At 43.8% G+C, this 144179-nt stretch overlaps 1 protein-coding gene and 1 long non-coding RNA gene across 3 annotated transcripts; one reads left to right on the top strand and one right to left on the bottom strand.

The window, feature by feature from the left end:
* Window positions 1–35462: 35462 nt before the first annotated feature.
* On the top strand, window positions 35463–39193 carry LOC128831946 (uncharacterized). Its single transcript, XR_008443868.1, has 2 exons — window positions 35463–35752; window positions 37054–39193. It is a non-coding gene; the product is annotated as an uncharacterized LOC128831946 (long non-coding RNA).
* Window positions 39194–40896: 1703 nt separating this feature from the next.
* RAD21 (RAD21 cohesin complex component) lies at window positions 40897–78862 on the bottom strand. Of its 2 annotated transcripts, none has more exons than XM_054017962.1 (14): window positions 78727–78862; window positions 67141–67311; window positions 56213–56342; window positions 54854–54953; window positions 54063–54169; window positions 52731–52934; window positions 51914–52039; window positions 51605–51727; window positions 50472–50695; window positions 49578–49737; window positions 48957–49108; window positions 47607–47756; window positions 45904–45987; window positions 40897–42730 (listed from the first exon to the last, which is right to left on the bottom strand). In XM_054017962.1, exons 2-14 carry the CDS (start codon window positions 67282–67284, stop codon window positions 42539–42541), a joined length of 1896 nt encoding a protein of 631 aa, XP_053873937.1. In that variant the 5' UTR covers window positions 67285–67311; window positions 78727–78862; the 3' UTR covers window positions 40897–42538. The 2 variants fall into 2 exon arrangements, with proteins under 2 accessions (XP_053873937.1, XP_053873938.1); XM_054017963.1 differs by lacking the exon at window positions 78727–78862 and adding an exon at window positions 78166–78630.
* Window positions 78863–144179: the final 65317 nt, after the last annotated feature.

Here is a 144179-nt window from a genome sequence, read left to right as displayed (position 1 = left end):
GAGGAAAAAAAAAAAAAAAAAAAACTTTTGAAGTGATAATCAAGCTAGCCGAGTACAGACAGTGTGATAAGAAGTGTGAGAGTACTTACAAGGGGAGATAGTCAACGTTTGTAATGGCTCAGCCATTCCCAGTCCTTATTCAAACCGGAGTTGATTGTGTCTAGTTTGCATATCAATTCTAGCTCTGCAGTCTCTCTTTGGAGTCTGTTTTTGAAGTTTTTCTGTTGTAATATAGCCACCCGCAGGTCTGTCACTGAATGACCAGACAGGTTAAAGTGGACTCCTCTGCATGGACTCCTCCAGACGGTCGAAACAACAGACTGGATTTCTACATAGATTGCTTCCGTCGACGTGCAAAGGCTGAAATTGTGGAAAAGCAACATCACTTGCCACATAACCTCAGCCATGCTGAACACAACGCCATCTACAGCCTCAGAAACAACCCTGACATCATAATCAAAAAGGCTGACAAAGGAGGTGCTGTCGTCATCATGAATAAATTGGAATATGACCAGGAGGCTGCTAGACAGCTCTCTAACACCACATTCTACAGGCCATTATCCTCTGATCCCACTGAGGATTACCTAAAGAAACTACACCGTCTGCTAAAAAAACTCCCTGACAAAGCACAGGAACAAATCCGTACAGACACATGCCTAGAACCCCGACCAGGGGTATTCTATTTGCTACCCAAGATCCATAAACCTGTATATCCTGGACGCCCCATCATCTCAGGCATTGGCACCCTAACATCAGGCTTGTCTGGTTATGTAGACTCTGTCCTAAGACCCTACACTACCAGCACTCCCAGCTATCTTCGAGACACCACTGACTTCCTGAGGAAACTACAATCCATCGGTGATCTTCCAGAAAACACCATCCTGGCCACTATGGACGTAGAAGCCCTCTACACCAATATTCCACACAAAGATGGACTACAAGCTATCAGGAACAGTATCCCTGATAATGTCACAGCTAACCTGGTGGCTGAACTTTGTGATTTTGTCCTCACCCACAACTATTTCACATTTGGGGACAATATATACCTTCAAGTCAGCGGCACTGCTATGGGTACCCGCATGGCCCCACAATATGCCAACATTTTTATGGCTGACTTAGAACAACGCTTCCTTAGCTCTCGTCCCCTAACGCCCCTACTCTACTTGCGCTACATTGATGACATCTTCATCATCTGGACCCATGGAAAAGAAGCCCTTGAGGAATTTCACCATGATTTTAATAATTTCCATCCCACCATCAACCTCAGCCTAGATCAATCCACACAAGCGGTCCATTTCCTGGACACTACTGTGCTAATAAGCGATGGTCACATCAATACCACCCTATACCGGAAACCTACTGACTGCTACACTTACCTACATGCCTCCAGCTTCCATCCAGGACACACCACACGATCCATTGTCTACAGCCAAGCTCTAAGATATAACCGCATTTGCTCCAATCCCTCGGATAGAGACAAGCACCTACAAGATCTCTATCAAGCATTCTTAAAACTACAATACCCACCTGCTGAAGTGAAAAAACAGATTGACAGAGCCAGGTGAGTACCCAGAAGTCACCTCCTACAAGACAGGCCCAACAAAGAAAATAACAGAACACCACTAGCTGTCACCTTCAGCCCCCAACTAAAACCTCTCCAGCGCATCATCAGAGATCTACAACCTATCCTGAAAGATGATCCTTTACTCTCACAGATCTTGGGAGACAGACCTGTCCTCGCTTACAGACAACCCCCCAACCTAAAGCAAATACTCACCAGCAACCACACATCACTGAACAAAACCACTAACCCAGGAACCTATCCTTGTAACAAACCCCGATGCCAACTCTGTCCACATATCCATTCAAGTGACGACATCATAGGACCTAATCACATCAGCCATACCATCAGGGGCTCGTTCACCTGCACATCTACCAATGTGATATATGCCATCATGTGCCAGCAATGCCCCTCTGCCATGTACATTGGCCAAACCGGACAGTCTCTACGCAAAAGAATTAATGGACACAAATCTGACATCAGGAATCAAAATACTCAAAAACCAGTGGGAGAACACTTTAACCTGTCTGGTCATTCAGTGACAGACCTGCGGGTGGCTATATTACAACAGAAAAACTTCAAAAACAGACTCCAAAGAGAGACTGCAGAGCTAGAATTGATATGCAAACTAGACACAATCAACTCCGGTTTGAATAAGGACTGGGAATGGCTGAGCCATTACAAACGTTGACTATCTCCCCTTGTAAGTACTCTCACACTTCTTATCACACTGTCTGTACTCGGCTAGCTTGATTATCACTTCAAAAGTTTTTTTTTTTTTTTTTCCTCTTAATTAATTGGCCTCTCAGAGTTGGTAAGACAACTCCCACCTGTTTATGCTCTCTGTATGTGTGTATATATATCTCCTCATTATATGTTCCATTCTATATGCATCCGAAGAAGTGGGCTGTAGTCCACGAAAGCTTATGCTCTAATAAATTTGTTAGTCTCTAAGGTGCCACAAGTACTCCTGTTCTTCTTTTTGTGGATACAGACTAACACGGCTGTTACTCTGAAACTTGTAGTTGGATAGACACTGAAGAAAACCCTGCTTAATGTGATATGCAATGGGATCTTTCATGTCCGTGGTAGGCAAAACCTTGATTTTTATGGTCTCATCTGAAGGAGCTCGCTCTCCCCCTCACCCAGTAAATTGGATGGAATTTAATTTCCTTTATCTCCGGCAGAAGAATAAAAGCTTGAGGCAGCCTAGACAGCAGTCAGAATGTGGTTCCAGGGAGTCTATATATTTTAAACCCAATGCCTAGATCAATAAACCATTCCCCTGGTTTAAAATAAAGGCTCGTAAATATGTGTTCTCCCCCCAACTCGGGGGAAAATATGATTTTCTTTTTAATGTGACCAGGGGAAGCTTGTACATCTCAACAAGTGATAATTGGAAAACAACCACCTGTGAGAAATCTCTTCCCTTCTAAGATGAGACAGCCAAAAATGGAAATAAACAGATCGCAGCCTACGGGCCTCAAGGGTCTTTCCACTTGAGTGAAGGAGAGTAGAAATGAAATGGCAAAATCAGAGCTGACAATTGCCGAGCTATATGCTAGAGGTGACCTGCAAATGGATTTTAACACATTCCCAACAACCACAGCAATTGTGCTGCATGCCCCAGATAACTAGTAAGAAAGGCAGTCAGCACAAGTGGATTATATGCTACTTTCCCTATCTGTAGCTCTTAATAGGCTGTGGATATCTTGATACTCTCTGTATGCTCGTTGACTTTTGGAGCCCTATGTCCTGTGTATGTGGTATCTGGCTATATGTCTAAGTGGCACTTTCCATGCTAGGCACTACTGTCTTGAGTCTAGCATGAACTCTTGCTAGAAACAACTAAGTAGATGTGATTCCAGTGCTACATGAACACAATATGTGTGCCCTTGTTGCCAAGAAGGCTAACGGCATATTGGGTTGCATTGCTAGCAGAACGAGGGAAGTGATTATTCCCCTCTATTCGGCGGCACTGGTGAGACCACATCTGGAGTATTGCATCCAGTTTTGGGCCTCCCACTACAGAAGGGATGTGGACAAATTGGAGAAAGCCCAGCGGAGAGCAACAAAAACGATTAGGGGGCTGGGGCACATGACTTATGAGGAGAAGTTTAGGGAACTGGGCTTATTTAGTCTGAAGAAAAGAGCAGTGAGGGGGAATTTGATAGCAGCCTTCAACTACCTGAAGGAGGGTTCCAAAGAGGGTGGAGCTCGGCTGTTCTCAGTGGTGGCAGATGACAGAACAAGGAGCAATGGTCTCAAGTTGCAGTGGGGGAGGTCTAGGTTGGATATTAGGAAAAACTATTCTACTAGGAGGGTGGTGAAGCACTGGAATGGGTTACCAAGGGAGATGGTGGAATCTCCATCCTTAGAGCTTTTTAAGGCCCAGCTTGACAAAGCCCTGGCTGGGATGATTTAGTTGGTGTTGGTCCTGCTTTGAGCAGGGGGTTGGACCCTGAGCCTCTACTGCATGAGCTAAAAACCACATGACCCTTAGCTAAGACTGTAGAGCAGACTCATTAATCTCTAAGTGGTCTCGGTGTCACTAGATGGGATAAAACACCACACCCAGGCGGTGTGTGGGTTACAGCTGCAGTATAGGTTAGTGAGGTCAGAGTCCAAGGCTTAATAGATTTGGGGTGTAGTCAGACAATGGCTGAAGAATACCTGGCAAAGGTTGAGAGAAAGCCTTTATGTACCATATTTCTTCAATGCCTCCACAGAGATGTGCACCTGTACCACGCAAGGTGAGTCTAGTTAGCAATATGGAACCAGACAGACAGATACAGCCCAGGTGGGAGTGGCCCCAAACCTAGTCTATCCAATGATAATTGGGCAGGACTGGAAGTTCTTCTGGGAATTGATAGAAGCAGGGCAAGGGAAGTCCCCAGAGGAAGAAGAGGGGGAGGATGAGGACACAACATTAGGAAACCTCCAGGGGATAGTCAGACTGGGAGAGGGGTGTCTGTGTGAGGATGATGACCTAGGAGAAGGAATGCCTGCATCCCCGGTTAATGGTCCCAACCCTAAAGACAATGACCTGGGAGAAGGAACTTTACACATCCCCAGTTAATGGTCATACTGTTGACCGATGCCTCCGGGGGCTCACACTAAGGTCCTGCGTACCACGCCTCCTAATGTAGACCTGCTCTCAAGCCAAGCTGACTTAATTAAGGAACAACTAAATGATTTGATGTAGAGCTGAGTCTACGAACAGCTTGCCCAGATGAGTGATGCAGCAAAAGCTGTGGTAACTAAAACAATGGTCATGCTTTGAATTACAAGAGGAAAAAGATATACCAAGTGGTGAAGGACTCTCAGACTGGGGACGTTAGAATGCAATTCCTCATCTTCAAGTGGTTATGAAAGGAGGTGTTGAAGCTGGCCTATGCAATACCCTGCAGAGGACACCTTGGGCAGGAAAAAACACTTGAGAGGGTGACCCTGAGGTTTTATTGGCCTGGCTCCACAAGGAAATGTGGCACTATTATGCTTTAGGCCCTGAATGTCAGAGGACATCCCTGAGGAAGCTCCATAAGGCCCTTCTAGTGTCCCTTCCTGTGGTGAGGACCCCATTTTAAAGGGTAGGAACAGATTTAATAGGATCACTGGAAAAGATCACGACAGGACATCAATATATCTTTGTGATCCTGGACTATGTCACATGCTATCCCAAGGCAATACCCCTCCAGACCACAAAGGCAGCAGTTGTGGCCACGGAGCTTATGAAAATACTCACCTGGGTAGGGATCGCTTCAGAAACAATCACCAACCAAGGAACCAATTTTATGTCACAGTTAATGTAGGAGATGCACAGCTTACTAAAGGTGAAAGCCTTAAGAACATCCATGTACCATATACCAACAGGTTGGTGAAAAGTTTTAGTCAAACTTTGAAAGGGGTTAAGAAGTTTGTGGCCTACAATCCTCTTTATTGGGACCAGCTCCTACCTTCCTTCTTGTTCACTGTCCAGGAAGATCCCCAAGGGTCTATGGGACTTTCCCTGTTTGGTTACTAGATGGGAGACAGGGATATTAGACCTGGTCTGTGAAATGTAGGAGGGACAGTACTTGAGAGCCACCAGCTCAGTACAGTTTGTGTTACAACTCAGAGAAAAGCTAATGACTTGGGCAAGTTCACAAAGAACAACTTGTTGAAGGTACAACATGACCAAGAGAGGAACTATGACAAAGGGGACCGTATCCAAGAATTCTAACTGAGGGGACTGAATGTTAGTTTTGCTACCTACCTCTGAATCCAAGCCATTAGCCCAATGGCAAGAGCGCTTTGAAATAGTGAGATGGGTTGGAATCATACATTATCAGGTTCACCAGTCCGGGAAAAGAAAGGGTACCCAGATATCTCGTATCAACCTGCTGAAAGCATGGAAAGAACAGGAGGCACTTCTTGTCACTATTTTCCCTCCTAAGCACAAGGCTGGCCCACAGGCTACGACAGTTCCCTATCTGAAAACTATATCAGTCAGAGAGGGATGATGACCCAAACGGGAGCAGCAAACACACAAGTTCATCCGCATCTTCTGCTCCGTGTTTTCAGCAAACCCAGGCCAGACTTACCTGATGATCCACCAGACAGAAACCAAACCCAGACAAAAAGTGTGGGAAAGCATGTGACCATTACCCAGGAGAACGTGGAAGATGGAGCAGCAAAAACTGTGGAACATATTGATTCTGGAGGTTATCACAGAATCACACAGTGAGTAGCTAAGTCCAGTCATACCTGTGCCCAAGTCAGATGGCTTAACATGATTCTGCACTGACTTTTGAATAGTGAATGCAGTATCCAAGTTTGATGGCTCTCTCATTCCTCTGGTCAATGAATTTCTGAAGAAGGCTGGGGGGCTACCTGGTATGTCCACCTTTAACCTGACCCCTGAATCTCGGGAAAAGTTGTCCTTTTACACCACCGATAGGCTTATTCCAGTTTAGAACCATGCCCTTTGGTCTGCATAGAGCCGCTGCTACGTTTCAGAGATTGACAGACAAGATATTACATCCACATGGACAATATGTGGCCACCTATATCAACGATATTGTCATCTATAGCAAGACCTGGGATGTCCACATGAAACTTCTCACAACAATCCTACAGGCACTCCAGGAAGCAGGCTGACAGCCAATCCTGCTAAATGTTGGTTAGCCAACCCTGAAGTGACTAATGGGATATACCATGGGTGGAGGACAGTTACAGTCATTGGTGGGGAAGGTGAAGGCCTTTTCAGAATGCCCAATCCCCTGTACAAAGAAACAGGCGCTTCACTTCCTGGGGATAGCAGGATATTATAGGTGGTTCATCCTTGACTTTGCCATGATTGCTGCCCCCTTAGCAGACCTGGGGAAAGATGCCTACCAAGAAAGAGCCGATGGACTGAAGGTTGTGACACAACCTGTGACAAAGCCTTCCAGACAAAAAAAAAGACTGGTCAAGAACCCCGTTCTGTTCCACCCCAACTTCTCGGAGCCTTTCATTTTGCAAATTGATGCATTGGACGTTGAAGTTGGAGCTGTTCTGTCACAAGAGATGGTGGGAGAAGAACCCCCTGTTCTCTATCTTAGCAGAAAGCTGTTTCCCTCAGAAGCTGCCTATTCAGTGATAGAGAAGAATGCCATAGCTGAAAAATGGGCTGCGGACGCCTTACATTGCTACCTATGGGGCCACCCATTCTGACTGGTGATTGAACACGCGCTCTACAATGGCTGTAATCCATGAAGGACCACCAATTCTTGAGTCATGCAGTGGTATTTATCTCTGCAACTGTACTGCGTCAAAGTGCTATATTAGACTATCAAGGATCATAAGAATGCAGACTTCTTTTCATGAGATGTAGAGGGGACTGTCAGCACTAGTCCACCTGGTGACTCTGGAATGGAGTGGGAGAGTGTGTGGTGGAGTTTACAGAGCCCACACTACACCAGGGCATGGCACAGCACAGTACTGAGCTAAGGAGGCTCTGGCCCTCAGCAGTTGCCGGGCATGCTCCAGGTGGAGGGATCGTTTAAAAGGGCACTGGTAAGTCAAGGATGGAGCTACAGGATGCACCAGGAAGTGAGGCTGACACCTGTGTTACCAGATTTGCCCATTACTTTGGGGTATGCTCATTTATTAGGGTTACTCTTCTGGGGGCAGAGGGTTGTAATTCTATCAACGTACTGCTTGTGTCACATGTGCGTTCATATGGAGCTCTATTTCTCCCTTCTGCAAGTCCCCTCCCAATGGAGCTATCCTGCAGGACCTAGATTCCCCAGGGCTGGGTTCCTCCAGCCCCAGAATCTCTCTCTTTCTCTCACACACACACAAACTAACAGAGCAAGTCTGAGTGGACCGGGCCAATCAGCACTCTCAAACTGACCCCCTTACATGCCCCTGGATCAATAGACTGGGCCAAGCAGCACTGCCAAGCTGCCACCCTCATATGTCCCAGGTTCAGCATATCCCTATTCCCATTTTCACATTACAATTGTACTGGTAGTAACCCACTTGATGAGCAAACCCCACAGTGTTTTTGGGCGCTACAGGGATCTTTAGCTTAGGTAAAAGAAGCGTTGCTGCAGAGTAAATAGGGGAAGCCAAAAAACACAAAAGAGTAAAGTTCAGAGAGAGAGGGAGGGAAGCAGCCAGCTTAACCATAAAAGTTATTTATTGAATAATAGTGATAACCACAGAAGGAGAGCCTAAACAAACATAACAGTTACATTAATAAGGTTACAAAAGTCATATATAGAAAATTATACCTGATCAAACAAGTCAGGGTTAGAAAGTTATACCTGAGGTAGAAAAGAAAACAGATACATAGAGAGAGCTGGAATCTCACCACTCCATGAAGCTTGAACTGGTCGGGGTTCCCAAGTGATGGTGGTAGCTCAGGGTCCTGAGTTCTGGAGACAGGCAGAGCCCCCAGCACAATCAATCAGGAGAAGAGGAAATCCCAGTGGAACTGATGCAGAGTTTGGATCCATGCATAAGAACACTGACTTGAGCGTGGGTAGGATTTTTTGTAGGGAAAACAATGGTTCAAGGGAGAACACTAGATTTGTTTATGAGTAAACTGATGACTCAAGGGTTTCTTTTAGGCTAGATAATAGGAGCTGTGACAAAGTTCCTCCTCTATCTTGGTGGGTCCTGTGCTTATTGGCAGATTTTCTTGCCTCAGAGATTCACCACGTGGGTTAGGGAATAGCCCAGGGACCTTCCCCCTCTGGAAGAACCCACAGTCCAGGTCAATTGGGAGGTTTGGGGGGGGAACCCAGGCCCGCCCTCTATTCCGGGTTCCAGCCCAGGGCCCTGTGGACTGCAGCTGTCTATAGTGCCTCCTGTAACTGCCACATGACAGCTACAATTCTGTGGGCTACTTCCCCATGGCCTCCTCCAAACACCTTCTTTACTCTCACCACAGGACCTTCCTCCTGGTGTCTGTTAACGCTTGTGCTTCTCAGTCCTCCCGCAGCCCAGCCTCTCACACCTCTTGCTCCCAGCTCCTCACACTCACACCACAAACTTAAGTGAGCTCCTTTTTAAAACCCTGGTGCCCTGATTATCCTGCCTTAATTGATTCTAGCAGCTTCTTCTTAATTGGCTCCAGGTGTCCTAATTAGCCTGCCTGCCTTAACTGGTTCTAGCAGGTTCCTGATTACTCTAGTGCAGCCCCTGCTCTGGTCACTCAGGGAACAGAAAACTACTCATCCAGTGACCAGTATATTTGGCCTCTATCAGACCCATGTACCCCACTGGTCTGGGTGTGTCACAGAGCCAATCACTCCTACCTATGGGTGGTGTTCCTTCCGGGGAGCTCACAATGCAATTAGGCTGCTTCAGTATTTTGGATATCAATCAAGGATTCATTACTAGAATTGGTCTGATAACTACTGAACTGTGTGTGTGCAGGCATAGGTTCATTAACATCTGGAGCAGAGATCCCCCATGATGCAGTGCTTCCCTGCTTTTCTGGTCCCAGAGTTCAGTGCGGTTCTTGCCTTGGAATCTCTGTTCTCCATTCTGTATGCTAATGGAGATGCCTCCCTGTCCCATCTTTGATGCAGATGAGGCTAGGGGAGTTGCCTTAATCCTATCACTCTTGTCAGGAGGGGTCTAGGGCCTGGTCCCCACTAAGCCCCCACTTCGGACTAAGGTACGCAAATTCAGCTACGTTAATAACATAGCTGAATTCGAAGTACCTTAGTCCGAACTTACCACGGGTCCAGACGCGGCAGGGAGGCTCCCCTTTCGATGCCGCGTACTCCTCTCGCCGAGCTGGAGTACTGGCGTCGACAGCAAGCACTTCCGGGATCGATCCCAGAACATCGATTGCCTGCCACCGGACCCTCCGGTAAGTGTAGACGTACCCTAGGTGTGTCTCCCACCACTCTTCACTGCTCTCTGCAAGTCTTTTCTGTGATCGGTTTTGGTTCAAGCAGAGGCCGGCAGGGGGCGTCCTTCATGAGTCAGACGGGCTGGATACTGCACTGTGGTTTCCCAAGAACACAGAGCTGACTGGTATCACCTGTAGCTGTGAGAAGAGTGGCTTCAGCACTGTTCAGGCTACTCTGGAAGCAGTGGTCCAGATTCTCCCCTCCCCACACTTTGGGAGTTGGAAACTCACAAGAGGCTATGAAGAATGGGACATTGTTCTGTCCAACTGGCAGACTCAGTGGAAACTCTTAAGCCTGTGACTACTCCCCAAATGGAGAAGCCCCAGTCCGGTACAAAGTGACTTGGGGGTGGGGTATAACTTGGCATAGACTTATGAGTGGTCCACACACTGTAAGGCCCCTCCACACGCTGCCTGGGCCTGGGGCCCCTCCCTTGCTCCCCTGCACCTCTTGTGACAGAATCCTAAAGGGAGTAGGAGGGATTGAGGCCTGCCCCATACAACCTGGCTGGGGCTCTCTCTAGATCAACCAGACCAGAAAGAAGTGTGGAGCCAGTGCCTGACCACTAGACCAGCTGGCTATCAGACTGACCCGCTACACCATAACAAGGGTTCACTCAGCTCATAACAGTAGTAAAAGCACCAGCCGTCAGTGGAGAGCTCCCACCACTGCTAGCTGCACTGCTACTTTAGGGTGGGAGATTTTCAGAAAAAGCTCAAGGTAAACTGCAGTTTGTGTAAGAATGAGTGTTGTTTTAAAGGCATGCTCAGGGGGTCCACACAGGGGTTAACATCCCCAAAGTCTCACCTTTAGACAAGGCCAAAGTAGGGTTACCAGCCCTCCGGGGATTGTCCCGGAGTCACCAGGAATTAAAGATTAATCTGTAATTATGTCATGTGACAAAACCTCCAGGAATATGTCCAACCAAAATTCCCAACCCTAGGCCAAAGTGGCTGGGCCCATTTCCTCCAGGTGTTTTTTGAAGACACCAGTTCTAGGAATGAAAAGAGTTCTTTGGCTGTAAATCAAAGCAGGCAGAGACAGAATCACAGACAAGCTTCTTTTGCCTTCCTCTGTTCCTTGATCAGCCAAATCAAACACCTTGGTAGCAGATTGCCTTGAAGATTATATCTGAAAATGGAAACAATTAGGAGAGAATAGCTGAAATAGACAAGAAAAAAACTAACAAGCCCAAAAGAACAGATACGTGATTGCTAGAGAACTGAAATATTAACCCAACCAATACTTCAGTATCTAATTCCCTTTCCTCGTGCAAGGACTGAGTTGGTATCTGAGATCTACAGCCAATTCACCCATGAATCTTTTAAACACTGTCGGATACAATCATTCTATTCCAGTGGTCGGCAACCTTTCAGAAGTCTTCATTTATTCACTCTAATTTAAGGTTTCATGTGCCAGTCATACATTTTAATGTTTTTAGAAGGTCTCTTTCTATAAGTCTATAATATATAACTAAATTATTGATGTATGTAAAGTAAATAAGGTTTTTAAAATGTTTAAGAAGCTTCATTTAAAATTAAATTAAAATGCAGAGCCCCATGGACCATTGGCCAGGACCCAGCAGTGTGAGTGCCACTGAAAATCAGTTTGCGTGCTGCCTTCGGCATGCGTGCCATAGGTTGCCTACCCCTGTTCTATTCTAACTCATTCAACTAACAAAGCTTAGCAAGAGACCCCCTCCCACCCATCCTTACATTACATTCTTTAACCACACCAGCTGTTTGTAGGGGTTTGGTAGCCCAGTATTTTAAAGGCAGCAGGTACTTAGTACTGTTGTTTCTGGTATTGAAAATGGTGTTAAAATTATAACCCATCACTTAAAGATATAAGGGTTTCCTGCTCCTAAGGGGTCTAAGGGGTTCTGTAGGGAAGTGTGTGATCTGGGCCTTAAGCAGTCAGTCTGCATGCAAAAGAGCCAATCTGGAGCGGTGCGTCTCTGCTTTAGGGGGCAGTCTGCTTTGCCTTTCTTTGGTTTGGATTGTTGTGTGTTAGAATTCTGAATTCTAAGTAGTAAAGCAGTATCACATTACAACCTTTCCGGAAGAGTATTTATGTTGCAAGTTCAGTGTAATGTTGGAATTTCAGTTAAATTCTGCTTTCATCACAGCTAAAAGGAAGGATAAGAAACGAAGTGGTTCATCAGAGGACTGCAAAGAGGGAGCTGTATTATGCCACTGAAGCTGGTTCTGTGTTGCTTATCTGAGTTGAGAATCAGTGCTGGAAGCAGGACAGTGTCAGAGATCTCCTGTGGTGGGCATCCGAACAGTCAGTGAAAAAGGCTTTGCCATCCAGGATAAGAAAACATTCCTCCAAGAACTTTCCTGAAAAGAACATTCCTTGCAGGACCATTTCCTGACAGGACAATCTTTCCTAGGATTTTTATATTCCCTGCACAAGTAGGGCGACCAGATGTCCCAATTTTATAGGGACAGTCCCAATTTTTGGGTCTTTTTCTTATATAGGCTCCTATTATCCCCCATCCCCTGTCCCGATTTTTCACGCTTGCTGTCTGGTCACCCTATGCACAAGATACATACTCTTATACATTGTTTTGCTTAGCTCAGTAGTTTGGTTCTGCTCTTGGCTGGCTATGGCCATCTCCTGGGCAACTGGCCTAGATGCTGCCCTCTCCTGGGCTGGGAGGCCTGTGCCCTACTTTCTTCTTTCTCCCAGCTGCTTGGTTCCTTCCAAAAGCCTTGAAAGCTCCCATTGGGCTTTGTTCCATCTTGCCCATAGCCCCTTTCTGCTAATTCACATCCCTTCCAATCTGCTGCTCCAGCAGTTTCTGCCAGCCTTCTTTACTCCACTGACTCCACTCAGAGGTTTAACTGTTTCATGACAGCTTGGATGCTTCTAGTAAAGTAGCTGCCACGACTTTAAAAAAAGTACAGATGATCTTGGACAGTGGGAGACTAGATAATAAGGACACGTACCCTGGCTCAGAATCAGGCAGGAGGTAACCTTACCTATGGAATGGTTGCCTTTATTTTGCCCTGATGACCCTGTTGGAATTGCACATCTAAACATTGCATTGGAATTGAATGTCTAAATGCTAACTTCTTCCATTGTATTTAACTGGAGTATAAAAGCCACTGAGACTAGGCTATGTTTTAAGCATATGCAGACTTCATATTAAGTACAGAGCCTCACAGAGCAGTGTCAGTAAAAACAGAGGGATGACCTTAGGATTGGCCTGTTTCATTGAGTAGCTTTACACTAGCAAAAGGATGGCCTGGAACACTCAACAGGTCTTTTCTGCCTCTGATTCTCTCGGCACATGTCTTCAGCTAGCGTGTGGGAATAGAAAGACATCTGACTTCTGTCAATCTTCTATCAGCAACTAAACTTCTGTATAGCAGTGAAAGCAGACTGTATGCTGTATGCAGCAGCTCATTAGTGCGGACCTTTGGGCGACCCTACAATTAAGCAAAACAGGTTGACATTTGATAAAAAAAAAATTGCTAATGCTGGGGAAAAGTAAGAGCAGAGAGACAAGATAGTGCAATGGCAGGGAAACTCATGAAAAATACATTGAGAGCTGTAATTCCCTGAAAACAGTACTTCAGAGAGAGGTGTCTGTTCTCAGTGATATCATTCCAAGCATGAAGTTACCATGTGTCAGCTGGATGTATCTGCAGCGGGGATTTTAATAGACAGGCAGAGCACCAGCACGTAGCTGAGGATATTTCTTTGAACTGTCTCCAGCTCACATACCTTAAAATATTTCAAGGACTTTTAAGATCCTTTCCTGTATCACTAAAATCCACAGTTCTGTCATTCATTCTGGTATTCTCGAAAATTAAAACATCAACACAAAAGCATCAGAAAGATAGGGCATTTCTCCCCTCCCCACAAAGGAAAAATAAATAAATGTGACCTAGCAAATTTCCTTCAGCAGCTAGAAACTACATTCCTTTAAATCTTTGTTTTCTTGGCATTTTGCCCATTATATGATGGTCTTCACCAGGGATTCCTGTCTAGCCAACTTATTGTGCATCTGAAGTTTAGAAGTATGAGCAACAAGGGTGATGTCGTGGTTGGAGTCTGCTATAGACCACCAGACCAGGGGGATGAGGTGGATGAGGCTTTCTTCTGGCAACTAACAGAAGTTCCTAGATCACAGGCCCTGGTTCTCATGGGGGACTTCAATAGACCCCAATATCTGCTGGGAGAGCAATACAGCAGTGCACAGATAATCCAGGAAGATTTTGGAAAGTGTAGGGGACAATTTCCTGGTGCAAGTGTTGGAGGAACCAACTAGGGGCAAAGCTCTTCTTGATCTGCTGCTCACAAATAGGGAAGAATTAGTAGGGGAAGCAAAAGTGAATGGAAACCTGGGAGGAAGTGACCATGAGATGGTCAAGTTCAGGATCCTGACACAAGGACAAAAGGAGACCAGCATAATATGGACCCTGGACTTCAGAAAAGCAGACTTTGACTCCCTCAGGGAACTGATGGGCAGGATCCCCTGGGAGAATAACATGAAGGGGAAAGGAGTCCAGGAGAGCTGGCTGTATTTTAAAGAATCCTTATTAAGGTTGCAGGAACAAATATGGCAGGTGACCAGCTTGGCTTAACAGTGAAATCCTTGCTGATCTTAAACTCAAAAAAGACGCTTACAAGAAGTGGAAGATTGGACAAATGTCCAAGGAGGAGTATAAAAATATTGCTCCGGCATGCAGGAGTGAAATCAGGAAGGTAAATCACACTTGGAGTTGCAGCTAGCAAGGGATGTTAAGGGTTTCTTCAGGTATGTTAGCAACAAGAAGAAGGTCAAGGAAAGTGTGGGCCCCTTACTGAATGAGGGAGGCAAGCTAGTGACAGAGGATGTGGAAAAAGCTAATGTACTCATGAACAAGGTCAGCTCCCAGACTACTGCACTGGGCAGCACAGTATGGGGAGGAGGTGACCAGCCCTCTGTGGAGAAAAACGTGGTTCGGGACTATTTAGAAAAGCTGGACGAGCACAAATCCATGGGGCTGGATGCGCTGCATCCGAGGGTGCTAAAGGAGTTGGTGGGTGTGATTGCAGAGCCATTGGCCATTATCTTTGAAAACTCATGGCGATCTGGGGAGATCCTGGATGACTGGAAAAAGGCTAATGTAGTGTCCATCTTTAAAAAAGGGAAGAAAGAGGATCCGGGGAACTACAGGCCAGTCAGTCCCACCTCAGTCTCTGGAAAAATCATGGAGCAGGTCCCCAAGGAATCAATTGTGAAGCACTTAGAGGAGAGGAAAATGATCAGGAACAGTCAGCATAGATTCACCAAGGGGAAGTCATGCCTGACTAGCCTAATTGCCTTCTATGATGAGATAACTGGCTCTGTGGATGAGGGGAAAGCAGTGGACGTGTTATTCCTTGACTTTAGCAAAGCTTTTGATACAGTCTCCCACAGTTTTCTTGCCAGCAAGTTAAAGTATGGATTGGATGAATGGACTATAAGGTGGATAGAAAGCTGGCTAGATCGTCGGGCTCAATGGGTAGTGATCAATGGCTCCATGTCTAGTTAGCAGCCGGTATCAAGCGGAGTGCCCAAAGGGTCGGTCCTGGGGCCGGTTTTGTTCAATATCTTCATTAATGCTCTGGAGGATGGTGTGGATTGCACCCTCAGCAAGTTTGCAGATGACAGTAAACCGGGAGGAGTGGTAGATACGCTGGACGGTAGGGATAGGATACAGAGGGACCTATTACAGAAGGACAAATTAGAGGATTGGGCCAAAAGAAATCTGATGAGGTTCAACAAGGACAAGTGCAGAGTCCTGCACATAGGATGGAAGAATCCCATGCACTGCTACAGTGTGGGGACCAAGTGGCTAGGCAGCAGTTCTGCAGAAAAGGACCTAGGGGTTACAGTGGATGAGAAACTGGATATGAGTCAACAGTGTGCCCTTGTTGCCAAGAAGGTTAATAGCATTTTGGGCTGTGTAAGTAGGGGCATTGCCAGCAGATCGAGGGATGTGATCATTCCCCTCTATTCGGCATTGGTGAGGCCTCATCTGGAGTACTGTGTCCAGTTTTGGGCCGCACACTACAAGAAGGATGTGGAAAAATTGGAAAGAGTCCAGTGGAGGGCAACAATAATGATTAGGGGTCTGGAGCACATGACTTATGAGGAGAAGCTGAGGGAACTGGAATTGTTTAGTCTGCAGAAGAGAAGAATGAGGGGGGATTTGATAGCTGCTTTTAACTACCTGAAAGGGGGTTCCAAAGAGGATGGATCTAGACTGTTCTCAGTGGTACTAGGTGACAGAACAAGTAGCAATGGTCTCAAGCTGCAGTGGGGGAGGTTTTGGTTGGATATTAGGAAAAACTTTTTCACTAGGAGGGTGGTGAATGGATTGCCTAGGGAGGTGCTAGAATCTCCTTCCTTAGAGGTTTTTAAGGTCAGGCTTGACAAAGCCCTGGCTGGGGATTGGTCCTGCTTTGAGCAGGGGGTTGGACTAGATGACCTCCTGAGGTCCCTTCCAACCCTTATATTCTATGAAGCTACAACCTGAAACAGAAGATGAAATGTAACTGATTGGAAAGGGAAAATGTGGCAGTTATGATTCATAGAATATCAGGTTGGAAGGGACCTTGGGAGGTCATCTAGTCCAACCCACTTCTCAAAGCAGGACAAATCCCCAAACAGTTTTTTCTTTTTACCCCACTTCCCTAAATGGTCCCCTCAAAGATTGAACTCACAAGCCTGGGTTTAGCAGGCCAATGCTCAAACCACTGAGCTATCCCTCCCCCCATTCATAAAACATTATTTTAAACACTAGCTTCTCTAGTTAAACACAATGGCAGTCTAGAAGCCACTGAGTTGAAGGTCTGTTTTAAGCATGTGCAGACTACATAAATGGTGATTTACCAAATGTAGCGGTGTGGCCACTTATTGCCGCTCGAGCACCTTTTGTGGACAGAGGTCACTCTACAGCACCCGACCTCTGTGGCCATCCTTTCACTTAAAGAACCCTTTAAAAAGTTACCGTTCACAGAGTACTTAAAAAAAAATCACCAGAAAGGATCGTATTTATTGAACCCTCTGGTGCATACTGGCTCTCCAGGCCCCAAGCTCAGTGTGCTTCTCCCAGTTGTCCAACATAAAGGCTTTAAAAACAAAACAAAACAAAGACTAATGCATTCTTCTCCCCCATTTTAGCTGGGCACAGCACCCTCCTCCCTGAGGGTCTACTGTCAGTCTCTCCCCGGCTTCTTGGGCAAGGCCCATTCCAGGCCTCGCTACCTGGACAGCTCTCGCCTGCTTCTTGAAGTCTCAATTACTTTCTCACCCCCCAGCCACTTGAGAACATAAGAATGGCCATATTGAGTCAGGCCAAAGGTCCATCTAGCCCAGTATCCTGTCTTCCGACAGTGGCCAATGCCAGGTGCCCCAGAGGGAATGAACATAACAGGTAATCATCAAGTGATCCATCCCCTGTCACCCCCACTCCCAGCTTCTGGCAAACAGAGGCTAGGGACACTATCCCTGCCTAACAGCCATTGATGGACCTATCCTCCATGAATTTATCTAGTTCTTTTTTTAACCCTGTTATCGTCTTGACCGTCACAAAATCCTGTTAAAGAGTTCCACAGGTTGACTGTGCGTTGTGTGAAGAAATACTTCCTTTTGTTTGTTTTAAACCTTCTGCCCATTCATTTGATTTGGTGACCCCTATTTCTGGTGTTATGAGAAGGAGTAAATAACACTTCCTTATTTACTTTCTCCACACCAGTCATGATTTTTATAGACCTTTATCATATCCCCCTTAGTCATCTCTTTTCTGAAAGCTGAAAAGTCCCAGTCTTATTAATCTCTCCTCAAATGGAAGCTGTTACATAGACCTAATAATTTTTGTTGCCCTTTTCTGAACCTTTTCCAATTCCAATATATCTTTTTTGAGATGGGGCGACCACATCTGCACACAGTATTCAAGTTGTTGCATACCATGGATTTATATAGAGGCAATATGATATTTTCTGTCTTAGTATCTATCCCTTTCTTAATGATTCCCAACATTCTGTTAGCTTTTTTGACTGCCGCCGCACATTGAGTGGATGTTTTCAGAGAATTATCCACAAGGACTCCAAGATCTCTTTCTTGAGTAGTAACAGCCAATTTAGACCCCACCATTTTCTATGTATAGTTGGGATGATGTTTTCCAATGTGCGTTACTTTGCATTTATCAACATTGAATTTAATCTGCCATTTTGTTGCCCAGTCACACAGCTGCCTTTAATCTAGGAGCACTTGCTTACCCTCAGGTGAGTTCACCACGTAAGCTGGGGTGGCCTAGCCCCAGGCTCTCCAGCACAAGGTCAAGCTACCATTACTCCAAATCCAAAACCAATTATTTGTGCGTAGGTCAAACTTGGTAAATACCTTTCAGTTAGGTGTTTGTAAATAATTACGGTACTTTGTGTTCTTAATGGATTGATCTTGAATGGCATTAATTACAATGATTTTAAGTGCCATCATTCTCCCCTTGCCTACGTGTTGCTCTTGATTTTCACTACACGTTTCATTTTTCTGGCTTAAAATCTGCTGCTAAGTTATCACCTGTTCTCTGCTGGAACACGGAGCCAGAGGAGCAGCCGTTATTCTTGTTAATGTGTTTGTATAACTGACAAGCAGATGAAGCTGGGTTTATTTTTATTTCCTAGGTTCATCATTTTGATATCCCCATTAGAAACGAAACACGTTTTGTTTCTCCCAGGGGGCCCAATCTTAGAGTCCAGGGGGAGATTAGTCTGAGTAAGGAGTGTATCATTTCATCCACCTCTGTGGGTGGAAGGGACAATATTCCAACACATCTCTGGGTCCAGAATGAGTGCTTCCCCCACTTCATTGTTCCTCTCTGCCTCATAAAATACCCTCTGTGGTTGTTCCACAGGGCTTTGGTTTTGCACTGAGGGTGGGGGATGCTGTGGTGAGGGAGGGCAGGGGAATGGCCACATTCTGCCGCTTCCCATTCCCCTTCCCCAGTCCCATAGGACCTTTATCATTAAATAACAATACTTGGCATTTCATGAGTAAGTTAATGTTGGCTCCTGTTGGACTCAACTTACCTGCTGTCCCTCTCAAAGCTTCAAAACCTCCCTTGATGGCTAGTAAAGTGGGATGCAAAGGCAGCAAGGCTCCTGCAGGGAATGGGAGGAGCCAGAGAAGAGCTAGATGAAGTGGGTGGTAGGGAGGGGGACACCAGGCCCCTGTGAAGATGGCCCTGCACCAATGGATCCTCCAAAATCTGCATGGATCTTGATGGATCTACAGGCTTGGTGGACCAAGCCCCTTGGTCATTCTGCTGGAAGACAAACCACATGCTTCCCACAGAATGATCTGGCTGAAATTCTGCAAAGAGACTCTCCCAGAGTTTCACATCCCCTATATGGTAGTAGTGTGTATAAAGGGTGACAGGGCCCTTTGACAGAAGTTCAGGATTGGGTCCAGCTAGATTTGTTCATTTAGGGTGCATTGGACAGGAATAGAAGCTCATTGACATGAGATGCACAAAACAACGCCTACATATTTACAATAAAAATTAGTTCTGTAGTACCTCAATGAGCTGGTAAATTATCCATTCCAGATACCTGCTGAGTAACATACACACTCTGGACCAAATTTTGCCCCTATTCATTCTCTGTGCAGCTCTACTGAAGTTAATGGCAGCCTTTGTGGTGGATTTTAATCATAGAGGGGGTGGTGGGTTATTGAGATAGTTCAGGCTCAGCCCACTGAAGGCTTTAAAGATAAGGACTCAGACCTTAGATTTAATCTGATATTTAATGAGGATCCAGTGTCTCCCATCGTTGACTGGAATCTGAGAAGAGCTGGAAGGCTGAAGAAGCTATGAGACATTATATGGTTCATTCAGTTATTCATGTATGAAATCCCTGGGGGAAGCTTGTGGATTTGTCTCAGTCACTTAAAAAGTTCTTGCTTTATTAAACTACAAGTAAAGAAGCTTTTTAATCAATCAGTTCCGTTATAGTAAATTCCTTTTTTTTTGCTTGTTTTCCTTTTTAAATCAGCAGGTCCGGATAACTTGTATCCAAGAGTTTTAAAGGAGCTGGATGAGCAGCTCACTGGACCATTATTGTTGAACTAACTGTTCAATAAGTCTTGGAACACTGCAAACATTCTAGAAGATTTGAAAAAAGTTAATGTGCCAATATTTATAAAGGGGTAAATGGGATGACCTGGGAAATTATAGGCCTGTTGGTCTGACATCAATCCTGCGCCCGGGGGTGGGCAAGATAATGGAGTGGCTGATATAGGACTCAATTAATAAAGAATTAAAGAAGGGTAATAAAATCAATGCCAGTCAACATGGGTTTACAGAAATAGATCCTGCAAACTAACGTGTGTGTGTGTCTGTGTGTGTGTGTGTGTGTGTGTAATTACAAGTTTTTTGATAAAATAATAGTGTTTATATAATATACTTAGAGTTCTGTAAAGGATTTGACTTGGTATCACATGACATTTTAATTAAAAGTCTAGAATGATACAAAATATGGCACACATTAAATGGATTAAAAACTGGCTTTCTGATAGGTCTTAAAATCTGATTGTAAATAGGGAATCATCACTGAGTGACTGTGTTTCTAGTGGAGTCTCACAGGGCCCTACACTATTTAACATTTTTATCAATTACCTGGAAGAAAACATAAAATCCACAATGATAAATTTTGCAGATGACACAAAAATTGGGGGAGTAGTAAATAGTGAAGAGGACACAGTGATTTGGATTGCTTGATAAGTGGGTACAAGCAAACAATATGTGTTTTAATATGGCTAACAAAGATTGTAGGCTATACTTATACAGTAAGAGACTCTATCCTGGGAGGCAGTGACTCTGAAAAAGCTTTGGGAGTCATGGTGAATAATCAGCTGAACATGAGCTCCTAGTGCAACATTCAGAGTAACAGCCGTGTTAGTCTGTATCCGCAAAAAGAAGAACAGGAGTACTTGTGGCACCTTAGAGACTAACAAATTTATTAGAGCATAAGCTTTCGTGGACTACAGCCCACTTCTTCGGATGCATATAGAATGGAACATAACATTGTTGCCAAAAGGGCTAATGTAATCCTTGGATACATAACCAGGGGTGTGATGGGGTGTACCAACCCTGCACTGGGCCAACAAGGATGGACCAATTACTGTGGTCCAAGGAGGCCATGCCCCCTTTCCCCTGCTGTGCATGTTCCAGATGGAAGAGCCAGATAAAAGGAGGCAGCCCTGCTCAGTCGGGGCTGGCTGTGGAGGAGGAAGGATGTGTACTGCAGGCTTCTCCAGCGGTGCCGGTGATGCTCCAAGTCATAGAGCCCGTGGACCCGGACTATTCTGCGGACGACTTGCCAACAGCAGAGACTGACAGGGACACCAGGCCACTGTCAGCCGAGGAGATGCCTGGGACACAGTTTGTGGTAGGAAGTGACCCAGGGGATGTAGTAGAAGCTGATGCCTAAACCCTTAGTGGGGAAGTCCTTCATAGGGCCCTGGTTCGGAACCCAGTGGAGTGGGAGGGGCCAGGTTCCTCTACCACACCCCACGAGCCATTAGGCGTGGCTGCTGTTTGCCCTCAGTCCCAGCCCGGAGGTTCAGGGACCATAGACTATTTGTTCTGCCCCATCCAGGGGCTACAGACTGATTGCTGTTCTTCTCTGCCCAAGGGGCCGATTCCCCAGTTGCCACTGTCTGCCCCAGTCAGGAAGCTTAGGGGCTTTAGACTGTTTGTTTGTTCTGCCCCACCCAGGGGCGACAGACTGATTGTTGTTCTGCCTTGCCCAGAGGGCCAGAACCCCAATTGCTACTGTCTGCCCCAGCCAGGAGGCTTAGGGGCTATAGACTGTTTGTTAATTGCTACTGTCTGCACCAGTCAGGCAGCTTAGGGCCCATAGACTGTTTGCCTAGTCCCACTCGGGGGCTACAAGCAGATCATTGTCCTGCCCTTCCCAGAGGGCCAGAACTCCAATTGTTGTTGTCGATCCCAGCCCGGAGGCTCAGAGGCTATGGACTGTTTGTTTACGTGGCCCTGCCAGGGGTCTGGAGCCCACCTTGCTGCAATTACCTGATCTAACAGGGAATCCCGACGACTGGGAGACGCAGGGTTCCAACCCCACACTGGGCCAATGCGGGCGGCCCGGCTTGACAAACAGGGCCTCCGTCACAAGGGAAATCTCAAGTTGTCACAGCTGGGTTGTGTGCAGCCAGACCTCGTAGTCAGAGCCAGAGTCCTCAGTCACAAGACACGAGTCAGGTTACTAGGAGGTCAGAAGCAGGAGACAAACTGGAGTTCGGAATCATGAGCCAGAAGTCACATTGGTTCAGGAAGCACATAGTCTAGAACGGGGTGGAGCACACTTGTTCAGACAGCTTCCTGTTCCTGCTGCTGGCTTAAGTAGGACCATAGGGCCAACTAGCTGCTCTGGGACTCCATCAGTAGGACTCCAGGGGTGGAGCCTCAAACTGGGGCTGAGCTTCATGGGTTCCAGGTAAGCGAGTGTCAGCAGACTGCCAGATAGATATTGGAGCATGGCTGCTCCTATAAACAGTGCAGCCACACATTCAAGACCTGTGGGTCATGACACAAAGAGGAGTGAAGAAGGTTATTTTATCTCTGTATTTGGCACTGGTATGACTACTGTTGTGATACTCTGTCCAGCTGTGGTGTCCGCAATTCAAGGAGGATGTTGATAAATTGAAGAGGTCTCAGAGAAAAGCCACAAGAATGATTAAAGGACTGGAAATTATTCCTTATAGTAATATACTCAAAGAGTTCAATCTATTCAGCTTAACAAAGAGAAGGTTAAGACATGACTTGATTACAGTCTATAAGTGCCTACCTTGGGAATAAATATTTAATAATGATAATGGGCTCCTCAATCTAGCAGAGAAAGGAATATTGTGATCCAATGGGTGGAATTTGAAGCTAGACAAAGTCAGAATGGAAATAAGGTGTACATTATTAACAGTGGGGGCAATTAACCATTCTCCATCACTGGCAGTTTTTAAATCAAGATTGAATGTTGTCCTAAAAGATCTGCTCTTGGAATTATTTTGGGGAAGTTCTGCGGCCTGTGTTATACAGGGCATCAGACGAGATGATCACAATGGTGCCTTCTGGCCTTTTCTGTTTGTACAATATCAACCACATTGGTGTCCTGGGGGCCCCATGACAAGGGATCCTAGGCCCTATCCCAATACACATAAATTATCATTATCAGTCTCTCATCATCCTTTCTATAGCAAAACTTTCGGTCTTCATCCTTCCTCAATGGGGTTACTTTCCTAAGGCACTTGCCGACCAAAAGCTCAAGGAAAATTGTCATGTGCTATTTTGCCTCCTAAAATGGCACCGATGTGATTGTTAAGTGTCATTTTGTACAGGGAGCTGAGGAGGGAAGCTTGTGTGATTGGATGGCTGGAAAAAAATGACACTATGGCTGAAGGATTTACCCATGCATATAATAAATAGTGACTCTGGAGTGAAAATAAAAATTGAGTCAAAAATAAAATGTAAACCTAACATCATTCTATTCTGTCTCTTATAATGTGTCATCACTGTAGTATCCGAGCACTGTGTAGGAATGCTAAGTGCAGCTTCTATTTGGTTTTGTTGATAGAATGGACCAAATTCCAGCCAGAGGCTGGGCCGGCTGCTCACATGCAGGAAAAGCTGCCGCTCAAAGGAAAACGTGGTGAAATTGTTCTGTCCCAATGCTGGCTGCTCTTCACTTGGTCCCCAGTGACCACAGACATGGGGGAGGGAGGGCATATTCCACCATAAGGCATAGGGGACAGAGAACATTAGTCTGCATATTTGAATATGTGAGCCCTATAAGCAGGCAATGGAAACTCTGGTCTCTGTCCCAATCCCTGCAGATAACTCCTTCTCTGAGAAGGATGGTGTCACAGTTATGGGACAGGCTGTACTTCTCACCGCTTCTATTTGTTCTTTCTGAGTGCACCCCCCTCTGGTCTCTCCTTGTGCCTTTATCTTGCCTAGGATAGAATCCCATGATTCTCCCATTCTTAGACCTCATCCTGTGTATCCATCATGCTTACCCAAGAGATCCAACTTGGTCTGGTACATGTTCTTCCGTTTGGGAGCTTTTGGCCAGTGGATTACAGTGACCCTAAGCAGCCTTCTTAAAACAAAAGTACTGTTGATGTAAGGGTCTAAATGCACTGAATGAATTCTTCCATGACAGCTAGCTGGGGGCACTTGTTATCAACTTTGGCTTGTGTTGGGTTAATTATTACTTTAGTACTGAATGCAGGGGTACTGAAATGCTGTTACCAATGTTGGCATTATTGTATGAATTCAGGGAAGCAGGACTGTGCTTAACCTGTCCCAAAGGAGGGGGTCACCCTCAGCTGAAAGAACCTCGTTAAGCCAGGGGCTCGAATGTCCTGTGAAAATAAGAGGGGTAGGGACAGGTGTCCCAGCCAGGAGGTATGGGCCCTCCCCCAGGATCCTCCCTGGACTGGTTTAACCTGTTCTTCCGCTTCTGTTCAAAGAAAGAGCTAAATAGACTTCATTAGGAGAAGGTGGTAGGACTGTGTTTCTGCCCTCCCTGCTAAGAGCTAAAAATCACTGAGAGCTGAAGTCACTTGAGATGGGGCTGTGTTAGTGCCCAGCCTGCAAAGAGCTGAAAATTACTAAGAGACTGATGTGCAGTCATAGCAGAGAGGCAGGTGGCAGCAGGTGACTGACAGTTGGCTGGTGAACCAGTGGCTGGTGAGGCGGAGAGGCGCGGCGATCGGGCAGCAGGCCGGCTGGCGGAGAGGCACGGTGAGAAGGTGACCGGCGGGAGTGGCCGGCAGGAGCGGCGAGCAGGCGGCCAACAGGGGTGGCCAACGACCAGCAGGACAGCTGGCAGAGAGGGGCGCTGAGCGAGTGCCCAAGCAGTGGAGTGAGTAAGATGCCTCTTTACCCTCTCCCCACCACCCAGGGTGGGAGGTGAACTCTGCAGATACACCTCTGAACTCTGGGTCTGCACTGACCAAGGACAGTAACTGTGAGTGGGGTGCAGAGAAGGGTCGGGCACATGAAAGGGACTTTTGCTGGACTTAAGAACCTGAGGGGAAAAGGACACGGCCCAACTTACTTGGGTTTGGGTCTTTTGCTCATGGTTTATTTTTATGAACCCTATTTGCGGTGTTTTCCCAAATTAATGCTGAGTTATTTCCCTCCTTTTATTAAAAGTTTCTTTTCTATACTCAGACTCTGTGCTTGCAAGTGGGGAAGTATTGCCTCTCAGAGGCACCCATGGGTGGTGTGTAATTTTCCCAGGTTACTGGGTGGGGGCTAGAGCCGGTTCTGTGTTGTATCAATGGAAAGGAACCCCTAGATATTGAACCTAGTCATGATTGCTGCTGGGTCCACCTGGCAAAAGGGTTACATTTATTTAACCATAGGAACATTGCACAATATAAGCAAAAAAGGATTTTAAAACAACAAAAAGTCTACACATATGTCTGTCTTACCTAGGGTCTCACCATCCTCCTGATGAGGACCCCACAGGTCTATCTTCCCCAAAACGCACACACTGCAGGATCTGGGGTCTTAGCTCAAAACCCTGTGTCCCCCCTGTGATGGAGGGAGTGTGTCTCTTTAAACCTTCCTGCGATTCACAGGGTCTGAGTCATTCCTGAGGAAACCTGTCTGACAGGCCCAGCAGAGACCTGGGCCCAGGTATCAAAGTGAATGGCACTTGCATTGTCTCTCAAGGGTTTGCTGAGGTGTAGATCATCTCCCACCTTCCCGAGTGCATTTCCTGACAATCTTGCTATTGATTCATGCAATATATGCATACCGAAAACATCACAATAACTTGGTCAAGATACAGTATTCATAAATCACACAGGCAGCTCCAAATAGCTCACAGAAGGTTATTGCCAAAATACAGGAGCATGTTAACCTGGATTTTCCAGTGGAAAAAAATGGTTACTAACTCTTTGTAACTGTTGTTCTTCAAGATTTGTTGTACATGTTCATTCCATTCTTGATGTGTGTCCCCTGCACACAGTTGTCAGAAATTCTTCCCTCAGTGGTACCCGTCAGGACAGCTTGAGTGCCCTCTGCTACCTCGCACCACTACGTGCAGTATAAAGGGCCCATTTGCCCCTCAGTTCCTTCTTGTTGGACAATTCCAATGTAAGTCAGAGGACGGATTGTGGAACGGACATGTGAAACACCTCTCAAAGACCAACATGGTTACAAAAGGTTAAGAACTGTTTATTCTTCTTTGAGTGATTGCATATGTGAATTCCACTCTTGGTGAGTCACAAATGGTAAAGCAGAAGAAGCGATCAGAGTTTATGTACATATAGACTGGAGTACAACTTGTCCAAATGTAGCATTGTCTCTGGAGTACTGAGTAATGGCATAATGGGATGCAAAGGTGTGAACTAAAGACCAGTCTGCTGCTCTACAAATCTCCTGGAGAGGGACTCAATGAGGCCACTTGCGATCTTATGGAACATGCCTCACTGCTTGTCCAGGAACTGTCTTTCAGATCATAACAAACATGAATCCAGGAAGTTATCCAAGACCAAATTCTTTACAAAGAAACCAGGAAATCCTTCATTCCATCTGCTATGGTTACAAATAGCTAGGCTGACAAACAAAACTATTAAACCTGTCTATGTAGAATGCCTATATCCTTCTAACATCTAAGATGTGCAGATGTTGCTCCTATCTATTGGCCTGTAGTGTTGGGTAAAATGTAGTTAAGTTAATTGACTTGTTAATATGAAAAGTACATACCACTTTAGAGAGGAATCTTGGATGAGAATGCAAGTACACTTTATCCTTAGAAAAGATTGTATATAGTGGTTTGGGGTCAGAGAATGCAGTTTGGCCACCATCCCAGCCAAAGTGATAGGTATCAGGAGAGCCACCTTCAGAGATAGGTCCACTAGGGAGCATGTTGTTAGAGGCTCAAACGGTGGCCCCATGAGCTTTGACAAAACTAGGTTCAAGCCCCAGGGCTGGATAGGTTTCCTTATTTGAGGGTACAACCGTTCCAGACTCTTCACAAATCTGATTGTCATATCACTAGAGAATATAGAACAGTAACCCATATGAGAATAGGAAATGTGATATTGCTGCCAGGTGGACCTTGATAGAAGAAATTGCTAAACCTTGCCATTTTAGGTGCAATAGATAGTCCAGGATATGCTGGATAAGAGGACTGCATTGGTGAGACACTGGATTGACAAGACCAAATGGAAAAATGCCTCCATTTTGACAAGTGTGCAGCTCTGGTGGAGGGCTGTCTACTATTTTACAAGACATGGCAAACTTGCTCCAAGCAAGACTCCTCCCTAGGATTTAGCCATGGAACCTCCAGGCCATTAAATGAAAGGCCCGCACCTTCGGTTGAAGCAATCATGACCTTGGGAGATCAATTTCACTCCCATTGCACCTTGACTTGGAGCCTCCACTGACAGATCCAGTAGAGTGGAGAACCATTGCTGTTGCGGTCACACTGGTGCTATTAATATAACTGAGGCCTGGTCCCGCTTGATCTTTAGCAGCATTCTGTGTAGGAATGAGATTAAGGGACAAGCATAGTATAGCTTGTTTGTCAGGATAACAGGAAAGTGTCTGTGATTGAACTGGGACTGTGGCCTTGTAGAGAGAAAATTATAGGTATTTCCTGTCTGGCCTTGGTTGCCAAAAGGTCTATCTGGGGAGTCCCCCACTGCTGGAAAATGTATCTGACTACATTCAGGAGGAGAGACCACTGGTATATGACCTGCTTAAGCAGCCCGCCAGTTTATTCTGCACTCCTGGAAGGCAAGAGGCTTTCAGACTGATTGAACTGGCAATACAAAAATTCCATAGGTGAATTGCTTCCTGACAAAAGCAGAGAAGAGCGAGTTCCTCCCTGCTTGCTGAGGCAAAACATCTCCACACTGTCGTCTGTGAGAACAAACAGGCTTTTCTCCTTGACATGAGGTAGCAAGGCCTGACAGGTGAGGTGGACAGCCCTTAGCTCCCTGATGTTGACATGAAGAGAGAAATCCCTTGAGGACCACAAACCTTGAGTTCAGAGGGGGCCCAGTTGAACTCCCCTCCTGCACCAATCCCATGGCAGACTTGTCCATCACCAATGCCAGGAAAGGCTGAGGATGGACAAAGGGAACACACCCCAAAAATTGAGTGGTTCTGTCCACCAATCTCATGAAGTCAGAGCCCATGAGGGCACCGTGTTCAGACAGTGATGAGTTGGCAAATAAACGGAGGCCAGCCAACTTTGAAGAGGCCTGAGGCGCAGCCTGGCATGCTGGACTATATACATGCACAAGACAATATGCCTGAGGAGCCTTGTACAATTTTGAGCTACTGTGATTGGGTGAACCTTGAGATCTGGCACAAAAGATGGAATTGTTTAGAATCTTGTGTCTGGAAGGAAAGCTTTGGCCTGAGTAGAGTCCAGCACTGATCCTATAAACTCTATCTGCTGAAGTGGACAAAGGGCATACTTATCTGAGCTGATCAGTAGACCTAGAGCTTTGAAGGTTGACTGGTTGAATTGAACACGGGAGAGAACCTGAGCCAGGGACCTGCCCTTGACTAGCCAGTCATCCAGGTAAGAGTAGACCTGTACTCCTAGTCTCCTCAGGAAAGCTGCTACCATAGACATACATTCTGTGAAAACCCAAGGAGTTGCCTACAGGCCGAAAGGCAGCTTGGTGAACTGGTAATGAGAGTGCTTTACTATGAACCTGAGAAACTTTCTGTGACTGTGATAAATTGCCACATGAAAGTAGACATCTCTTAAATCAAGGGCAGCATACCAGTCTCCAGGGAGGGAACAATGTAAGACAGGGTGACCATGCAAAATTTTATCTTTTTGAGATATTTATTGAGCTGACACAGGTCTAAAGTTGATCTGAGACCTCCCTTTGCTTTTGGGATTAGGAAATAACAAGAATAGAACCCCTTCTCTCTGTGACACTGCAGAATTTCCTCTATGGCTCCTACCTGAGGAGAGACTGAACCTCCTGGATTAGGAGCTCCTTGTGAGAGTGGCCCCAGAAAAGGGATGGGGAGGGAGGGGTAGAATCAAATTGGAGGGTATATCCCACTTCCACGGTGTCCTGTCAAAATGCCCATTTAGCACCCCGGGCTGTGTAGATGGAGCAGGCATTGATGCAGAGACAGGAGGAGGAGGTGCTCTATGTCTATAACCCCTACTCTTCTTTCTCTGCAGTTTCTGCTGCAGGGGAAGAGTAAAGGTGGGTCTGCTGTGGGCAGAAGTGCTTTCTGGGTGGGGCTGAACTGTACAACTCCAAAGACTTTAAAGTTGCCCACGAGTCCTTCAAGCCATGGAGCTTAGACAGTTTTCTCTGAGAACAGTGAAGAGCCATTGAAGGGCAGATTGTGTAAAGTTTGTTAGACCTCTTATGGAAGCCCTGAGCATTGCAGTCAAGGGCTCCTGTGCGTGGCCTCTGCATAAGCCATGAACTTAACCATCAAGTCTACCGCATCCAGTGCACCCTGCAGCTAAGGTCTTGCTACAGATTTCCCCTCATCAGTTAATGATGGGAACTTCTGCCTACTCTTCTGTGGCAGCATGTCTCTAAACTTTAAAATGGAGTCCCACACATTAAAATTATACTGACCCAAAATCACTTATTGGTTGGCAATCCTGCATTTCCACCCCCTACTAGAATAAACTTTTCTACCAAATAGCTCTAGGTTAGTTTGCGTGTTTCAATTTAGGGGACTCCCCTTGTTGCCCTTGTCATTCCCTTTCATTGGCTGCTGACACCACCAGAGAGCCCAGGGACAGGGGTGATCAGAATATAAGTATTCAAACCCCTGGGACGGAACACAATTTTTACATTTGGCCCTTCTTGAGAAAGGGGGAAGGGACAAAGGGGTCTACCAGAGAGCCTTAATGAGGTCCATAATTGCCGCATTAATAGGTAAGGCCATTCTTGAAGGACCTGCTGTAGCCAAAATGTCAACAAGGCTGTGTGAGGATTCTTTAACTTGCTCCACCTGAATCCCCCAGCTAAAGGCCACCAAGAGCTGCTAAGGAGGATGGCCTTATAGGCATCTGGAGGAGGCTAAATGCTGGAGGAGACTCCCTCATCAGGAGAGGAAGAAGAAGAGGTCAGCACAGAGTCAAGGAAAGGGTAGGGACGGTTTTGTGGCCTGCAGCATGCAGGGGGTCAGACCAGATGATCATAATGGTCCCTTCTGACCTTAAAGTCTATGAGTCTATGAGGCTGAGGCTACTTCTTCCTCCTCCACTAGCTGTCCAGAAGGGTCTTCCTGAACTGTTTCTTGCTGCTCAGTACCAGTGCAGGTACCAGGCTCAGGAACAGATGGTGCATGGTGAGTAGGCGTTCCACATCTCTCCAAGGACACAGAACTAGAACATGTGTATGACTTAGAAACTGGGGGGAAATCCCGCAGGTTCCAAGAAGGCCACTGGAAGAGGTGGTGAGCCCCACTGACCCCCTGGTCACCCACCCGATGGTACTCTTGCTGAAGGTTCCCTAGCAGAGTAGTAGTGCTTTGGTGGAGAGTAGCAAGCGTGGCTATGAGGCTGGGAAACAGAAACCAATCTCCTATTCAGAAGAGGATGACTCTGCCTCTACTGACAAAGGAGGGGCTGCTCTCGACAGTGCCAGAGCCCAATGTCAAGTCGGAGAAGGACACAGCACAGCCAGCATTGGAAGCTTCCCCTTTGACACTACTAACAGACAGGCACTACTGCAGTTTGAGGCCCTGGAGGTTGCCAGAGCACTAAGTGCTGCACTGATGCTGCTGTCCGCTGGTACTGTGAGTGTGGTCTCCTGGCCTGCTGGAGATAGATACAGAGATGCTCAGCAGATCGCTCACTGATGCAAACACTTCCAGCATGGCGCTGCAGATGTAAAAGGTGCTCCCTTGATGGTACCTGCCTCGGTGCCAGAGTCAAAGGTGCCAGAGAAGAGGAGAGCTTATGTTTCGGCTGCACTCTACTTTCATCTCCAGGCCTAGAAGATTTCGGTGCCAGCGCCCTTCCTCTCTCAGTGGTCTGCTTAGAGGTCTTATGCCTCTTCTTAGGTACTGGGGACGATGAGCTGTGTTGGGAATCAAGCAACATAAGAGGTGCACTCCTAAGCGATGCTGACCGACTGGCCTCTGACATAGATCTCAGGGCCACCTCCATGAGTAAAAACTTTAGTCTGGCTTCTCTGTCTTTCTTTGTCCAAGGCTTAAAGTCTTTGCAGGTCTGACAAACAATCCCGAATTTGAACTTCCCCTAAACATTTCAAGCAGCTTGAGTGTGAGTCCCTCATGGGCATTGGCCTAGCACAAGAGAGATAGGGCTTGAAGCCTGGTGATCAAGGCATCCCTCAGTACTGAGTAATGAAAAACACCCCAAACTGGGGAGCAAAAAGGAAAACATACTTAGTTCATACTGTAAATAGTGTATTAACACTACATATGTAGCACACTAGTAGGGGAGGGATAGCTCAGTGGTTTGAGCATTGGCCTCCTAAACCTAGGATTATGAGTTCAATCCTTGAGGGGGCCACTTAGGGATCTGGGGCAAAAATCAGTACTTGGTCCTGCTAGTGAAGGCAGGGGGCTGGACTTGATGACCTTTCAGGGTCCCTTCCAGCTCTATGAGATAGGTATATCTCCATATATTATCTACAGTTAATTTACAATAAACATGCTGAGAGAGCACTTGCTAAGTCAAGCAATTCAAATGACTGTCATAGGCAGTAAAAAGGAATTGAGGGGGTTCAGGCTCCTTTATACTGGTCTGCAGGGCACGCAGCAGCAGAAAACACTTGAGCCGCTCCTATGGTACCTATGAGGGAAAAATTTCCAATGACTGTGCAGGGGGTACACATACACCAAGAGTGGAATGGCCATGTGCAGTCACTGGAAGAACTTGAACTGCCTGTCTAGAGTAGGAGGGACAAAAATAAACAATTTTAGGCTCATTTGTGCATTTGCATATAAATCTGAAAATAAGTATCAGCCTCCATACCTACAAACAGAGCTGCAAGGGGGAGATCCAGTGAGTAAATCAGAAAACTGTCATTATGTGCACCATACAAGTCAATGAAGTTCAGGCTCCAGAGTATGACGTGTGTTAAAATATGATTCGTCACTGTGGAGTAAGGCAGAGTACACCATTTGCTAAATTTTGTCTTTATGAAAGAACCTCATTGGTAATCAGTAAACAGTGGGTAAAATCTACTCTGCTCTGATAACCGTTATCACTTTCAATGAACAATTAATAAAAATGAGCTAACTTCAGCACCAATTGGCCATTTTTAATGACTAATATTTGCAAAGATGACTAAGTTGAGAATTCTGTGTGTAGCCAATTTGCCTGCAGGCACATTTTTGTTGGATTATTTTTATTTGTTTAATACACCCCCTTCAAAGGCATTAAGATTCTCAGTGCAATTGCACAGATGTCAGTGGTCAGACAGTGAGAGAAGGCTCCCAATACCTGTGCCCTGCTCCAATTCACACCACAGAGAGCAGCCTGTCACACTTAAACTGGAACTGTTTCTGACAGATGTGGAGATATAATTTAGCACTGAGAGCACTTGAGACCTTCTGCACTTATTTCAGGCTTGATAAACCATCAAGAAAACCTGCAGATTATCTCATTAAATAGCTTCTACCAGAAGCAAATCTTACCAGACTTTTCTAGCTGAAAACACTTCGAGAAACCTCATTGCTGCCTCCCTCAGCTTTCTCATAAGCCAGCTGTACGTTTACATTTCAAGTCACTTATAAAAAATTTAAATCTTGTATTTTTTATTTGCAGGGTGACTCTCAGCCAGTTAACCAGCCACGATGGCATTCTGTGTGCAAGTGTTGATACATTTGATTGTCTTTGAATCTGAACATTGCATATTTATCATAACCCACACACATTCTTTGCATATCTTTTTCTGGACTGTTATGCTTTCACAAGATGTGCTTGTGTCTTGGAAATTAGAATCTTAGAAGGCACAGAGTTGAGAAGCAGTTTGAGATTGTGGAGTAAGTTGGCTGGACCCTTCTGCTAAAATGGTCAGCAGTGAAATAGAAGAGAGTGCAGAAAACCCCCACAAAAATTATTTGAGGATTGGAGAAACTGAAAGCTCAATTTATTTATCAAAAAGTAGGCTGATTTGGTTACAGTATATCAGTACCTTCACAGAGAGAATACAGGGTATTAAAGGGCTTTTTAGTTTAGTTGAGAATGAACCAGTGACTGGAAGCTGAAGCTAGACAAATTCAAACTAGAAAATAAGGCACAATCTTTTAACAGTGAGTGGTTAACCATTGGAACAAGTTTCCAAGCAAAGTGGATTCTCCATTTCTTGCTATCTTCAAATAAAGACTGGATGACATGCTTTAGTCCAGCGGTTCTCAAACTGTGAGTTGGGACCTCAAAGTGGGTCATGACCCTGTTTTAATGGGGTTGCCAGTGCTGGCGTTAACTTGCTGGGGCTTGGGGCCGAAGCCCAAGCCCCCATCACCTGGGGCCAAAATCCAAGGGCTTCAGCCCTGGGCAGTGGGCCTGAAGCCCTTGGGCTTCAGCTCTGGCCCCCTGCCCAGGGAAGCAGGGCTCAGGCTTAGACTCCCCACCCCCACAGCAGGCTTAGGCTTCACCCTCCACACCCCAGCCCCCCATTTTGGGATCATGTAGTAATTTTTGATGTCAGAAGGGGTCTCCATGCAATGAAGTTTGAGAATCCCTGCTTTAGTCAAATACAATTTATTCACTCAGGGTAACTGAGTGAATTGTGTGCATGTATTGTAGAGGTTGGCTAGCTAATCTAATCTGTTATACAAGAGTCATTTCAGAGAGATCTCGTTTTCTTTGGAGGAGCAAAATATTGATACCAAGGTCAAGTCTGATTTTTGGATATGCATGTACATCTTCAGTTGAAGTCAATGGGAGCGGCATGTACATATGAAGAGGGCTGTACAGTTGTCTTACCACAGTGAAGGGTTAAGTTTGAAATAAGCAAAAGCATTGATATAAGGCAGGCTAATTTTAGAGTTGGTTTTGGGAATCTAACCACTATACTGTAAATGATAATCAGCTGTCTTATATTGCTTCCACCATTGGACTTTGGAAATAAAATATTTCAGTGGTAGAATAAAGTTTCCACAACAAATGTCAAAAGCCAGTAGTATCATAGTTCCATTCTATAGGATCCAGCCCCAGACAATGCCACTCATTTTCACTGGAAGCCACTACTTGATGATTGACTTCTTAGTGGATGTCACAAAGAGCACATCTGACATGGTCAGTAGCATGAACTTCAGAAGCAGTTGTCATATTCAACTGAGAAACAGACTAAGAGGGACAGAATACAAGGCACAAAAAATTGGCAGTGGACCCTAAATGATCAAGGATAAGCAAAATGCAATAGACTGGATTGCAACACATGCCCTAAAGGCAGCCATTGAGGGACACCTGCAGAAGTACTCCAAGACAAAATCCTGCTCCTGACCAGAAGCAGACAAGTAGGAGGAACATGGAAAGCAAAAGGTGACCTCAAGTGTGTAAGAATGTAAGATGTGATGAAAGAATTACTATTATAAATCTATTGATCTATTTTGTTTATAAAGGCCTTCATTCAATTGGTTTAATTCATTCTTTGCTTTGGAATTTTCCAGATCCCTGATCCCAACCTTGGAGATGGAGACAAAACCAATACATATATACAGTATTTATTTTTAGTCAGTCTGCACTCCACCGAAGTGTTCATTTCTTAGGCTGGTAATGGTTAATAGCAATTATTTGTTCTACTCTGTTCTGCAACCTCATTTATCACATGGCAAGTAGTTCACATGCCACAGAGGTGAATGGAGGGGAGAATTCATAGCTTGGCAACTGCACTACACTGAAACATCTTTGCAATGGGGATAGCATAGGTTGTATCAGAAGAAAGTGAAAATAATGCTGGCATGTGTTAACAGCCTATCCCATTACATCTGTGCATCTCTCAAAGGATCTCATGTAGTTAATCAGCAGAAAGACACAATAAATCCCCCAACTGTGAAAGTGAAGGACTTTGGAACAAGCAGCATTTGCTCATTCCACTTGCTGGACACTGTCCCTTGTGGTTGACAGTCAAAACATTGAATATGGTTTCCATCCATTGCCTCGGGACTATTTACTGCCATTAAGACCCTATCCAGGCTGTGTTTGTGCCTGAAGCCAAGTTTTCAAGCATCTAGGTTGCTAATAGAGGATTATGAAGTTCGGTTGTCATTATGTGAAAGTTACTAGAGACCCTCCCTTAACAGAGCAGCCTTTATGTCAACCAGCGGCCATTAGGGGGAAGCAGACACTTCAAGTACACAGTAGCCTGAACTTTTCAACTGTTTTCCCTTCAAGGCCTTAAGGTAGTTGGAGCTGGTCCCAAGCCGGTTTTCACTGACCAGATAGCAAAAGCACGGGTCTGACTACCACCAATCAAGTGTGGTAACACTGCAAGGACCTTTGTCTGAATGTGTATAAAGGATCTGTAAAATGTGTGTAAGACAGAGTTTTTGTACCAAGGTGCAAAGCTCTCCTTTCTTCTGCAGAATAAAGCAACTCTTCCTTATCCTGTCTGGCTGTTATTGGCTCTCAGCTAGGTGGACCCGATATTTCTGTAACAGTTACTGGCGACTCCGCCGGGACTCTCCTAGCTCGGACATTGGACTCCGGATGGCTGCGGCGAACTGGCAACGGCACCAATGGGGTGTTTTGCCCCTTTTCTCTCCTTCACCGCAGCCCCTGGGGTTCGTGCTCCAATAAGGTGAGTCCTAATAGGATAAGGAGACACTATCTGGTTCTGGTTTGGTTAACCGGTTAATGAATTTCTGTCTTATACCTTTGGACGGTAGGTGTCTGGATGGAACTGAGCCTCTCATTCGTAATTCCTCAGAGTGGAAGCCATCGCGTGCGATGAAGCTCTGAGGTCGAATTGGGATCCTTCTGTCCCATCCCCTGTAGTGATCAGTATTAGTAGAAATTCCTGTAATACGATTCTATTAGGCCATAATTCCCTCTGTTCTCTGTGTAATTCTCTGTTAGAGTGTCAGCAGGCAGATGGGTGGGTCTCTGGTAAAACCCTCTGAGGATAGCCCTTTGGATTATATGTTAAGTAAATGGTCTTTGTTCAAAAAGAAATAGTTACACCTTGTGTAGAAATTGATGTGGCTAGTGTTGTGGAAATTGAATTGTGGAGAGGATGTGCATTTCCCCCAGAACATGTGCAGTGTATATTGTAGTAGAGGTAAAAGAAATGCAAACCTACCAATATAGGTTGTGTTGTCTTTTTCAGATCACTGTGTGTTTGAAAGCAGGAGTTAGAAGTAAAAGGCAATCAAAAGTCTGGGAAAGTTAATTTTGTCCTTTTATTTTTAAGTAAGAATCTTTAAGCTGTGGATAGCTTTGGATCTGGAAGCAAGCCAGAAAGCATCTGTATTAATGCAATTTTCTAACTAATAAGGTAGAAGCCACTGAAACCTGGGCTGCCTATGAAACAAATACAAGGAAATATGGGGTAATTCTGTTTTGCCTAAAATCAACAAGAGTATGTGTATATAAAGGAAATATTTTAAGCAATGACTGACTGCCCAGAAGGGGTAGACCTCTGTTCTTTTGTCTTTTCGATCACCAGAGAAAACGGATGCCAGCTGAATAGCATTCAACATACCATGCATTTACTGGCACAATAGGAATTATTTTTGTGTTCTATGGCCAAAATTGTTGTTAAAATTTGCATACCAACAGTCTTTGGAACCAAGGCCATGGAAGGTTAACCCATTCTCCATATTGCCCATGGGATCCTTCTGGCTACCTCAGATTTTTAGCCAGAGGGCTGGGGAGGGAGGAAAGCTATTGGACACCAGAGGTTGTACCGACTGGACTCCTCAAAAATGAGTGTGCTTGTCCTGGTTTGTTGCTCCAAAGCTCTGTAATAAAGTTATTTTACTGGAAGGGTGTACATGGCATATATTGAGTAATAAGACTAATGTACTGTATAATGGCAATGTGTATGTGTTCATTGTTGGGAAAAGGTGTATGAGTGAAGAGTGGAAGTTTCCTTTGTAGGTTAAAAGAAGCCAAGAAGGGAAGAAGGAAAAAGAACAGAACCAGTTAACTGGAAAAAAAATAGCTAGCAAGCTCAGTCCAAAAATAAGATGCTGGCCCCATCCAAGGACACTGCCCACAGCTAAGACTTGGCTGACAGCCAAGAAAAGGGGGGCCTGAATGTGCCCAAGCAACTATGAGATCTGCAAAACACTGCCAGACATTAATGAAATGTGTTAGGTTTCGTTTCTCACAGATAAAAGAAGTGCTACCCAAAGACCCTAGCAGCCCTGCCATTCATTGAAACAAGGAGACTGAGTCTATGTAAAGTCCATCAACGAAAGACTGCTTTGGCTCCACACTGGAAAGGCCCTTTCCAAGTCCTGTTAACCACCAACACCGCTGTGAAGTGCCAAGGACTACCTGCGTGGACCCATGCTTCTCACTGTAAAAAGACCCCTTCACCTCGGGAGGACTCTCCAACTGATAAGCCTATTTCTCCTTCTAGCTCTGCTGTGCCTTCTGGACAGCAGGAAAAAGAAAAAAAAGACAAGGTGAAGTGCTAGTAACCTCTCCCTTGTCCACTGACAGACCTACTGTGCCTTTGGATTTTTCTAGAAGAAGCAAAACCATTACAGGGTGATGTGCTAGTAACCTCTCCCCTGTATGATGCTAAACCACACTGTTTCAGGAAAAGAGAAGAAGGAACACTTGCTTCATTGAAACCTCAAAGTCCAGGGATTCCTGACTATAAGAGACATTAAGAACTGACCCTGGTGAAGAAACAAAGAATTATACACTGGCAGGAAGAAACTTGTGGGACCCATGCTTGGGAATGTGGTATAGTACTACACCAAAAAGAAATGTATTAGGATATCAATGAACTGTGATTAACACTACACTGGGGACTGTTAAATTTTCATTACCCTTATCCAGTTTCCAGATCACCTCTACATACCCAAATTGCTCATAGGGGGCTGCCATTAGATTAGCACAACAGAGGGGTTATTTCCTCTAGAAAGAAAAGTGACTTGACCAGATCCCTATGGGATGGGGCCAATAGTGCAGCAGCAGTTTGGAATATTTTTAAGAACCAAAACATGATGAGAAATTGGGGCACAGCTAACCCAGGTACAGGCTGGAATTGGTGAGTTACATGTTATCTCCACCCTTAGTTCTATGACCCAGAAGTTGCTGACAGAGATGGTATTGAATATCACTGAGGCTGGGAAGGCATTGCAGTGGGATCTAGCATGTTCAGAAATTCAGGATTTCCTGAATGACCATCTAATGGCCGTTCGGAATGATCTAGAGCATCAGGCTTGGCCCACTGCCCTTACAGACACATCAGGAGTACCATCTGATCTGTGGCCATGGAGACATACTTGGAAACTTTCTGGGTGGAAGTGCAAACATTCTCAATGCTCCTTCCAAGCATATGAACCAATTAGGGGGGGGACTTGTGCTCGCATCGGGGAAAAATGTTGTTTCTATGTTAATCATTCCGGCTTAATTGAGCAGGATTTACAAGCCATTAAGAATGCTGCTGTTGTTTTCCGTGCTGTATCTCTTGATCACACCTTTAGTTTTGAGGACCTCCTTCCAGACCTTGGGTCATGGTTTATGGGGCTCTTTCGAACAATTGTTAAATGGATTCTTTTCTTTCTATGCGTTATCTGGATAATGATACAATGTGCCAAATGCCTGTGTAATGCTATGATCAAAAGCTCTGCTGTCCATAAGAAAACCCAGTATCTGTCCCTCCAGCTTGATCGCAAATTGCGTTGCGGGCCTGACAATTTTTGAATTTGTCAGGCCTGAAGTGGGGACTGTGAAAGTTATTAGTGACCCCCCCTTAACAGAGCAGCCTTTATGTCAACCAGCGGCCATTAGGGGGAAGCAACACTTCAAGTACACAGTAGCCTGAACTTTTCAACTGTTTTCCCTTCAAGGCCTTAAGGTAGTTGGAGCTGGTCCCAAGCCAGTTTTCACTGACCAGATAGCAAAAGCACGGGTCTGACTACCACCAATCAAGTGTTAACACTGCAAGGACCTTTGTCTGAATGTGTATAAAGGATCTGTAAAATGTGTGTAAGACAGAGTTTTTGTACCAAGGTGCAAAGCTCTCCTTTCTTCTGCAGAATAAAGCAACTCTTCCTTATCCCTGTCTGGCTGTTATTGGCTCTCAGCTAGGTGGACCCGATATTTCGGTAATTACTTTCTCAGTGATTTTGCCTATAATGGAAGTCTGGTGCCAGCATTTAGAGGTTTTCTGGGGGACTACATTTTTCAGAAAGGCTCTCTGAAGGAAAGTTTGATGATTTGTTAGCCGTGGACATTCAATTTCACCAAGGAAGGTGGCATGGATTCCACTTCCTGTTTGCTAGGAAACTTCTCTGCTTCCTTCCAGAAATAGTCTAGCTGCAGTGGTCCATGCTTTCTGATCAGCAACCGGTGGCTCAAATACTCCCAAACCCTGCTAGATTTTCATCTTGTGTAGTACAGACCATCACCACTGATAGAATTGTGGCTTCTGGCTATGCAATAGTACAAGATGCAGAAGAGTAAGTTATACTGTAAACTCAAGAATGCTGCTCTTGAAGATTAAATTGTTCAGGTACAGAGTGAAGTCCCTCCATTGCACAGCTAATTACAGAAATGAAGTAAATGAGATGCATGGAGCTACACTGTTCTTTACAGGCTCTGATCCAAGCATTCAGATCTGCCAGGGGCATTCATACTACCTTGATAATGCCAGAATATTCACATTCAGAAGCAGTTTTTGAAGCAAAGTAAGTTGCAGTGCTAAAAATAGGAGTATGAATTTGTTTTTGGGGTAGGGAGGAATGGGAACTGAGACAAAATGCATTTTACAGACAGCCTCCTTGTTTAATTTCCTAATTCTGGAATATACACAGGCAGCCATTCTTAGCATGAGCACTTAAATGAGAGAGAAATACAGCATTGTTAACACGATTTAAACAGGGGCAGGCAAACTTTTTGGCCTGCAGGCTGCATTGGGTTTCTGAAATTGTATGGAGGACCAGTTAGGGAGGCTGTGCCTCACCAAACAGCCAGGTGTGGCTCACCCCCTATCCGCCCCCACCCCCCTGCTTCTTGCTCCCAGACCCCCCGCCTCCTTCCTGACTGCCCCATCCAACCATCCCTTCTCCCTGACCGCCCCTAACTGCCCCTGCCGCCCCATCCAACCCTCTTCTCCTTCCTGACTGCCCCCCAGAACCTGTCCTATCTAACCACCCCTTCTCCTTGGCTGCCCCATCCAACCCCATCTCTCCTTCCTGACTGCCCCCACGGGACCCCTGCTTCCATTCAACCCCCGTTCCCCACCCTCTGACCACCCTGAGCCCTATCCACACCCCTGCCCCCTGACCACCACCCCAAACTCCCCTGCCCTCTATCCAACCCCTCTCGCTCCCTGCCCCCTTACCACGCTGCCTGGAGCACGGGTGGTTGGTGGCACAGCTGCAGCACGACAGGCAGCCGCGCAGCACAGAGCACCAGGTCAGGCCAGGCTCTGCAGCTGCGCTGCCCCAGGAGCTCGTGCTCCGCCGCCTAGAGCATTGCGCCGGCAGCGCAGTGAGCTGAAGCTGTGGGGAGGGGGGATAGCAGGGGAGGAGCCAGGGGCTAGCCTGCAGGGCCAGGAGCTCTGGGGCCAGACAGGACGGTCCCGCAGCCCGTAGTTTGCCCACCTCTGATTTAAAGTGTTCCTTGCTAATGGCAAAAAGTATTTACATGTTGGAGGGAGTTTTTAAGAATCTTTTTAAAGAATTAACTTCTCCTCCTAATACCAAAATAAGCAACATGTCACTGAAAGGTATTCAAACAGGATATAGCACCAGTACATAACAGCTTATAACAATTTTTATTAGAAAAGTTATACATACAGCATCACCTATTTTCAAGAATATCAACCTTGAAAAGCAACAAAAAACAGACTAACAAAATGTGTAACAAGAAACTAATGACCTTTCTATAATTAAACACTCAAGTTATCTACAATGTCTTTTTACAAAGGGGAAAATCATGGTTTTACAGGCACATTATGTTGAAAATAAAGCTGCAGTAACTATTTTATACAATTTACTTTTTCAACAATTATTAAAACACGGTCATTATGTAGTCTCAAATCTTTAAAACATTCACATAATTTTACACTTGAGTATACACTGAAATTTCAGAGTCCCAAAAGAGAATCATTTCACAAAAGTGCCAACATTAAAACCAGAACTTTCAGTGTGAACAATTTTGCCCTAAAAAAGTTAAGACGTGTTTCCATAATCAACATATTCACATAATTTCTGATACTATCTGGTCCTAACAGTAAAGCTTTTATTCTTTATAGTAAAACCCAATAGGACTTATTTTGCAAAGCTGTTAAAATGTTCTGAACAGAGGAGTGTGCATTATTGGAAAATCAATACTAAAACTATAAATATATCCGAAGAGCCATTAATACACTTTACACAGCAACAGTTGCTTTAAGTAAACTATGTCTGCTTGTACTATATATTTAGTTTGCTGTCCTTTCAGTACAGGTTGTGTCTTGATTTAATTCAATATTTTACATATGCAATCTGTTCAACTTCTTATGCTCATCTTCATAGGCCTGCTTAATGTCAGAAAATATACAATCCAGAAGTCTGTTCTTTAAAAAAGTTTGGGGTTTATGTACAGCTCGATCAAACCTAAAGCGTATTGATATTTTAAATTTTAAATGAAATTACTAGAATTATTTGCTGCCTATTAACAGTAGCTAGCCATTATCAGTAGTGGACCGCAATGAGGTGATAAATGAAAAGGAATGTTTTGTCTAAGATGTTTTACACATGCTCTGTCCTCCTGCATAAGTAGGATCAGTTATAGGAAGTGCTTTCCATAGACATCTGTTTTCCTTTAGCATCAAGGGCTACAAAATCCTACTGCAAAAATGACAAAGCAAAGTTCACATGCCAGGCACTACCATTCACATTGGCAGCTGCAAGAGACCCATGGTACCCAGGAAGAAAATAGACCCAGAAATCTAGGGAAGGAAAAATTCATTACTATGAGAAGCAGACAGAACATATTAGACAAGTTTGGCAAAGTTTTTAATCAGACAATATGTTGGCCTTTCAGGTTTACTTGTGTAGGTTAAAAATATCATTACTGAATTAAGCTAGTCAAATTATAGTAAGACAGTTTCATTGTCACTCAACATTACATGCACCAATATTGCACACATCTGCTCTGAATAAAACAATCTTTATCTGGGTCCTTGAATTGCTTGTCTTGTTTTTGCAGTTGGAACTCAAGCCATCCACCCCAGCAGTGTCACTAAAAATGAAAGTGGTAAATTTAAAATACAAGAACCAAAACCAAAAGAAAACCAAGGACTTTGTACAGACAATTAAAATCTAAATTTTCTCCAATGGTCTTGTGAGCCCTACACATGGGGCAATACATATGCACTAGTGAAATTAACACTAGCTATGATGTATCTAACCATTCAAATAATATGGAATCTGGGACCAGGTGTTGCAATGATGTCGCTGTAGGGCTCTTCTTGTGTCAGCTCTATAGCTTGCTGCTTTTTGAGTACCAAGAAACTGTAGAATTTTGCTGCCGCTTGTTTTCTGTTTGTATTTCTGCACAGCTCAAGCAAACTGATAGATTCTGCTCCAGTCTTAGCAAGAGCCCTCTGGAAAAAAAAAAAAAAAAAAACACACACAAAAGTTGGTTGATACCATAAACAAATCCCCCAAAATTCTACATACCCAATCATGATCAACACTAATTAGTACAGAAGTCATATATTGCAAAAGCTCAAAGCGTTTTGGCAGCTGTGGGTTTGGTGTCAAGGTACTCATCAATAATGGGTGCAGGATATTTTAATCATCAGGGAGGGGCAGCTGTATTCAGGATTTGAGGTTCCACTTAATGTCATCCACAGCTGCTGGGGCAGGTGACTATTACTTCTCCTTGTAGCTCAGTGGTTTGAGCCTTGGCATGCTAAACCCAGGGTTGTACATTCAATCCTTGAGGGGGCCATTTAGGAATCTGGGGCAAAAATCTGTCTGGGGATTGGGTCCTGCTTTGAGCAGGGGGTTGGACTAGATGACCTCCTGAGGTCCCTATAATTCTAATGCATGTACCAGCTTTAAATGTCTCCTTCCTCTGCCTGGGAGACTGTCACATTGCAAAATCCAACAGATCCCACAGGAAACAGTGCCTGCCATTCATTTTAAGGGGAGGGATAGCTCAGTGGTTTGAACACTGGCCTGCTAAACCCAGGGTTGTGAGTTCAATCCTTGAGGGGGCCACTTAGGGATCTGGGGCAAAATCAATACTTGGTCCTGCTAGTGAAGGCAGGGGGCTGGACTTGATGACCTTTCAGGGTCCCTTCCAGATCTATGAGGTAGGTATATCTCCATATTATAATTATTCTCCCCCAACTCAGGGTACACTGGTTCTCAAAGTAATCCCCATTTGAGCAGGGATCACACCTGTGATAGATGCGCCACTAGTTCTGCCAGAAAGAACAATTAGAGACAGATATAACAATACACGTGAGATCAAGTATCTTCAATCCCTTGGTAGAATCCCAAGCCACTTAAAGCCATATGCTTGCCTGTGATTCGGTAAGTATTTGGGAGAAGAGGCATATTACAGTAATAAAGTAGAGGCATATTACAGTAATAAAGTAAAGGACAAGATTTTCAGAAATGACTAGAGATTTTGGGTGCCTGGATTTTTGGATGCTCAATTTGAGATTTTTTTTAAAGGGGCTTGATTTTCCAACAGTGGGTACTTTTGAAAAAAATCAGACACCTATTCAGTGAGAGCATCCCAAATCACTCTTTTCAAAATTGCTAGAGTTCGGGAGAATTGAGATTCTCCTAGCCAACAATACTTTTGTAATGACAGACCAAAGCGACAGCTTCTGAAGAACATAAATTACAGTTAGTAGATGTACACGTACAGAACCGTCTGCCTTACAAAGTCTATTGGATGGGAAAAGATCCATGGATAGTCAAACCAAAACAGAAGTATCCACAAAGGGGTTTGCATGAGTTTAACTAAATTAATTTTATTCCTTTAGTTAAACTGATTCAATTTATAACAGATAAGCCCTAAGGTGGAACTCTGGCATTGTATTCAGAAGGAAGTTAGGATGCTTCTGAACACCAGCTTCATCTGTGAAGAATTTAGTCAAGACAGATCACTGACGTTCAATTTGCAGAATGAGAAATCAGTGATATCAACTAAAACTTCCATGTATGAAGTGAGCTCACAGGTTCAATGTGACACCAAAAGGAGCTTTTATCAGCAGCTAAAGCCACATTAATATTGCACAGGACAGGCAGGCTTTTAAATAGGATACTATAAATGCTCCAATCCCCTCTCCCTCAAACAAATATTGAGAAAGTGGGTAATTTCTACAGACACTGAAGATAAAAGAGCTGTCAAATAAACTGAGGGAAAAAGGAATCCAGACTGACAGGTCAAGGCGATCAAGTAATGTGTGCAGGGAGCCTTTTTTGTATCAGATCGCAACAATTTTCTGCTCAAATTTGTACAATCTTATGCCCAAATGCAAACTAGTGCTCATGTCAAGCAGCTAAGGTTCAGACAACTGATCAGAATTTTTTCCACCCCCCCAAGAATTATGCCTACAAAGAGATGGCTTCTAGACGGAGATGTAGCAAGGTGATTTGATTCTGGGAGTTCAGTTCAAACTTATTTACTGACCTCCCCAACAACGTTGAGAATCATATTTATTTCAACCAGGAGGGCTGAGAATATGTGCTTCTCATGAACTCTCTCAGAGAAATTTTGCTATGAGAAAGTAGTAAAGTCATATGTGAATTTCTTCCATAGCTTTTAAGAGACTCTCCAGTGCAGTCTTTTCCTGGTGCTGTGTGTGGAACCAGTATTTTGCTGTTCAGAGACAGGAACAGAACTCTTATGTCCTACTCAAGATCAATCTGATCCATGTGCTCCAGATTCAGGTAGAATTCATACAAATTCACTGTCAGTTAAGTGTAACAACATCTTGAGATATGGCTTTATTCCACATTTGTAGGGTTTCCTGAGACAGCAGGAATGATTTTGTTTTTCTGTAAAGTGATATAGAATACAGTGACTTGACTCTCTGAACTAAGACCAACTTCAGGGATACAAGTTCTTCGAAAGTTTCCCTCAGACGGTCGCCCAAGCTTCTGCTCAACAGCAGAAGGAAGGCCAGGATCTCAGCCATGTGTGTGTCTGAAGTATGTGATAATGGTAGGAAGTACAGCTGTTTCTAGTATATATGATTGGGTGTGAACCGTCTTTTCAATGCTGAGCTGTGTTCACATGGTTCTTGGCCAATTTCACTGAGTATTGCTTCTCTTTGTGGAAGTGGTCAAGAGTGATTCCGTAACTCGAGATATTTGCTAATGAAGGTTAGGAGTTCCGAATGTGGTCTGCAGGCAGCTGAAAGAACTGGAGGTGCCTCGGTTCCATTGCAGGAGCTGGTATGTGTTGCTCAGAAAACAATTAGGAATTAAGAGTTTTTGGAGTTCCTGTCTTTGCTGCAAGCCGAAGTACAGACCCAAAGGTAGGACCTGTGAGTGTTCTACAAGTATCTCGCTCAACTGTCCCTCTATTGCACAATATATGAATACACATGTTTACTTTTAGAGAGTGCTTTCAATGATTTACCTAATCACAACCTACACTTTTTCTATGCTCGTTTCAAAATCAAACCTTTAAAGTATCAGTCAGGTATGTGGTGTCTACTGTCCGCCTAGCTTTTACTTGACCTCTTCATTGGTCAAAACACGCTAAACTGGTTCAAGAAGTAATTTTAAAGGTAAGTGCTATATGTACCTGAAGACCATGAAGCATCTGCTGAGTTCTCTTATTCCATCTTCTTTCTTCTTGATCTTGATCACCCCCCGTACCATCTTCTTCCTGCAACCGACAAAAAATTCACTTAAAAACACCTGTAGGCTTAGGTTAATATTTACACACAAATTGTGAAATGAAATCCATGCTTCTAGAGTTGTTTACAGCACTCCTCAAGCCAATCAAAAATTAGCTGGAAGGTCACGATGGCTTGACTTACAAGGGATGAAGAAGAATGGCAACACATACAAGGAAACTGGATATCCCAGTGGGACTAAAAATAATTGACAAAAGGCTACTTGCCTGCCCTTATTGTATGTTAAAGGTACGTTTACATAGCAATTAAACACCTGAGACTGACCCGTGTCCAGTGATGCGGGCTTTTGCTGCAGAATTGTCATGTAGACATTCAGATTCTTGGAGTCCCATTAAACAGGCATAGAAAAGTGATTTGCTCAAAGCTACAGAGGAAATCTGTGGCACCATTGAGACTAGAACTTATCTCTCTCAATGCCCATTCCTGCACTTCATCTACAAGAGCATCCCACCTCTCCTTATGGAGAGTAAGCTCAACTTTTAAAGGAAATGTTCTACATTCCAAAAAGAAGCACTTTCTGAAACACTGAAAATGCTAGGTAAGATTGCAAGCCAAATCCCATCTGCTTTAGTAATCTTCAAATATTTAATTTTCTTTTGCTTCAATTAATACTGTTCAAAGCAGGATGAAAACTAATTTACAGGCTGAGTTGTGGCTTTGCTACTGTCCCACCATCACTGTATTTAAGCAAAAAAAAAAGCCACCGCCAATTGGCAAACTCAGGAATTGCAAGCTGAAGGAGACGTCCTTATTTCTAGAACTCTGATGTGATAGTTATGGGTTTTCAAAACTATGTTTTGGTGCCTGTCTGATCCTTTGCATTGTACTGCACTAAATTATATGTACATTATTCCTCAGTGCATGCACATGGCTTTTTACATGACCACAGTGCTACGTACACAACATTGTCAGTTTAAAATCTACACTGCAAAGAAGTATCTTCACCTAGGCCATACATTAACACTCAAGAGGCCACATCAAGATCAGGGATCCTTTTCAAACACAAGTTACAATCTTTGTTCCAAAGAATTTACAGTCTAAGAATGAATTTAATTTGTCACTTATACTCTATTTACTTTTAAATTTCTCTCAGCTTGTGCAATGGAAATCATTTAAGTCAGTTTCAGGACCATAATTATGTAACATGTGTGTTTCAAACGCCACAACAGAGTGCTTAAAATTCTATATAAGAATTTTAGATTTGTGAAAACGTTTCATTTGATCTTAAACTTTTTTTGTAAAGCTTGTTTTTGCAAAATTGATCAACATTTAAAATCTGATAACACCCCTTGAATTTCAAAATGTAACACGTATAGCTGTTAACTGTATGTTAAGTATGGCTAATACCCTTCCAATCAGTTGAGCAGCTCATCAAGTCAAGCATGCAATCAGGAGTGTTCTCCATATCTCAAAGTTCTACCCTTTGTCTGTCTCACTCCCCAAGTAACCAGAAAATGCTTCCTTAGCTGAAACACTTAGTTTAAGGGATGTCACAAGTAAAGAGATGGCAGTAAAAATATTTTCAGGAACCCCACCGAATACTTCCTGTGTCAAATCTATAGACTGATCCTTAAGAGCTCATGCCTACCTCCTCCTCTTCTTCCTCTTCCTTCTCTTTTTCCTTCTCCTTCTCTTTTTCTGGCAAAAGTTCCAGCTCTGGTATTAGTTGGCAGATATTTTGAGGCTCTTCTGGAGGCATTTCTACAGGTGGCATTTCCAACTGTTGTAATGGCTGAGGCTTTGAGAACACACGAGACAAAGTTAAATGGGAGTTAACATGAAGATTTCAGCTACTAGAACTTTTAGGACTGAAAATCTTAAAGATACAATTTGGCATCTTTATAATCCCACATAATTAAACTTCATCCAAGTTTCTAATTTTCAGACACTTGCTACAAATAATCCAAGTGTTCTTTGCAAAGAAATACAACACATTTATTTTCCTTAGCTCCCCGTAAGTACCTTTTTAATCTTAGATTCCATTAAACCTAGAAATTCTAATAAAATATTAGTAACACAAGTCTGTTTCCCAAGAAGTTGGTTTAGTACATCACCCTGGGAACTGATCTTACTACAGAGAAATATGGTGTACTTTGGATGAGATCTAGCTTTAAGGCCCCCCCCCCCCCCCCAGATAGCCAGATGCATTGCGGTATAAACCCTATTGTCAACTTATTAGGGAAATGCCTCTTCAATGCATTAAAAACTACGGTGGCATCCTCTGTGGGACAAAAGTGAGGACATTGGTATGAAGGCACTAGCTAATATTTTCAGAAGTGACTTACAAATAGGGTACTTAAGACCCCATTCCCCACAGATCGTGGAGAACTGGAAACGCACTGCTTGTACTGAAGCAGAGGTACCCAAGTTATTAACTGTTTCCCATCCTTATAAATGAAGGGTGAAAAACTGAGGTTTTTCTTGCCAAAATAGGCTGCCAACAAGCAATTCTTTACACCAAGATAGACAGGAGCACAAGCAATACTATAACTGTGTGTTGCATTGAATTATATCTTGGCGAAACCTGCGTTAAATTACATCATCTACTAAGTGGTTATAGAAGCAACTCTCATTGTAAGAAATATTCCAAACATGTTAAATGCATTGGGACATTCTCTTTCCTTTAAATGTAAGGGCTTAGCACAGCATAGCACCAGCTTTTCCCTTATAGACCTTTTGACCATGACCTTACTGTTTTGGGGCTGGTTTTATTTTTACTCAAATTCTGTAGGACACAGTCCCAGAACCACTTTGATATGTTTCTGTGGGGTGGGGGTTGGGAGAATTACTTTCAGGATTTGTAGCAGAGACTAACACCATTTCCTACCCACCAGAGAATGTTATCTGTTTCTAGATAAAGGGATGCTATAGGCTTTCTTTGCAGAGCATATAGTCACCACTCCTGTGTAACTCACATCTTCACTGTAATCTTACTCACAGGTAATACAGGCTCTGGATCCACTTGCTGAGCCTTGCGTTTCACGCCTGTTTGAGGTGGTGGGGGTGGCATGACGGATTCATCCAAGTTGGTTCTGCTGCCTTCCATCATAGATTCCTGTAGGCGGCTTGGCTCTTCCAAGATAGGTTCATCTATATTTTGGGATATTCAATACATTTTATAAATAGGTATTTTGATTTTGTTGTATATAAGTAGTTTATAAATCATCATGTAACTTCTTAAACTCACACCAATCAACTCACAGCACCTCCAGAGTTTACAACAATTAGGTCCATATTTTCATACTCACAGTTTTTGTACTGATTTAATTAAATTGACGCAAAAGTCAATTTAGTTAAATCAGTGGAAATGTATGTGCAGACCAGCCCTCAGTGCCCATTTAATTCACTGGACACAGCTGTCTCATGTAAGTCTGCTATATTTAGAAAAGAAATCTACCAACAAAGGAGTTACTGACTGTAGCAAGTTATACGAGTAATTACAAAGCCCTGTGCTTTATAACCTAGGTAAATGTTTCCCCTCTAGTAATTTAATATAAAGCACCAAATAAAAATTAAGCTTTGAAAGGAAGTAGAGCATGTTGTTTAATGAGTTACAAACCAATAACATCTCGCTGTTGCTGCTGCTGCTGCGGTTCCTCTCTGGGCACCTCCGGGTTTTCAAAGTCTTTAAGGAACTCATCCAAGTTATCAGCTTCTCCACCTTTCCTCCTCTTTCTGAGGTCTTCTGGTACAAGAGGTGTAAGACAGCGAGTAAAAAGCTATAAGAAAAAACAATCACCCTTGTAGACTAGTAGTTCTCTGATCTGTAGTTAACACATACATTTTTCATATTATATTTGTTTCAGAGATGGACTTCTCGTTATGTGCCCTTGTTTTAAAAAGCTTCTTTCCCTGAATGTTTAAGAATTGTTACATATCAGCAGGCTTGCCTGAATCCATTTTTTTAATAGCTTAGACTAATACATATGTTTCTTTTTAAGCATTTTTAAAATTTTATCGATTTAAATTTTTCATATTTGTGCAAAAATGTAGTGGTCAGACAACTATTTAATGAAAGTAAATGCTGAGAGTCAAAAAGGTAAAGATTCATAACAGTTGAATCAAATTGTCAGAATATGTCAAAACAGACAAAGTAAATAGCCTTAAATCAAACTAAGTGGTCACACAACACTTTTCTTACTTTCACTATCTGCAAATTATAATCAGATGAAAATATTTTTTCCTTGGCTTGTGTGGGTGCTAAAAAACACTACTGATCGATATTTACTGTTAAAAAAAAAAAATCTAATCCTTCCCAGCCTACATATCAGTGACTGAACTACATGCAGACTCCAGAAGTTTGTTTTCAGTTGAAGCAAGTTTTCAAAAATGTACTATTTATCAGATGCTGCTAATGCACATTTTTGCTTGCTATATAAGCTTTCAGCCTCACCCACATGATCAGTTCTTAATATAATTCATTTAAAAATAAACCTTCAGAAATCTGTATTACCTTCAATAGTCTGTTGTTCCACAAAGGTTGAGCAGGCAGAGAGAAAAGTTTTTCAACTCCTCCCGTCTCTTTCCACATCATCAATTTCTTAGTGGGAGGTGCTAAGTCCAAAGTAGTGACAATATCAGAGTAGTCACTTAATTGGGCTCTAATAGTCTTGCTATCCAGCTCTTTCACGCTGTCTACAATCAGCTTTCTCTTCCTCTTTGCTTTGGTTTCCTTGACTGTTGAAGACAAGAGAGAGGGAAACAGATTTGATACTATGTTACAGTAAAAATCCTACAGGCTCCAAGTAAATATACTGCCTAAGAATTCCCTAAATTTAAGATACACCTCTACCAAGATATAACACGACCCAATATAATACGAAATCGGATATAATGCGGTAAAGCAATGCTCGGGGGGGATGAGGAGGGGGGGAGCGCACTCCGGCGGATCAAAGCAAGTTCAATATAACGCGGTTTCACCTATAACATGGTAAGATTTTTTGGCTACCGAGGACAGCATTATATCTGGGTAGAGGTGTAGTAAAATTTCTTAACCTATTTGGTGGCAGCACTAAATATTTGTACAGTACTTTTAAGATGTAAACTGATACTGTAAACAAGTAAATACCAGTCATTTTGCTAGCAACTCAACCATGCTACTATCCATTTTGACCAAACAACCAAGTATTTGTTTTAGTAATAACTGAACTAAAATTAGACTAACGATATTTATTTTCCTTCACGTCAGCATGAGTTGCTTCTTACAGACTGCAGACAGCTATGTCCTAAATATAATTTTAGTATGCAGATTTTAATTTGTTTCAAGTAAGAACATAACTGTTATGTTAAATCAGACAGATAACTAGACCAAAAACTTCAGGTTCTGCCTTAGCAAGGGACTAAGCAAGGTTGATATTCCAATATGTGCCACTGCACTGTATATGCTCCAAGCAAGAAAGCTGGTAGTGAATTTCTTGGGAAAGCAAGACAAAATCCGATGTTCTGAAAAGAAAAATGGGACACACACCACTAAACTGAGTTAGCAATAATACCAAGAGATTCATTTCTACTCCACTAACTCAAGGTTTTCCTAGATCAAAAGGTCTCAAATATTTCAATTAAAGTGTTCTCAAATGGCTTACTTACCAGTGATGTCAATAGGCTCCAAAGCAAAAGCTTCTTCTTCATTTGGAACCAGTGTTGTTTGATCAGTCATAGTTGGTAACGGTTCAACTGGATCTACTGAGTCTGGGCTGTCTGGTCCACCCACTACCAAACAAAACGAAAGTTAAACATCTTGGACTAAGTCGGAACACAAAGAAAACACCACAATATATCAACAGGTTCAACACAAGCTTTTATAAACTTCAGTCCACAACATGTTTATTATGAAACTAAACAATTCCTAGTGATAGTTTTAAAAATGAAACTTAGTCCTAGATTAAAAATACTCACTTGATACATTATCATCATCATCCAGATCATCATGGGGAGGCTGTTCTGGCATCATTACCCCACCTTCTGAGAGAGCAGGTGGGTCATCAAAGATGCCTCCATCATTATTACTAAGAAGTTTGTCATCTGAAATAGCAACAGAAGAATCAGTTGTGGTAGTGTGCATAAACAAACCAAAAAACCCCAAGTAATCAAAATGTTGTATACTCATAACAGCACAGAAAACTGAAGGACTAAAGATACACAAACTATCTGAATTTTTTTTTGCAGCAGTCATGCTCCATCAAAGGAAAAAAAGTGTGTGTTTTTTTTTTAAAGTGAAATCCAAACAAACAATATTAAGTCAAGTTAGTTATCACACTTGTGTCTGTTTTATTAGTATGCTGTTATGTTCTGACTACCCAATTATACATAATGTTTGCATGTTGCATGCAAAGCTTAAGTCTATCATGCAAGAATTCCACAGGGTTTTTAAAGTTCAGGGATCATAGTAAAAAGGATCCAACACTTAACAGTCTCATTGTATAAATTTAATCCCTCCCAAGGGAGTCAGAGGGGTTTCAATGAGCCAGAAGATTCACATACTAGTTTCTCTTCCACGCCTCACATGTACAGTGGAGTGCCTTGAATTTGGAAAGTGATTTAATTCAAACTGCGTATTTTAAAATAAAATGAAAATGTTTACCGGGATAATTATTATTAGGCACTGTACAAACAACAACAAAACATGGCCCTTGCCCCAGAGAGCTTACAATTTAGACAGAAGACAAGGGACAGTTAATAAAACCCAGTTGCTACACTAATTTCTCAAACATACCCAATATTCCTCCATCATTTCCTTCTCCAAAATTATCATCCTTGTATTGGTCTTCATATTCCAGGTGGTTAGCTTTCTCATTAAGATGACTGGTGCTCTGTTCAGGCTCCAGTAAAAGATTGGACGCACTGGTACTCACTAGCATGTCATCCTCAAATGCACTACCTTCTCTCATCATCTCACGATCATCCATTCCAAAATCTCCTGCAAGAATATAATTTTAGCCAAATAGATAAAGAATTTAGGTTTAAGCAAAGCAACAAGCAGATCATTAATCACTTCACTTATTCTATGAAAAAATGACCCACTAGATAATTTTGTTCTATAACTGTAATTTCTCAGTCAGTTTTAGAGTTATTTCTGTTCACCAAAATGCAGTTATGTTTCTATAGTTTTCAACCCTTTTACAATTTATCTATTACTTTTTTAAATGTAGAGTTAATGGTGGACACCTGAAGACACTTTCTTCAGTACTGTTTTAATTTCATAGGTTTGTTCAAAACAACTTCCTCTCTTGTCCTCCTCCTGAAGTTATCTTTCTTATGTAGAAAATTTATTCTAAGCATACCTATTGAGAATGGCTTCAGTACTGCACCATAATATTTAAAATATTAATTTTAGAGACGTCCATTGGATCTATTAAAAGAAAAAGCTCCCTAAGCTCTAAGTTTGTGTTTAATGCACATCCAAAAACAGATTAATACCAGAGAGGTCTATTAATCCCAGGTGTAGACAACCGATTAACAGATTCCTATTTTATGGATAATATTAAACAAGCTTGGAGCACAGAAAACAATTTTAGGATATTCATATACATTTTTATCAGTTCTAAAGCACTCTGTACAACGATACACCAAGAGATATTGAAACAAAAAAATCTCAGAATACCACTTTCATCATTGCAATTGCTCCGCCACTAAGAAAAAAAGTTATAAGGGGTCAAAAAGTTATTTCTGAATGCAATGAAAATCAGTAGAAAAGAGCTGCTGGCTAATGAATTTAGACTGCCACATTTAAAAGAGAAAATTAACATTTCATATATTCACTTAAGCATTAATCCACCTGACAAATGGTTATTGTTGCTTCTTTACAAGCAGCAACAATTTTTTTGGCTATTAGATGACAGAATTTTGGAAAACTCATCCTATAATGAGGGTATTTGCTCTGTAAAAACATTTGACTAATACATCTAAGTGATATTTCATGTAATATTCTCAGTGCTAATTAACCCACTTTGTAGGATTTCCACAAGATTTGTGAAACTTTCATTTCACTCCAAGAGCCAGCAAAACCTAACTTAGTACATATATTAAAAATATTAAAGCATTTTACCAAAGTCATTATCCTGAAGAATACTGATGTTGCCCACTTCTTCTCTCATTGTAATTTCTTCCACTCTACTCTGGTTCAAACTGAATTGTTGAGCCACATCAATATCGCTTAAATAAAAAGAACATACAGTTTTAAAAGACTTTCCTTGATTATATTTGATCAATTTAAAACAATTTACAGGTTACTTAACAGACTATTGTTTTATTATGAAGCCTGTCTATAGAAATATATTGTGCACTTGTATAAATACAGTCATGAAGACAACCCTAAAAAATGTAACAAACAACAAATATTACTTTAGGATATACTAAGAGTGAGGCAATAGAAATTGTGATCAGCTTCTAGAAAGCTAGGAATAAAGAAAAGCTACAGATATACTGTGCCTCTTGTGGCTCTAAGGTTAATTTTGGAATAACAAGCTCCAAAAAGTACTTATGAAATTCAGCGGTTACATTATCTACCTTCATCAAGAGTTTAAATTTATATAATGCACAGCAAAGAGCGTTAAGGTAAATGGTTTAGGAAAGCGTAAATAACTTGGAACATATTTGAATTATTTCTCAATTTACACAATACATTTTAAATTTAACTGTAAACCAAATAAATATTGGCATAGCAATTTGCATTCCAGGAGTTCCACAGGCAAAAAAAGTATTTCATTTTTTAAAAAGGTTAAGTATCCAATTTGAAATGGTACTTATCTGCCATTGTTTGTGTTAATTGATCAACTTAGATTTGAAATCGCTACTCCAGAAAAGCAAGCCTACTTTAGTAAGAGAAAGTAAACTTACTCTAGATCAGGCAGTGGCTGGTCAAAATCATGAAATTCCTCAGGTAAAGTGATAGCATTGTAGGCAGCCTCTCGATTTTCCTCAGGCAAATCAACAACACCTGAAAAGGAGAACACTCAGACATAAGTTTCTATATCTACACAAAAGATAGGATTTTTTTTTTCCAAACACACTTAGTGTTGGTCTCTCTGCTCCCTTAGGTAAGACTCCCATTGTCTTCACTACCTTCAGTGGGAAAACACCAAGCCAATGCCACTCCAAATGTTTTTGTTACAGATGAAAGTTAAATGCAATAAAGCAGGCAGTGAAATGTCCACTGAAAGCCACGGCCATATACTTGAGACTCTGGATCAGAAAGGGAGATCCAAAAAAACCTAAATAAAAATGCTACATACTTCAAGTCTCATTTTTTTTAAAGCTGTTTTGTGCCAGTTTTCAAAAATATGCCACTGTAAAAAAAACTGGATTCCTAAAGTTAAATCCCCAGGCCACATTTAGGCACATAAATAGACTGGATTCAGAAGTACTGAGCACCCAGAAGCTGCCACTGAAGTCCAATCTGAACAATTTCAAATTGGCAAAAAATTTTTTTACAATTCCCACACTAAAATCAGAGATAATCAACTAAGTTACTCAACTTAAAGTTGGGTTAAAAGTAGTTTCAGGTATTAAGAACATTTGTTCCCTCCTTCCCCACCTCCAAGTCTCCCTGCCAATTCTTCTGCTTTTACAATCACGTTCTCCTACTTAAATTATTTTTCTTTGTTGCTGCGTGAAACATCCACACAATAGGAGAAACTGACTATCCTAAGGAAAACAGTGATACTGAGTAGACATCAAATACTGTAACACAAAATACAAATACTGAAAAAAAATATTCCTTTCAGTTACTGTAGCTTAGGTATTACTTTTCCGATTGTAGACAAAAAATCGTTAGGCACAAGGAATATGATTATAAGATAGCATCTCTCTGAACAACTTGCTTCTATATTTCCCTTTTTCACCTCCTGCCTGCATGGCCTCTTGATACTCCACTGGTTCCAAATTCCCCTCAGTGCTTCCCAATTGCATGTGCAGCTATTTAACAAGCAGCACATCCCCATATCACCTGCTGAATAGGTCTTATTGACAAGAGTGCTGAAACCTTAGTCCAGAACACTCAACTGAAGCAGTGCTGGGGAAGAAGCAGAATTTCAGAGTGTCATCTGAAAGATGGTATTTCCCTATGCAAAGTAACGCAAACTTCTCTTATTCCAATAGGAGCATCAGGAATGTAAAACAGCATACGTGCTTATTAAGTCTCACTACATATTGTAATGTAACTTGTGGGGGAAAGTGTTTAAGATACATGACAAGTACCTGGACGAAAAGCCATCTTGATCTTAATGAAGGCTTCATTACAGTCTGCAAGAAGGTATTTAGCTTTCCTGTGGTAGATTCTAACAACTCCCAATAAGAGATGTCCTGAGGTTCGAAGTGCCATCTTCACCTAAAAATAGATTTACTGATTGCAACAGGTATATCTTGTTTATATTAAAAAACAAAACAAAAACACAGTACTTTCACAGGAGGAAAAAAAAAAATCCTCAGTGCAAGCCAGTCTTGCTAGAGTTTCTCTTATGATATACTCCTTTTACATCAATTTTAGGCTAAACAGTAAAGCACAGCATCTCAAAGTAACTTTATACTGCCAGAGACAATATTAATCAACATGAAGTAGTTTGCAAACCCCATCCTTTCAACTAAATCTGAACAGCAATTTGTTAATTGTACTTTGTACTACTTCAAGAAATATCTACAAAAGTAATACTTAAAATAGCATATGCTGTTCTCAAAGCTTTACAATCAGTTCCCACAGTGTGATGCAGCTAAGTATTCCAATGCTATACATGGGGAAATTGTCCAACACCATCGAGGGAGACAGCATCAGAGCCAGGATCAGAATTCAGGGAATTCCTAGCTGTAAGTCCAATATTTTGACTACCACACTATTAGTATAGAGTGGCATGCAGGTTTAGTTTGTTATTTTTGCTTAGGGGAAATGAAGAGAAGGCCTGTTACGTTTGCAAACAAAGGGGTATTCATTGAGTCAGCATGCCTAGCGATTACAGAAAATGCTTTATTTCCTAAACATTCAGTTTTAATTAATAAAGTTAAGTTTGAAACATGTCACTTCGGAATAAATTAGCAAGCAGCACACAAAACCAAACCCATCTCACTGCATCCTGTATAGCTCCTTCATGCCTTTGTTTCTTTGGTTAACCTTCAATCCTGCTCAAATTTGTGGACATCAAGATTTAATAGGTGGACAATGGGGTCCTCCTGGTCTACGACAGGGGCCCCAGGCCCTATGATAATACAAAACAAAGAACAGAACTAAACTGCACACTGAACCAGAAATGAGGTTAAAAGTGACTGCAGGCAATGAGGAAAGATTTACTAATAGTAAATCTAGAAAAAAGAACAGGAGTACTTGTGGCACCTTAGAGACTAACAAATTTATTAGAGCATAAGCTTTCATGGACTACAGCCCACTCCTTCGGATGCATACAGCCGAAGTGGGCTGTAGTCCACGAAAGCTTATGCTCTAATAAATTTGTTAGTCTCTAAGGTGCCACAAGTACTCCTGTTCTTTTTGCGGATACAGACTAACACGGCTGCTACTCTGAAACCAGTAAATCTAGAGTTTCACACCAAAATAGGAAATAAAACAGCACAGTTAAAAATTTTGGGGCGGGCACAAAGAAGCAGCTGTACCCATCACATTAAAACAAATTTGTGTTCCTCTTGTCGCCAAGTCTCTAAAATGGTTTTACTGTTATTTTTCTATGTAACCAAGTATTGTATTTGCTGCAGGGAAGGAGTGTGGTTATCAAAAGATGTGGCCAGGAAAGAATATCTTCAGTGGTTCATAATCTGAAGAAGTTTGAGAACTGTGTTGACGGATAAGTGGAATAAGATTTCCCAGGAAGAATAAGTCCTAAAACTTCTAACCTCAATTTAACTGAATTATTACAGATACCCAGGCTTTTTATTACATACAATAATAAAAGCTCGTCTAAGCCTCCAGAAATAAGATAAAAACACACACAACCCCCCGCCCTCCGCCCAAAACAAAAACAGATTTTAAGAATGCCTAGCTCTGAAAGTCTTACAAAAATCCTTGCAAGCCTCAAGGCATATGCATAACCCCCGTGAGTGAGCATTTCCACTGCCTTTGTTCTCATTCTCCTTTCTCTGACTCCTCCCTGGGTTGTCAAATGAAGTTCTTGTCATAACTAAGGCCATGTTTACACAGGCAAGTTTCTGCGCAGTAAATCAGTTTTCTGTGGTGTAACTCCCGAGGTGTACACACTGCCAACCACTTAGCAGCAGAAACTGCGCAGTTTCTGCACACCAAAAAACCCCCACCCCAACAAGAGGCGTACAGCTTTCTGCGCTGAGGCTACTGCGCCGCTGTGCCAATATAGACACCTGGTCAATTACACTGCTCTACAGCCAAAACGCTTCTGAAATAAATGTAGTCAAACTTTACTAATTCTTAATTAGGTTAGAATAATTATAATTGAGAATGAAAATGATGCTTAAAATGGTTGATTGGCTCTAGTTTTCAAGATATGCTATTGGGTCAGTATATACGACCCTTGACTTGGGAATGGCGGAGGGTAAGTGAGTTATAAAGGGAAGGGATCTCACTTTAAACTAGAAATGAATAAAATACATCTTTGACTGGATCTATGAATAAATCTATGACTGGGTTTGGACAGTACTTGCTTTTTAGGCAAAACAATGAATAATGCAATCTGAAGCTGGTATTGCGTCATACATGATATGAATTGCATCATGTTATTCCTATAAGTCATGGATGATGCAATCATAACGAAGCTTACATCACTCTGAACAAATTGCCCTAGATCAGCTCTACAAACCATACAGTGTCGTGATCTCTTATTTGTCAGTGTTTGATTTTGCAAAGGGACACATTTCTGTTTAGCCAAAGTGAGCAGAGATGCCTCATACTTGTGTGAACAGTGCAGCTAACTTCTGCTATGTTTGTGGTGAAGTGACTTTTGCATCACAAAAGTGCAGTATAACCACTATGGTTAAAAAAGCCTATCACCTTTATTTTGGCTGCAAAATTGGAGATCAGGACAAGAGGTGGGCCCCACACATATGCTGCAACACTTGTGCAACAAATCTTTGCCAGTGGTTGAACAGGAAAAGGAAATCTATGCCTTTTGCAGTGCCAATGATGTGGAGAGAGCCAACAGATGATACCAACCATTGTTACTTCTGCATGGTGCCTCCAGTTGGGAAAGGTGTGTCAAAGAAGAAAAAGTGGACTGTGCATTATTCAAACATTCCATCAGCTATACGCCCAGTACCCCACGGAGAAGGACTGCCGGTTCCTGATGCACCAGAATCATTCTCACTTGAGTCAGACGAGGAAGAGGATGAGGATGAAACTTCTAGTCCTGAACCATCAATGTCACAGGACCCACATTTTCTCCCATCCTCCTCCTCTGAACCACACCTCATAACACAAAGGTGAACTGAATGACCTTGTCAGGGATTTGGAACTACCCAAGAGTAAGGCAGAGCTGTTGGGCTCCAGACTGCAGCAGTGGAACCTCCTGGCAGGTGATGTTAGGGATTCCATGTGCCGTGACAGTCAAAAGAATCTTGTCCCATTCTTCTTCATGGAAGGTGATCTTGTAGCCTGCAACAACATCGATGGTGTGATGGCAGCCCGCAACATCGTTAACGATCCAGATGAGTGGAGACTGTTCATTGATTCATCGAAGACGAGTCTTAAAGCTGTTTTACTGCATAATGGCAATGTTTTGCCATCAATTCCAGTTGGTCATGCAGTCCATATGAAGGAAACCTATGACAACATGAAACAACTTTTGAGGTGCATAAACTATGACCAACATCAGTGGCAGCTTTGTGGCAATTTGAAGGTTGTTGCTCTCCTGCTTGGTCTGCAGACTGGATACACAAAGTACTGCTGTTTTCTCTGCGAATGGGATAGTCGTGCAAGAGATTCCCACTACATCAAGAAAGATTGGCCACTCCGACAGTCATTGGAGCCTGGGAGGAAAAGTGTTCAGCATCCACCACTTGTTGAATCAAGGGAGATTTTGTTACCACCCTTACACATCAAGCTGGGTCTGATGAAGAACTTTGTCAAGGCCATTGAAAAAAAAAAAAAAAGCAGCTTTCAAGTACCTCCGTGGAAAATTTCCAAGGTTAAGTGAAGCTAAGATAAAGGAAGGTGTCTTTGTTGGTCCTCAGATTCGTCAACTTCTTCGAGATGATGCATTTGACCATGCACTGCGTGGCAAGGAAAAGATGGCATGGAAAGCTTTCCAGTTAGTGGCAATAAATTTTCTTGGAAACAACAAGGCAGACAACTACAGGTTGTTGGTGGAAAACCTCCTCAAGGCATACAAAAGCCTTGGTTGCAACATGTCACTAAAGATACATTTTTTGCACTCTCATCTAGATTTTTTTCTACCGAACTGCGGAGCAGTGAGCGACAAGCACGGCGAGCGATTTCACCAGGACATTTCAACAATGGAGAAACGCTATCAGGGCAAATGGAGCCCATCAATGCTTGCAGACTATTGCTGGACAGTGACAAGAGATGCTCCATTTAATGAATACAAGAGACAAGCCAAGAAGCGCCGAGTAGACACTGAATAGGACTAAACTATGTACATAATAGTTGTTTGCCTTTTATTTCATAATAAATTTTATTTATATAACCCTTTTGCTGATTTTTAAAGTGTTACATAAACAGGACAGGTGAAATATTATCATGTAAAGCAACCATAAAAACATGAAAAGACCTAGGTTTACAATTTATGATTAAAACTATCTACACAATATACATAGACATAAAATGTAAAAACTTAAATATCTTAGAAACAGTAGCCAGTTGTTTTAATTGTCATATTTGAATTCAGCACATCAAAATACATAATAAATAGCACATTTTATCTCTGAAGCAGACGACTTCTCAAAAATTATAGACCAGTGTTACAGCACTGCAACTGGCCTCCGGGGAGGTCCCACAATGCCTTTTCTCGCCTCTCCGGTACTCGGTTTGAACTCTACTGCCCTGCCCACAGGTGACCAACTGTCAGCTCCAACCCTTAAATTCCTTGGGAATTTTGAAAGTCTCCTTTCTGTTTGCTCGGTAATGTGTGCAGTGGTCTCAGCGTATCTTTCCAGGTGACCATGCCTGCTCCACGGATCAGGCAATCTTCTACTTGGAGCAATGCAGAGCTGCTGTACCTCATCAGCATTTGGGGAGAGAGAGCTGTCCAGTCCCTGCTGCCCTCCAGCCATAGGAATTATGATACCTACGGACAGATTTCACAATGCATGACAGAAAGGGGCCATGACCGGGACACACTGCAGTGGATGGTCAAAGTGAAGGAGCTGCAGAACCCCTACCACAAGGCGATGGAGGGAAACCGCCGCTCCGGTGCTGTGCCCACGAGCTGCTGGTTCTACAAAGAGCTGGACACGATACTCGGTGGTGACCCCACCTCCACTGCGGATACTTCGGTGACTCGCATGCCAGTAGAGAGTGGACTGAGCCAGGAGGAAGAAATCTTGGACCAGGATGTAGAGGGGGACCCAGAGGCAGAGGACGACTCGGAGGTCAGAGATGCATGCAGCCAAGAGCTCTTCTCTACCCCAGAGGAGGCTAGCCAATCACATCGGTCGGAGCTTGGCGAAGTGCAAACAGGAGAGGAGGCCCCGGTAAGTGGCTTTGATTTTGGGAATCGCTGAAGCAAGTTGTTGGGGGCAGGAGGGTAGCAGAAAGCAAGCTTGTGTCTGTATGATGTGTGTACCGCCACATGCACAGTCTAAGTGGCAGAACAGGGTGTTTATTCACTCCCTCACTTCACGGGAATCTGCCTCAGATCTCCACGAAATGCTCATGGACATACTGGGCAATCCGCGGCTGCAGGTTCTTTGGCAGAGCTGCTTTGTTTCTTGCCCCATTAAGGGTAACTTTCCCGCACCACTCCGCCGTCATTGCACTCTGCTCTCACTGGGGACCAGTGCTGCACACAGGCAAACTGTCTAAGGGCCAGGGCAGAAGCTGCAGTTTTGGAGAAGACCCTCCCTTGATTCCCTGCTCACCCTCAGCAGCGAGATATCTTCCATAATGAACACAGTCTGTGGAAAATGCAGGGAGAGTAAATGATTATAAGGCTCCCGCCCCCATAGTGCTGGCTCTCCCCAAGAGCCAGGTGCCCAGTGTACAGTAGGTCCTGGAACACTGATTTCCCCTACCCCTGTGGTTACTCATCACTTTGGGGGTCTTGTGGCTCATGTGTGCTTCCGTGGGTTCAGCCAGTTAGTGACAGGTATGTGAATAGTAGCTGTGTTTTACATCACTGAATCAGTGGTCTCTGTGTTGCAAACAATACTGCTGCTGTAAAACGTTGCATTTTGGCTTCACAGATATGATCATGGGAGCCCAGCCTCCCCTCTTTGTTATCGCCGGCTGAACAGCTGCGCAGGATTAGAAAGCGGCCACAAAAAACTAAAGAGGACTGTGTGTGATGTCATGATGTACTCCGCAGTGCGCCAGAACAAAGCCATGGAGCTGCTCTTAAACCTTATGGAGTGCCAAGCGGACATGTTCCAGATGCTACTAGCATTGCAAACCAAGCACCTCTGCACCCACTCTCCCCTGAAGCGGCTGTTGCAAAACTCTTTACCATGCTCCCCCTCAGACACCACCACCACATTCTTATCAACCTCCTGGCTTCAGTCTGTACCCACTGGATTCCACTCCTGTCCCATCACAGTCCAGCCCTGCGGATTCCCAGTACCCACTGCACTCAACACCCATCCCTCTGCTGTTTAGTACCCACTGCACTGTACTCCAAAGGACAAGGTTGCATATGATACCTGGACATACACAAATCTTCAACAGTTCCGAGACCCCACCTCCTCCTGGGACCTTCCCTTACCCCACCCCTCACAGTGCTGAAGTGTTTTTTTTGTTTGTCTCTCTACTTCAGCTGTTTTTTAATAAAATAATTGTTTTGGTTTGAAAGCAATCTTTATTCCGTTAATTGAAAGCAAGCAGAGCCCTGAAAAGCAACAATTTTCTTAAACCTTCACAGTGCATCGCCTGCACCAATCACAATCACCTGCTAGCACTACAAGCACTGCACTCCCGAACATAGCAACAAATATTAGTGGCTTTCAGCTTCAAATTCAGGGTGGATAAAAATCAATGATTTAATAAATAAATAAATAAGTTTTTTTAAAAATTTAAATAGGTTTTCACATCAAAAAACATTTTATCAAAAAAATCTGATCTAAAGATAGTTTTAATTAAGATCATTATAGCTCAAAGATCTCTCATCATGGAATAGGGATCATAAATTATAATTCTATAGCAGGGGCAGGCAACCTAAGGCGGCACGCGAGCTGATTTTCAGTGGCACTCACACTGCCCAGGTCCTGGCCACCGGTCCGGGGGGCTCTGCATTTTAATTTAATTTTAAATGAAGCTTCTTAAACATTAAAAACCTTATTTACTTTACATACAACAATAGTTTAGTTATATATTATAGACTTATAGTAAGAGACCTTCTAAAAACATTAAACTGTATTACTGGCACGCAAAACCTTAAATTAGAGTGAATAAATGAAGACTCGGCACACCACTTCTGAAAGGTTGTCGACCCCTGTTCTATAGTATGAGGCAATATATTCATGTAATGTTTAAGAAAAGTTTTGTAAATGAGTTCCAATGGTTCATGGATTAAGGACCCAATCTTATGAGGTTCCAGGGACTTCTGTATAGATTATTTAGGTTAATCTTTCTATCTACTCAATGGGACTCAGTGCTCAGTCTAGAAGATACCATCAGAGATACCTAGTTTTGCAGTTCTCAAACTGTGGATTTGTGTCTCCAGAGGTAACATACTTGTTAACAGCAAAATTGTTTTTACTAAATAAATAAATAAATAGACGTGAGAAATAACAGGCCTCAACTCTATTGTCCTTCTGCAAATTTGTGTACACAGAGTCAATCCCTTACCTCTCTCTAAAAGTGCAAAGTTTCAAAAAGTTCAACAAATAGAAGATTGTTGGGGACAGAATTGATCTGGACAAGGAGAAGAAGTCAGGAGATAAATGTGAGAAGCGAGGAACATATGCTTGTTTTGTTAAAATATTATCTGTTTGCTGTTTAAGAAAAAATCCAGAACACTTAATGTCCTTGTTTTAGTTAAATAAAACAGTTTAAATGTCTGTCTGGTGATGTTCTCCTCCTAATACAGCATGGCAAGAAAATCCTTCAAAGATTAATTATTAACCTGTTGAATTGGAGATAGTTCAACTCCTAATGACTTTATAAATATCTGCTTCAATTACCTTTGGTAAATGAAATAACCAATCATTCATTTTCTGATATAGCTGTAAAGTTAATCTGAAGTTTTCAAAATAAATCACTTTAAAATGTAGTGTACACCTTCTAAAAATGAAACCTACATCTATCTCCGAGTTGTGAAGAATATGTATTAAGATTATACCAACCAACAAGAATGCACTTTTATGTAGAAAACCATGATTAAATAGAGAGTCTTCCTGACTAGTGATTTAAATCAATTTGATTTAAATCAAATCCACCATGTTCAAATTCCTGCCTCAAGGCCTCCCTGATCCTTATGGCCCTGCACTACGCCCCTCTAATAGCCCTGGTCTCTGGCTGTTCACATTCAGCCTCCAGGCGCTGAGTGAAGCTTTCATCCTTCCCTTTACAAATATTATGGAGCGTACAAACCGCGGTTATAAGCATAGGAATATTGTCGTCAGCCATATCCAGCCTCCGATATAGGCAGCACCAGTGGGCCTTTAAATGGCCAAAAGCACACTCACCAGTCATTCTGCACTTGTTCAGCCTGTTATTGAACTGTTCCTTGCTGCTGTCAAGATTCCCCGTGTATGGCTTCGTAAGCCACAGCATTAAGGGGTAGGCAGGGTCTCCCAGGATCACAATGGGCATTTTGACTTCCCCTACAGTGATCTTCTGGTCTGGGAAGTAAGTCCCTGCTTGCAGCTTACTGAACAGGCCAGTGTTCCAAAAGTTGCGTGTCTCATGCACCTTTCCAGACCAGCCTGTGTTAATGTCCGTGAAACGCTCACGGTGATTCACAAGTGCCTGAAGAACCATAGAGAAATACGCCTTCCAATTAATGTTCTCGGTGGCTAGGTGGTCTGGTGTCAGAATTGGAATATGTGGGCCATCTATCGCTCCTCGACAGTTAGGGAAGCCCATTTGTGCAAAGCCATCCACTAAAGTCACGCATGACTCCGGGCAACGTGGTCTTTTGAAACAGGATGTGATTAATGACCTGCACACTTCCATCAACACGACTCCAACAGTCAACCTTCCCACTCCGAACTGGTTAGTGACCGATCAGTAGCAGTCTGGAGTAGCCAGCTTCCACAGTGCAATTGCCATGCACTTCTCCAAAGACAGGGCAGCTCTCATTCTCGTGTCCTTGCGCCGCAGGGCTGGGGCAAGCTCATCACACAGTCCCATGAATGTGGCTTTCCTCTCCGAAAGTTCTGTAGCCCCTGCTCGTTATCCCAGACGTGCATGACAATGTGATCCCACCACTCAGTGCTTGTTTCCCGAGCCCAAAAGCGGAGTTCCACTGTGGTCAGCACCTCCGTGAATGCCACAGCAATCTCATGTCGTAGCTATTACACTTGGCGAGGTTAATGTCAAACTCCTCTTGCCTTTGTAATTTAAGGAATAACTCCACTGCCACTTGTGATGCATTAGTGAGAGCGAGCAGCATATTGGTCAGCAGTTTGGGATCTATTCCTGAAGACCGAAGAGGCAGAGTGCACAGTACACAGACCGTTGAAAGATGGTGCCAAAGGCGGACAGAAGCACAGAATTTGCTGGAATGCGAAGCAATGCATCACGGGGCATTGCGACAGGACCCAGAATGCCCCGCGACCCCCTCCACCTTCCCACAATTCTTAGCAGCAGAAGAGGAAGAGATGCCAGAGTGCACCGCTCCAAATAGCGCTGCAAGCGTGAACACGCTATTGTGCAAGTAGCTGACAGTGTGAACCCACAACAGTGGTTTCCCTTCAGTGCTCTCTGAGCAGCGATGTAACTCTGCCAGTGTAAACATACCCTTCAATTACAAACTCTTGTAGGCAGGGAATCAGCCTGTTCTGTAAAGCACCATGCATATCTACAGTGCTCTGATTAATAGAGGATTCAGCTATTATATTTGTGTATATTTATAACTCTTGTAAAGATCATATTAGCTGCACTGAATTGACAGCCAGAAGATCTATTTAGCTGAAGAAAGTGTTTATGGATACTAGGAAACAAGCTTTAGGTCTTTTAAAAAAATAAAAAAGCTTTTCTCTAAGGCATCCAAATGTCTGTTGTCAAATAAAATGGTTTATATTTGACTAATGTGCCACATAACCAGTCCATTTTTTAGAGGTGAGTTAAAAACGAAAACATCCATGAACACAAGACCTGAAGAATCTTCCCTCTGATTAGTAGGTATCTGGTAAGAAGAAAGTGTTCCATTCTCTCCCCCTTAACTCTGAGGTTGTGTCCTTCAGCACTTTTCACAGTTGCTCTGTTGGCTGTAGCCAATACCAAAGCACCAAAGGCAACTTAGGGCCTAACCTGGAGAAAACTGTACTCAGCAAGTAATGTTATTGTGTAGCTATCAACTACATTTTCCAACCCTCTGAACATAAAGGACAAGAATATTTAAATAATCAATCATTCTTTATTTCAATAGCTCTCAATGTCAAGCGTATTCAAATGTCACCGTAAGTCCTTTGAAAGCTACTTGCTGACAGGTACAAGATTTTTTTTCCCTTTCCCTCGCCCACCATAAAAAATTTCTACGTATACACATGGTACATCAAGATAATTCAGATAAAGATACTCTGCATAAAACCTATTAACCAAAGGACCAAATTTGAAACCTGGCCACTTCTTGCAAAACTATAAACTAAGAATTGAGTGAAAAGCTCAGATTATTTCTTAGAATACAGGTATTCATGGATTATTTCATACTTCATGTAAAACAATTGTGAGCACACTTTTTTTCATTAAAAGAGTTAACATTTTAGAATTTTTCAGGTTAAGGCATCAGTATATTAGTTACTTCTTGTATATTGATCATGTGCTGTCGTAATTTATCTCTGCTGAACCAGCAACATTAACATCAAGATGACTGTAAAATAGATACCTTAGGTGAGATGATACTCTCCACGCTGCTCTCTAGATTACACTCGAATACATGGGCTTTGGTTAGCTTCTTATCCCAATGGGCCGCTAGCCAGATTTTGGCCAGCGGCCCACGCTTGCTCAGGACAAAATGGGCGTAGAACATTGTCCCAGCCGCCTATAAGGTGTAAACCTGTAAAGAAAAATATAATTGTTTTATATTGAATTGGGTTACTGCAAAAAAAATCTCACCATATTTATATATATGCCACTTGGAGGCTATCAACATGTCTTCTTTTCAACCAGCAAGATTCTAGAATGGTTTTGTACAAGAAAAAGGACAGAAATTTTCAATAGAACAGAAAATGCTCCATATACCTTAAAATCTGAAAGGCTTTTGTTCAAGACAGAGAGTTTTGCTCATTTTTTCCCCATTGGTGGCTATATGTTTATAAGTGTAGAAGTTTACTGTGTTGGAAACTTGAGCAGGTAAACTAGAAAAAAGTCACACCTACAGAAATGTGAGGCTGGAAGGGAACTCAAAAGACATTTAAGTCCATCTCCCGGCATTGAGGCAGGATTAAACATACCTACACAAACGTCTGCCAGCAATGGTCTAAGTTTAGCATCATCCTTGACCATGAACTTTGGTCTCTTATTAGACCTATCTATGATTCTTCCAAGAACTCATTTCCCAATGCTAGTCACTAGGACTCCTCCATTGTAAAAAATCTTCATTCATGCTTCCATCTCCATTCACCGCAGTCTTCTACATAGCCTTATCAAGTACCAGCTATTCAGACTCCAGCACATATGGAATACTACTGACCCAAATTTTCTCACCACAAGAAAGATCATAGTCTTTCCATCCTCAAACAGTTCCTGTATCTTTTCATGCCAAAACAAAAAGTTAAGAGCTCCACTCATTCTAAAAGCCTTCCATATGTTTATTCCAGGGGTTCTCAAACTGGGGGTCAGGACCCCTCAGGGGGTCTCGAGCTGTCAGTCTCCATCCCAAACCCACTTTGTCTCCAGCATTTACAATGGTGTTAAATATATAAACAAGTGTTTTTAATTTGTAAGGGGGGGTTGCACTCAGAGGCTTGCTATGTGAAAGGGGTCACCAATAAAAAAGTTTGAAAACCATTGGCTTATTCCAACCTTTCTAAAGGACTCTTATTATCTACAGCCCTTTCCCTCTGAGTGTAGCATTGTTTTCCTATTGTCCTGCTGTCTTGCTGCTGGTGGTGCAAGAGTCCACTCCTAGCAGCTTTGAGAAGGGGAAATATACTGTATTTATAAGGGACTGGTCACCATAATATGAGATAAAACATAAGACTACAGTCCCATCACTAGCTTATGGGGAAACCTGTATGAACCTAATAATTACGGGTAAGATTTTGTCACAGGTATTTTTAGTAAAAGTCATGAACGGGTCATGGGCAATAAACAAAATTTCATAGAAACCCACAACCTGTCTGTGACTTTTACCAAAAATATTCAAGACTAACAGTCTGAGCCCTGCTGGGGGCTGACTGCCAGCCACTGCTCCAGCCCCGGTTGCTGCTACTGCAGCAGGCACAGACAGCTGCTCCTGACCCGCTGCTGTGGTGGGAGTGAAAGCCAAAGAAGTCATGGAATCCGTGACCTCTGACAAAAACTGCATCCTTACCAATAGTTAAGTGTGTGTATTAGGGAAGCAGAAGACCAAAGCCACTAACAGGCAGCTAATCGGAAATGAGCAAGTAAGGGGAGCATGCTATCATCCTAAGAGGATGGATCCGGCTCCTGGCAAGTCCAAGCACCATCTGTCTTGCCTCTTCTACCCTTCTCTCACTGTACCTACAATGGAGGATCAAACCTATGCCTTTAAAGCTCCTATATAGAACACCTCCCCAGCAGGCACAGCATGTGACACTAGGAGCAAAGCAGTTTAATTTGATGCATCAAGCAGAGGAGTAGTTGTCTCCTGCTGGAAAGTTTCCAAAATGCAGGGTAGCATACAGAATGCAGGCTTCCTGTGATTCCAGGCCAGGTTTAAATCTGCGGTCCCAGAGGTTAACAGAAGTGCAATGTCTAAACTGCAGCTGGCCTGTGCCAGCTGAATCAGGTTCACTGGGCTCAAACTGCAGGAATGTTTCATTGCAGTGTAGACTTCCTGGCTAAGGCTGCGTCCCAAGTTCTGGGACCCTCCCACCATGCAAGGTCCTCGAGTCCAGGCTCCAGCCTGAGTCCAGAAGTCTACACTGCAATTAAACAGCCCCTGATAACATCCACGGGTATTTAATTGCAGTGGAGACATACCCTTACATTCTTTCAGTTACTCCACAGTTGTGCAATATTCTGCAACCAGATTTCAGTATGCCCACTCATGTAATTTGGTTTATATTTATCTGAATATGTATTTTATTAGCCCTATAGTATTACCATAGTACCAACAAGCTCCAGTCACGAACTGGGATCCCACTGTGCTAGACACTGTACGAACAGAACAAAAAAAAAAAAAAAAACCCCAAGAACCCCAAAGCAGTTCATGCCCCAAAGACCTTACAGCATAGGTATAAGACAAGAGACAGATGGATACAGGCAGATAAATGGGTGAGTACAAAGAAACAATGTGACAATATAGGTCAGCATTACAGGTAGCGTCTCAACACATTGGCAGCGTAACCATAGTTAATTTTTTTGTGATCATGGAAAAAGTTTTAAAGTAGTATAATGAGTTAAGTTTTACAGATGTTTATAGGGAGCTCCTCCAAAGCATGAGGGGCTGCATTAAAAAAGCACTCCTTTGAAGATTAAGAAGTGGGTGATGGAGGTTAGCATTACAAGTTGTTCAGAGGCAGGACTCAACCCTCAAGAGTGAATGAGAGATTATAGCTAGGGTGGGAACAGGACTCAAAGGGCCTTGAATGTGAAGGCAAGTAGCTTATGTTTGATGTGATAAGAGAAGGGAGAGCCGGTGAGGGATTCAGAGAGAGGGGGTGATGTAATCAAGCAATGTGCTATGAGAACGATTTTTGCAGTAACAATCTGAATGGATATGAGCGGGGGCAAATTTGCATTTGTCAAGGCTAGAGAAAAGGATGTTGCACTAATTGGGAAATGAGATGATGAGAGCTTGGATGAGAGTTTTAGCAGCGTGGATGAAAGAAAAGGCCAAATCTTGGAGATTGTATGCAGAAAGAATTGGCAAGAGTTAGACAGAGCCTGAATGTAAGATCTCACAGAGGACTGAGTTGAAGAGGGCAGCCAGGTTATAGGCCTGAGTGACAGGAAAGATGGTGGTATTGTTCACAATGATAGAAAAGGGAGGGGAGGGGAAAGCGAAGAGCTCACTTTCAGCCATGTTGAGCTTCTTGTTTGGCTAGAAAGATAGGCCTGGAGTAGAGGAAGATCTGAGAGTCACCAGAAATAGTTGTAAAAAGAACAGGAATACTTGTGGCACCTTAGAGACTAACAAATTTATTAGAGCATACGCTTTCGTGGGCTAGTGCCCACTTCTTCGGATGCATATAGAGTGGAACATATATTGAGGAGATATATACACACACACATACAGAGAGCATGAACAGGTGGGAGTTGTCTTACCAACTCTGAGAGGCCAATTAAGTAAGAGAAAAAACATTTTTGAAGTGATAATCAAGCTAGCCCAGTACAGTCCCACCTGTTCATGCTCTCTGTATGTGTGTGTGTGTATATCTCCTCAATATATGTTCCGCTCTATATGCATCCGAAGAAGTGGGCACTAGCCCACGAAAGCATATGCTCTACTAAATTTGTTAGTCTCTAAGGTGCCACAAGTACTCCTGTTCTTTTTGCGGATACAGACTAACACGGCTGCTACTCTGAAACCAGAAATAGTTGTGGTACAGCAGTGGTCCCCAACCTTTTTCGTCTGGCAGGCGCCAGATGACGAGCCACTGAGGACCGTGGCGGCGGACGAGCATCTGCTGAAATGCCGCCGACGAGCGGCAACGTCAATAGGCGTTGCCGCCAAAATGCCACCGAGAAGCGGCATTTCGGAGGCGATGCCTCTGGATGACGCTGCTTCTCAGCGGCATTTCAGCTGCTGCTCGTCCACCGGCCAGTATGTGGGTGCGCTTAGATGTCCCGGTGGGCGCCATGGCACTATGTTGGGGACCCCTGTGGTACAGTAACTCCTTACTTAAAGTTGTCCCGGTTAACATTGTTTTGTTGTTACCTTGCTGATCAATTAGATATCATGCTCATTTAAAGTTGTGCAATGCTCCCTTATAACGTCATTTGGCAGCCACCTGCATTGTCCACTGCTTGCAGGAAGAGCGGCCCGTTGTAGCTAGCTGGTGGGGGCTTGGAACCAGGGTGGACCGGCAGCCCTGCATCAGCTCCCCGCTCCCCTAAGTTCCCTATGCGAGAGCCGCTCAGCAGGCTATCAATTGCCAGCAGTTCAGCTGTCCCTCCCGCCATTGCCATGTGCTGCTCCTGCCCTCTGCCTTGGAGCTGCTCTCGGGAGCCTCCTGCTTGCACTGCAAGGGGGGAGAGAGGAGAGCTAATGTCAGGGTGTCCTCCTTTCCCCTGCACCCCACTTACTCCATCTCCATGGGGGGGTCATGACAACACGACAAGGCTCCAGACCAAGGGAGCTTCCTGGGAGCAGCTGCTGTCTCAACTTGCTGATTAATTAACAAGGCAGTGTACTTAGAGGGGGGGGTCAGTCTACTTAAAAGGACAATGCGCATCTCTCTCTCACACACACACACACAGGGTGTGTGTTTCTGTCTGCTATGCTGTCTCCCCTCCCTCCATTCTGCTGCCTTGTAGCTGTGAGGCTACATTAACAACAATGGGTTAACCCTTGAGGGCTCAGCCAAAAGCTAGTTCATCATTTAACAGTAAGGCATTCCCTGGAAAACAGCCCACCCTCTTACTTCACCACCTCAACCAAGCTTCACAATCATCGTTGCTGTGAACAGTATTAAATTGTTTGTTTAAAATTTTTACTGTGTATTTTTATATATATATATATATATATATATATATATATATATATATATATATATATATATATATATATATATATATATTAGTCTTTTGTCTGGTGAAATTTTTTTTTCCTGGAACCTGAAACCCCCCCCCCCCCCCATTTACATTAATTCTTATGGGAAAATTGGATTCGCTTAACATCGTTTCACTTAAAGTCACATTTTTCAGAAACACAACTACAACGTTAAGCGAGGAGTTACTGTAGTTGAATTTGTATCTGTAAATGAGATTACCCACAGTTAACGTGAAGAGGGAGAAGAGAAAGGAATCAAGGACAGAAATCTGTTGCACTCTCACTGAAAGCTGGAGGGAGGGGGGGAAAAAGATGTGGAGGATCCTCCAAAAGACCTGCCAAAGGAGCAATTTTATGGGAATTACCCAGATCATCAAATGAAAGGGTATTATAAATCAGAAACTGTATTTCTCAGTGCAAAGGGTTTAAAAAAGTATTTCACATTGTACAACAAACCTATGAGGTGGGTTTGTTGTACAATGCAATACACCTCTACCTCGATATAACACGAATTCGGATATAACGCGGTAAAGCAATGCACCGGGGGGGGGGGGGGGGGGGGGAGACAGGGCTGCGCACTCCGGTGGATCAAAGCAAGTTTGATATAACGTGGTTTCACCTATAACGCGGTAAGATTTTTTGGCTCCCGAGGACAGCATTATATCGAGGTAGAGGTTTATTTCTCAAAAACATTAGGCATAAGAGAATGGAGAAGGAGTGAGGAGTTAAAGCCATCAGCATTAAATCTCTGTCACAACCTTCCAACTCCAGTTGTAAAAACTGTCCTTTGATTTTTTGTGGATTGGCAAATTATTAGATTTGACATGTTCACAATCAGTTCAAAATATATAGCTTGAACTTCAGGGAAAGAGCAATCATACTTGACTCAAACCTGAAAATATAATGAAGTCTTCCCATTAAACATGAAAAGCATTATGTGGACCAATAAGACACAGAAGCAACTGTATTCACTCCAATTCCCTGACAGCACAGATAGCAGCTGCTAGCATGGACATATTGCCACTACTATCTTTCAGCAATATTGTTGCACTCGGTCTGCATATTCCCCACATTAGAGCTACAAGATGAAGTAACTTTCCCATGGTGACAGGAACACACAAACACTAAATGCTAAGGGGTAACAAAGTTAGTTCCTTGTGAGGACAAATTATTTATTCTATTCTGGGAATATACATGGGCATTGGGGGGGGGGGGGGAGAAGGGAGAGAGGAAGAAGTGCTCCCCAATGTGATAGGGAAAGGTTTAATCTTTCACACAAACACAGGTCATTAATACAACAAACAGGACTGGGAACCTATTACACTTTTGTTGTGGGGAAGATGGGGATAGGAAGCCCAAATGGTAAGTGGTCAGCATGCTGATATTTCGCAGGACTAGCATAGAGAATTGCTAAATCTATGCAAGGGTTATGGATAGCCTGAAACTCAAGGACAATATTAGAGAAGAATGAGAGTTACTTGTTTCAAGTACACCTCTACCCAGATATAACGCGACCCGATATAACATGGGTTCGCATATAGCGCGGTAACCCCGGGGCTCTGGCACTGGGGCTCGGGTGGCGCTTTAAAGGGCCCGGGGCTCCGGCTGCTATGAGGAACCCCGGGCCCTTTAAATCACTGCTGGAGCCCTGCCACCGCTACTCCGGAGCTGCAGCAGCGGGGCTCGGCCGGCAATTTAAAGGGCCCGGGCTCCCCCAGTGGCCAGAGCCCAGGGCTCTTTAAATCACCGCTGGAGTCCTGCAGCCGCTACCCCGATATAACAGGGTTTCACCTATAATGCAGTAGCGATTTCTGGTTCCCGAGGACCATGTTATATCGGGGTAGAGGTGTATTGAAAATCTTGAAAAGAAGAAATAAAGTAGAAGTAAATTGCTGCTGGCAGAGATTAGCAGTTTTCCTCCATATATTATGGACATGCTGCCACAGAAAGTTATACATATAAAGAGAGGAAACAATTTAAAGAGTGATGTTACCACACTAAAAATAATTTAACAAATGCATTTATAAGTTACAACATCTTACATTAAAACATTAATTTCTATTTGCAATGTCTACTTTATGCAATGTGGTCTGCTTGAACTAATACCACAAGTCAGCATCACTTCTAAGTTCTAATGCACTATCCCAATACTGCAATGAGAATACATTCACATGCAGCTTGTACAAATTTTAAAAATACATTTCCAGTGGAATTATTACTGAAGTGCTCACCAACTTTTTTTTTCTTGGACTCCCCCCATCTGGGGTGCACAGGCACCACGCATGATCCTTTGCAGAATGGCAGCAACTGTTGCTGCCTTTTTCTCACGCTTCTGTCCTTTCTCTTTTCAGTATATTTTCTTTCCCTTGTTTCTTTCTTGTTTTCTCTCCTTTACTTTTTTTTGTCTGACTCTTCTCTCCAGAAAAGTGCAGGCAGATGGTAGTGGGGAGAGCAATAGGACATTTGATACAACCCAACGCTGAACTAACTGCTAGATGTGCAAAGAGAAGCTTGGGTTGGCATGGTGCTCCCTGACTATACACCTAGGCATGTGAGTTGCTCCTGCAGTCAACAATATTAGGGCTCACAACAGATGCAGGAAGGGTAATTAATTACTTTCAAGTAGCCACCTGCCATTTTAACTAGAGAAGCAATGGATCAGATCTGGGATCCTACAACTTCCTTCTACACCGGGGTACTCAATCTTTTTCTTTCTGAGTCATCCCCCCGCGCTATAAAAACTCCACAGCCCAGCTGTGCCACACCTGTTTTTCTGCATATAAAAGCCAGGGCTGACGTTAGGGGGTAGCAAGCAGGACAATTGCCCAGGGGCCCATGCCACAGGGGGCACTGTGAAGCTAAATTGCTCAGGCTTTGGCTTTAGCCCTGGGAGGGGATGCTTGGGGCACCAGGCTGCAGTCCTGCATGGTAGGGCTTTGGCTTTTCTGCCCTGGGTCCTAGCAAGTCCCTGGTTGAGAACCACTGTTCTGCACAGTGATCTATTCTTCTGCAATCCTATTGAGCACCTCATGGGCAGCCTCACTCACCTGATTGGTAAACTTTCCACTATGATCAAATTTTGACCCTATCAAAAGATGTCCTTTTAAAAGGGACACCAAACTGAAGTCTAATCAACTTAAAATTATTTCAAATGTCACAGTCATCCTTGAGCCCTCCTGCCTATTTGTGTTTTGATAATCAAGCATTCCTATTTTGTTTAAAGTGTGTCTCTATGTTGTGTGGAAAGCCCAAAACAATCACAGGAAAATTGACTATACTATGTCTGTACATTTGACCACACAGTGTATATAAAGTAAAACTGAAAAAAAGAATGTTGGAATTGCCATAGTGAATTAGACCCACGGTCCATCTACCCCCGCATCCTGTCTTGGACAATGGCCAGCACCTGATGTGTCTGAGGAAGGTGCAAGAAACCTCAGAATGGGCTGATGTGGGATAATCTGCCCCCAGAAAGTCTCATCCTAATTCCCAGTCATTAGAGACTGGATTAAACCTAAAGCATTAGGTTTTATATCCCTTCTAAAATGTATTAGCATTAAAGTATAGTAATACTGGAAATACTTGTTAGCCATATAAGTGTCCAACAGCTCTTTGAATCTAGCTAAAATCTTGGGCTCTTCCACATTTTAATCATACACTGCATGAAAAATTCCTTTTATCAGTTTGAATCTGCCACCATGTTCCTTTTGTTCTTAGTTAAGAGAAAGGGAGAGACTAAGTTCCTGATCTACCTTCTCTATATCATTATTTGATATACTTTTTATCATGTTACATCACATTTGTCTCCTAAGGTAAAAAATCCCAATCTTTTCAGTCACTTCTCATACTATAATTTTTTCATACACCACATTCTTGCTGCCCTTCCCTTAGCCCCTTTCATTTTGCTATATCCTTTTTTGAGTCAGGTGACCTGCACATAATATTCCAGATGAGGGTATTAAATTGATTTACATAATAGCATAGTTTTAATATTATTCTCCATCCTGTTACTTGTGCATCTTAATGTCTTCTTTGCTTTTTTGACCACAGCTGCACACTGAGTAGGTCTTCAATCCCACAATAAGGCCCAGGCCTCTTTCCAGAGTTAAGTTATTTATCAGGCTAGTTCAAATTTCCCCCCAATCAATGGACATTTCAGTGTTGGTAAAAGCAAAGTACTTAGGCTAGGTCTATACTACCCGCCTGAATCGGCGGGTAGAAATCGACCTCTCGGGGATCGATTTATCGCGTCCCATCGGGACGCGACAATCGATCCCCGAATCGGCGCTCTAACTCCACCAGCGGAGGTGGTGGTAAGCGCCGCCGACAAAAAGCCGCAGAAGTCGATTTTGCCGCCGTCCTCACAATGGGGTAAGTCGGCTGCGATACGTCGAATTCAGCTACGCTATTCACGTAGCTGAATTTGCGTATCTTAAATCGACTCCCCCCTATAGTGTAGATGTACCCTTAGTCTACCACAGTATCTGTCCATTTATCTAGCTTGGTTAGGTCCCTAAAGTTCCTCACAATCTTCTGTATACTTGACTAACTTAAATAACTTACCTGCCAATTTTCCCACCATACTCACTTTCTCTGATTGTCAATATACTGGGTTCATTTTGTTTTAATTACTATTTACAAATTCACAGCATGCCACATGCTTACAATGAGTCTTTAGAAAGTAAACTAAGGCCCCAATCCTACAAACACAGGTCAAGAAGACTACCCACATTTGTAAAAGAGAACATGTGTGTTTGCTGAATCCTGGCCAAAGAAACTACTGTAGAAATTTTGCAATATTCTTGCCCAAAAAGTGTTCAAATTCAACAAACAAGGTAGCTTACTTTAAATGATACAGCAACCAAAAAAAAAATAAAATAAGGAAAATGTGACTCTTACAGCTGAACTTTGGCAGGCAGGGTGATTCTGGGGCAGATTTCAGAAAAGCCAGAACGAATCATAAAATCATAGATTCTGACCTCCTGCACATCACAAATCATTAAGTTTCACCCGTATACCCCTATGTTGAGTCCAATGACTTCAGTTAAAAAAGAAGATTTTAGTCCTCAGGAGGCTAAACAGTTGCGCACCATTAGTTGAGAACAACAGGGATCCCAAGATCTCTCTGATGGCAGAGAATCGCTTAGTTGAGATACATCCTAGCACACAATCCATGCTTCCTCTCATGCTGCAGAAAGTGAAAAAAATCCCATGGTCCCTGCCAATCTGATCTGGGGGAAAATTCCTTCCAAACACCAAATCTAGTGATCAGCTAGAGACTAGACTATAAGCATGTGAGGAAGATTCTCTGTACCACTTCCGAGCACCAGTCCACCCCAACTGGTAGTGGCGGGATGCTTCAGAGGAAGGTGAACCCAACCCCCCCACCACCTCCAGAATACAGTTGTACATCAGGAGTGCGTGTGTTCCTTCCTGACTTCTGCAGGAGACCAGATGAAACCATGAAGACAGGATTAGATTACAGTCATTACAGTACAGAACTACAAATATTACAAGCATGTAGGGGGAAATATAGGCAATCCTATTGTCCCCAAATCTCCTTTTAACTCCAAAAATCTAGCAAATGTAACACAGATATCCCTTTGATGCACCACTTAAAACTAATCACTAGTTATTGCATGAACTATTGCAAGTAGAAAAGCCCTAGATTATCCAGCTCTACTAATATAGGACTGGTCCGAAACCCCAAAAATATATTTTCTAGTGTAAGTGGGTTCTCAAACTTTTCCCTTTCAGGTCCCCCCTTCTAAACCTTCACTTCCCACAACCCCAAAAGCAACCCCCCCATAAACCCAATCCCAGAGATTATACTGTTTCAGCAAAAGGCTCGCAAAATAGTGTCCCACATAATAGTCTATACGAATATAAATTAGTTGACCCGTACAGAGGGAAGCAAACATTTTTACTGAGTGCCTCGGATCGCTTTACATTTAAAAGCGCACGGCATTCAGACACGCACTGACCCCCCTTTTCCCCTGCCCCAATCACCTGTCCGGTGTCCCGGACTGGACACGGCTCCGATGCCGGCAGCAGCCCCTCACCTCCAGCAGCTCAGGGCCGCACCCGAGGGGCTAGAAAGGGGGGGGACTTTGGGGCACGTCACCTTCGCTTACGGAGAAGTTTCGCAGCAGCCCCCCACAGCTGGCTCACGTCGAAGTGTTCCGCGCTGCCTGCCCAGGGCTCCCTCACGGGCCTCGCGCGTCTCCGCCCGGCAGCGGGGCAAGCTCCTGGGGACAACGGACTACAGAGCAGCCCTCCCGGCTCCCGCAGCACCCCGCGCGCCTCCGGGGAAGCGGCCCCAGAAGACACATTCAAGCCCCGCGACCCCCCACGTCTCTCCGCCTCCCGGGCTCGGTTGGAGGGTGCCCAGGAGCAGCGGGCCAGGGCTGCCCAGCCGCAGCATGGGGCGGCGAGCACTAGGCCTCTCCGGGTCCCGGAGGAAGCGCAGCGCTGAGCCCGGCCGCCCCCGCCCGTCGGACGGCTGCAGATCCCCCCGCGGGACGCGCGGCCTGCTCCGCCGGGGCGGGCGCAGCGAGGCCGGCTCCTTACCCCGAGTCTTGCGTGGCGGCAGGGGAGGCCAATGCAGCGGCTGGCGGGGCCGGGCTCGGGAACTACACCGCTCCGCCTCCTCCCCGTTCCGAGCCACTCAAACAAACAAGATGGCGGCCGCAGCCCTTCCTGCCGCCCAAACCCGCCGTTCAAATCGGCAGGATGTTTACTGTTAAAATGCCCCCCTCCCGGCACAGGGACCAACACGCATGCGCGGAACTGCAGCCACTATGACGATCAGGGCTCCGGGAGTGCAAGAAGATACCAAATGCGCATGCGCCCCAGTCCCTGCCTTCCGGTAGCCGAACGAAGAAAAGGGCGGAGCGTCGAAAGGTGCTGAAAAGGCGCATGCGTAACCGCTGAGATTCACAAGGCCCAACGAAAGGGGGCGGCGTTAGGGCCCGGAGCGTGGAGAACGAGCCAAGGAAGAGGATTTGCGCGTGGTCGAAGCGGCTCGCCCGGAAAGGAAGAGGGTGGTGGTAGCGCCCCCTCTAGGGCAGGAGTGGCTAGCGCAGTTGCTGGGGTACATAGCAGGTCTGTGGCTAGGGAGCTGTATAGTTACAGCCCCTGGCATCAGGCTTGTGAAATACTGAGTCGGATGACAGCCCCCTCTCCCCCCGCAAGTGAGATTGGCGGCAAAAGCATGAGATTAAAAAGCCCCGCATCAAATCATGTTTTTAGTCTCTTGACTTTGTACACCCCCTCCTCTGCCCACCTGATAATTTCAGCCTGAAGAATCAGCCTTTAGTGCACACACAAATACATGCCTCTCCCTAGTTTCTCAGATGGACAGTCCACTTACCCTCTCCTTGCTCTCTCCGCCTCCCCCGCCCCCCACAACAGGGGAAATGCCATCCATTTCCTATTACTATGGCCCTACCAAATCCATGGTCCATTTTTGGTAAATGTCACAGTCATAGCATTTTAAAAATCTTGAATTTCATGGTTTCAAATATTTAAATATTAAATTTCACAGTGTTGTAACAAAGCAGGAATATGTATTTAAAAACAGCAAAATATGCACATGTATAGCACTTAAGTCAGCATTTCTCAGACTGGGGGTCCCAACTCAAGAGGGGAGTTACAAGGCTATAGAAGGGAGGGCGCCGTATTGCTAACTTTACTTCTGTGCTGCTGCTGCTGGCAGCGCTGCCTTCAGTGCTGCGTGCCCGGCCAGCAGCGCTGCTCTCAGGCCACCCAGTTCTGAAGGCAGTGCAGAAGTAAGGAATGGGACTACTGCAACCCCCCTACAATAGACTTGCAACCCCCTTTTGGGTCAAGACCCCCAGTTTGAGAAATGCTATGTACTTTTGTATACTTTTACCCCATAGTACCCTATAGTATAGGGTAAAAGTACACAAAAGACCAGATTTCATGGGGGAGACCAGTTTTAACAGTCTGTGATCTGTTTTTCATGGCCATGAATTTGGTAGGGCCCTACCTATTATCATCTTGACTCTCTCACCTCCTACTTTCCCACCTCACCCCATATTGCCTTCTGTATGAGGTCTATAAAATGGATCTGGAAAATGAACAGAGCTCTCTGCCCCAAGCTCCGAAAATCTCAGGAATGGAGGAGTGCCTTCTGTGGGTGCCAAAATCTGTAACTCATACTTAATTCGCAAGAGCTGGCAACTCTGCTGAAGCATTGAAAAGTCATGAGTCTTGTTCCCAAGATCATTACATGTAAAAATAATAATTCATTTTGGGGTCTTTTTAGTTATCAGTTGGAAGCGACAGAGGAAGAGAAAAACCTGGGTGCATTGGTTGATCACAGGATGATTATGAGCTGTCAATGTAATGCAGCCTTGAAAAATGCTAATGCAGTCCTAGGATGCATCAGGTGAGGTATTTCCAGGAGAGATAGGGAAGTATTAATACCATTATACAAGGCACTGATGAGACCTCATCTGGAATACTGTGTGCAATTCTGGTCTCCCATGTTTAAGAAAGATGAATTCAAACTGACACTGGTGCAGAGAAGGGCTATTAGGATGATCCAAGGCATGGAAAACCTACCTTATGAAAGGAGACTCAAAGAGCTTGGCTTGTTTAGCCTAACCAAAAGAAGGCTCAGGGGAGAAATGATTACTCTCTATAAATATATCAGAGAGATAAATACCAAGGAGGGAGAGGAGTTATTTAAGTTAAGCACCAATGTGGACACAAGAACAAATGGATATAAACAAGTTTAGGCTCAAAATTAGGTGAAGATTTCTAACCATCGGAGGAGTAACGTTCCGGAACAGCCTTCCAAAGGGAGCAGTGGGGGCAAAAAACTTAACTGGCTTCAAGACTGAGCTTGATAAGTTTATGGAGGTGAATGTACCTAGTCAGCGACTGTCAGTAGCAAAAATCCCCAAAGGCTGGAGACGGGACACTAGATGGGGAGGGCTCTAAGTTACTACAGAGAATTCTTTCCCAGGTATCTGCCTGGTGGGTCTTGCCCACATACTCAGTGTCTAACTGAGAACCATGTTTGGGGTTGGGAAGGAATTTCCCCCCGTGTCCGATTGGCAGAGACGCTGGGGATTTTTCACCTTCCGATGCAGAATGCAGGTTTAAACTAGTTTAAGCTAGTGTAAATGGTGAATTCTCTGTAACTTGACGTCTTTAAACCATGATTTGAGGACTTCAGTAACTCAGCCAGAGGTTAGGGGTCTATTTCAGGAGTGGGTGAGTGAGGTTTTGTGGCCTGCAACGTGCAGGAGGTCAGGCTAAATGATCACGATGGTCCCTTCTGACCTTAAGTCTATGAGTCTATTTGTCCTTTGGTTTCTGAGCCTCTAGCTTACACTGGGGACACATCTTCAAGCTTTTTTCTGCAATCACGAAGACAAGGAACTTACTTTTTAAAAATGAAAGCTAAGATTCCTATGCAATCCTAGGAGTTCAGAAGCTGAGGGTCTTAAGGGAAACACCAAATATCACAAGATTTGTGAGAGTTGGGAACACTGAGGTATATCTGCTTGCTGGCCAAATGAATCAAACTGGTGGGACAGTTCCTGAACAAGTCAGGTGATGAATGACAGGTAGCAGAATGGCTGGCGGGTCTGCTGATGTACTGCATGTGGGGTGGCGATGTGTACTGCCCCTGACTGAGCAGTTGGACACTTGGGATCATTAACATCTCTTGTTTAGTATTAAACAGTTCTGATTCAATACATGCAAGCTGTGAGCTTAATTACTCTGTTAACAAACACAAAGTTGTACCACTTTAATTGTACTGGTATACTTAAAATGGTATGTGTACACAATTATATTGCTATAAAGGGGCTTATATGGGTAAAGCTTATTCCTATATGTGAATCAATATAACACTGTCACACTAGAGGTTTTACTGGTATAACTATATCAGTACCTAACTGACATAACTACTCTTGTTCAAAATCTGTATGTAGATCAGATTTCAGTGTTCCTATTGCTGTTACCATCTCAGAACCCTATTAAGGAGCAACTGAGTAGACCCCAGATCCCAGGCTAGCATCTTCGCCCCACCAAGGAAAAGCAGAGCCTAGAGAAGTCCATGAATAGTTGTCTCAAACAGGCAGCATTTGTTGGCAGAACTCAAGAGACTACCATTGCTTTTCTCCACAATGCACAATTTGAATCCGGGTGTGAAAAAGGACTAGTGCCCATGAGTGCCAGCAGGGTCTAATCTACTTTCTACCATAGGTATATTAGGTCAGGACATTGTCTTTGGCAAGAGGTAAACTGTCGTTATTACAGATTCCCCCTGAACAAGTAAAGCAAAGAGAACATTCATCTAGGCTAGCAAACGCACAGTCATGATGTTTGTCATTTGAATTCAGATTCAAGCTACTCCCCTCCAGATTGAGCTATTAGGGGCCAACAACCATGCTGGAGGCCTGATAAGTTGCTTGATCTCAGACATAAATCCTTCAGACACAGCTCTCGGCTTTCTAGGGAAGCAAAACAAACAGTTCTGTTATTACGAGGCAGCAAAAATCACTTCCCTTGCCTTCAGGCTGTTTTGCTACGGACTCTACAAATAGGTTTCATTAGTCTGGAAAAAGGGCTCTATACCATAAATCAAACATCCCCTTTTAAAGCTTGCTTCCCTGTTGAAGGCCCAGCTGTCAGGTCTTCCCTCCAAGCTTCACAGCTCACTCCTGCCCTCTGGAGCACTACCGATATTTCTTCTCCCTTTCCTCAACAATGTTCATTAACCACTTCCACCCATGGCTGGACATGGCACCTGCACACCCCAGACCTTTTTCCTTGCTTGAAGCAATTTGGTTTCGGAACCACATGTTTTGGAAGTTTGAAAACAGCAAGCATTTCCCTAGCAACCAAATGTATTATCTCACAGAAAGCATTATGACTGCAGGTGGAAAATAAGCAGCAGGAGTAGATGATTAGTAAACAAATACTCTATTTTTATACTAATGACTCTAATTTTTTTTAGAGGGAAGAAATTAAATACAGAAAACCAGGAAACAATTTTTTCTGAATAGAATGTTTTTCAGTCTCCTCTATGAGGCATCAGCGAGTCTGTGAAACCATAGCTACACAAAGTCAAACAACATATTGGATCAACTATAAAAGAAAGTGCCGTAAATCATCCTTGTCCCAAAGAGACCTTAAATATATAAGCATAATGAAAACTTTCTTATAAAACAATATTGTACATTTATTTAATAGACTATCAGCACATAAACAAGCTGGAACACTGAAATACCATGAAACTCTGCTTTCCCTCCAAGGGTTTAAACAATATTACTGTAATTGAGCAAATCTATCATATCAGACGATAATATAATCTTAGCAAATGATAGCATATCAAACAAATACTGGAAAAATATGTAGTCTAGTCTCCTGATTCCACTTCCTCTGACTCAATTTTGCAGTATTCAGTATTCATTTTCCGTAATAGTGTCTCATTAGAATCTTTATCCAAAACAAACACTGATTCTCCTTATGCCCCACACGGAACTTTGCTGGGTAAAGTAATGCTCCCAGGATGCCTTCTATCAGAAAATGCCTGTTGTAATACTATTAACCCCTTTCTTTTTTTCTCAATACAGTGACTTAGTGGTTGAAGCACCAGGTTGGAAATACTTAAACTCCCTGGAACCACAGATTTTTAGTCTCAGCAAGACTGACTTGTTATTTCAGCGGTACATATATTGAGTTCCATGCATTTTAATCAGAAGTCCTTTTGCTCTCAATAGGATATTAAATATAACACGCCTCTTTTAATAAAAGGAAGGGTTTGTCCCACGGTCTTTGGCCAACAATTATTTTCTCCCCACTACTGGGTAGTATGCCAGCTGTTTACCTACCTGTCACAGTCCACATTATTCTTGAATAGTAGCAAAGCTTAACTTTAGGGAGGAGTATGATGCATTTCTAAAACATTCCTTCATATCTCCTAAATATCATTCACCCATGGACTTTTTCTTTCATATCTCCTGAATATCATTCACCCATGGACTTTTTCTCACCCATGGACTTAAAAATCATTGTACTCTTTGTCTCACCTAATTTGGGTATTCTTGGTATTCTGGTACTCGGGCTGAATTCTGATATTAGTAGTTTAGCACTTCTTATTACAGAAGGGATCCTTTCTTGCAAATCAGATCTAAAATACTTGAAATTAGCTTGTCCATAAGACCTATTGACCAATTAGAATCATGAGGCCATTAAGGAGTAGTTTTGATCCTTTCTTGATGCCTAGCCAGACTTTTGCAATTCTTTCAGCGTTTTAGTGTCTGATCCTCTTACATTTATTATTATTATTATTGAGCTACCAAAGTATGCCAAAGCATTTCACAGAAGTACAGACATACAACCTAAGCCCCAAAGAGCTTCCAATCTAAATGTAGCCTAATTTAAATCTAAATGATCTGAATGATAATTTCTTCATCTTTACTCTGTTGTCCACTGTTTGCACATGACTATCAAGATTAGGGTGACCAGACAGCAAATGTGAAACATCGGGACAGGAGGTGAGGGGTAATAGGAGTCTATATAAGAAAAAGACCCCAAAATCGGGACTGTCCCTATAAAATCAGGACATCTGGTCAGCCTAATCAAGATCAATTCACTCTGTAAGCTTGCTCTCCAACTTGATCTTGTCCATCACAGTAGAAGATTTCAGTCTAATTTAATGTTACATAGTTTGTCCAAGAGATTTCTGATTGATCATCATCTCATGAGACTGTTTCTCTCCCATCACAGTTAATTAAGATGGCCTCTTTGCATGGCCTGAAGCTGAGCTTAATCACATGATGTAAACATGTTTGGTTTAAACTGTTATTGAGATTTTAAAACATCATGACAGTATACAATGATCAAGCCAATCATTTAAGCTTCCACATAATTGTGGGAAGCTCTTCTAAAGATTACTGAAACTATAATACAACAAACAAAAAGATTTCCTAGACAGAAGCTCAGCACAATATGTTCTGTTTCCTTATGCATAAAGCTCCAGCTCCAACCACTAAACAACCATTTTTAAAGAATATCAATGAACTGTCTTCATTTTTAACCAAAGAATAAATTATTGTGTGAGTGTTTCAAAGGGCCACTTCCATGTTCAAAAGATTTATTTTTAATACAAATTTTCTTCAGTTGCCACAAATACCCCAAAGCAGGGGTGGGCAAACTTTCTGGCCGGAGGGCTACATCTGGGTATGGAAATTGTATGGTGGGCTATGAATGCTCACAAAATTGGGGGTTGGGGTGCGGGAGGGGGTGAGGGCTCCAGCTGGGGATGAGGGCTCTGGGTTGGGGCCAGAAATGAGGAGTTCAGGTGCGGGAAGGGGATCCAGGCTGGGGCATAGGGTTGGGGTGCAGGGTGGGTGAGAGCTCTGGCTGGGAGTGCAGGCTCTGGGGTGGGGCTGGGTATGAGAGATTGGGGGTGCAGGAGGGTGTTCCAGGCTGGGACTGAGGGGTTCGGAGGGCAGGAGGGGGATCAGGGCTGGGGCTGGGGCAGGGGGTTGGGGCACGGGAGGGAGGTGAGGGATGCAAGCTCCTGGAAGCAGCGGCACGTCCCCCATCTGGCTCCTACACGGAGGCATGGCCAGGAGGCTTTGCGTGCTGCCCGTCCACAGGTGCTGTCCCTGCAGCTCCCATTGGCCTCAGTTCCCAGCCAATGGGAGCTGCGGGAGCAACGCTTGGGGCAGGGGCAGCGTGCGGAGCCCCTTGACTGCCCCTACATGTAGGAACCGGACAGTTCCTACATGCCGCTGCTTCCGGGAGCTGTGCGAAGCCACGGCATGCGCAGAGCGGGGCAAACCCCCGACCCCACTCCCTGGCTGGAGCTCGAGGGCCGGATTAAAATGTCTGAAGGGCCGGATGCGGTCCCCGAGCCATAGTTTACCCACCCCTGCCCTAAAGCATTAAAGCAAAGGATTTTTAAAATCTAATTTAATTTTTCACCACTCATGTTGCTTGTGTAGCTTTTCTATTTCACTCAACTTGGACAATGATCTGTAGAAGTGACCTGATGCTCGACATGTAAATTGACCTCCTGACTCAGTTGGCTTGTAACTGCCATTGCACAGCAAAAGAAACATACCGTATGATTTGAATGCTGCTCCCAGTACTTCGCTGAATTTCTTATCTGGCTCTGCTCAGTTAATTGCATTCCATTCTGTACTCCAGGAAGAGAGCTTGTAGTTGATTTTATGCTCTTCACCAACATATGGGGAATAGGACCAATTCAGTGACATTTAAAAGGAAACTGAGGCCTATTTTCATTTCTAGCCTCTGGTCAAATGCACCAGCCAGTCAGTGCATCCAGAATTTTTAAGAGGAAATTAGCTTACATCAGCTAAACAACTTTTTCTTGAGAGGGGGACAGCTTTTTTTTGAGAGCTCTGTTCACTTTGAATAAATGTTTTTGAGGTAATCACGTTTCCCCACTGGACACTCAAATTTGAGATACAGGTTGTCTGTGGATCCACTGTTCCTTGCACCATCTTCCTCCAGTCTAAGCTGCTTTGATTTGCACAGAAACATGTAAAGAATCTATGGCTGCAAACTATGGACAACGTAGCTACCAGCTAAACTGCACACATGAGTCGCTGGAGAGGAAGACCCCACTCCTTCAGAACATCCCCTTTCTCCCCACATTATAATTATCAAGGGTTGAGAGGCTATGGTTATCTAAGATCAGAAGCTCCCTTTCTCTCCAAAACATTCTATTTATAGTGAAAATATAATAACACTACTATGTTTAAATATATATATTGTACCAATTGTGACTTGACTAATTCTGTGGAAAAGGCCCATTCTTTGTGTTATGTTTTATCCCAGCAAGTCTTTCTGATGTACAGTATACTCAAAGTACTATTGCCTTAATGTATTTTAGTTGGGAACAGTCTTGTACTAAAGTATATATCATAAAAGTGATGGTACAATACTTTATATGTACATTAGAGCCTTGCCAGTCTGCTGATATATAAAGTACTGGTGTTATATTTGTCTTGGGACTAGTTCCATGCTAAAATATATTATTAGAGTGATGGTATTTTCCATACACGGAATCAGAAAGAGGTGCAATGCTGTTGTTTATAAAAAGCGTCTGTCTTTAATAGTACAATTTAATGTTAGCTTATTCTCAAGCTACAATGCATCATTTACAGTGCTTGGTTCTAACTGTATCTCATCATACATTTCTCTGAAAGTATTAAAAATATCCACACAATTAAAGGCATTTATATGATTAGGAATCACAATAAAGTAAAAAGAAAACAACACATTTTTGTAGCTGGTTAGGCAGAGCCCGCACTATACCCATAGGGGCCAGTGCAAGGATGTGGAATAAAGTTGCACCTTGCATGGAGGTTTTGCAATTTGCTTTCCTCCAAGAGCAAGGGGATACCAGCAGAGCAATTGTGACTGACAATCAGAGTATCTTCCAAGAGCTCTTCCTTGAGTGGCTCAGAGGTATGCAGCCTTTTCATCAGCACGTCAAGGCTCACTGTAGTCTCAACCACATATTTGCATTTAGTATCTGCTATGTGTGTAGGTGAGAAACATCTTGTTTATTAATTATCAGAGAGGACAATTTAGAATGGAACTGGCATGTCAAAAATTAAGTAGTTTACATTTCTAAATTGTGTTAATTTAGATGGACCAATGGGCCCGGAGAGTCAAAGGTGTTAACATGACCCAGTCACTGCACAAATCTCAGGTGAAATCCTGGTCCCACTGTAGTCCTCATCAAAACTTCCAATCCAAAATTCAGAGAACTCATGAGAAACATGGTACGGGCAATGAGTTCATTAAAATGACTTAAACCATCTGTGTTTTGTATTGTATCCATCCTCATTTTCTCATAATAATTTTTCTCTCCTAATTCTGACAGATGCTACTGTCTGAAGTCTTGAAGTGCTGCTCTGAGGCAGTATAGTTTCTCTTGCAACGGCAACAAAAAATAAAGGCCCTGACCACCTGCGATAATGATGTCACTTTTCATAATAAGAGTACAAGGGTGTTAGCCCCAGGGTACTAGCCAAATTATAGTTTAGATAATTACATGCTGCCTCCGATAATCAGGCCTAGTTGTTGGAGCATAGGTTGCAGTCTAGGCATAGGGTTGGGCCTGGATCAAGGGTGGTGCTGGAATTGAGATCTGGGGACATGCCAGGGTCAAACCAAGATCAGAGTCCCTAGCCAAACCAGAATCAGAACCATAGCCAGAGTCCAGGTGCAGGCCAGAGGTCAAAGCTGTGTGGTCAGAGTCCAAAGATAAGACAAGTTGGTATTAAAGTTGGAGTCTGGATACAGGCCAAAGGTCAAAATTGGGTGGTCAGAGTCTGAGGGTTTGGGGAGGATTAGGAAGTGGAGTAAGGTTACCATCTTTGAAATGCAAAAAAACGGGTACTCCTTCCTACAATGCAAATCCACTGCAATCCCAACCGCCAGGCACAAAGCAACTCCGCAACTCCCCTCACCCCCAACAGCCACTTATAATATCTAGAGATAATATTGCCAGAGAAAACTCTCCAGTCTCATCTTCGTATCTCTGATCTCTATTCTGAATAAGCAAAAATCACTACACTCTGAGATGTATGCTGCGGAGCATGCTCGGTAAGAACTTGGGATTTCTAAAAAAAAAAAAAGGTGCCCTGGAAAAGAGTCAAGTAGATGTGGGTGTGGCTCTACAGAATCACAACTCTGAAGTAAAGGACCTCAGTGAGCATGTACAAGATTGGCAACTATTGAGCATGTGCAAAAACATGCCCAGGCAAAGACCTGACAGCCAATAGAATAATACTACTGAGCATTTGCAGTAAAGGGAGGGGTAGCAGAGAGGTCAGTCAGTTAAGCCTCTAACTGGTCAGAACCCACTCATACTGGTTACAACTTGTTTTAAAGGTCAGAACTGTCAATCAGAATTCTAAGTCAATGGTCAAGACTGAGCATGTGCGAGTGAGATAACTATAGCCAAGAACAGGAAGCTATTTAAAGACAGGGATACAGGGTAGCATAAAAGGCCAGATGCTGGAAACATTTTTGGAGTCCGAAGTCTGCATCTGAAAAGGCAAGAGCTGTGCGGGAAGAGCCGGAAAGCCAGCAAGAGACGCCAAAGACAAATTGCTGCGCAGAGAGAAAAGAAAGCTGGAGCGGAACAGAACTAACTGACCAAGAGCCAAACAGCAGTGCCAGTGATTTTATTTTTAAAAGAAAGTAGCAACAGATTTATAGAGTAAGCTTAATGTTCTAAAATTATAGTTTAGTATAAGTATAGGATAGTTTTTATAGTATTTAATATGTGTATGCTTGAAATGTCTGTGTGTGTTTTAATTGTATTTTAAATATGTGAACTTTAAAGCAACTTAAGATCTATTATCAGCAATTTGTTGCAAACAAATTGCTTTGCTTAGTATCATTTGAACTATATGCTATTGTAGTTCAAGTGCTCTTTTAACTTGCAATAAGGGATTATAGTGGCTTACAGGGCAGCCGGCCGGATGGTGCCACTCGCACGGGCTCCGGCAGCCAGAGCCCTTCCTTCACTTCCCCCCTCCTCTCCCCTGCAACTTGAGACCACTCCCCTCCTCTCCCTCCCTCCCCCCGCCCTGCATTCGCAGATCGCCGGCCGTCGCCTCGGGCCTCCTGCAGTCTGGAGCTCCGACCCTGCTCCCCTCCCCCGCTGCCGAGCGCGCTGCTCTGCAGCACAGTAAGGGGGCCGGGGGTCAGAGAAGTGGCAGAGATGTTCTGGGGAGGGGGGGGTAGGCAAGAGACAGGGAGCAGGGGGAGGGTTGGATGGGTCAGGAGTTCGGGGGGGGCTGTCTGGGGGTTGAGGGTGTAAGGTTTTGGGCAGTCAGAGTACAGGTGGGGGGGTCTCAGGAGGGGGCAGTTAGGGGACAAGGCACAGGGAGGCTTAGGTTGGGGGTGGGGTTCTGGAGGGCAGTTAGGAGCAGGGGTCCCAGGAGGGGGCAGTCAGGGGACAAGGAGCGGGGGGGTGTTTGGGAGTTCTGGGGGGGGGCTGTCAGGGGGCAGGAGTGGGGAGAGGGATCGGAGCAGTCAGGGGACAGGAAGCAGAGGGGTTTAGATGGGTCGGGAGTTTTGGGGGGGGGCTGTCAGGGGGTGGGGAGTGGTTGGATGGGGCGTGGGAGTCCCAGGGGTCTGTCTGGGGGTGGGGGTGTGGATAAGGGTTGGGGCAGTCAGGGGACAGGTAGGGGGTAGAGTCCTAGGGGGCCAGTTAGGATGTGGGGAAGGTCTCAGGAGGGGGCAGTCAGGGGACAAGGAGCAGGGAGGCTTAGGCTCTCTTAATGGCTCTCCATGCGTCTCTGGACCCTCTCAGCTGTCGGTCTTGGACGGAAACATTGCCTGAGGGTAGTGAGAGAATGGGTTATCGGTGAGGTGGGGGTGGGCGTGAGCCCGGTCAATAGGGGCAACCCCTACCAAGATCTGAGCCTTTTCTCACACGCCCGTTAGAGCTCGACATTATGCTGTTTGGGACCCCTCTTTGAGGAAAGCCTCTGGATTGCAAGTCCAACTGCTACCTCCTCGTGGTGAGAGTCGGTAACTGGCTTGGATAGCCAGGCGGATTGCGGAGGACGAACCCACATCCCACATTCAGTGGGGTGTGGGACGGGGTTGGGCAGCCCCATATGGTGCCACATGGATGCCCCCCTGGTAAGGGTAGCCTCCCCCAGGTACGGGTTAACTCCCCCTGGTAAGGGTTAGATTCCCCCTGGTAAGGGTAAGTTTCCCCCAGGCACGGGTTAGTTTCCCCCAGGTACGGGTTAGTTTCCCCCTGGAAAGGGTTAGTTTCCCCCTGAGAAGGGTAAATCTTTTGCTATGGAAAAAAGTAATTTATATTTTTATACCGGATTGGCGCTGGACCGGGTTAATAACGCCCCCGCTGTTGGCTTTGATGCCCCGGCTGACAGTGTTAAATATATTAGGGGTGTGATCAGGGTCGCTGGACCAATGGATAAAATGGTGTGGACTATAATGAAGTCTCATGAGAATGAGAGTGAGAATCAAGTCCTCCCAGTGGAGCATGGAGAGGAGGTAGAGGAGAATGTTTGTGATGATCATGGTGAGGAGATTTTATCTATCTTACCGATGGTTTTTACAAGGGACACTTTTAATGATTTAACTATGGACAGTTTTAATCCAGATTTTAAGTATTTAAGTACATTTGATGATCCATATGTTAGGGAATCGGGATATCTTAATGCTCATTTAGTTAATGGGTCTAGTTTATTAAATAGTTTTAGACCAAGTACTGATTTTAATAGGGATCGTAATAAGGATCTTAACAGTACTGGTAGTAATATAAATATATTAGAAAGTAGTTCGTGGAAGGATGGGGTTTTTTATTTAGAGTATCCCGTTGATAGTTTTAATTGTCCAATATGTCCCCAGATATTACCAACATTTGGTAAATGGGCCAAACACATTAATGTGGTTCATAAAAGTAAAGCCATACGAGTTGTATGTAGTAAATGTGGAAAATCTTCTCAATATCATAATATAGCTTGCCACTACCCCAAGTGCATATCCAAGAAGGTGGATACCCCAATGAAGAGCCATATGTGCTCGGTCTGTGGGCTTGGTTTTCATACTAGATCTGGATTGAGCCAACACTGTAGACATAGACACCCTGCTGTGAGGAATGAGCAAAGAAAAGAAGATATGGCTGCTAAAAGTAAGATCAAAGAGGGATCGACTAGATCTCGTATATGGACCAAAGATGAGGTTGCGCAGCTTATACAGTTGGAAAGGAAATATATTGGGAAAAGGAATATAAATAAATGTATTGAGAGCGAGATGAGGACCAAAACGAATAAACAAATATCAGATAAAAGACGAGAATTAGCAAAGAAGAAGTTAGTGGTAACAGGAGATAGGGAGGAAGTGACTGAGGTAGAGGACATTAGAGTAAATATATTAGAAATTCCGCCCCCAAGAGAAAGGATTTTCCCACTAAAAGGACATCCAGAAGTGGATTTAGTGGAGAAAATATGTAAACGGGGAAAACAAAGTAGGGAGGGAAGAGAAATAATAAATAGTTTAGGGGAAATTGAAGGATTATTAAAGGAGGATTTAACAAAAGCTCTCGGATGGGCAATGTTGGAAAAATTATGTTATTCATTAGTAGAGGGAAAGGACCCTAGAAATGAAAGTCAAATAGAGTTGAGGAATAAAGGAAAAGGGAAGATGAGAAAGGAGGGGAGAAGGAAGCAATTTAATGCAATTAGGAGATATGCTACAAAGAAAGCTAAGTATAAATTCTATCAACAATTATTTGATAAGGATAGAAGAAGATTGACTCGCATTATAATGGGAGAGCCAGATAAGGCTAAGTGTGCTATCCCTATGAAAGAAATTGAGGAATACTATGTAAATATTTTGGGAACAATTGGACATGGTAATATGAGAGGGTGGCCATCATCCACAGAGAATGCGGATAATGATATATTAATGAGTCCGATCTCTGTGGATGAGATTAGAATAGCTTTAAGAGAAATAAGAAAAGATAGTGCTCCTGGCCCAGATAAAGTAAAAGTGAGCAATTTGTGGGATATTTTTAATTTAGACTCCTTAATACTTACAAAAATTTTTAATATATGGTTTCTAAATAGACAGGTACCAGATGAATTTAAGAAAAATAGAACGATTTTAATACCAAAGACACAAGATGAGGAGGAAATGAAGAAGTTAACATCTTGGAGACCATTGACAATTGGGTCAGTTTGGATTAGAATCTATACCAAAATATTAGCAAAAAGACTGGTGGAAACAGTTAAGATATGTAGTAGACAAAAAGGGTTTATATCCACCCCTGGGTGTGAGGAAAATATTGCTATATTAGATAATTTGATTAAAGGGGCTAAACGAAATGGGAATGAAATTGCAATAGTGTTCGTAGACCTGGCTAAAGCATTTGATTCTGTGGGACACGGACATATAATAGCCGGGTTGAGAAGATTTGGTATAGATGAACATTTTATAGATATTATTAGGGACCTTTATGATAATTGCACAACTAGGGTATGGGTGGGTGATGAAGCTACTGAGTCTATTTTAATTAGGAGGGGGGTCAAGCAGGGTGACCCGTTGTCCCCAATTTTGTTTAATATTGCTATGGATCCCCTTTTAACTAGATTAGAAGTAGAAGGAAGTGTTTTTTATGTTAAGGGTAATAGTGTCACGTCATTGGCTTTTGCTGATGATGTGGCAATTTTAAGTAGCTCATATAAAGGAATGATAAAAAATTTGGGTATCTTAGAGGAGTTTTGTAAAAATACTAATCTCTCTGTTAATGTGAAGAAAACGAAAGGCTTTCATATTTTAACTAAACATAAAACCTATGTAGTTAATCCTAAGGATAATTGGCAGATAGGGTCAGAGGAGATTGAATATGTTCAACCAGGGGATTTTGAAAAATATTTAGGAGCTAGAATAGATCCCTGGATAGGTGTAGGGGGACCGGTACTTAAAGAAAAATTGAAAGATTGGAGTGAGAATTTAATTAAGGCCCCATTAAAACCGGCCCAAAAAATATTAATTCTACAGACATACATCTTACCGAAGCTATTTTATAATCTTCTTTTAATAGAACCCCCTTTTAATCTTTTAGACGATCTTGATGTGTTAGTTAGAAAAATAGTTAAAGAGATTTTACATTTACCTCAGTGTACCACAGATGGGATATTTTATTCTAGAGGTAGGGATGGTGGTTTAGCTCTCACTAAGTTTAGTGTGCAAATCCCAAATATGTTAATTCGTAAATGGAGGAGACATATTTTCTCGAGAGATGATTGGATGGACCTATCTTATCTATATGCAGGAGAAAATCTTGTGGATAAAATATTGTCATTTAGTGCAGTAACATCTCATCCCAAGAAATGGAGGGAAGAGGAATTTTTAAGATGGTCGGAACTGAGATGTCAGGGAATAGGGATAAAATATTTTAAAAATGATTTAATTAGTAATTCGATTTTTAGAAACTCTAGTAAAGTTAAATCGTCAGCGTATATCGCAGCATTGCAGCTTAGGGCAAATATTTATCCTACTAGGGAGACATTAGCAAGAGGAAGAGGAGGTGTGAATGCTCTTTGTAGATGGCGCGGTAAAGTGCGGGAGACTGTTCCCCATATCGCAGGACAATGTTATAAGACTAAGAATGCTAGGATAAAAAGGCATAATAGAGTAGTGTCTGCAGTTGTAGATAAGGTTGGTAAATTAGGGTGGAAGGCAATGATAGAGCCCCATTTGAGAAATAGTAAGGGTGAGTTAAGAAAGCCAGATATTATATTTATAAAAGGAGATACAGCAGTGGTGGTTGATGTTACAGTGCGATGGGAGGATAATGCCGGAAGTTTGGAACAAGCCCACAGTGAGAAGGTAGCTTATTATCTTGAGTTAGAGGAAGAAATTAAAAACTTAACGGGAGGTAAAAATATCCACTTCTTTGGTTTTGTGCTTGGGGCGCGTGGCAAGTGGAGTGAAGGTAATAATGATTTGTTACAATTATTGGGAATGGACAGAAGTAAAAATTTTAAGGAGAGTATATGTAGACTTGTTTTATATTCCACTATTGGTATGATGGCTATATTCAGTGACAGGTAAAGATCCCGGAGTTTCCATTCCGTGTATCTTGCTAAAACTAAATTTTAGCTATTTTGGTTTCCATGCTCTAAATTTTCAAATTTTTAATATTGTTTTGAACATTAATATATTTAGTGTTATTTAATATCTGTCCTTCAATAGAATGGTTTTAACTATATAATAAATACTTATTAATGGATGAAATTCCAATTTAAATTATTAGTTTTTTTTTTTTTTTTAACTACTGGATGTGGATGCGGACTGGCCGCGTATAGTAACCAGGAAAGGGCAGGTAGTCACGCCTGTACATAAATAGGGGATGGAGTCCTGGGGGGCAGTTAGGGGCAGTGGTCCCAGGAGGGGGCAGTCAGGGGACAAGGCGTGGGGGGGGGAGGGTTGGGGGTTCTGAGGGGGCAGGAAGTGGGAGGGAGCGGAAGGGGCAGGGGCGGGGCTAGGGCAGGACAGGACAGGGGCGGGGCTAGGGCGGGGCTCCTCCCGTCCTCTTTTTTGATTGTTGAAATATGGTAACCCTAAGTAACGCAGCCAGAGGTTAGGGGTCTATTACAGGAGTGGGTGGGTGAAGTTCTGTGGCCTGCAATGTGCAGATCAGACTAGATCATGATGGTCCCTTCTGATCTTAAAGTCCATGAGTTTAAGTCCATCAGTGTTCAGAAAAGCATGGAAGCACACTCTTAAATGCTTTCCTGAGTAGTGCTGCTTGCCTGAATCAGAGCTAGCAAATCCAATGACCCCCCCATGTTTCATTCTGGTCATGTCATAAGTTTCTACTGACTGTATATTGTTGGATTTTTGTGTGTGTGTGTGTTTGAAACAATAGATCAACTACTATTATTCCAACCAGAGCAGCATCTCATTCTTTCAGGTATGCCACTCTTCTTTTTTTATCCATGTCATCCATGCATCTTCTTCCCCTCTCATTAAGTTACATTTTAACAAAAGTCCCAATCCTATAAACTTAGTTCTATGTGGAAGGATCTCCCTCCCCTTCCCCCTTTGATTTCAATAGGGCTCTGTGCATGTCCTGAGTGAGTTTCCTGAAATGAATGAAGAGCCAATTTTATAAAATGCATGAAACAGAGAACAGGAACAAGTTTTTTTTTACAGAATACACTTTTTTGGTCTGATTAGAACCAGCAGCATAAAAATAGCACAGGACATTAATTTACAATGCACAATAATATAGGATGCAGTTAAATGAATTGTTTTCACTTTATAGATTTCCCTTCTTTGACTACTGTGCTGCAAACCCATCTATCTCACTACTGAAGGCCTTTCAAGCTCACTTTCTATTTGGATGATGCAAAAGATAAAAGAGTTCTTGGCTCTCTGAGACTATTGCAATCAGAATATTGTAATGAGTTTTAATTTGCTGGAAAAGCTTTCACACATGGTTATGGTAATAGATATAGTAAAAAGTTACAAAGAGCAATTTCAAATCTAAGAACCCTACAACCCAAAACTTTAGCATATGTTTTAGAAGAAGAGAAAAGTTCCCAGAACTGGACACAATACTTCAGTTGAGGCCTAATCAGCACGGAGTAGAGTAGAAGAATTACTTCTCGTGTCTTGCTTACAACACTTCTGCTAGTGTATGCCAGAATGATGTTAGCTTTTTTTGCAACAGTTTTGCACTGTCGACTCATATTTGGCTTGTGATCCTCTATGACCCCCTGTCACTGGGTATACACACCCTGTCCTCCTTTGGGGCAGGGCGCGATCCCACCAGCGTTACAGTCTACCAGACTGTCCTTCAGCTGAAAACAGCACAGCCTAGAGGCCAGAGTCAATATGACTGTCTTTAGTGTCAGGGTTGTGTGGCCTAATGGGAGGTGCCAATATAACTGCCCTTGGGGTCAGTGCTGTGTGGCCTGGTGGCTGGAGTCAATATAACGGCCCTTGGGGTCAGAGCAGGGTGGCCTAGTGGCTGGAGTCAGGGAAGCAGGCTGCCCCCTAGGGCTGGGTGGCAGCCACAGTGGTGGACCCAGACCCTCCCTCTCCACCGGGTCCCAGGCCAGGGCCCTGTCGGCGATGGGATGGTCGTCACCCCGTCAGCGGGGAATCCTACCGCAACATGCTGACCTTGCTCAGGTGGTAGATACCACTCCCCCTGCCTCCCTGAGCCACTTCCTAACGTGGTTCCTGAGGTAGCAGTCACTATGCCCTCAGGACCTCCGGGCTCCGTGGAGGGCTTTACTCCCTAGAACTCTGGCTCCTGGCCACTCACTGAGGATAGCAGGTCACAAGTCTGGCCTCCGGGTCCTCGGGCTCCTGCAGTCTGCAGCTGTAGCAGCTCCTGGCCTGCAGCCTCCACCAACCGTCCTTTCTCCTCAGCAATCAGCCTAGAATGAGAGGGGATGCTCCCTTTTATACTGTGGTAGCAGTTGGAGCATTCCCAGCACGGTCTGAGGGGCAGGACTTCTGCCGCCCATAATGTGGAGTTAACCCTAACTTGCCCAGTGGGAGGTATGCACACCCTGTCATACCCCAGTTCCCCTTTTCGTCTCTTTTTGGGACAGAACAACAAGTCCATTAGAGGTTACTGATTCATTCGGCTATTGGTCCTCCAGTAGAAACCAAAATAAATCAACTGGAGTATTCTAATGGGGTCTAGTGGAATTACCTTACAAATATCCCTAATGGAATGTTCCTTTAGGTATTAGGGCTGAGGATATGAGACAGTTCCTCTCTCCTTCTTTCTGCGGATTCAAGATTGTGTGTTGATGATACAAATGCCCCATCTACACTGGGGCTCAGTGTGCTGAACACTGTAAAATAGCATTTTAAACAAGTTCAGATTATTTAGTTCTGTTTAGTTTTTGTGCACAGTGTCAAATAGCCAGCCAAACTAGACTTTAATTTAGGCTCAGCAAACACAATTCTTGGCCTGATGTATATGTGGCAAGATAGACACTGCTTACCTCTAAGGGGTATAGGTACTCCATTTGATTTTGATAAGTTGGGCAAGGCATACCAAAGAGGAGAAGTTATCGGGAACGGAACTGTACGTGAAGCTTAAGAATCCGTTATGCCACATGATGCAAGATATAAAAAAACAAAAAACCAACCCCCCTGTATATCATGTCAGCATCTAGGTGTCAGGATTAGGCTCCTAAGGTCAAATTTTCTGCTAGGATGCTCGTTCAACCCCATTATATCACAGGTGAATTTGGCCCTAAATATCTAATAAAGTTGGTTTTGCATTTAAGACAGGTGGCTGAAAGTCACAGGACCTGGGTGTTATTCCTGGATCTGCCACAGACTTATTTAATCATGAGAGAGTCACTTCTTTTAGGGCAGATTCTGCTCCCATTGAAGTAAAGGGCAAAACTCGCATTCCCATCAGTGGTTCAAGTTCAGGCCCATGCTCTCTTGATGCCTGTTTCCTCACCTGTAAAATTGATGCTAAAGCCCTAGCTCACAGGGATATTGTAAGTCTAAACTAAAGCTCTTTGAGCTTCTTGATTGGAATGAGCTATTTAACTGCAAAGTATTTTATTTCTTCCATCATCTCTCATGACAAGTTCCTCTTTTGGCATATCCCAAAAGGGACACTAACTGAAGTACTGCATTTTGTTACATAATATAGCGCACACAAAAAAAAACTACATTAAAGGAACATCATTAAGGTTGCAAAGTCAAGTGCTCAAAAGTTAGGAAATGTGAGAATTAAGGTTGCCTATGAAACATTAACTCAGACCCCCTTATGCGTATGCCTTATGCTACAGTCTTCAAATCTGGAATCTCATACTATTTATTTTCCTACAGGACCCTGCGTCTTTCAGGGCAAAGAATGGATGGTGCTCACTTAGTGAGCCGCTCAGCTCTTCAACATTTTGTTTTCTCCTTGTTGTTCAGTGTGTGGTCCCATGCCTTGCTTATTGCACACTATTCAGACCCAGTAAATAAGGCCTAGGGACACACATGTTCAATGTGGATAAAACAAAAGATTGAATATTCCCAGTCTCCATGCCCAGTCTTCCTCCTGGCTCCTCGCCCTATTTCAGTCTCTGGCACAACACTGGTTCTCATTTCCACCCCCCTCATTTGCCCTGGCTCCTAGTCTCCTTACCCTGCCAATTCCAGTCTCCCTCACCTCTGAGTTCCAGTCTCCACCTCCATCTCCTTGCCCAGCCAGTCTCAGTCTCCACCTCACCCCAGATCCCATTCTCAGTTTCCTTCCTTCCTTGCCAGTGTGTAGTCCCAGTGTCCCCACCCCAGGCTAATTGTCTCAATCAATTCCCCCCCTCCCGCTCCAGACAGGTCCAGCTCATGTTGCCTCTGTGTACAAATCAAGCAGCTTCCTCTTGCATGCTGCCAGGGCCTAGCAGTGGGAGAGGGGGCATAGAGAGCACAAGAGAGACAGGCCTCCCGCTCTCATTTCCGGTGCTTACCACTGGCTCAGCTTGCAGCAGTCCAGAGATGCAACTGTCAGAAAAGTCCTGCTTAACCCCAGTCTGGGCCATGACCAGTGCAATTCCTGAGGAATTCCTGAGCAGGGCCAGCTTTAGGCCAATTCCCCCGATTCCCCCAAATCGAGTGCCTAAGAGGGCCCCGCGCCCTAAAGAAGAGCGCCTAACTTAGGCGCCTTTTTAATTTTTACACACCTGACGGTGCTCCTGGTCTTTGTCGGCACTTCGGCGGGGGGTCCTTCACTAGCTCCGGGTCTTTGGCGGCACTTTGGCAGCGAGTCCTTCAGTGCCGCAGAAGACCTGGAGCGAAGACCTGGAGCGCCGCCGGGTGAGTCATCCCTACCGGGACCCCGTCGAAACTATTCAAATTGGGCCTCGCACTTTCTAAAGCCAGGCCTGTTCCTGAGGAATTTAGCTATGAAGTGCTAATATATGTTTACCAAGTATATGCAAGCTGTAATTTTTTAAAAGGCTTATAACTGTCACATTTGGGCAGATTTTCATGGGGATGGCAAAAATCACATCCCTGACACAAAGGCCACCTTGGGCCAAATTTGAAATACCTACTACAAAGTATGGGGGTGCTAGAACTTCTCAAGGAAAAGGTCAGCAGAATTTTTTAATATGTACTAAACAGTGTATTTTCCCTTAGCTTCATTCTCAAAAACAGCTGAAATTTTTTGGCTGAAGTTATAAGAATCAGCCTGAAGCAGACGCCCAGCCTGGAAAATGTCAGGTCAAGGGGTAAAGCTTGGCAAAGTTACAAGGAACTGAAAGCAGGGCCTTTTAATAGGAAGTGTCAGGCAACTAATAGGCAGTGCTACCCGCCCCACCTATACTTTAAGGGTGAAATTCATCTGTACCCACAGTCATATTTTGAGAGTTTATATGAGTCTTAAGTGGTGCATAGGCTTTGTGCAGGCTCTCTGCACAGGTGTGAATAAGCACATTATTCACAAGAGTCCAATAAATAGTTTGTTACTATTTAGATTATTTAAAAAAAACATGTTTAGTATTTGCCAGATGGATTGTAATGTGACTTTCAGGGAAATATTGCTGTCACTGAAGCCCCACCCAAATCATGGTTAAAAATCTAAACATTCACATTGCTGTCAGGGGAAAAAAGGGAGAAATCCATCTGGCGCGGAACTTGCCAATGAGCCCTATGTCATGCAATCCAACCCCCCAACTCCCAGCTGCTGACCACCACACCCTGCTTTAGATTTGCTCTTGAAACAACTGCCAGATCTCCCAGCTGTTAAGTGCACCTACGCAATTATCTCTCTAACATTGAAAAAGTTACAGAGAAATAGGAGAAAAGTGTCAAAATCACAGTAGATGGGGAAATTGAAGATGGGGATAACTTCTGTAGTGACTCAGGGAGGCCTTAGATGTCATTTATGTGTGAAACAATATGTAAGCCACAGAACCAGAAGATTTATGGAATATCTACGCTGCAACCAGAGGTGTGATTGCAGTTTGAGTAGGCATATATACATTAGCTTTAATCTAGTTAGTGCAGCTGAAAATAGAAATGAAGTTGCAGTGGCAAGTTCCTAGCCCATGCCACCGTGCTAGCTAGAGTAAAGTTAGTACAGGAATGTCTTCACTACCTCAATCACACCTCTGACTGCAGTGTAGACTCTCCCTTAGAACTCTACTTCCTCTATGGGACAGAAGGGGGAAAGCCAGCTCTAGTCAGCTTCATTTATATGAATTATAATGTTACTTACACATTTCAATGTATTGAGTCTGGTTTCTTTAGTTGGAATTTGTTTTGATTGTATACAAGGCAATAGATAATTATTACTGTCTTCATGAAAGGCCAAAGGATTTGGTCAGGACATGCGTTGGAGTAAATAGGTCGGCCTGAGTTTATGGGTAGTCAACTTGGTTTGGTAATGAAATCCAAGCTCAACAGGGGATGAAGGAGAAAGGCTTCTGTTCTAGAGACTAGGAGCTCTAGTCCAGGGTATAAGGACCCTTTCTGTATGCTTTGGGTTCCCCACCTGGAGATTCTGTGCCTTGTGTGGATTGAATCTGCAGGACTGGACTGGACCAGCCCAGCGGTAGAACAGAGCTGAATTCGCAGTGAGATCAGACCAGATCATCAGTGGTGCATTTCTGACTATTCAGCAACTCAGCAGATGGCAGCAGTGCTGAGATGACCACAAGCTTAGTGGAAGTAGAGCTGGTGTCACAGAACTGGACCAGGTAGTTGCATACTGGGTTGTGAGCTGGCAAAGTAGTTCTCTCAGCATTGGAGCAGGCTGGTGGAAGAGAGCTGTCCCTTGACTACCACTGGATCTAACTGGAATCATAAGTGGGGTTTTAGGTTGTGGGGTTTGTGGTGAGATTAAGAGTTCTGGACCTCAATAAGGCAGATAATTACTATTTTGGAACTGTGGGCCTGACCAAATTCCTGATGCATTGATTTGGGTTGCTCACTTTCTTGTACAGTATGTAAATGCATATATTGAGTTTTCAGGTTTCTTTTGGTTGTGTTTCCTTTTTTCCCCCAATAAAAAGATGTTTATGGTTCCATGTTCTCAGAGGACTCTGAGTGCTTGAGTGAAGGGAAAAACAACCCAGGTGACCAGGAGGTATGGCTCTGAGGGGGAGGGCTGCTCAAGCCATAGTTTTGTTTATTTTAGAAAAAGGGCCCCTACACAGCTTTAACACAGCCTTTTTTTCTGCAGTTGGCTGCTGGCAAAAGGGTTGCACTTGCAGATATGCCAAATTTCCCCGTCCAAGGCTGAGGAAGTTTAAGCACTTTTACAGTTTAACAATACCAAGACACTAGAAAATAAATGAATTATAGCAAATTCCCACTTTAAAAAATCTTTAGTCATTTCCAATATTAAAGACAAATTCTCTCCTTGGAAACATGCAGCCAACCTCCATTCCCTTTAGTAGAATTAGTGCATTCATACCTAAGAGCAGAAATTGACTTGTATTATTTTTCACAGGGTTTAGACTGTGGCTATAATGTTCAACATCTGGTTTGTTCTGATGAAAAAAAAATCCTAGATAAAACTTAAAAATTGAGATCTCAGGCAAATTTTTTTACTTTGTTATGTTTTAATTATCATATATTAAGCATTAACACTGTACTTAGTGCTGTACCAGACATAGAAGAGTCCTTGTCCTAAGGAACTTACAAATAACAACACATCAGATGCTCAGATAAAAGTTTATTCAGGCAATCTGAGAAATTACGATTGATAGATTTAGTGAACGGTGAACCATTAGCGATCATATTTTCAATTTTTTCCCCATTGGAACCATGACAGCTAGAAACATTAGACAAACAATCGCCCAAACAGATAAAGATAGTCAGACACAACGAATCCTGCATTTCGGCAGGGGGTTAGACTAGATGACCCTTGCAAAGTCCCTTCTAACCCTATGGTTTTATGATTCCACAGTTATATAACAGTACAAGTGGATGACAAAACTTTTCCCCAAAGTGACATATCTCTGACACAACTGGATTGAAATGTTAGTTTCGTTTTGACAGGGATCCTGAATTTTATATTTTTTAATGAGATAGTCTTAAAAATCTTTTGCAATAAGAGAGGAAATTAAGATAAATGAGAAATATCAGACAGTGAAGAAAACCATTATAAATATTCTAGATGAGACACATGAAAAAAAAAAAAACCACAAAAAGAAATAGCTCACCTGTGCTCATATGTCTTTTCTGGTAAATGATCAATACAAGAACTGGTTGGAGAAAATAAAGCAATACACAAACGGATCTCTTTTGCACTTTCTTTCAGCCTGCCTGTGAGTGTTTGTGCTGGGGAGATGTGTCACTTTGTGGATAAATTTTGTCATCCACTTGTACTGTTATATAACTGTGGTGCCTCCAGGGGCAACAGAGGCAGAACATTGTGAGTATGTGAGACAGAGGAGAGTCAGATAAAAGAAAAGCCAACACAATCTTCTTACAGTAAATGACAGGCTTTTAAAGGTGACTGGCAAAGGATTTGTAGAAATGGGCTTGTGTCCTGCTTGTGCTTCTTTACAATATATAAAGTAGGACTGAAATGTCTTTTTCAAAGCCAGTAACTATTTCACAAAGGAGATGTGCTTTTCAAAGAGTAGATTTCATGCCTATTATAGAAAGCGTAACAGCTGTGAAAAATGCTCTTCTCAGAAACCCTGTTCTTTTCCTGCAGCTCATGCTCACAGTTCACTCATCAGAGTGCAACAACAACCCTTCCTGTATCAGCAGCATATTTTAAATATACATAATGGCTTATCTCTCAGCGTGAGCAAGAATAATGGGGAAGAGATCTTCTCTTTCAAAAAAATGTGCTTTTGATATTTATTTACCTGTTTATCATAGAATTTAGAGGTGGAAAAAGAACCGTTAGCTCATCAAGCCCATACCTAAGACTGCAGGATTTCACTGTTCAATATATTCTTCTAGAAATCAGAGGAAAAACTTTGAAATTTGGGGGAAAAACACAGGCCGAGCAGAGATTCTGAGAGCCATTCTTACTGCACCGGACAAGATGCTGATGAGGGAGAGGTTGCTGAGGGACAGTGTGCTGTGTAGTGTCCTCCACAATGCCTGCTGCTGATGGCAGCATGTGTGTAATGGCCAAACCTTCATGCTGACTGATCACATTCCACTGGGATCATGGACCACTCTTCTTTCTCTCTTCCCTGCTCTCCAGCATACTCCTGGACAACAGGCCATGATGGTGCTGTTTTGCCCTTATACTTGCCAGACTTGGGTCTGGGGGAAGACGAATGATTTAACCATCTAGTGATGGAAGAAGTTATGGAAGAAGCCCTGTAGCATGAAATACAATGACAACTATTTAATATTAGAGACTATGATAATGTTAGAGTTTAGTATTAGAGATGATCTGAATCCTTGCACATACTTAGCTTATGGAAAGGAATTTTCTAAAACTTCTCTTTTTGTCAGTAGGGGGCTCTGTGGCATCAGAGCAGCGGAGAGTGACTGCTTCAGCATTGCAGAAGCCTGACTTCCCCACAGCAGACTCTCTGCTGCTGAGGGATCACCCATCTCCCTGGGAACTTTGTTAGTGCTGTTCTCTGAATCAGCAAACATAGAGGTACTCAGAAAACAGTGCAGCCATTCTCTGTGATGCATCTGAGCAGGAGCATCATTTCAGAAAAATTACACTGCTCTACAGCCAAAATGCTTCTGAAATAAATGTAGTCAAACTTTACTAATTCTGGGTCACTGAGAACGAAAATGATGCTTAAAATTGTTGATTGGCTCTAGTTTTCAAGATGTGCTACTGGGTCAGTATATATGACCCTTGACTTGGGAATGGCGGAGGATAAGTGAGTTATAAAGGGAAGGGATCTCAATTTAAACCAGAAATGACTAAAATACATCTTTGACTGGATCTATGAATAAATCTATGACTGGGTTTGGACAGTACTTGCTTTTTAGGCAAAACAATGAATGATGCAATCTGAAGCTGGTATTGCATCATTCATTATATGAATTGCATCATGTTATTCCTAGAAGTCATGGATGATGCAATCATAACGAAGCTTACATCACTCTGCTGAACAAATTGCCCTAGATCAGCTCTAGAAATCATACAGTATCGTGCTCTCTTATTTGTCAGTGTTTGATTTTGCAAAGGGACACATTTCTGTTTAGCCAAAGTGAGCAGAGATGCCTCGTACTTGTGTGAACAGTGCAGCTAACTTCTGCTATGTTTGTGGTGAAGTGACTTTTGCATCACAAAAGCGCAGTATAACCACTATGGTTAAGAAAGCCTATCACCTTTATTTTGGCTGCAAAATTGGAGATCAGGACAAGAAGTGGGCCCCACATATGTGCTGCAACACTTGTGCAACAAATCTTCACCAGTGGTTGAACAGGAAAAGGAAATCAATGCCTTTTGCAGTGCCAATGATTTGGAGAGAGCCAACAGATCATACCAGCAATTGTTACTTCTGCATGGTGCCTCCAGTTGGGAAAGGTGTGTCAAAGAAGAAAAAGTGGACTGTGCATTATCCAAACATTCCATCAGCTATGCGCCCAGTATCCCACGGAGAAGGACTGCCGGTTCCTGATGCACCAGAATCATTCTCACTTGAGTCAGACGAGGAAGAGGAAGAGGATGAAACTTCTGGTCCTGAACCATCAATGTCACAGGACCCACATTTTCTCCCGTCCTCCTCCTCTTAACACAAGGTGAACTGAATGACTGTTCATTGATTCATCGAAGACGAGTCTTAAAGCTGTTTTACTGCATAATGGCAATGTTTTGCCATCAATTCCAGTTGGTCATGCAGTCCATATGAAGGAAACCTATGACAACATGAAACAACTTTTGAGGTGCATAAACTATGATCAACATCAGTGGCAGCTTTGTGGCGATTTGAAGGTTGTTGCTCTCTTGCTTGGTCTGCAGACTGGATACACAAAGTACTGCTGTTTTCTCTGCGAATGGGATAGTCGTGCAAGAGATTCTCACTACATCAGGAAAGATTGGCCACTCCAACAGTCATTGGAGCCTGGGAGGAAAAGTGTTCAGCATCCACCACTTGTTGAATCAAGGAAGATTTTGTTACCACCCTTACACATCAAGCTGGGTCTGATGAAGAACTTTGTCAAGGCCATTGACAAAACACAAGCAGCTTTCAAGTACCTCCATGGAAAATTTCCAAGGTTAAGTGAAGCTAAGATAAAGGAAGGTGTCTTTGTTGGTCCTCAGATTCGTCAACTTCTTCGAGATGATGCATTTGACCATGCACTGCGTGGCAAGGAAAAGACGGCATGGAAAGCCTTCCAGTTAGTGGCAATAAATTTTCTCGGAAACAACAAGGCAGACAACTACAGGTTGTTGGTGGAAAACCTCCTCAAGGCATACAAAAGCCTTGGTTGCAACATGTCACTAAAGATACATTTTTTGCACTCTCATCTAGATTTTTTTCCACCGAACTGCGGAGCAGTGAGCGACGAGCACGGCGAGCGATTTCACCAGGACATTGCAACAATGGAGAAACGCTATCAGGGCAAATGGAGCCCATCAATGCTTGCAGACTATTGCTGGATAGTGGCAAGAGATGCTCCATTTAATGAATACAAGAGACAAGCCAAGAAGCGCCGTGTAGACACTGAATAGGACTAAACTATGTACATAATAGTTTTTTGCCTTTTGTTTCATAATCAATTTTATTTATATAACCCTTTTGCTGATTTTTAAAGTGTTACATAAACAGGACAGGTGAAATATTATCATCATGTAAAGCAACTATAAACACATGAAAAGACCTAGGTTTACAATTTATGATTAAAACTCTACTATCTACACAATATACAGATACATAAAATGTAAAAACTTAAATATCTTAGAAACAGTAGCCAATCAGTTGTTTTAATTGTCATATTTAAATTCAGCACATCAAAATACATAATATATAACACATTTTATCTCTGAAGCAGACGACTTCTCAAAAATTGTAGACCAGTGTTATGGAGGGTGTGTGTGTGCAATGTTGTGTCAGCATATAGAACATTATATGTGATTATATTATATCCTGCAAAGTCAGGGTGGGGAGGGGGCAGTGGAAGAGATAATGGAGTATGAAAAGCGTGTGTTGGGGGGGCAAAGCAAGGTCTGGAGGATGGAGGGAAACTGTGCTGTCCCATAGCAATCTCATAGACTCATAGACTTTAATTCCAGAAGGGCCCATCATGATCATCTAGACTGACCTCCTCTATACTACAAGCCACAGAACCTCACCCACCCACTCCTGCAATAGGCTCATGACCTCTGGCTGGTTTAGTGAAGTCCTCAAATCTTGATGTAAAAACTTCAATTTACAGAGAATTCACCATTTACTCTAGTTCAAACCAGCAAGTGACCTGTGCACCACATTGCAGGGGAAGGTGAACCCCCCTGGCCAGGGTCTCTGCCAATCTAACCTGGGGAAGATTCCTTCCTGACCCCAAGTATGTTGAGGAGTTAGACCCTGAGCGATGGGTGAAACCTACCAGACAGAAAACTGGGAAATAATTCTCTGTAGTAACTCCGCCCTCCCTACCTAGTGCTCTCAAGAGCACATCTGCAGAAGCACAATAAACAATAAACAGAAGCAGTATTGTAAGTGCACTCACAGCATTGAATCATAATAGTTAAATACACCTCTTTCTCACTGTCCTTTTGTAAGCACACAGCTTGGGGAGTGCCCTAAACAGGGTGAGTTTGGCCTGGGGGATGGAGGGAAAGGTTCAAGATGGGGCCAAGAGTCTGCATGTTTTTTTAAGGGGATCACTGCAAGCAACAAGAGACACTATTGTAAATTCTGCCACCATTTTCCACAGGCGGGAGTAACTGAAGCCGATACCTCACTCCTGAGGGTAAACAAGGATGCATCTCCTGCTTCTCGTCTGTGTGCTGTGTTGGTCCCTGCACAGTGATTGCTGATTAACATGGCAAAGTTTCCTATAGTGGGAGAAGAAACAAAGCAGGTCTGCCAAGGAAACTTTCCGCAGAGGATTGGTGAATACCTCCAGGAAAGTTTCATAGAGATCTCTCTGGAGGATTCCCATGAAATGTTGGTGTACATTAACACACTATTCCGCATTGTGGGACACCTGCTGGAGGAAAGTTATGGCAATAGAAACAAGCACAGTGTCTACACTGACACTGTGTTTATCTGACTTTGTCACAAAAAGCTCTATGCCTTTTGTTGAGGTGTTTTTATTTTGTTGGCATTGCAGGAGAGTGAATTTGGAGGGAGGAGCATTGCAGTGTATACACCTTCACTGTTTTGTCGATCAAACCTGACTTTTGTTGACAAAACTGTAGTGTAGACGAGCCCTAAGTCGCCCACTGCACCGACTTAATAACTCCACCTCTGCGAAAGGTGCGGCACTTAGGTTGATGTAGTTAGTTCGATGCAGTGTCAGTTTAGACACTGTTGCATACATCGGACTGTTCCAGCTGTCAGCCCCTGGCAGCTGACAGTTGGAGACCCGCTGCCCAAGGCTGACAGCCAGAGCTCCACCACCCAATACTGACAGCCAAAGCCAAGGGCAGCGGGGCTCCAGCTGTCAGTCCTGGGTGGCAGGACTTGGGCTGTCAGTGCACCAGAATGTTCTACATTGATAGTAAAATTGGTGCAAGTGCTTCTGGTGAGGACCCACACTACCGACAGAAGGAGCTAGTGTGGACATGCAAAACCAATATAATTACTGCAGTGGCTGTACGTTGACGTAATGTAAGTCAACTTAATTTTTTAGTGTAGTCTTGCCCTCAGACTGCAAATCCCCCACAGTAAGGGGAGAAGCATTATCAGATGTGAAATACTTGTTCACCACAAGACGTATCATCTCTTGCCCATCAGGAAGGACTATTGAATTCAAATGGGCCGTAGAAGAACAAAGGTCCAGACAAGTTTAATGGTTACTGAGGTCAGTTCCAAGGTTTCCTCAACCAATGCTGGCTCCTCTTCTTGCTATGTCCCCAATAGTTCCCCCTAGACTAGGCCTGAGTAGGGCTCATTATTAGTCTGCTCAGTGTGGAGGCCTTGGCCTGAGCCTCCCCACTCTTGGAACAGTCCAGCTTCCTCCTGGGCCAGTTGGAGCAGTTAATTCAGGCCACATTGGTTATCTTTGATGAACCTCCACTGTACCTAAACAGCTGGAGCTGTGCTGCAAACGCTACAGCAAGGACATCAATCAGCTGCCCAATACGTTCATAGAATATCAGGGTTGGAAGGGACCTCAGGAGGTCATCTAGTCCAACCCCCTGCTCAAAGCAGGACCAATTCCCAACTAAATCATCCCAACCAGGGCTTTGTCAAGCTAGGTCTTAAAAACCTCCAAGGAAGGAGATTCCACCACCTCCCTAGGTAACGCATTCCAGTGCTTCACCACCCTCCTAGTGAAATAGTGTTTCCTAATATCCAACCTAGACCTCCCCCACTGCAACTTGAGACCATTGCTCCTTGTTCTGTCATCTGCCACCACTGAGAACAGCTGAGCTCCATCCTCTTTGGAACCTCCCTTCAGGTAGCTGAAAGCAGCTATCAAATCCCCCCTAATTCTTCTCTTCTGGAGACTAAACAATCCCAGTTCCCTCAGCCTCTCCTCATAAGTCATGTGCTCCAGACCCCTAATCATTTTTTTTGCCCTCCACTGGACTCTTTCCAATATTTCCACATCCTTCTTGTAGTGTGGGGCCCAAAACTGGACACAGTATTCCAAATGAGGCCTCACCAATGTCGAATAAAGGGGAATGATCACATTCCTCGATCTGCTGGCAATGCCCCTACTTATATAGCCCAAAATGCCGTTAGACTTCTTGGCAACAAGAGCACGCTGTTGACTCATATCCATCTTCTTGTCCACTGTGACCCCTAGGTCCTTTTCTGCAGAACTGCTACCTAGCCATTCTGTCCCTAGTCTGTAGCAGTGCATGGGATTCTTCCGTCCTAAGTGCAGGACTCTGCACTTGTCCTTGTTGAACCTCATCAGGGTTTTTTTGGCCCAATCCTCTAATTTGTCTAGGTCCCTCTGTATCTGATCCCTACCCTCCAGCGTATCTACCACGCCTCCCAGTTTAGTGTCATCTGCAAACTTGCTGAGAGTGCAGTCCACACCATCCTCCAGATCATTAATAAAGATATTAAACAAAACTGGCCCCAGGACCGACCCTTGGGGAACTCCGCTTGAAACCGGCTGCCAACTAGACATGGAGCCATTGATCACTACCCGTTGAGCCCAATGATCTAGCCAGCTTTCTATCCACCTTACTGTCCACTCATCCAGCCCATACTTCTTTAACTTGGTGGCAAAATACTGTGGGAGACCGTATCAAAAGCTTTGCTAAAGTCAAGGAATAACACATCCACTGCTTTCCCCTCATCCACAGAGCCAGTTATCTCCTCATAGAAGGCAATTAGGTTAGTCAGGTACAACTTCCCCTTGGTGAATCCATGCTGACTGTTCCTGATCACTTTCCTCTCCTCTAAGTGTTTCATAATTGATTCCTTGAGGATCTGCTCCATGATTTTTCCAGGGACTGAGGTGAGGCTGACTGGCCTGTAGTTCCCCAGATCCTCCTTCTTCCCTTTTTTAAAGATGGGCACTACATTAGCCTTTTCCCAGTCATCCGGGACCTCCCCCGATCGCCATGAGTTTTCAAAGATGATGGCCAATGGCTCCGCAATCACATCCGCCAACTCCTTTAGCATCCTTGGATGCAGCACATCCAGCCCCATGGATTTGTGCTCATCCAGTTTTTCTAAATAGTCCCGAACCACTTCTTTCTCCACAGAGGGCTGGTCACCTTCTCTCCATACTGTATGGCCCAGTCCAGCAGTCTGGGAGCTGACTTTGTTTGTGAAGACAGAGGCAAAAAAAGATTGAGTACATTAGCTTTTTCCACATCCTCCGTCACTAGGCCTCCCTCATTCAGTAAGGGGCCCACACTTTCCTTGACTTTCTTCTTGTTGCTAACATACCTGAAGAAACCCTTCTTGTTACTCTTAACATCTCTTGCTAGCTGCAACTCCAAGTGCGATTTGGCCTTCCTGATTTCACCCTTGCATGCCTGAGCGATATTTTTATACTCCTCCCTGGTCATTTGTTCAATCTTCCACTTCTTGTAAGCTTCTTTTTTGCGTTTAAGGTCACAGCAAGGATTTTAACCCAAGCTGGTCGCCTGCCATATTTACTATTCTTTCTACACATCGGGATAGTTTGTTCCTGCAACCGCAATAAGGATTCTTTAAAATACAGCCAGCTCTCCTGGACCCCTTTGCCCTTCATGTTATTCTCCCAGGGGATCCTGCCAATCTGTTCCCTGAGGGAGTCAAAGTCTGCTTTTCTGAAGTCCAGGGTCCATATTCTGCTGCTCTCCTTTCTTCCTTGTGTTAGGATCCTGAACTCGACCATCTCATGGTCACTGCCTCCCAGGTTCCCATCCACTTTCACTTCCCCTACTAATTCTTCCCTGTTTGTGAGCAGCAGGTCAAGAAAAGCTCTGCCCCTAGTTGGTTCCTCCAGCACTTCAACCAGGAAATTGTCCCCTACACTTTCCAAAAACTTCCTGGATTGTCTGTGCACCGCTGTATTGCTCTCCCAGCAGATATCAGGGTGGTTAAAGTCTCCCATGAGAACCAGGGCCTGCGATCTAGCAACTTCTGTTAGTTGCCGGAAGAAAGCCTCGTCCACCTCATCCCCCTGGTCTGGTGGTCTATAGCAGACTCCGACCACGACATCACCCTTGTTGCTCACTTTATCCAGAGACTCTCAGGTTTCTCTGCAGTTTCATACCGGAGCTCTGAGCAGTCATACTCCTCTCTTACATACAACGCAATTCCCCCACCTTTTCTGCCCTGCCTGTCTTTCCTGAACAGTTTATATCCATCCATGACAGTACTCCAGTCATGTGAGTTATCCCACCAAGTCTCTGTTATTCCAATCGCATCATAGTTCCCCAACTGTGCCAGGACTTCCAGTTCTCCCTGCTTGTTTCCCAGGCTTCTTGCATTTGTGTATAGGCACTTAAGATAACTCATCGATCGTCCCGCTTTCTCAGTATGAGACAGGAATCCTCCCCTCTTACGCTCTCCTGCTCCTGCTTCCTCTCAGGATCCCATTTCCGCACTTACCTCAGGGCTTTGGTCTCCTTCCCACAGTGAACCTAGTTTAAAGCCCTCCTCACTAGGTTAGCCAGCCTGCTTGTGAAGATGTTCTTCCCTCTCTTCGTTAGGTGGAGCCTGTCTCTGCTAGCACTCCTCCTTCTTGGAACACCATCCCATGGTTGAAGAATCCAAAGCTTTCCCTCCGACACCACCTCCATAGCCATTCGTTGACTTCCACAATTCGACGGTCTCTACCCAGGCCTTTTCCTTGCATAGGGAGGATGATTGAGAACATCACTTGCACCTCAAACTCCTTTATCCTTCTTCCCAGAGCCACGTAGTCTGCAGTGATCCGCTCAAGGTCATTCTTGGCAGTATCATTGGTTCCCACGTGGAGAAGCAGGAAGGGGTAGCGATCCGAGGGCTTGATGAGTCTCGGCAGTCTCTCCGTCACATCGTGTATCCTAGCTCCTGGCAAGCAGCAGACCTCTCAGTTTTCCCGGTCGGGGCGGCAGATAGATGACTCAGTCCCCCTGAGGAGGGAGTCCCCGACCACCACCACCCTCCTCCTCCTCTTGGGAGTGGTGGTTGTGGAACCCTCATCCCTAGGACAGTGCATCTTTTGCCTTCCAATCGGTGGAGTCTCCTTCTGCTCCCTTCCCTCAGATGGGACATCTAGTCCACTCCCCGCATTAGTACCTATAGAGAGAACATGGAAACGATTGCTCACCTGTATCTCCATTGCTGGTGCATGGACGCTCCTCTTTCTCCTTCTGGAGGTCACATGCTGCCAAACTTCTTCACCATCCTTCTGTCCCTGATGCGCCTGCTCTGAATCTTCAGAACATTGTGGCTGTAGAAGCATCTCCTGACGTCTCTCCAGGAAATCTTCATTTTCCCTTATGCAACGCAGAGTCGATACTCGTTTCTCCAGACCTCAAACCTTCTCTTCCAATATGGAGACCAGCTTGCACTTTGTACAGACAAAGTCGCTTCTGTCCTGTGGAAGAAAGACAAACATGGCACAACCTGTGCAGGTTACAACAGCTAATTGCTCACCTTCCATATCACCTTCCTCTTAAGAGCTTCCTCAGCTGTTGCAGTAACTACTCAGAGAAACCTGCAAATGAAAGCCTCAGTGAGCTCTCCCCAGACGAACTCCCAGGCAAACTCCCTCTGTTAGCCTCTGTTGTTCGACGCTCAGCTGGTTCGCTGCTGACTGCCCTTATATACCAGTCAGGCCCACTCAAGGCCCACCTGGAACAAAGCACTCCCAACTCACACTTTTCAAACAAACAAGCAAGCAATCAAGCCAAATTCCATCATCTCTCCATCTTCACTCAGTGGCATGAGGCCATGCTGCATCACCAGTTTCAATTTGGGCTGAATGATATAAAAGATGAACTGGTGTGAGTCAAACTGTCATTCCATCTTGATGACCTGGTCTGTATCAACAATCTTACCAAGTGGCACCATGACCGTGGCTCAGCTCTTCGAGCCTGACGATGCCTCAACCTCAAACCCTTCAACTGCACACCTCACTCCAGGCTCTGGAACCCATGCATATCAATCAGGCCTGTCCACACCTGTGTGAGACTGAGAAGCACTGATGCCGAACTTCAGAACACTGTCCATTCTGTGAGGGGCAGCAGACACTTCACCTTGAGATGCACTGCAAAAGTCAGACCAGCTTCACGGTCAGGAAATATCAAGCCTCAGCCCCAATAAAGAAGTCTGAGTAGGAGCATTGCCAGCAAATCGAGGGAAGCAATTATTCCCCTCTATTCGGCACTGGTGAGGCGACATCTGGAGTATTGCGTCCAGTTTTGGGCTCCCCACTACAGAAAGGATGTGGACAAATTGGAGAAAGTCCAGTGGAGGGTAACGAAAATGATCAGGGGTCTGGGGCACGTGACTTACGAGGAGAGGCTGAGGGAACTGGGGTTATTTAGTCTGCAGAAGAGAAGATGAGGGGGGATTTGATAACAGTCTTCATCTACTTGAAGGGGGGTTCCAAAGAGGATGGAGCTCGGCTGTTCTCAGTTGTCGCAGATGACAGAACAAGGAGCAATGGTCTCAAGTTACAGTGGGGGAGGTCTAGGTTGGATATTAGGAAGCACTATTTCACTACGAGGGTGGTGAAGCACTGGAATGGGTTACCAAGGGAGGTGATGGAATCTCCCTCTTTAGAGGTTTTTAAGGCCCGGCTTGACAAAGCTCTGGCTGGGATGATTTAGTTGGGGTTCGTCCAGTTTTGAGCAGGGGGTTGGATTAGATGACCTCCTGAGGTCTCTTCCAACTCTAATTTTCTATGATTCTATGATACATGTCCTCACTAACTAAAAGAACCTGGATTCCTGAAAATAGCCTGGCACCTACATCAGCAACAGGCCCGTTGGTCTCTCTTCTTTATATGATTCGACATCATGGGGATCTACTGCTGTGGGATCAGAAGTGGGGAGGTGGGTATGTTATTTTGGAGTGGGGAGTATTGTAAACTGAACCAAGAGGCTCCATCCACGATCCTCTAACCATCAAATTTTATTTTGGGTACCACTGTCTATGACCTGCTACCTTCCCTACATTCCCTACTGCCCAACGATCCCTTTGCAATCCTGATCCATGAAGCCTTAGACAATGCCAGCACCCAGAATGCCTGGACCTTCGCCCTTTGTGATGGAATTCTGTATCATAAGGAGCACATCCATGTATCCAATGGCCCTCCCAAGCTGCAAGTCCTATGAATCTGCTATGATGTTCCTCTGGTGGGCCACTTTGGGCAATTCAAGACCCAGGCCCTGCATCAAGGAATTTTGGTGGCTGGACCTCCATGTTTCAGTAGCAACACATGTCCGGTCCTGTGACCTCTGTGCCCAGACCAAATCCAGCATCCAAAGTCACTTGGTCTTCTTCAGCCCTTGCCCACTTCACCTCAGCCTTGTGCCACTGTGTGGATGGACTTCATCATGGAACCACCACCTTCCCAAGTGTACATCACAATTCTAGTAGTAGTTGATCTTGTGACTAACATGGCACATTTTATACTGTCACAGCCTCCTCACTCCATAGAAAATGGCCCATCTGCATGAAAACAACATCTTTCACCTACATGAGCTGAACACTAGGATAGTATCTAACCAGGGATCCCAGTTTGTTTCCCACTTTTGGCAGAAATTTCTGCACCTTCTGGACATCGAACCTTGTAGCTCAACGGCTTACCACATTGATACCAACAGCCAGGCAGAGCAAGTCAATCAAGACCTGGAGCAATATCTATGCAGCTTCCTAAATTACCACCAGGACGATTGGCCGACAGTCATTCCCCATGTCGAATTTGCCTACAAGTCCACACAAACAGTGACCCATCAGACTCCTTTCTTTGCAAATTATGGGCTCCATCCTAAGTATAACCCTGAAATGCGCCTCGACTCGCCAGTGCCCACTGTTGTTGACCTCACCATGCATATTCACCAAGTACCTCAAGAATTCAGACTCCAGTCAGAAGAGGCTAAGAGAGTATACAAGTATCACATCAACCAACATTGTCAGTGAATCACCAACCTCATGGTAGGGGATAAGATTTGGCTGTCCACCCAAAACCTGCAATCCACCTATCCATCCATGAAGCTGGACCACAAGTATTTAGGACCATTTGCAATCACGGAACAACTTAACCTGGTAACTTTTCGATTGCAGCTGCCAGAATCCCTTAAGATGCACCCTGTGTTCCACATCTCCCTCTTGAAACTTTTTGTCGAGACCCCCTTCCCACCCCACATTCCTCCTCTGTTATAACCGTGCAGGGCCAAGAGGAATATGTGATCCAGCAGATTCTGGACTCTCACCAAGTCTGGGGAAGACTCTAATATCAGATTGACTGGGATGGATATGGCCTGGAGCAGCTGTCATGGGAACCTCTGGAACATGTCCATGCCTCAGACCTCCCCGGCATGCCTTCCACCAGACCTAACACAAGAAAGCAGGCCCAAGGGCTCCTGGAAAGTGACCCCAAAAGGAGAGAGTGCTGTCGGGGACAGACCAGCTAGGACTAGCTGCTGGCCTGCTCCCTGACTAACGTCACTTCTAGGCAACCAAGTGGGCCCTGCTGCACAGCCTTGGAACTGACAGAGTAGCCACAACATCTGATTGGCTGCTGATTTAGCAGTCCTGCTTATAAGCCTGGCACGCACAGCAGATCAGTGGCTGCTCAATGCATACCATGCCTGCAGCTGCATTTGCCCTGCTCCTGCTTCCAGCCCTTGCTCCAGCCTGCTTCCAATCCCTGCTCCTGCCTGGTTTCCATCCTGCTCTGGCCTTGTTTCTGAACCTGCTCCTGCTCCACCTGTTCTGACTCCAGCTCCTGTTCCTCTCCAGCTTCTGACTTCTGGCTTCAGTCATTGGCTCCGCCTCTGGCTTATGACTCTAATTTATCCTCTGACTTGGCATTTGGCTTTCCTCTTTTATATTGATCCTTTGCTCCGCCTCCAGCCTACATCTTTGGTTTATCCTCTGATTCTGGCATTTTACTACTGTCCCTTTGTTACCAACCTGTGGCTCGCTCCTGGATCCTGCCCCCACTGGACCCGGCTCAACCTGGTAGAATGAACTCTTGTTTCAACCACTAAGTCTGACCACCCATGGCCCAATCGGCTACACACTGTCACTATACTGCCTCATAGGGATTGCACCACCATCAGTGTAGCAAGATGCTTTCAGTAAAAATTAATAAAAATAGACAAAAAACAGGTGCATGATCCAAGACACCCACTGTGTGGACACATTCCACCATCCAAGATGCTGAACTCCAGAAAGTGCTTTTCTTCTGGAAATTCCTTACCCCAAAATACAACTGTAGAAGGCTACAGAGTAGCAAAATAGTAGGAAATGCTAATGATCTTGGAGAACCTGGTTCCTTCAGAAAAGCTTCCCCCAGGCACTGACCTCGGACAAAAACACTAGTGTACTCTAAATTAAGTGAGAGATGGGGTGGCAAAGGCTGGTGACAATATGACCAAGTGGAAGTGGAAGAATGACCCCAAATATGAATGTGGAGAGCCTAGGTTAGGGTTACCATACGTCCGGATTTTCCCGGACATGTCCGGCTTTTTGGGCTCCAAATCCCCGTCCGGGGGGAAAGCCCAAAAAGCCGGACATGTCCGGGAAAATCGGGACATGCCGGCCGGGGATCGGGCCGGGGGCTCGGGCCGGGCCCGGTCGGGTCGGCCGGGCCGGGGCCTCCGGCGGGGCCGGGGGCTCCGGCGGGGGGATCGGGGGCGCCAGCCGGGCCGGGGACTCGGGGGCCGGGCCGGCGGTGCCAGGCCGGGCCGGGGGTGGTGGGCCGGGGCCGGCACCCCAGGGCCGGGGACAGCCTGGACCGCGCCTCCTCCCCCCACACTCCCCCTTACCTGCTTCAGGCTTCCCGCGACTCAAATGTTCGCGGGAAGCAGGGGAGGGGGCGGAGACTTTGGGGAGGGGGCGGAGTTGGGGCGGGGCTGGGGGCGGGGCCGGCCCCCCGTGGAGTGTCCTCCTTTGGGAGGCACAAAATATGGTAACCCTAGCCTAGGTAAACACTTGAACGCTGCCTGATGCAGTGCCCTCCCCTACCAACATCCTGTACTCCTGAAGAGCTATTCAAGATAAGTGACAGCGCTACATCTTGGCTACAGTTTTGGAGCAACAAGGCACAATGATGAATGATATATTGGAGCAGGACTTGCCAGTAGGGCCAGAGGGGAGTTCACTTTCATACCTATTCACTTCTTTACCTCTCTGCTGAGACTTCCTATGCAGTTCATAAGATTGTTGAATATGGTGATGGTTTTGTAATGCCCATTAGAACCTGGAATGAGATCGCTAACTTATTTTCTGCAAAATAACCAAGAGCAGATAATGACTTTCAGTCACTAGAATCTGGCTTGGATTTATCTTGGATTTCTTTTGGTGTCTGAGTGCTCTTCTAGCTTAAATGGCTGGTCTCTGAGTTCTGGCAACACACTGAGAGGTTTGGGCATAGCTGCGTTTAACCCAAGTTATTTTCTGTATGTCTTTGATCCACCTAAGGATGACTTGTCTCTTTATCTTTCTCAGTCACATATGCTTTAAATTCTCAAGCATTTCTCTCCTAATCTCACCCGTCAGATTTTCTCAGCTTTGTTATGTTTCCTTCAACTTCTCATAGTGAAGATTTCAGAACTAAGACAGAAGTGCTGTCAGTGTCAAAGTGGATTACCACAGTGAGGAAATGATGAGATCACTTACTATATTTGTCTCTGTGACAGATAAGCATAAAAGAGAACATTTTCCTCTGGAAATCTTTCTGATTGAATTTTTTGATCAAACTTCATATCACCTGTATCTTGATTTTACTTATGAGAATTTCACAGGCTGTCTACCCATCACAGACCAGTTTATGGACATTAGCTAATAAAAGCCTTTTTTGTTCTATAAAATGCACTCTCCTAATCATGCTAAGTCAGACATAGATAGTTGGTCTTTTGTTTCCACAAACTGTTACCCCCCCGCCCCATGTTAATCTTCCCCCTACTGTTACTCACACCTTGTCAATTGTTTGAAATGGGCCATCCTGATTATCACTACAAAAGTTTTTTTTCTCCTGCTGATAATAGCCCACCTTAATCAATTAGTCTCATTAGAGTTGGTATGGCAACACCCATTTTTTCATGTTCTCTGTATGTATGTATATAGATAGATAGATCTTCCTACTGTATTTTCCACTGCATGCATCTGATGAAGTGGGCTTTAGCTCACGAAAGCTTATGCTCAAATAAATTTGTTAGTCTCTAAGGTGCCACAAGTACTCCTCGTTCTTTTTGCTGATACAGACTATCACGGCTACCACTCTGAAACCTGATTTTTTTTTCAAATTACTATCCTTCTTTTTGGTCACTCTTTCAGGGAGATTTTATTAAACAAAATATAATATCTTTAGAATTGTCTCCAGAGAATTTATGAGCATATCGTCAGACTGAATTTCCTTGTCTCTACACTGTCCAACTGCCAGATAGGCAAGACAGGTGCTCAGTCCATGAGTTTACTTCTTGTGGACATCAGTGGGAGTGGTATACACGTCCCTAATATTCCCTACATGATTACCACTTCACTGCTAAGGTGTGAAAAAAACCTGTTTTTTTCTCAAATTACTGATTTCTCCAGTTAATCATTTATCTCCAAGTCCTCTCACCAACCCAGCCCAAGTAATTTGGTTGGGCACAGGGGATCTCTCTGGAGGTACAGGAACCTCCCCAATGTCATGGAGCAGAACAAGAGCAGCTTGTAGCTGCTAATCCAGCCTCAGGTCCCCGCACTTTCTCCTGAGGGGGGAAGGAAGAACAGAAGTAGGATCTGCTACAGACTTGTGCTCTGCAGCTCACATTGAGTGTAAACTCATTAATTAATCCAAATGATTCCCCCAAAATATTTTCACTTCAATATTAATGGCCAGATTGTCCCATAGCATAGACAGATTTTATGATATTTCACTTAGTTCTATTGCACACTTCAGTGTTTGGCAACCTTCCATGTATGTTAATTTGTTACCTCTCTTTCTGGAAGCAAGGTCAAGTGTTGTAGCAGTTTAATATATGATGCTGCTTCTACTGAGCCTTCTGTATCTTGCACTTGTAGGCAACAGATTTTTTTTGGGGGGGGCAGATGCTCAGCTAGTAAAATGATGGAGTTCCCTTGAGGTCCTTGGGAGCTACACAGATTTACACAAGCTAACACTATCCAGCTGGTGCTTAAATCCTTCCCAACTCCTTTGCTCTGTCCCCTCAATTACTTCTACTCTCTCCTTTTTCACCCTGATCTTTTGGTCAGAGGTTTCTCCATTACTATGTATTTCCAGCCCCTCAATCTGTCCTCACAATCCTATTGCCTCTCACTTGCTGTTCATCCCTCTTCCAACCTCTACATCTCTGTCCTCTGGCTCCTTTCTGTTTGACTGTAAACATCCTGTTATGCTTTCCATCATTAAAATCTTTCCCACAACCCAACTGGATTTTCAAACAATCATTTTCTGCTCCCACTGACTAGACTTCCTTTACAATCTGCCTTCTGACCTTTAGTCTCTGCTGAAACAGCCCTCACTAAAGTGTCTAATGCTCTTCTCCTACCTAAGTCAAAGAGATACTTCCCTATTTTCTCCCTCATCTGTCTGCTGCTTTCCACACCACTAATATCTCTCTCCAAATCTGCATCTTCTCCATGCTAGACTTCTGTGATTCTGTGTGCTTTTGCTTCTACCTTGCAAACTGTTTCTTTCAACATCTCCTTTGGTGGAACTTCTCTCCCCCCCCCCCCCCCCCCCCAACTGTTGGTATCCCTCAGGTTTTTGTCCTGAGTCCTCCATCTTTCAACCCTTTATCGTCTCTTTTTAGGCTATCTCATCCTCTCAAACAATTTCAGCTACCCACAATCTCTTTCCCCTGTCTTATCTTGCATCTCTGTCTCTCCAACATTTTCCCTGCCATCTCAAACTCTATCTCTCTGGAACAGAGCTTCTCATCTTTCTTCATAATCCCTCGCCACTTCCTACTTTCTGTTTCTGAGTTGACAACCACACTACCTTCCCTGTCTTGCAGCCTTGGTGTCAACTTTGACTTCACATTCTCCTTCTTCTTCCATCTGACCCTGCCAGCAGGTAGGGGATCTTGGGGGACAACTACTGCACTGGTGGGGTGTAAAATAAACTTTATTAAGAAAATGCAAAAACAGGGAAAATTCAATAGTGAGGGGTATGGGGTTTGTTAAGGTAGACAATTGGGGAGGGGTTTCTTTTAGTAAATAGGACAGGGGCTTTCAATAGTGGGGTACACTACAGTGGGGTACAATACAGTTGGTAACCAATTAACACTGAAGTATAAATGTAACAGGTAGCTAACAGTTTCTATGTAAAGGGTGTGTCACAGCTGTATATAACCAACTAACAGTTATGGGTAAAATGTGTTAAATAACAACAACTTTAGGTAAAAATGTGTCACAGTGGTGTAAATGTAAAATGTGAGGTGTGTTAGACAGAAAAGGGGTAACCAATGGGGTTTTATGCTAGACTTCAGTAATACAATTGAGGTTTGGCAGCAGTAGGAGCAGGGTCAGCACGTGGGGGAAGGGATTAAGAGAGAGAGAGAGACAGAGAGCAGACAGGCTTCAAGTTTAAACAGCAGAGAGACAATTATACAGAACACAGCAAAATCTTATCTATGATTTAACTTAACCAAGACTACACAAATTAGCAAGTAACAAAACACAATGCAACAATTCTTTAAGCCTAACTTACAGAGTACAATGCAAGCAATTTTCTAAACCTAACTTAACCACAGCTCTGCAAAATGAAATTACAATTTATCTAGACTAAAGGCTAAATTTAACCTAATGGGTGCACCTTATACTAGGGGTAGTTTCAGAGGGCAGAGTGGTGTGTGCCCAGGATCAAGACCAGCTCTGGCTTTTTTGCCCCCCTAGGCAAAAAAGAGTCCTGCCGCCCCGCCCCCCATCCTCCCCAGCGTGGCGGGGAGGGGGCCGAGCCCGGCCGCGGGCCGCTCTCCCCGACCGGCCGGAGCGCTGGGGGGAGGGCGGCGAGCCCGCCGCGGCTCCGCTGGTGGCCGGAGCCCCGGGAGGAGGGCGGAGAGCCCGGCCAGGGCTCCGCTCTCCCCAGCGGCCAGAGCGCCGGGGAGAGGGCAGAGTGCCCAGCCTGGGCTCCGCTCTCCCCGGCGGCCAGAGTGCCGGGAGGAGGGCAGCGAGCCCGGCCCCGGCTCCGCTCTCCCTGGCGGCCAGAGCGCCGGGAGGAGAGCGGCGAGCCCAGCCGTGGCTCCGCTCTCCCCGGCAGCCGGAGCGTCGGGTGGAGGGCAGAGAGTTCGGCCGGGGCTCCGCTCTCCCCGGTGGCCAGAGCGCTGGGCGGAGGGCGGCGAGCCCCGTCGCAGCCCCACTCTCCCCGGTGGCCGGAGCCGGAGCACCGCGCCGCCCCCCTCCAGGTGCCGCCCCAAGCACAAGCTTGGTGGGCTGGTGCCTGGAGCCGGCCCTGCCCAGGATACAGCTTCAAGGGGTTAGCTTAGGTTTGCCTGCTGGGGAAAGAAAGCCAGCAGGTAGAACAAGGGGGGTGTGCAAGAGGTTTTTCCTTACCAATCCCCAGAGCAGCAGCAGGAACAGCAGTTTCAGCATCAGAGGATGCAGAGAGGGCTCGATTCGCTTACAATAATCAGGAGATCTCCAGGCACAAATTCATTGTTCGTGGGAGGGGAGTTTAAAAATGGGGGTACGCTCAAAAACAAACGAGAGTGGGGAGAGGGCCCCCCAAAGACCCCTAGCTGATCAGACCAGGTGGCAAAGCAAGGACCTTCTCCGGGGGTCTGATCAGAAAATGTCTGGTTTTAAAGGCAAACTCAGGCAGTTTCCCGCCAGTAACTCTGATTGGTTCCCCTTAATCCAGGGGAGGAGAGAAGGCAGGGAGAACTGCAGGTAGGCACAGGACATGTCTGGGCAAGTTCTGAGTCACAGGTATGACTCATATGCTTAGCTATGTGGCCACTTTAGGTCTTGCATACCTGGGCAGAGCACCCTACACCGAGCTTGGTCCGAACAAAGAAGCTAGACAAAGGAGCGAAAAAGCCCCCCCTCCCTGAGCAGAGCAATGGCTCCAGTCAGTCTGCACAAGCCATTTCCATGAGCAGGGCCAGGCTGTGACTTTGGTCAGTTCCATGGAGCCTGCCTATAGGGGAAAGAGGAGGCATAGCTGCACTGAATCTGTTTCTCTATGGCTCAACACTGATTTCCCTCTATTCTCCCTGGAGAAATCATATTGCTGCAGTTGTTCTTGGTCCCTTCTGGTAGGTATCCTCTTATCTGACCCAATATAGGTGTGTGGCAAAAAGGAGGAAAAGTCAAGTTTAGTTTTGTTCCATTCTCTACATGGACTGTGTTGGAAGCACTCACCTGCAGAAGCCATTTGGAAGTTTGAAAATAATGTAATAAGAATATATGGCCAGTATATTTTTTTCTAAAATAAAGTATTACAAGTATTATCTTTGTTCTTTTTATGTAGTGTTTGGCAGAATCTTCCTTTGTTTTACCTTATAGCAATAATGTTAATGGCATTCTCACAATAAATGATTTTTGCAAATATCAAATGCTGAGGCATTTACTCACCTACAAACTCTCTGTTGCCTCAATTTTTTTGTCATGGACATCAGTCTTGAAATAAGAGTGTCTACACAAGTGGGTTGCACTGATTTAACTATATCTCTTTCTAATCCAGTTTAGCTAAACTGCTACTACTTTTTCAGGAAGACAAAGCCATTTTTAAAGGTTGTGTGAATTAGTACTAGTACTGACAGCCTTGGAAAATGAAGCCTTCTCTTACCCTTAGAACATGCACAGCACAGTCAATGATAGTGCAAATTTCCCCACATTGTCTTGCCTATAATCTCATCCTTAAACTGGAACTACACCTCTAATGGTCAGAAGACAATGCAGTTTCGGTCCTTTGCCTCTCTGCTAAGCATGCCTACCAGGGTACCAATTGTGGTGATAGTTTCTGTGATGTAGACACTTGTCCATTAGAACTCAGAATTAAGACTGCCAAACTCATTTCCCATAAGACACCAAACAGTCAATACATAGTAACAACTTTTGTTCATTGTGAACCATGTTCTGGGTTTTATTTGGCAAACTAGAATTGAAAAACTCAATGCTGTGAGATCTCCAGTTCTTCATTAAACCAGTTTTATTGCAACAATCTCACATTCAATATATTTCTAACACACCACATTCTTATTGTATTGTAAAGATATGTATTGTATTCTTATTCTTATTGTATTCTTATGTATTGTAAAGATATGTACCATAGACAGACAATCAGTACCTTTCTACATATAATTACTTCTATATATAATTACAACAACAAAAAAAGGTGGGAGGGAGCTAAATAAAGTGGTACTGGACATGTTGCCAGCCCATCACCCTAATCATTCTGCTTGTATATCACATCCATTTCCCTTCCACCTGTGGACAAAAGACACCCTCTGTCTTCTCTGTTTATGTAAACTCTGTGATGTAGGGACTGACTTTTATTCACCTTTGCACAGTGCCAAGCACAGTTAGGTCCCAATCCTGACTGAGACCTCTAGGCACTACTCAGAATATAAACAATAATCAGAATTTATGTGGAGCACAAATAATGTGAATTTCTAACATTCAAATGTGAAAAGTTCATCCAATTTTTAAAATGTACCATATGCACAAATGCTACTTTCATTTTTAACCACTGAAGTCTGCAGATGATAGTGCACACAAGAAACTACAGTAACCTGTCATACAGTTGTCCTTTTCTTTGGCACCCCTAGATAGATGAGTGCTAATAGAAAGGCTGACAATAGAAGTGCATTTATGATGCAAAACACCAAGGACAAGATGAACTGTCAAACCTTTAAGAAAAGAATGGCGCCCTTTTGTTGTGGAAATGAAGCTGTGATAATGTTCCCAGGCTATAAACTGGCAGACTGAAATGGCACACACCAGAGGAGCTTTTTCAAATTCTTTATCTATGTCAGCAGATTTCGCCCCTCCTCTCCCTCTCCCCCCACTCCCCCGTGGTTTTAGCTAAGAAAAAAATGTTAAAGTTTCTGTGAACAGTTTGTTACTAGTATATAGCTCTTAGCAACAAGGTTAGAGAATATAAAGACAAACATTTTATTGTCCATTCCACAAGCACGTTAACTCTATTACTGAGAGAAAAATATACAGACTGTGGGGTGTTCTGTTTCTAGTAGCTTAAGCTACATTTAGAAATGAATTTCTGCACAAAGCCATGTTTGGGCAAGAATACTTTCTGTTTTTATATGGCTTTGGACTTATACCAGTGGGACTATTCATGGAGTAATGGTGGCTGAATCAGGCCCATTGGTAGCATCTTCCATCCAAGGATCCCAAAGTACCTTACTATTATTATGTATGTCATAGTAGCACGTAGAGGTACGGATTGAGACTGGGGCTCTGCACAAATATATCATGAGAGATAGTCCAGTCCTGGAGAGTTCACAATCAACATAGACTAGGCAGACAAAGGGTTGTGGTGGATTCTCCATCACTGGCAATTTTTAAACCAAGACTGGATATTTTTTGGTAAAAATGCTCTAATTCAAAAAGAATTATGTAGAGTTCTGTGGCCTGTGTTTCACAGGAGATCAGACTAGATGATCCCAATGGCCTCTTCTACTCTTGGAATCTATGAAAGGATGAGAGAGGAAACAGAGAGATGATGTGACTTGCCCAAGGTCACACAATAAATCAGCAGCAGAAGTGAGATTAGAACCAAGATGTCTTGGTCCAGTGTCCTCTCCACTAGGCAATGCTGCAGTGAAATAAACCTTCCACTACCCCTATGAAGTACTTAATATTCTTATCCTGTTTTCTAAAAATAAAACTGAGCCACAAACAAGTTAAGTAACTGCAAGAGCTGGGCATAGAGCCCAGGAATGTTTGGTGCCCAGTTGCCTGCTCTAACTATTAAGTATTCTCTAAAAAATTGCTGAATTGGAAAGTATTTTTGAATACAATAAATACAACAGTACTTTCACTGCTAAAAACTTCTGACCAAATTCAGCTGTGGCATTAGAGTCACAACCCCTAATGCTGATGGGCTGAATTTAGCATCTCTTCTCTCCAACAAGTTCTTTATTCTGCAAAGTCCAATGTATATTAAAATTGTTCCAGAGAATTTTCAGCACTCACGTGTACCTATCTTACAGACTACACTGTGATCCTGTACATATCTGCATGCATTTGAGGACAGGATCAAGCCCTTATTTGCTATTGGGATGCAGAGGTAACTAGTTTGCAGTGGTCCAACATTGCCAGTTGAAGTGCAGAATATCTCCATCGTGCATTTCTGCTGTTGGTAGAGCTTGTACAGTTATTGTCAGTCATGCTTTATAGATACAATAAACACAAAGAAAAACCACCCTATATAGCAAAGTAGCAATTTCATTCTTGTACCATGATGCATCTGAGCTCTGAATCTATTGGACATTCAAGATGAAAATATAAATGGTGTAACATTATACTGCTGTATTTTTCCAATCTTCAGACCATGAATATTCACATTCTTCACATGAAACTGTTGTTGCTGCATTTGCAACATTTATTGTCTCTGATGCTTTTCCTATTCAATAAGAAATATATTGCAATTTAATCATTACATTCTGATACCACTGGGCTACTGCCCTTCAAATCTGTTATCACTACATATGAACTGCATTACAAAAACGATTGAAAATTTTCTTATCTTCTGCCCTTGAATGCTCCCATTCTTGACAGGACATTGCTGATGTTTAATTTAGACACTGCATGTTCTGACTACCAGCACACGTTGTAATCTAGTTTTCTATCTGATTTTCCAGACCTTTAAAAACCTACACAAATGAAAGTTTCCTCATTTATATCCAGCAGCAGCACGGCTCAAGATCAGGCAAAACAACTGGGAATGATTTTTGTCTTTATGTTATGAATGAAGCTTCAGGCTTTTTTCTCCTGCTTCCCCCTCCCCCCGTCGTTATTAAACCAAACCAGATATGTTCCATTTCTCCAATATTCTGTTCTCTTTCATTCCATACACGGCTTGCTCTAGGAAAGAAAAAGACAGTGCTTGTCTTTACTGAACAGCAAAAACACTTGGCTTCAGCGAGAAAGGGCTTGCTTCGTTCAATTAGAACGTTTAAAACAATACTTTTATAAACATACCTATGAATAGAGCGGGGTTAGATTATACTGACGGAGAAAGAGTTTAGCAGGAGATTCAGTGCACTACAATCTGCACAACTGCGTTGTCAGGCCTAGTGAACCTGCGTTGTGAAGAGGCAAGAGAAGGATTTCAGTGTAAAACGGTCGCCCTGTCCCGTTATTTCCCGCAAGGGAGATCTCGGAGCAGAAGCCTGTGGTTTCAAGCTTCACATCTTAAGACTTTCGCAGCCACATGGCTGCTGAGTTTTCAAGGGGCATCCCCGCTTCACTTGCTTGTTCTAAGTCTCGCCCGGCGGGGGAGGGAGGGTGTCCCTCCATCCATCCATGGGGGTGAATGGTAAGTCAGGGGTGAATGCAGCGCCCTCTCGGAGGGAAGGGGGGTAGCTGGGAGCGCTGCAGGGAGACACGTACCGTCTCCGCCCCTTCGAGTTATGCCAGCAGGCTGACCCCCCCTGAACGAGTGTCTCCTTCAGGGGCTGCGGGAGGGGAGATGCCCTTCCACACCCCCAGCCCCAGGCCGGCGTCTCCGTGGTGTGGAAGGGGGAGATGGATCGTGGTGGGGATGTTCCCGGCCGCACGTGGGAGCCTGCACGGTCCCAACTCCAGGGCTGGGGGGAACAAAGGCAGCAGGAGAAGGAGGCGGGAAGCGCGGGGCTGGTGGCCCCGCAGCACCGGCAGGGGCCGCCGTGGCGCGGGCGTCCCTAGGGCCAGGGCCTGGCTCCGCGCGGAGCTGGTGAGAGCCCGCAGGGAGGGAGCGCCCGTGGGCCAGGCGTGGCAGGGGACTGGGCAGCTCCAGGCAGCGCTGTGTGGCTGGGGGCCGGGGCGCTGCAGCATGTGAGGCTGGGGGCGGGGGCAGGCTCCGTGTAACGCACATGCCCTGTGTGACGGGGCGCTGCTCGGCAGGACGGAGGGGCCCCTGTGTGGTGGGCACGTTGTGTATGGGGCACGAATAGCAGAGCACACTGCACAGTGCGTAACTGCGGGGACAGCGGGCAGCCTGCCGATGGGGAGACTCGCGGCGTGATACCCCCGGTGGACCCAGAGACTTTCGGGCGGCTAAGGCTTAGCTTCACTGCAACACTGAGCGCGCCCCCGGAGCCAGCCTAGCTGGAGTGCGAGCGCCCCCGCTGTGAACCAACCTGGGAGCCGCACACAGCGACTAGCTTAGCCGCTGGGGACTTGTTGCATTACCGCTGCTTTAGTTTCTGCGGTGCGGGCAGCACGCTGGCTTCCACCCACGCCTGCTAGCTCCGGCTTAAAGCACCGCTTCACTCCCGCTAGAAATTTTTGTGTATGGACGGAGTCGGGTTAGGGGTAAAGCTGGGGTGACAGCTCAAGCGAACAACGCAGTGAAGATAAGAAAGTACTATGCTGGATGGAATAACTCGTAGTATGTGTAGAAGGAAGATATGTTTTACTGCACATCATTAATTATAGCTCCCTCCTGATCAGCCAATCCTTCAGGGTTCCCCACCATTCTGAAGGAACGCTTTGTAATGATAAAAAGGGTTTTCTTAGGACTTGAGGCTAATGCTGTTGGATATTTAATTAAAATCCCTTTAATTTAGAGTTGTTTTTGCCTTGTCTCCAGTTGATCAGAGAAAACCAATTTGGAGTGTTATTACAATTTTTATTCAAGAGCACAAGCAACCACAAAATTAGATTATTTCTTATATTTCCCTAAAGTATTAAATAATATGATAATAAATATTGCTATGACAATAATTGTCAAGTCAAGGAGTTAACAATAATACAATTTAAAATTGGTTAACTATAAAAAGAACAGCATCAGACCAACAATTGGCCAAGTTATTGCATGAGCATAATCAGTAATCAAATTACAAAGTTAACATAACACCAATGACTTATTAAATGACTTATTTAATTTTTATCCCGATGCAATTTACTTAGCAGCTTATACTTTCCCACGTGGAAAGAATAGGTTAAAGTTTAAATCTTTATGTATGCCCGGTGACTCTTAAAAATCTGTAATGAGATTTGCCTCGAAGCTAGGTTAATCAGTACCTAATGGTAACTTACCCTATGAGTTTATACATGCACATGCTATTACTATTAATGGCCACGCACCCACACACCTCCACACCTAAAATTGTTAGGACACATCTTGCCTGGCAGGGGTCCATTCACTGGTGTTTAAATGTCCTTTGAAAGAGACAAAAATGATATAAAGAACAAGTATCTGTTCTTTAGCTGGCTTGTATGCAGATATTCAGAATCAGTTGGGAACTGCACCTTGGGGAACCAGGCAATGTCTACTGGCTCAGGAACTATCTCGCTAACAAGCATCATTCTTGGGTCAGCAGGCTGGTCTGTGAGGTCTTTGTCTCTACTTTCCTTGGGAGGGGAAGTAGGAATATCAGCCATCGAGTTGTCATTGTGGTGACTTCGAGAGGAGCACAGTTCTTCCTCATTTATTTGGTCTTTTATGGCTGAAATTCAGGCTGTCATCATCCACTGGGCTTTGCCTTACGACTTTCTGATCCAGTTGGGGAATCACAGGTTTCTCACCCCAACTGCATTGTCCAATCCTGAATAGGTGTTGTCTGTCTGACTCTTGGTCCACTTTTGGGGTTCTCCTTTTAGGTTTCTGTTTCTTAGTCATGTCTGTGAGTGTGTCTCCCCCCCCCTCCCAAATAAGCAACATTGAAGGAAAAATAAGAGATTATGACTTTATCAGTGTGATCTACTTGTATTTAGGTGAACAACTGAGACTCTTCAGTGGCCTGAAGGGGTTTTTGGGTTTTGTTGTCTTCCTGGTCATTCTTATGATCCATTGTTGTCTGATTTACAAAACTACAAAAGTAGTTCCTTGCCCATTCACACATCTCATACTTACACTTCCTCTAGACAGGCAAGCTTTTGGAAACAAAATAAGAATTTGTGACATCATCATCACATCTGGGATACTGGGTAAAAGGTTATTTCGCTCTATGGCTCAAAATCAAGCTGCTTTAAGGCTTCTTATTAAATCCATTAACAAAGTTTTTAGAAGTATGCCCCATTCAAATTTATACTCGATGTCTACACAACTATATGCGTATATGTCCTACATCATTTTTTTGTGGACTCAGTTTTCTTTTCCATCCATCTAGACTCCAGCACTTAGTTGAAAAGCATTAAGCAGAACTCATGACTCATAAAATATTTTCTCCTAAATCACTAATAGTCATAAACATGATTCTCTCTCAATCCTCATTAGGCATTTTATTTAGCTCCTGGTCCTATTTTTTTCTCAGTCCATCTATTTAAGAGACAGTAGTGCACGAAGAAGGTGCACGAATGGTTGCACTGAAAACCACTTTTGCTAGGGAACACAGTGTAGGGAATGACTGAGCACCTTTCCATACACTGTCCCTGCAGTATATCTCCACCATCATCTTTCATTTTAATAAGATTTTAGAAAATAAAACTTGTTCAGAAGGTTTCATATTTTATAGATGTTGAAGCACTTATTCAAACTATAGTTTTATTAAAATATTTAATGCACTAGCGTTAAGCATTAATAATATTCAGCATATTAATGTAGCACTTTATGCTGTGGTGGCATTAATAAAGAAAAACATGAGAGTCAGGCGAGATCTTTGTTTCAAAATTACATAATATCCGATTTTCTCTTCAGCAAAGCTCAAATACCCAAGACAGTATTGATATTCTATATATACTTTTTTTTAATGGTGAATGTAATCTACATTTATAACTTCTTACTTTCAGTTACAGAATTAATGATATTGCTAAAACAAAGCTAAGATTGTTTTTAGTTATTTAGCCTGGATAATTTGTGGATATAGATATTAGAACATAATAAGAACATAAGAACGGCCGCACCGGGTCAGACCAAAGGTCCATCTAGCCCAGTATCCTGTCTTCCGACAGTGGCCAATGGTGCCCCAGAGGGAGTGGACCAACAGGCAATGATCAAGTGATCTCTCTCCTGCCATCCATCTCCATCTTTTGACAAACAGAGGCTAGGGACACCATTCCTTACCCATCCTGGCTAATAGCCATTAATGGACTTAACCTCCATGATTAATAATACATAAAAAAAAAAACCTTCAAATGTTAAGATTGCAAAGTAAAGCACTCAAAAGTTAGGAAAAGCCATTATTATGGCTGCGTGTTCAACTATGGTTCAGCTGCCATGTGCATATATATTATGTTTGGTCTGGTCTACACTTAAAATGTAGTTTGACATAGCTACAGTGCTCAGGGATATGGAAAATCCACACCTGTGAGTGCCACAGCTATACCAACCCTTGGTGTACACATGGCTACCTAGTGTTGCTCAGGGCAGTGGAGTTCCTACAGCAATGGAAAAACCACTTTCATTTCTCTAGGCTGCTTCTACGCTATAGAGTTACAATGGCATAGCTACGGTGCTGTAACTGGGCATCTATAGCGTCCATGGTATAGCCATGACCACAGTCTCTCCCAACTTCACATACGAAGTCTGTGGCTGAGCCACGAAGATAACCTCTCTCTCCTGGGTCCCAATGCAGTGGTCAAAACAGGAGAACGTCCTTTCTTTTCTTGCAACCATCTTCCTGATTTACTGTGATCCAGGGTGCTGAATTAGGCAGAACCTCAGCACATCTAAGGTGTGTATGTAGGACTCAATCTTGCAAGGTGCTGAGCTCTGTGACTCTGATCCAACAAACCACTTAAAACACATGTTTAAAGTTAAATCCCAATGGACTACTCACATGCTTAAAGTGTTTTACTGGATTGGGACCATAGTGCTCAGCAGTTTTCAGGATCGAGCCCCATATTAACTAATAAATTTGCACGCTGTTGTGTGTTTCAGCTTATATATTTCACAACATCATACTGATTTCTTGAGCATCAGCTATTTTTCCTTTCTTTTCCTATCAATTTAGGAAGTCTGTTTATAAGTATCCACTAGAGAAGTCCACTTCTCTAATACAGAATTTTTTGGCTATCGATAAATAGCCAGTAAGAAGAGCATATCACTTGAAAACTTGGGTTACCTAAGGAGGTGGTGGAATCTTCTTCCTTAGAGGTTTTTAACGTCAGGCTTGACAAAGCCCTGGCTGGGATGATTTAGTTGGAAATTGGTCCTGCTTTGAGCAGGGGTTGGACTAGATGACCTCCTGAGGTCCCTTCCAACCCTGATAGTCTATGATTCTATGAAAACAGGATGAGAATATTTTCCTAACATTTTATATGTTACCTTTATCTTTCCATGCAGATTTATCTATCTGTCCTATCAAGAATCATGTAGCAATGTAGTTTGATGGTTATCTCTATTCATAAAAATCTCCTCTTTTGTGTTTCTAGCTGGAGATTCACTCTCAGAACCATCATCTTGCCAAAACTTTACTGGATTTAAACATGGAAATGCAGAGACTGAGAAATGAAAATGAATTGTCAGCAGCTTCAGAATCCAAGGCACTGAACATTGCTGCAAGCCCAGAATAATAAACTGCATTTCAAGACATAAACCCTGAAGATGAAATATATATTCCATAAATGATTCTGACAACAACATTATGGATAAGCTGCACAAACTTCTAGATCCAATTTGGTAGCAGAATACATGGCATTATTTGAAAATTACAGCAAAGTTCAAGTGTGAATCTTGGGGGTGGGGAATGCTGTATGTATTAGGGTTTGAAATCTTCCTGTCTTGTGGGAAATGGGGGTGGAGGGAGAAGTAATGTCTATAAAGTGTGGGATCGTTCTGCTTCATTCCCCATTCCGCTATATGTTTACTGTTCTGCCAGTTTTATTGCCTAGGGTTACCTTAGCATTCAGAACCCAGGCCCATTTTATTTCATTACTGTCACTTCAAGTTTTCATTAGTTTAAATGTTTTTTCCTCCAGAGTGAAAATTTTTAAGTGTGCCCTGGAATTAATTCATTTTATGTTGGTTTTTTTTAAACAAAATATTTTAGTACCAAATAATTTAATTTTCTTTACTAGACTCAAATAACTGAAAGATCTGAGGATGATTCATAAAAGCAGACATATCTAGGCCATAAAACTCCAGTGTATTTTAAATGTATATAACTGTAATTGAACTTTTAGCAATAAAAACTAGTGTCTAAATGCTGAGGAGAAGGTGACTTTTTAACCCTTTTATTGCACTCATGGCCTGTAATGAAGTTGGTAGAATGAACATGTTTTATGTTCATTTTGGTAAGTGTGCCAACAAAAGTCCGTATTATCTTCTTCAGGGAAAAAATCTACTAGAAACTCCATATTTTCCTCCAAATTATCTTCTCAGAGTAGATGACCAGGGCATGGAGGAAGCAGGCAGCTTGTCTTTCGGAACATGTAGCTGTACTAAGATCCATGGGATTTCACTGCAGATCTGTGGGCATTTGTAAAGGGCCAAGAAATTTACACACAGGCCCCAGTGCCTCTATGCTGCTCCTTTTCCTTGGTAGTATGGTTCCCTAAAGAACGCTGCAGGTCTTGTCATTGTTTGGCAGGTTTCAGTCTCTGGAAGGGGAGAGTTTGTAAGATAATGCTGCTATGATTTTACTGCGGAGGATCCTTATTGGTGTGCAGGAGGATGATGCTATGTCACAGTCCCATTTTTGGTGGGATCAAGAGGACAGAGCATGCTGCATTGTTCCTGCTCCATCCTTCTTCACACCAGGAGTCCTGGTTCTTTTAACTTTGGCTTTCCTCTGCCTGTGGTAGCTAAAGGGAGCATAGAAGCCAAATGTAGCTGCCGATAGTACAGCCGTACACACATGTGTCATTCGTATTTAAATCAGTGTGAACTTTGGCTACCTCGGTGCTTCAGGGCCCTAACTTACCTTGTGAACTTTTGGATGAGGGGAGCTAACAAGCATTTTACTTAAGTGTGCAAATGCTTCAGGCTTGCTCCTGCTGATGGCAATAAGAGCTTTTATCATTGATTTCAGTTGAAGCAGGATTGGGGTTATGATGTTATTTCCTACACAGTGACTACGGTGACTGCATAGGATTGGGGAAAGGATTGGGCCCAGATTAGGAAGAAGTTGTAATCTGTGAAAGAAGCTTATTGAAACATCTTTGAGGGTGAGATATTACCAGTAATCAGTTTCTTAATGTATTAGGCTTAGACTGGGGTGTTTTGTTTTATTTTGCTTGGTAACTTACTTTGTTCTGTCTATTATTACTTGAAACCACTTAAATCCTACTTTTTATGCTTAATAAAATCACTTTTGTTTATTAATATATCCAGAGTAAGTGATTAATACCCGGGGGAGCAAACAGCTGTGCATATCTCTCTATCAGTGCTATAAAGGGTGGACAATTTATGAATTTATCCTGTATAAGCTTTGTACAGAGTAAAACGGTTTTATTTGGGGTTTGGATCCCATTGGGAGCTGGGTATCTGGGTGCTGGTCTTAGGTACCTGCTGAGCTGTTTTCAGTTAAGTCTGCAGTTTTGGGGTGTGGACCAGACCCTGGGTCTGTGTTGCAGCAGACTAGCGTATCTGGCTCAACAAGACAGGGTTCTGGAGTCCCAAGCTGGCAGGGAAAACGGGATCAGAGGTAAGTTTAGCACATCAAGTGACACTCCCAAGGGGGTCTCTGTGACCGAACCCATCACAGGGCCCTTACATACTATAGAAATGGGTCCCATATAGGTACCTAAATAGACTTCTGTCAAGCTTCCCTACCTTGAACATGTGCTAAGAATATGCAAAATGTTTTATTGGATGTACATCTTGTTAGGGTTTGACAATTTTGTTGTGACCAAGGAATCTAATACTGCTTCACTGAGGTTTGCTGTTGACTTCAATAGGATTGGACTACGTGTAAAGGTGCGTACCTTTCAGACATCGTAATGTGTCAAATGCAAGAAATGTAACATGCTTATTTGGATGTCAGGTGCAGAGCTCCAAGCATATGCACACACTGTAGACACTGAGTTAGGTATATCCACGTGGAATCTATATATAAATGCAGGTGTGGTACTCCAGAGGTTTGTGCATCTGCATGCAGTTAAATAACGGCACATTGAAATAAATACATTAATGTCTGAGTATATTTGGAGCACCGCACCTGTATATATCATGAGACAGCCAAATATATCCACTAAGTATAAAAACTTGCCTGATGAAAACAGATGTCCTACTGCTTGGCTCCAGATATCTGGGTGTTTTATCCAGTATGGTCACTTGGCTTATTTTAGCTATGAGCTCTATCACTCTGGATAGGTCAGGAGCTGGAATTCTTGGTAAGGCTGGGTGAGTGGTTGAAAAACAATTCCTAACTAGTTGCCAGATTCAGATATTTGGGTCCAGATCCTTAGCTGGTGTAAAGTGGTGTAGCTCCATTTAAGTCAATGGAGGAACATTGATTTACATCAACTGAAGATCTGGCCCTCAGAGTCTATTAATCAGGCATTTATGATGTTCCATGCTTGCCTCTCCATGATGGTACACTGCAGCTCAAAAATCACACCTTGTGCAATAAATCTAAGTCTGGATTTACCAAACTTTGTGGACGAGCGCCCACCCAGAACTTCTCTAGGTTCTCCCACTCTTAATTCTTAGTGGCACTTATAGGAGCTTGGAATTATATTATACCAGTCTTCAAATCTATCCTTCCAGTTTCCACAATGTAAACAATCCTTACAAACAGATAGGATCTTTTTTTTAAAGTTGAATCCACTTTTTGACTGTTATAGTAATTATCCTAGGGGGGGTGAGAGGTAGGTGAAACATCATACCTTCTCCCACACCAAAAAAATGCTTCTTGTGGTTAGGAATTGCTCTTAAAAGAGATAATCCTTGGTGGGTTAGTGCAGCCTTGAAAGGGGCAACCATAAGGTCACGTCTCAGGACATGGTGGAAATTTACTACATATACAATGCGCAAAAATTTACTGTGAATTTGTGATACACACAATGACACAGGCGATGGGTAACTAGATGGTGTTGGCCTGGACTAGGCCATTAATTAAAGCTAGGAAAATCATCCCAAACCTTGCAGTTTGGTTATGGAATTTTAGAAAGTGGATGTGACGAGTTTCCCTCATGGTGCCACCTGAAACTGGGATACCACTGAGCCCTCTGACCCACCAGCCGGGGCTCCCTCTCACAGTGTGCTGCTGTGACAAGCTGCAAAGCCCCCCAAGCTTGCACTTTCACTAGCATTCACACAGGTAGGGACACACCAACTGCAGTTACATGCAGTCTCTTTAACCACCAGCCTCCCAGACTAGGACCCCAGAGCAGTACTGTCCTGCCCTGGTCAAATCTGGCCAGTATATGGGTTTAATACCTAGTCTGCCTCTCCCTCCACGTGAAGAGGACCATGCACACGTGTAGTATAACCAAGCTGAGATTTTCCCCAGACACCTTAGTCAAACGCACATTGGCTTGGGTTAAAACATAAAATAAGTTTATTAATTACAAAAGGATAGATTGTAAGTGGTTATAAGTGAGAGCAAACGGATCAAAGCAGATTACCTAGTAAATAAACAAAACCACAAGCTGAGTTTAACATATTAGGTAGGTAGGATATGAATTAGCAAATTCTCATCCTAAGTGATAAACAGGCTGGCAGATACTTAAGGCACAAGCTAAGCTGCCTTTGCTTTGCAGCTTAGGTTTCCCAGGTTTTCATACTCAGTCTAGAAAACCCTTTAGCCTGGGACCATAGATTCATAGATTCTAGGACTGGAAGGGACCTCGAGAGGTCACCGAGTCCAGTCCCCTGCCCACATGGCAGGACCAATACTGTCTAGAGCAGCTTTGATAGACATTTATCTAACCTACTCTTAAATATCTCCAGAGACGGAGATTCCACAACCTCCCTAGGCAATTTATTCCAGTGTTTAACCACCCTGACAGTTAGGAACTTTTTCCTAATGTCCAACCTAGACCTCCCTGGCTGCAGTTTAAGCCCACTGCTTCTTGTTCTATCCTTAGAGGCTAAGGTGAACAAGTTTTCTTCCTCCTCCTTATTACACCCTTTTAGATACCTGAAAACTGCTATTATGTCCCCTCTCAGTCTTCTCTTTTCCAAACTAAACAAACCCAATTCTTTCAGCCTTCCTTCATAGGTCATGTTCTCAAGACCTTTAATCATTCTTGTTGCTCTTCTCTGGACCCTTTCCAATTTCTCCACATCTTTCTTGAAATGCGGTGCCCAGAAATGGACACAATACTCCAGCTGAGGCCTAACCAGAGCAGAGTAGAGCGGAAGAATGACTTCTCGTGTCTTGCTCACAACACACCTGTTAATACATTCCAGAATCATGTTTGCTTTTTTTGCAACAGCATCACACTGTTGACTCATATTTAGCTTGTGGTCCACTATAAGCCCTAGATCCCTTTCTGCCGTACTCCTTCCTAGACAGTCTCTTCCCATTCTGTATGTGTGAAACTGATTTTTTCTTCCTAAGTGGAGCACTTTGCATTTGTCTTTGTTAAACTTCATCCTGTTTAAGTCAGACCATTTCTCCAATTTGTCCAGATCATTTTGAATTATGACCCTGTCCTCCAAAGCAGTTGCAATCCCTCCCAGTTTGGTATCATCCGCAAACTTAATAAGCGTACTTTCTATGCCAATATCTAAGTCGTTAATGAAGATACTGAACAGGGCCGGTCCCAAAACAGACCCCTGCGGAACCCCACTCGTTATGCCTTTCCAGCAGGATTGGGAACCATCACTTCTCCCAGTTCAGTCTTTGTTCCTCAGGTGTTTCCAGGTGTGTGGTTGTAGGGAGAATGAGATACCATCATGATGTCATTTCCCCCTTTTATATCTTCTTCCCACTTGCTGGAGAGCTCTTTTGCTGTGACCTGGGACAAACAGTTCTTATTGTGTAGTGCTATCTCTGAGAGGTTTCTGTTTTACACAGTTCCTGGAGTAGTCCTTGTGCTTGTGTGAATTTCCTCAATAAACCATTAACATTGTTTGACCTTTTTACTGTTGTACCCGAAAGGCTGCTTGTGGGTGTTTTCAACATCACAGCTTGTTTCAGTAACGTACATAGCCAAACTTCATAACTTCACATACAATCCAATAAGATATTAATGTCTAGCAGATCAAGACTTTTAGAATGATACCTCACAAAGCATACTTTGTGCAAAACATATCCTAATTATATGACAGTGGTGAATAAGGGGGTGCTGGGGTGTCACAGTGGATACCTGTGAGCTCCTGCCAGCATGTCACTGGTTTTAATGTGATCAAGGTAGCAATGCAAGCAAAGTAACAACGCAACACAAGCATAAAAGCAACAGAATGTCTCAGAGGTTTGTGTGTGCAAAGGGAGTGTTGGAAAAGGACACTAGTAAGAGAAAAGCATAGAGAAATGTAATGGAGAAACAAAATAAATATACTCAGACATGTAGGTCTTAGGTTAGTGATAATATTTATTCATATTATTTCCACCTTTTATCATTGTCAACCTAATTATTTTTAGCTCTGGATTTTTTCTTCTGTTGTGTATCATCTTAGAATGATCATAAAAGCCATATTATTATTATCATTTGTATTTGTATCATCATAGCAACGAGCAGCCCCAGTCATGGACCAGGAGCCCATTGTGCTAGGTGCTGTACAAACAAAGAACAAAAAGATCGCCCTTGCTGTAAAGAGCTTACAGTCTAACCCAGTAATATCTGCAAAAGTGTTATATCATTAGTTACAGTATAGTAATGACTAGAAGCCCATTGTGCTAGGCACCATAGAAACAAATACATAGTAAGAGACAGTCTCTGCCCCTCAAAGAGCTTACAACCTAACAGCTAGATCCTGCAAATGAATCCTTATATGCATAGGCGCCGACTTTTACTGCCGTTGGTGGGTGCTCGACCCCCACTGCCACCGCCCCCTTCCAGGGCCACCAGAGCATTCAGGGGGCCTGGGGCAAAGCAATTTCGGGGGCCCTTTCCATAAAAAAAGTTGCAATACTATAGAATACTATATTCTCGGGGGGCCCCTGCGGGGCCTGGGGCAAATTGCTCCACTTGCCCCCCGCTCTGGGTGGCCCTGCCTCCTCCTGCCCCCATTCCAATCCCTTCCCCAAAGTCCCTGTCCCAACTCCGCCCCCTCTCTGCCCCATTCCGACTACTTCCCCAAATCCCCGCCCCAGCCCCCCTCTTCCCCACCTCCTTCCCTGAGCGCACCACCTTCCCACTCCTCCCGCCTCCCTTCCAGAGCTTGCTACAGCTGTTTGGTGATGGCAAGCACTGGGAGGTAGGCGGAGGAGTGGGGACGTGGAACGCTCAGGGGAGGAGGCGGAGGAGGAGGTGAGGTGGGGCGGGGAGCTTGGCTGCTGGTGGGTGCAGAGCACCCACTAATTTTTCCCTGTGGGTGCTCCAGCCCTGGAGCACCCACTGAGTCAGCGCCTATGCTTATGTGTGCCCTGACCGATCCGTTTGTGGGATCTAGCCCTAAACAAACAAGATAATGGGTGGGAGGAAAGAAGGAGTGTTACTCACCACCATTTTGCAGATGAAGAACTATCTATTTTACTGTGTGTGTTTCCCCAACATGCACATACTTTCAAGAAAACAATTTTGTTCAGAGCAGCAGCGTGGCAACCCACAGGGTGAGGAGCACCACAAGTCACACACAAATTGTGAAATATTTTTGCATATGAACTTTTAAAATTAAAATTGCTGCTCTCACCCTACTACTGGTGGCAGCTGTAAGATGACAAATTACAACATTTGCAACACAATGCAGCAGGGTGCTACACATTAGAGATTATAAACAGTATTAAATCTGTGAGAAAGCTGGTTTACAATCTCTTACACAGGGATCCCACCTAAATGATCCCATCTTTTAACACAGCTGCCACCAAGCTCAGAAATACCATAGTTATGAGGCTAGTGAGGCTTACAGTTACCCATATACTTACATACAGATCAGGCCTCTACATTAGATATATAGATAATAATAACATAGGACCCAATCCTGCAATGTGCTCTGTGTAGGCAGACTCCAGCTCATATTTGATGGCATTTGCCATGGGAATAGGATCTCATGGCAAGACTGGGGCCATAGTTTGCACTTCTATACTGCCTTGCATCTGAAGATCTCAAAGTGCCTTTTATTTATTAACATTTATTATGCCTCATAACATTTATTACACCTCTTAACACCCCTTTGAGACACTATTCTACACATTTTGCATATAGACAAAGTGTGATCCAGAGAGTTTAGGGATCTTGCCAAAAACTGCATATTAAATTAGAGAAAAAGCTGGGAATAGAATCAGTCTTGAGTCACAGTCTCGTGGTTTAAGCTCTAGGTATACTTGCCTACTAAATGACCAATACCAGTTTGCTTCTTCCTGGCTCCAGGGGAAAAGTGAAGTGGGAACTGTGAGCAATTCCCTCAGTAGTCTGCTTCTGGAACAGTGCAACTATGCATTGCCCCTAACTCAGGATAGACTGTAAACTGACCTCTGAAAAATATTACTTATGCAGTAATGAGCACCACTGTGGTATGATCCAATTTTGTTCAGTAGGGGGTATGGAAGCAGAGAGGTTCAGCATCTTGTCTTAAGTCACAGAAGAAGTAATTGTCAGAGTTGGGATTAGAACTCAGAGTGTCTCAACTTCTAGTCCTGGATTTAGACTATGCTCCTCTCTCTTACTTATTAGCATTGTTAAATGAATGCAAATACACTCCATGATATCTAAACTGTTCAAGAGGGCAGTGTGGCCCCTGCAAAAAGCAGCTGGAAGTGGGGGAGGAAGGAGGAAAAGGGGGGAAAAAAATCAAAAATAAATTTCTCTAGGGTGTGTTTGTGTGTGTGTGTATAGACAGATAGATAGATAGATAATGTTAACTTGTTGACCAGCAGAGTTTCTCTCCGTCTCTCCTCATGCAGAATCCCTGCTGATTTCTCCAGGAGTTCTGTGTATGGAACAATGGTGAGGTATTGCCATTTAATTTATTTTGTCACTTTTCATTTTCAGAAAGTGCTGTACTAGAAACTGAATAGACACCTGCAGTTCATCTTCCTTCTCATCAAGGGCTGGCTTTTAGTCCTTCGCCTCTATTCTTGCATGACAAAATTGTGAGTGTGTGATCAGACTTGTGCCTGCACTTCATAGGTGCAGGCACTGTGCATGTCCTTTAAGCAATCTAGTGCCTGAAGTTGCACAAGCCTTACACCTTTTGGTGCAAACTGTTTAAGAGGCATGGATGAGTGTTTGTACCTGCAGAATACAGGTGTGAGTTAGCTAATGCAAACTTTTGGAAGTCTCAATATCCCTAAGAAAACTGTCTTCTTGGGACAGAGACTCTTCAGTTCTCAGGATACTCCTTCAAAGAATCATTCAGCTCCATTTTAGTCTAATTTGCTATTTCTCAGAGGGGGACCCTGTAGGGGAATGGATGCCGGGGGGAATTGGTAATGGAGATAGAAAACCCTTCTCTTTTCTGTCTCTGGTTTGAATTCTGACAAGGTTGTGAAAACGGAAAGTAGCTAGCATCCAGCAGCGGTTGAGTGGCCTGTGTACAATGATTCGGTGTTCTCAGTCCACGTTCTTCCTAGTGGCCAAGTATCCACATCATGAAAACCACCGCTCCCACTGGCATTAACTTACACTTTTGTTAGCAGCCTCAGCAAAGGTCAGCAGTTGAGGGAACATAGGGACATCACTGCCTCATCACTTCCCCTAGCAGTGGCCTCTCCAGGACAGAGTTAAAATAATTTGGATTAGTGGATTGGGGAATCTGGCCCTGTCTTTGCTCTGTCTGTTCTGTGGACAAACATCTGCTTTTTGACAAGCTCTAACCACACTTATACATACATTTACCTTTAAAAAAATAAAATGGGTTTTAAAATATTTGGGACTTGCTCCAATGCCCGTCGAAGTCAGTGGGAGTCTCTGCATTGTGACTCAATGGGGTTTGGCTTAGGCTCTTAAGTCCTTAAGATTCTGTTCTAAAATGGTAGCCACCTCTGGTGCTGAGCTACTGAAGTGGGCATCCACAGTGACCGAGCACAAAGCTAGTGCCGGGGAGGGCATGACTGGCTGTATGGAATCAGAAGTGATGACCTGCATAGGAGGTGAATTATGAATGATTATTGTTTGTTGTTTGTATTGTGCCAGTAATGGGAGCACTGAAAGACCCCTCCCATGGATGACCAGTGCACAAACTGGTGGGTTGTATTAGAAAAAGAACTTCATCCTAGCTCCAGGAAAGAAGACGTTATCATCTTTCAGAGGGGTAGCCATGTTAGTCTGGATCTGTAAAAGCAGCAAAGAGTCCTGTGGCACCTTATAGACTAACAGACGTATTAGAGCATGAGCTTTCGTGGGTGAATACCCACTTCGTTGGATGCATGTGCCACAGAAGGTCAGTAACTTCTGCTGCTTAGACCCCTTCACTCTGGTCGATTGTAATTTGCAGTTAATTATTTTACAATACTGGCCTATTTAATTAGATTGGATTATTTAATGTACCTAAAGTACTTTGAAAATGTAAATCACACTGTGGGTCCAAACCTGCAAGGTGATAAGCACCCTCTGCCAGATTTGGAACACCCTGAATTTTTATCTAACAGGATAGGACCCTCTAGAAAAGCTAAATATTATTAGTCTTGAACAACTACTATATGTGTGAACTCTGCTTTAATTTCTTGCTCATATCACGTACCTTTAGGGAGAGAACTCTCAGAAATCAGTATTCTTTTGATACCTGTTAAAATTGATACCCACTGTAAATGTTCTATTTGTTATCTGGACTATTTATAATTGTATACAGTTTTAGAAATTCTTATACTGTGTATGTACAGTACTAAATATAACAATTACATCAAAAATGACACGAAATACACTTATGGCACCATTATGTTATGGAGTGAGACTCCTGATTTGAGATGTGCAAAGCCATAACTGTTTGGCAAGTTATCAGTAGAATATCATGGCATTGAACTTCTTCTGTAGGAGACCTTCCAGGAAGGCAATTCATGAAAGACAGGCCCTGATAACAAAACAACAGGGCAGGCATCTTCAGAGCTGGAATGGTTGCCGGCTGTGTCACAGTCTGACTCTATTGCCATCAAGTCACTGTACTCCTGTTTCAGGTCTTGGATACCAGCATGAAGTTCCATTAGCTGTTTAATCAACATTTGGTCCAAATACCGAATCTCCATCTGTACAGATAAGAGAGTTCATTTCAACATGCTCATAGGATTTGATATGTATTTGGTCTCATAATATATTCATACACTACGTCAAAGGCTATGGTAGGGCAATGACTAGCAGTGTCCAGTGACTGTGTAAAGACAATTATGGCAACTCATGTATCCTTGTTACTGACAATGAGTGAACCTTGTAAAATTGCGAGAAGTCCTTATGGCACCTTAGAGACTAACATATTTATTTAGGCATAAGCTTTTGTGGGCTAAAACCCACTTCATCAGATGCAAGGGTCCCTTGCCAGTTCCATCTGTTCTCTCTTGATTCCCCTTAATACCTATAAAGCAACTACATTCATAACTTTTCGCTTAAACAACCCTTTCAGCTGACAGGGGGCTGCAGACGGGAGTTTGACAGAGGGAGGCTTACGATGGTTAGGAAGACCCGCAACACCTGTGCCAGCACTGCTACTGTCTCCTCCACCTGTGCCTGTAGCCAGACAGAGTGCCTAAGCATGGATGCCTCTACCCAGATCCTGGTGTGGTTTTGCAAAGACTGTAACTTGCAATTTCCACTTACTGATATCCAGACTGGGGGGACCATCCAATGTGAGAGGTGCCTGCTGGTGGAATCTCTCAGGCAGCAGGTGGGAGAGCTACAGGAGGAGGTGGCTAGGTTGAGGAGCATCCGTATCCATGAGCAATTCCTCGACAGTGTCCATGTGGAGACAGCTGAGGTAGCTGTCCCAGTACACAGGACTGCTGATACACCACTGGTGGAGGAGGAGATGGCTCAGGGTGGACACTGGCAGCTGGTTACTTCTGGCAGCAGGCAGTGCTCCACCCTTGCTCCGAACCCTCCTGCCGTGGTTATAGGTAACCGTTATGCTCTTCTTGACACAGAAAAGAAGGAATCACTCCCTACAGTAAAGGAGGAGAAGCCTCGTACCCCTAAGGCTGGAGAGTCTGCTGCCACCACTGCGAATAGGAAACGTAGGGTAGTGGTGGTCAGAGACTCTCTGCTGAGGGGGACGGAGGTGCCCATCTGTCGCCCTGACATTTCATCTCGGGAGGTATGCTGCCTGCCGGGGGCCCGTATCCGAGACGTTACGGAGGCATTGTCGAGAATTATCCAGCCCTCTGACTACTACCCCATGCTACTCATCCATGTGGGCACAAATGATACTGCGCGGTGTGACACTGAGCGGATCAAGAGTGACTACAGGGCTCTGGGAGTACGGGTGAAGGAGTTTGGAGCGCAGGTGGTATTCTCTTCAATTCTTCCTGTCAAGGGTAGGGGCCTGGGCAGAGACAGATGCATCATGGAGGTGAATGCCTGGCTGCGAAGATGGTGTCGCCAGGAGGGCTTTGGCTTCCTAGACCACGGGATGCTATTCGAGGAAGGACTGCTAGGCAGAGATGGCGTACACCTTTCGAGGAGAGGAAAGACCCTATTCGGACACAGACTGGCTAACCTAGTGAGGAGGGCTTTAAACTAGGTTCGACGGGGACAGGTGAG

This window comes from Malaclemys terrapin, chromosome 2 (assembly GCF_027887155.1).
Source record: "Malaclemys terrapin pileata isolate rMalTer1 chromosome 2, rMalTer1.hap1, whole genome shotgun sequence".
Lineage (NCBI taxonomy): Eukaryota > Metazoa > Chordata > Testudines > Emydidae > Malaclemys > Malaclemys terrapin.
This window is presented reverse-complemented; position numbering and strand designations above follow the sequence as displayed.

What these genes read in the sequence shown, in the direction of transcription:
- RAD21 (XM_054017962.1), bottom strand. Translation starts at nt 67,284, where the DNA reads ATGTTCTACGCCCATTTTGTCCTGAGCAAGCGTGGGCCGCTGGCCAAA. An exon ending in AGAGTATCATCTCACCTAAG is followed by an intron (nt 56,343 to 67,140) that starts GTATCTATTTTA and finishes ATCTATTTTTAG; the next exon opens with GTGAAGATGGCACTTCGAAC. An exon ending in TGATGATGATAATGTATCAA is followed by an intron (nt 51,728 to 51,913) that starts GTGAGTATTTTT and finishes TTTGTTTGGTAG; the next exon opens with TGGGTGGACCAGACAGCCCA.